The following is a 144,179-nucleotide window of genomic DNA, read 5'->3' as shown; positions in this document are numbered from 1 at the left end:
TTAGCTAGGAAGAACATTTTTGTCAGCAGAGTTTGGCTAGTAGCAATTCTAAGTAATAATTAATATGTTGATTATTCAGTCCTTCAACAGATTATTTCACATTTTTAAAGACCAGATTAAATTATATCAGAGAAAGCATTTTTATGTATTCTTGCATACTTACTCTCTGTGAGGGCTTTTGTTTTTGCTAAACCATACCCACCTCTTGGATCCAGAACAAACACAAATGCTATAGATCAAAGAGCCCAAATATAATGCCCCTCTGTGCCACTAAGCAAATGAAAACAACATCTGACAACAGCTGTGGATTTTGAATGTTGCTCAGGTGAGCCCCAGTGGAGTTCAAACCTGAATATCAAACCTGAATAGACAACACAACCTAATTGCTGCTCTGTGTTTCTCACCAGCCTGAGTACAAGAAGGGATGGAGGGAACAAAGAGTTGATGCACAGCAGTGAACCTTTGAAGCTGATGATAAATTTTGCCATCTGGTTCTCTGGGTGACAAAAGAATACACTTATTCTGCTTCTGCCCCACTCACAGACAAATACAGGCTTTGTCTTAATGACTGATGATGGGCAGAAAGGTGAGGAGATGTGTAACCATCAGCTTTTCTTGGTTCCTTCTGAAAGGAGACTTTCTGTCTCCTTTCTTTGTCAATTGTCTCCTTGTAGTTATTCAGGCTACAACATTTCCAAGTTTGGTTTCATAGAATTATAGAATCGTTTGGGTTGGAAGGGACCTTAAAGATCACCTAGTTCCAACCCCTGTCATGGGCAGGGACACTTCCCACCAGACCAGGTTGCTCAAAGCCCCATCCAACCTGGCCTTGAGCACTTCCAAGGATGAGGCATCCACAGCTTCTCTGAGCAACCTATTCCAGTGCCTCACTGCCCTCTGAGTGAATAATTTCTTTCTTATATTTAGTCTAAACCTACCTTCTTTCACTTTACGCTTAGTTTGGTTTCATTAGCCAAGATGTGTTTCCATTCTCAGCTATTGGTGTGAGGCTCCCAAAATATACAGGACAATGAAGGATAGCACTGTCCCAATTTATGTGGAATAACATATCTGTCATCCATGAAGAACTTAGCCAGTGCTCCAAATTTGAAAGCTGTTCACATCAAGTTGAAATGAATATTTCCTTCTAGCAACAAATATTCAACTCTTCTTCCAAGTGAGAAGCACTATAAATACCATTGGTGAACATATTACATGAAAGTAGAACTAGCCTTTTAAAAAGATAATGAAAATTAAATATTTGAATGTAAAGCCAAAGTCACACTATCACAGCCACCATTTCCTTGTCCGATATCAGGCAGGCCTGAGCAGCTATCAGTCTTGATGGCAACCATCTGCATTGTCCAACTAAACAGTCACTGATTTTTCAATTAGCTGAAACCCAAAGCCAGCAACTGTCCAGTGCTGGCTGTTCTCTGAGGGGATCTCTTCTTGCTCAGACTTGGCACTGTTTCTCTGTTCCTCTACTACAAGAATTACAAGAGTGAAACAGACTGGAAAACATCAGATCACCAAGGTCATGTGATGAATGAGGCTATTAGAGCATTTAGATGAACAGTTACTGAGTTTTATCTGTTTTGCTTGGTAAAATAAAATTTTAAGTAGGCTCATCTATCTCACCACACCTGATTACTCTGGAGGTCAGACTTACAGAAAACATTTACAACAGCATGAAAACTGCGCATATGGGCATCAGATTACTTGTAAACACATTTTGCCTAGCCTATACAAGAGAAGACTACAAGAAAGGACCTAACTGCAGAAAGGGTAAGGTTCATTTGACCTAAGAATATATATCAAATGATTAAGCGTTTAGTTTAAGCCTGCTCTCCAGGCTCACACCGTAACCAAGGAAAAGAGCCAGACCCCACCAACAAGGCATCATTCCCTCACAACTTAAGACTCTAAAAGAGGTGAGAAGAATCACTCTCTGCAGATTTCTTTCTTTCTCCATGGCCTATAGAGTGACCACAGATGTTTAGATCATAGCTGAAATGATCCCATGCCCAGTGACTGAGTGATGGCACTTAGCATTCCATATTGATGCACATAAGGGATTCACACTGGAAAGCACAACGGTAATTATATCAAGTGAGCTTTGCAGTAACTGAATCTACCCTGAAAAGGACCCAGGCTTCATATTGTACACCTCTAGGAATTGCAGTCAGGAAAGCTAAACTCATAGGGGGCTGTATTAAAAAGCATAGTCAGCAAGTCGAGGGGAGTGTTTATTCCTGTCAATTCCAGAGGAAAAGCTCATCTCAAGTGGTGTCCCACCCTGGGCTCCCCCATACAAGCAACACTGACAAACTGGAGGAAGTCCAGAAGAGGGCTTTGAAGGTTATTAAGGAGCTCAAGCAAGGAGGGACATACAAGATGAGGTTGAGAGAACTGGGATTTTTCAAGTCTTGGGAAGGCTAAGAAAAGACCTTACTGCTGCTTACAACTACATCATGAAAGAATACAGAGGAGAAGGTGGGCCAGACTATTCTCAGTGGTGTGCAGTGGGAGAATGAGACACAAGGGACACAAATAACAGCAAGGGAAATTCAAAATAGTCATAAGGAAAAAATATTCCTAATGAGAGTGATCAAGAAATGGAACAAACTATCTAGAGAGGCCGAGGAGTGTCCATCCTTGGAGATATTCAAAATTTGAGAGAACCAGTCTCTGAGCAACCTGAGCTAAGTTGGCTCTGCTTTGAGTAGGAGTTTCCAAAAAAAAAGCCTCCTGGAAGTAGGAGTTCCAAAACAAAACAAAACAAAACAAAAAGGAAATTTTACGGTTTGTAAAGAACAGTATGGAATGTGATACTGAAATGATTGGGTGATATACAAATCCATGATACTGATTCAGGTTCAGTCATGTGGGTAGGACTGATCTCATTTAACCTTAGCTGTCCAAAAGGTCAATACGCAGTCTTATAACAGAGACTCTATATTTTCCTCTGTACTTAAAAGAGACAGACAGACAAACTACTGAATGGGAATTGTCTGAGCTATTTCAAAAACTCATCTTACAATGCAGTGAGACTCTCTTTGTATATTAGTCTTCCCATCAAGAGATCCTATATGACTGTTTTGGACTAGACACAACCTTTTAGGTAGTTATTGAGGAGGATAAAGCACATTCTTGTGCCCCCAAAAATAAAAATAAAAATAATAAATATATATATATGCATTTATTCAAAGAAATATAGAAATGAGTGATAAGAATTATTAGAAGGAAAACTTGTTTTAGGATAGAGGAGAATCAAAGTAACAAATGCAAAGGGACATGAATATTCCAGGTCCTTTCACATTCTACAGTGGACTTTCAGCAAAAGAACAGGATTCATATACTGAAGAGATGCATCATCTTCCCACAGCACATAACACAGTGGAATTCGCTGCCAACAGGCACCATCACACCAAAGACAAAATATAAATTAAATACTAACAACATTTTTTTTTTAAACTGAGATTATATGTTCTTAAAATAATCCCAAAGAAAACTACATTGGCAACATTGAAGTGAAGATAAAAACATCAACTAATCATATACATATTAATATAATTAACTATCCAAAGTTACTTTAAGAGACAGCAGCACAAAATAATCAGTTTAAGACAATGTGCTTTGGTTAATAAATAAAACTAGAAGATACCACAGACTAGGCTCAGAAACATACACTCAGCTTCTTTTCAACAGCCATATTGAAAAAGCAACAGACTAGGAGTTACATTCAATTAAGAACAAAAAGCAGAAGCTCAGCCATCACAGTGCAAGTGACTTACTGATACGAGCTAGGAAATTCCTTGCATATTATCCCATATACAGTCTGCTCTCCAAAATATCTGTTACTGACCATGCAGTTATTAATACTCAATGATAAATTAAATGGTCTAAAATTTAGAAGTCTGATCTAGTACAGAAATTCTCAAGCTTCTGTATCTACATCCATTTACAAAAACTAACTGTATATTTTAGATCTCTCATTTTTCATTAAAAATATACTTTAGTCAGGTTCTTCTTTCTTTCTTTCTTTCTTTCTTTCTTTCTTTCTTTCTTTCTTTCTTTCTTTCTTAATCTTTCTGATGTGTAGTTTGTATATTTTGTATATTTGTGTATACTTGCACAGACATTTCAAGTCAGATACACCATTATTACCATCTAATTCTTCCAGCATACAAAAATTTACAACAATTCTTGAGTCTAGTCAAATATCTCCATGTATATCTCCATGTATATCCAAATATCTCCACCCCTTGAGAAGGGGTGGTCAACTTGGGCCACCTCTAGTTTGCCAGATTTGTCTACCTGATGATCTGTTTCCTGTTCCCAACCTCTCCGTTGTCCCCCAAATGCAATTAAGGCCCAAAGCATCTCACACTTCACTGTCTACTGCCTTTTCTTAGCAGATGGGGGGAGTTCCTCTTCCATCATATGGTTCCTCTTCTGTCAAAAGCATGTTCAAGTGAAATACCATGAATTGAGTTAGTTACATGAAGAGCCTTTCAGTGACCTTTTTGATGCTACCACAGGACACACCTGAGCCCATCAGCCAAGCTGGTGGTGCCTCTGGGAAAAGTAGTTGAAAGAAGGGTAAAAAACATTGCAGCAGCAGTGAGAGGAGTGAGAAAACATGAGAGACAGCCCTGTAAACAGCATGGTCAGTGCAGCAGGAGGGCAGGAGGTGCTCCAAGTATGCAGCAGCAGTTCTCCTGTGGCCTGTGGAGGGGCCCCTGGTGGAGCAGGCTGTCCCCCTGCAGCCTACAGATCCCACATGGAGCAGATCTCCACATTGCAGCCCATGGAGGAGCCCCCGGTGGAGCAGGTGGAAGTGGCCTGGAGGAGGCTGCGGCCCATGGCGAGCCCCCACAGGAGCAGGGGTCTGGGGGTAGCTGCTGCCTGTGGGGGACCTGTGCTGGAGCAGTTTGCTCCTGGGGGATGGACCCTGTGCTATGGAGTCATGTGGGAGCAGTTCTTGAAGATCTGCTGCCTGTGGGCAGCCCCAGCAGGCTCAGTTCGAGAAGGATGGCATCCCGTGGGAGGGACCCCACGTGGAGCAGGGGCAGAGAGTGACTATGAAAGAGCGGCAGAGGCAAAGTGCTGTGACTGACCGCAACCCCCATTCCCTGTTCCCCTGCATACTGGTGGGTGTTGGGGTGCAGCCCTAGAAGATTTGAGAATGAAGGAGTAAGACGAGCCTGGGAAGACGGAGTGTGGGGGTAAGATGTTTTCAGTTTTGTCTTTGTTTCTCAGTATCCTATTTAATTTTTGATTTGCATCAAATTACTTTCTCCAAGTCAAGTCTATTTTGCCCATGATGGTAACGGGTGAGCAATCACCACATCTTTATCTTGACCCATGAATTTTTCTGTTTTCTTTTCTCCTCTGCTTCTGTCAAGTAAGGGGAGTGAGAGAGCAGCTAAGTGGGCATCTGACAGGCAACCAATGAAATGCACCACAGTACCATTTAGGGTCAGATTGAGTTTCATTACATGTACAGAATAATCTAACTTTCCTAGTCCTTTTTGCCTATTCACTTTTGCTATCATTTTATCCGAGAATTATATCACCTCTCTCTATCACACTGAGAACAAAGGGTAAATGTCCTTTAAAGACTATCATTCCAAAAAAATGCTTTCCTGAATGCAGCCTCCCACCCCATATGAGATCCCTTTTCTTAATCTCTGGCCTTCTATTAAAGTGCAGTAGCTGGATTACATCCAGTTTGCAACATAAACCATGCTGTCCTGTAAACAAGTGTTGTCATCAATGTTATTTTCCCCTAAGTAACTGTGTTCTGCCTGTAGATTTTTTTTCAGTAATTATTTTACTTCTTCTAACCTAACAAATATCTTAAGTAATATTGATCCAAGACGAGTTCTTGCAGGAATTCAGTAAAAGCAGCTCAAGTTAACAGTTTTCTATCAATAATTCTGCATTGTTATTCATTCCCTAGATTAAGATAGCTGTGTTGCTTTTTTATTATTATTATTATTTATTTTTTTATTATTATTTTTTTTTATTTTGACATCAGTTGCTACCTGAACCGAGGTCACTAACACAGAGATTCAATCCTGAGGAAGCGGAGATCAGTGATCAGTGAGTGGCAGCTGCCCACCAGTTAAAATGAACCCTTCTGCAACACTGAGAGAAGAGGGGTAGAAATTTCACTGTGTACATTAGAAATCCAGCGAAGGTGCAGTTCACACAAATAACAGCCTGAGTGTTCTTCACAGACCAGAGAGGAAGCTGGCAACTCTGGATGAGTGGGATGGCTACGGAATGAGCATCCCTCATATGTGAACCAAACAAGGTGCAATGCAGACTCTTGCATCACTGTTTCTACTAGATTTCTGTCTATTTTCTCCCAGTATCTCCTGGGCACTTGGTATGAAGTCCAGTGTTGCTCAGTACTTTTTGACAATGCCTAGGAACCGTTCACTGTAAGGAATTTTTTCAAGGATAGAACAAGCAAAACAATAGAAAATTTTAATGATGATAATTTGCTGAATAAAGCAAGCTTAACAGGGATGGAAGTAAAATTTATTCATCACTCTTTACTATAAAACTAATGACAAGCCCTTCATTGAATATGACACCATTCCCGTTAAACTTTTCTGTCTAGATAACATTGCTAATCGTGGCAGACTTTTCACTCAGCACAGCCCTAAAGGCCCTTGGTAGCTTATTATTTGCAGCTCTGTCACTATTTCTGCCTATACTATGTCAACAATTGAAGAAGCAACAATGAATAAAGAAATAAACTACGGCTGGAATAATGTCACAGAATCACAGAATCACAGAATTGTAGGGGTTGAAAGGGACCTCCAGAGATCATTGGGTCCAACCCCCTTGCCAAATTTTGGTTTCTTAGAGCAGGCTGCCCTGGTAGGTGTCCAGACGGGCCTCAAATATCTCCAGAGAAGGAGACTCCACAACCTCCCTGGGCAGCCTGTTCCAGTGCTCCATCACCCTCACTATGAAGAAGTTCTTTCACATGTTGGTGCGGAACTTCCTGTTCTCTATCTTGTGACCATTATTCCTCATCCGGTCCCCGCAAACCACTGAAAAGAGTTTGGCCAAATCCCTCTGTCTCCCACACCTCAGGTATTTATACACATTGATGAGATCCCCTCTCAGTCTTCTTTTCTCTGGGCTGAACAGGCTCAGCTGTCTCAGCCTTTCCTCACAGGGAAGATGCTCCAGGCCCTGTATCATCTTTGTGGCCCTCCATTAGACTCCTTCCAGGAGATCCCTGTCTTTTTTTGTACCAGGGAGCCCAGAACTGGACACAGTACTCCAGGTGAGGCCTGACCAGGGCAGAGTAGAAGGGGAGGATCACCTCCCTTGACCTGCTGGCCACACTCCATTTAATGCATGCCAGGATCCCATTGGTTAGGGGGCACACTGCTGGCTCATGGTCAACCTGTCGTCCGTCCACCAGGACCCCAGGTCCTTCTCCTCAGAGCTCCTCTCCAGCAGGTCATCCCCCAGCCTGTGCTGATACATATTCCTTCCCAGGTGCAGGACTCTACAATTGCTCTCATTAAACCTCATTTGGTTTCTTCCTGCCCATCTCTCCAGCCAGTCCAGGTCTCGCTGAATGGCAGCACAGCCTTCTGGTGTGTCAGCCACTCCTCCCAGCTTTGTGTCATTGGTGTGCTTGCTGAGGGCGGACACTATTCCCTCATCTAGGTTGTCGATGAAGATGTTGAACAGGACTGGACCCAGCACCAGCCCCTGGGGAACACCGCTAGTCAAAGGTGTCCAGCCAGACTCTGCGTCACCGATCACCACCCTCTGAGCTCAGCCAGTCAGCCAGTTCTCAACCCACCTTATTTAGTCTGACACAATATCTACCTAATAAAATATCTACCTAAAAAAGTTTAAATTGCATTTATTAAAAATAATTTGTTAAAAATTTGTTAAAAGTTTGCTACACATCAGAGAAGATAATAGAGTTCCTTATAAAGAACCCAAATATTTTCTAACAGTTGCTGAAATTCACACAGCAGGTAAACTGCTCTGTGTTCTCCTTGGATACTTTATAACATATTGATGCATATTTTTTCTAAGTCTAACATGCGTGTCATAGGAATTTTGCAAAGCCAAATTGGCAGGCTGGAATATAATATCCAGCATATAATTTGCAAGCCCATGCACAACTCTTTCCCTTTCCCAGCCTACAGGTATGTCAAAATTTTGTATTTTGCAAGCTGTTTTTGTTAGTAAAGCATCCATTGTTTGTGGAATCTCACAGATTATTCCCACACGAGAGTCACTTTGATTCAGTTTTGAATGCCCTATACCGATGCAGGGCTCAGATGTCCCTGCCCCACTACAGACAAAACTGTACGGGAATATTCTCTGCACTCATCACATTCATCAACATTTAAGATTTTCAAGTAGCATTGTTTGCCTGATTTTTTTTAAATGCTGATTCACATTAGAATTATTAAAAATAAGCTTAAAAGGGTTGAAAAAATTCCACAAAACTTCATGTATTTGACTTTCCAGTAGTTGATTAAATGGTGTCCAGCAACAAAATCTGATACTTTAAATTTTGAAAATTTAGGTAAGTTTTTACTGAAATCTGAAGAAAAGATATAAAAAATAACTTTGTGTAGTGATAATTGACAGATAGCTAGGACCATTAACCATTTGCAATGCAGAAAACAATGGATTGGATATATAGTAAAAAATGGAACAGAAAAACATTAATGCCATTATAGCTGCATGAGACCATACCCAAAACAGCAAGCTGTATTCTACCACCCCTGTTAAGAAAAGATCAATTCAAACTATAAAAGTCCATCTAGAAAGTAGGGTTAGTGAAGGTTAGTGGAGAAAACAGTGAATAGAAATATCTTACAAGAAAAAAAATATAAATTTTCTATAGCTGAATGAATGAAAAAATAATAATATGGCTTATTTATGTGGATAAGATTGTTGTCTAGAAGTCCTTTAAGAGAGAAAAGGACAGGCAGTGAAAAATATTATTTAATATAAGTAAAAATAAATATTATATTAAAATATTATTTAATATACCACACAACACTGACATTGAAACAAGAAAAGTAAATTACTACATTCTGAAGAAAATCAGAAAAATTAGAAACCTGTTGGAGGTGTCGTGGTTTAACCCGGCCGGCAGCTAAACACCACGCAGCCGTTCGCTCACCCTCCCCCTCCCTCTCTGGGACGGGGGAGAGAAATGGAAAGTGAAGCCCGTGAGTTGAGATAAAGACAGTTTAATAAGGCAGGAAAATAATAATAACAAAAGTAATAACAATAATAATAATAATAATAATAACAATAATACAATGGTGATAATAGGAAAATAATAATAATATGTACAAACAAGTGATGCACAATGCAATTGCTCACCACCCGCTGACCGATGCCCAGCCTAACCCTGAGCAGTCCGGCCCCCTCCCCCCGGCTAGCCACCCCTATATATTGTTTAGCATGACGTCAGATGGTATGGAATACCCCTTTGGCTAGTTTGGGTCACCTGTCCTGGGTCTGTCCCCTCCCAGCTCTTACTGCACCCCCAGCCTGCCTGTTGGCAGGACAGAGCAAAAGGCTGAGATGTCCTTGGCTTGGTATAAGCACTGCTCTGCAACAATTAAAACATCGGGGTGTTATCAGCACTCTTCTCATCCTAAGCCAAAACACAGCATTCCACCAGCTACTAGGAAGAAAATTAATTCTGTTCTAACTGAAACCAAGACAGAAGGAAAGAAAATCCAACTCAGTTCCTATTAGGAAGTCTGGGAACAAAACCTACTTTTTTAAATTGCAGATTCAGCAGTTCAGTATGCATGCTATCTTTGATATTAAACACTTGTGCAAAATGGCCCAAGGATGTACAATCTGTTTCTGTAGTCCTATGAAATTGTATTCAGGAAGCTGTAGTGCTTCTAAAACTAAATATCTTTCAACTATTTCTTATTGTTTTTGCATCAAAAGACATCATTTTAATGGGAAGAATATGGTACATAAACAGGACTACTGTGATACCAAAGTCAATCTTGAGCAAAAAGGGAGTACTGTGCGGCCATTGTTCACTCAGTGTTACTTAGAAAACTCATAGGTATCTAAATTCAGTCTTTGGCTTAAGACTCTGCACATAAAAATGTATTTGCCTGTAGGGGAAAAGTTTCATGGACTTTGCATCACTGCAGAAGAGATTATAATTAGGTACAATTGCAGTTTCAGAGAGTAACTACTCAAAAATCACTCAGTGAGATATTGATACTATTACCCCTTGCATATGATTGCACTGCAACTATCATTCTGCAGTTTCATGCTAGTGCAATGTGAGCATCAGTTTTCACTGAACCAAGTACTATAAAATTCTTTATGAGAGTTATATTCTTAATGTGGAAAAGTGAGAAACTGTCACCAGGGAATTCATACAGTTCTTCTGGAAAAGGCCAGTATTTCAAATATGTGCAGGTAGATCCATTAGGTGCAATTAAAAGGTCTAGCCAGTCTGACTAGGATCCCTGGGCACTCATACAAACACGTTCAACACAAGGTATCTGGAATGCTTTGTGGGTAGTGCTGAGCCTGACTGCTCTGTCTGTGAATGCGAGTGTTGTGGGTTTCCTACCTGAGACGGGGACGCAATTGAGCAGGCAGCTTGGGACTGATGAGTGCAAAGGAGAACAGATACAGAAAAATAATCAAATTATGTTTTAATGAGCAGAAAAAAAAAAACAACAGACATCTTCTTCCATGGCTGTTTGAGAAATGATCAAAAGCTTGTGATAGAGCTGGTGCAAGATAACATCTGTGGGTAGAGAGAATACCCTTGCTAGACCATGAGATAGACCATGAGCTGGATAGAATGGAGACACTTCATCAAATCTGAAACAGAAGAAAGCTTCAAGTTCTGAATTGGCTGAAGACCTTGACAGGACAAACAGACTCATGTCCACTAATAGTAAGACTTCAAAAACAAAGCGCATGCACATAGTCATATTTCTGGCAAACAAACAAAGGGACCAGACTTTCAACAGCAGTATCTAGTGGAGGCTGAGCCGCTGGGGAATATGGTTTTAAATCATTTATTTAAACAAGGCAAGATTCTGATCTTGTCAGACTGGTTAAAATCCAAAGTAATTCCTAAACCTTCTAGACTGGGGTTCAAAAAACTAAGTATCATTAAAAAAAAAAAAAAAAAAAAGAGAGATATCTCCTTTTTCAAAATTGACATAACAGTTCTGTTTGATCTGGGCGGGCATATGCTTCAAATATTGTTTCATTTTATTAAATAGAAAGCTTTGGTTTGTATTTTTTTTTCAAAAGATCTTCTGTATTACTTCTTCACTACTGCTGCCACACTACTCCAAGATATTTGGAGTTTTTCATTTTCTGTTTTCACTCTTGCCAGTAGATTTATAACAAAAAAATGCTGTATATGAAGATCAAAGCTCTCATCCTTAATCTAGCATAATTTTCAGATGTGAAAAACAAAACAAAACAAAAACATAAATATAAAGTTTTTTTAAAAAGTGGGGTGCGTGGGGAAGATGGAGACCAATTTTGCAGTCTGAAGTAGGATGCAGGCTGGCAGCAGCTTTAGCATTAGGGAATAGCTCTTAAATAAGGCACACATTCTTCCAGAAGCTCTAAAGACATCCCAAGCAATTCTCCAGGCCCTTCTCCACCACCCCTGAGCCACACCAGCTGACTCTTTCCAGCCCTGCCCTAAAAGCCCTATGCTTGTAAATTTTACATCTGGTATCAACTGCATTGACCTCACTGAAACACTCCATGTGTGCTCCCATGGGTGCCACAGAAGGTGAACACACAGGGTGCGATCCAAAGCCCATCTGCTGCAAACTCTTTGCCTGTGTAAGACAGATGAGACGCCATCCATGGGAGATGGGAACAACTCATGGGTAGCCAACCATTTGCCCCAAGGCAATGCAAGGTGCTCCTGACACTGCCCTGGCAGCACCATCAGCATCGGGCCCTGCTGCTCCAGCACATCTCCCTCCTCCTCCCAGTGCATCTGCCCCATCTCGGTGGTGTGGTCCGGACTGCGGGCACCAAGTCTGCTCTGCAGGCAGGAGTCCCACTGCCATCTCTGACTAGTTACTTGAAAATGAGACAGCCGTCTCCGCAAACTCGTCCTCAATTTCTAAATGAATGATTGATTGTTTTTAAACTAGCACAGTGTATATTTTGGGAAGGAATTTATGATTTACAAAAAAATTTCCTGCTGAAATAAGGCCAAATGGAGGCTGGTGTGGGCCAAGTTGCTCAATGTTCATGAACAAGAACATGTTTTTCTTTTTCTTCCTTTCTTGTTTTATGCATGTTTCTGGACTCATTTCATCAGCTGTCAGTATTTAAATACCATTTCAGAAAAGGGTTTATTATTGTAATTTCCTCAATTATTCTGTTTGTTTCTGCTATGGTCTCTTGAAACAAAATCAGTCAGCTAAAGTACTAATAAAATATTTTCCCCGGCTGCTCCTTGCTAAGGGCCCAATCTTCAAGGTGCTGTATTTCCTGTGCTGGTTTGCACCTCAGAGACCGTGACCTTAAACGAGGGCTTTTTTTCAGTGTGCTGCATTGCTGTTTTCCAAGGGATCTCACTGCGGTTCACGGTCAGCTCATGTCCTCAAGTCAAACCCAATGGCATGACAGTGCATGATAACTGGGACTGGATTCCTATAAGAAATAAAACTGAAAGCAAGAACCCTTTTTCATCACATCTATGCAGATGGAAAACAGAACACATTTGATAAGTGGTGAAAGCAATCTAGCTTAAATACATCACTGGCTAATTGATTAGCCAGGCAAATGCAGGCGCTCATCTAACAGCATGTCTTTCAAATTGTTGAATTATGTATACGTAAAATATTTGGAAATTTCTGTTTTTAAAACTATATTCCATACAGGAGAGAAAAGCAAATATTTTCTGTAGAAGGGCTAAGCAGAGCAGAGCCTAGCCTTTGGCAAATGGCATATTCTGGGCATGCAGGGGCTGCTCTGACACCATGGAGATAGTTGGAAAGCTCTTGCTGGATCTCGCTGGGCTTTGGATGAGGAACCTGGCAATGACTGATGGCAGAGCGTGACAACACCCAGCAACATCAGGCAGCCTCGGTGCTCTCTCACTGCTCCCCCAAACCAAGAGTGGATCACAACACGTGACAAAGACACTGAGCAAGGCAGCCAAAAAATCATCAGCCTCAGATGTTTAGACCATGACTTTCGCTTCTGGCTCAAGCAATTCTTATGTTGAATTCAGTTGCCTTTCCTCCAAGACACCTAACAGCAGATAACCTCAATTTATCAGTTCCCATTTCCAATACCATTTATCTTGCATAAGAGCTGTGATTTATTTGGCGCACAATGGAAATGCAACTATTTAAAAATAAAAACTAAGCAAAATCTATTTACAGCTCTGTAATTTCCCAATGAATCATGAATAACGAGGCCAACGCTTCCAGTGTTAGACATTCACAGTCATGAATCAAGCCTTGAAAATTAACGTTTGGCTTTAAGAACTTAAATTTTTAAAAATAATAAAAGCTGGATTTTTTAAAAATTAATTTCTCTCTCTCTCTCTCTCTTTTTTTTTTTTTTTAATTTTTTTTTTAAATTTGTACCTCTGTAGTCATTAGAATGGGAAATTTACATCTTCAAAACGGAGTTGAGTCTCCCATGCTCACATGATATGAGGGGATGGAGCTATAAAGGAACAACCAGCAATTCTGAGTCTAGCAATAAATTCCAAAGAGTTGTGATTTTGCTGCTTGGGCAGGTTAAACAGGTATCACACATAGATACTCATATTAGAAACAGGTTGCACTGAAACAGATCAGTGTCTTGGTATTCCAACATATGCATTTCACATACATAACTTTGCTGTCATCTAGAGATGGGATAATGAAGTGTCTGTTGAAATCATCAGAGGTCTTGAACTGTCTCAGGACTTTGCATCACTCATACTTTCTGCTTGTGTTTAAAATTTAAAAATTTAAAAATATAAAATAATAATAATAATAATAAAAAGATGTTGCACTTTACTGCAAAAATAAAGGGAAAACTCCAGAACATTTGTAAATCAACACCTGTCTATTCTATTTGTGCAGTGTAGCCCTCCTTCATTTCCTTTGTACATGGTAAGTTCGCTGAGGCAGGCAAAGCTGTCTGTGCCATTATTTTTGCACAATGTCCAGTGCAGAGACCTGATGGGGCTGTGTTTGGTCTGCTACTTTTAATTTGCTCTCACCTCAGTACTTCAAGGCTGTAGTGGGCAATAAAAGCAAAAGTGCCAAAATACTGCAAGTGTGTGCATTCTCACTTCATTTCTAGCCTACCTGGAAGTGAAGGTACCAGGGAATTTTGTGAACTCTTATGAGACTTCCAACAGCCCTAAACCATCCAGATTAGATAAGCAGCAGATAAACATCCGAACACTGGGAGGTTTATCTACAAGAAATCAAACCTTTTGAAGTTCATCTTTTACTGCTCTAACCACTATTATCTGTTGCTTTGAGATCCTGCATCCACCCCTATCAAAGTTATGTAAGCTCCCTGTGATGCTCTTAAACAGTACCTCTATCATTTGTAAAACTGCAGTCATTCCCCCCCACCCCCTACCCCCCATTAAATGCATTTGTGGCTTCAGCAGTTGATGCATACAGTATTTTATTGGCTTTTTCTCAGAAATACACATTTATTTTATCATCTGATACTTAAAATAACTACTACAAATAAATAAAGAAAAAATGTGTGTACCACAAAAAAAAAAAAATACCATACAAAAGCTTGAGCTATGCCAAGATTGCTTAATTCTGATTAGCAATGACCATTAAGCAATCATTTATGGATTTACTGTGAGTGTTCATAGATACTAATGGGTTTTAGAATTCCTTGGGAATCCTCAAAGGTCAAAGGAAGAAAATGAACTATGAAGTGATAAAAAATGTATTAGGTGACTAATGGACAGGTTGTATACAGAACGGTTCCAGCAGAAAACGTTGAATTTTACCGCTCAGATTTAAGCAAAAGTAAATCTTGGGAGCAGTAGCCCTTTCTCACTGAAGTTACTAATGAAGAGAAAATAAAAGTGCTTCATGGGGAGGCATTGCACAGCGTTTTACCCTGTCACTAAGAATGCATAGGCTATGGCAAGGTCACTGATATGAAGTTAAAACTTATTAGATTTTTTGTTAGAGAAATAGTTTCTTGCTCTTTGCTTGGCTTCCTTGTTTTTAACCTTACATGTGCATTTTCTTGATTATATTTGCACCACCACACTCTGTGCAACTCAAGACTGACGGTCCTGGCCAGCCTTAATGAATTTGCCTTTATAGCACTTAGAATGACAGCATGGCCCCCACTTCTATGAGAAGGAGACGGACAAGCTCAGAGGACTCAGCATGCCTCACTGCAGGCCTGGACCCAGCACAGGCCTGAGGGTCCGCCCCAGCCCCGCAGGCCCTCCAGCCAGACTAACGCTGCTGAGGGCACACGAGTCCAAGCTCCCAGCCAGCACAGGCTCATTTTGCGCAGTCAGATACGTTCAGAAATTTCTGAAAGGGTGCCTTGGTCTCAGCAGAGCTCGGGCCAGATCAGATAGTGTGTGCTGGGGCTGCTGGGAGCCGGTGCCAGCTCCAGCGCGGCTTTGTCTTCCCACAGCTGGCAGCATGCCAGCAGCCAGCACACAGCCTGCGTAAACACCACGGCCTCTGCTCCGGCTAATTTGACAGAAATGCAGACCTGGTCCACAGCAGATTTATATGGGTGGGTGATTCAGCCGTGCACAGATATGTTATTAATGACTGTGGAGCCGTGCACAGAGTGAACATCCAGCCTGCGAGTGGCCTGCAGAGTTTACTCAGCCCTCCTCCTGGCTGGAGTCACCTCGACCATGAAGTATTCTTCCCGGTACCATCACTCAAATGGTGATGACAAATCCAAAGGGTTTTTTTGAAGGCAATTTTTGCATGGTGAACAGCAATTTCGCTGTGCAACGAAATGGAATTGGATTCTTGTTAGCAATATTTTCAGTCAGGGCAGAAAAAAGCAATCAGCAGTTAATACAACCTGCAATGTGATATGTGCCTGTTACACACATAAATTATAAGGACTGGTACCATACTACATAATTTTAAAGTTATGCTATTAAAATGAAGTAATTCCCATTCCAGTTTTCTCAAGAACTGATTCTATCAGGCGGATACATACAGGCCTAATTTCTAGTTTTTCAGCAAAGCTACTAACTAACTAAGACCATCCATGTAGAAGGACAATTACTATTTTTGAGTTCATAAAAGTTCATTTTCTGAAAAAAAAAAAAAAAAAAAAAAAAAAAAAAAACACCAGGGTTTATTTGGTCTGATTAATTTATAAAATCAAGTTACATAGAAAGAGAAAGAGAGAGGGAAGGGAAGGGAAGGGAAGGGAAGGGAAGGGAAGGGAAGGGAAGGGAAGGGAAGGGAAGGGAAGGGAAGGGAAGGGAAGGGAAGGGAAGGGAAGGGAAGGGAAGGGAAGGGAAGGGAAGGGAAGGGAAGGGAAGGGAAGGGAAGGGAAGGGAAGGGAAGGGAAGGGAAGGGAAGGGAAGGGAGGGGAAGGGAGGGGAAGGGAAGGGAAGGGAAGGGAAGGGAAGGGAAGGGAAGGGAAGGGAAGGGAAGGGAAGGGAAGGGAAGGGAAGGGAAGGGAAGGGAAGGGAAGGGAAGGGAAGGGAAGGGAAGGGAAGGGAAGGGAAGGGAAGGGAAGGGAAGGGAAGGGAAGGGAAGGGAAGGGAAGGGAAGGGAAGGGAAGGGAAGGGAAGGGAAGGGAAGGGAAGGGAAGGGAAGGGAAGGGAAGGGAAGGGAAGGGAAGGGAAGGGAAGGGAAGTTGTTAACATCAGCTTTTCCAGAACAGCTATTTTGGTTTCAGAAGCTGAACGCACAGGAGCAGTGGGAGCATGCAGTGCTGCCAGCTTCCCCTTTCCCTCTTCTCATCCTCTCCAGCCCAGTAGTTAATAGCATGCACGTGGGTTGTGAGAGATCCAACTTCCCGTCCTCCTGCTGCTTGATTCAGTGCAGGGGGTTGTTCCAAGGTCTCCCTCTCTCCATGTGGGTGTCCTACCTGCTGGATTAGGAGCTTTACAGAGAAGGAGCTCTTCTCCTACGCCTTTTTCCACTCTAAATTGCTTACACAATGCCTGGATGAGAAAGAAAAAGCTATGGCATATAGTGACTGAAGAAGGTGCCAAGACAGTCAACATACTGAATGGCTACAAAAAAAGAATTATTATTTATGCAAAGGAGAATATCTTCATCCAGAGGGATTAAGACAACCAGCCCATAAAATCTTGTAGTGCACTATCAAGGCCTAGTCCTAGAAAACAGAGGAGAGACTATTAGCAAAGCGCTGTAAATACTGAGCCATATATGGGAAGAATATTACCTCTCACCAGCTTTATGAAAGCAATCTTTTGATTTTATTAAGCATAACTGAAACTACTTGAAAATATTTATTTAGTGAACAAAATAAACCATTTCAATACTATGGAAAACCTGAGTTTATATTGAATGATTTTTTATTTTTAAATTTCAATTTATATAAAGAAGGGAGAGAAGGAAATAAAAGCTGAAAAAATGAATGGATGCAACAGCACAAAGGAGATGAGGATTTACCATGGACAATACTGTAGGTTTAAGTACTTGTTTGCAGGAGAAAGATCATGCTGGTGGAGCTAGTTTGCTAGACTTCAGTGTGTGCAGGGTAGGTAAAACGTTTGACCATTTCTATTAGTTAAGAAAACAGGCAAGGTGTTTATGTTCTTTCGTCTCAATCAATAGCATTGAATAAAGTAGCACTGAAAATGTCCCAAGTGTACTACTGGATGTTCACATTTGGAAGGAAAATAGAGTGCAACTGATCAATGGTCATCTCCATCAAGATGTATTTAACTGGGATTCTTCCTTTCCAAATCGTTTTGTCTGAAGCTAGTAAAAGTTGAAAGGAGGATGGATATCTGCAAGGATAATCTTTAAGGTGTGTGTACTGTTTTCACAGCTATTAGATCAAAGCCCTTTACTGAACTATTTTATTATCAGACTTATAAATCAGCCTCAGTTCATTTTGCAAACATTAGTACCGCCATCAATTACATGCATTTAGGACTAATGGTTTTACAGGAATGTTAATAGTACAACATTATTTCCTGAAAACCAGCACTGAAGGCTATTAAAAGGCTATTAATTGCTATATGTAGCAGAATTATTTGTTTCTGGTCTTAAACAATCAGTGAGTTGGCATGTAAGTACATTTCTAACCAGTTAAATTTCATGGATATCAAATTTAGTCAAAACAAAACCATTTATAAACTATCCTTGTCCAGGTTTCCTTCATGGGCACAGTCTGAGTAGACCATAGATATTTTTGCTGCTACCTTTTAAAGCCCCTGAGGTCTTGCTCCAGGCACTCCCACCATCCCTGCAGGGTGGCTGTCAGGGCAGACACTGTCCCCAGGCAGAAGACTTTTTATTAGGCAGAAGCAAGTGTCTGCTCTCAGCCTGCTTGCTCATGTTCCAGAGGGAACAGTGCAGTACTGACACCTGAACAAAACATGAATAACATGAACAGATGCTTGAGGGGTAAAGGGTTTGAAGAAGAGGAGCTCTTTTGTGTGGGGGGTGTAAATCCCATTACAGCCACCCTTTGGGCTCTGGCTCATCCCACACCCCAGAAATGATGAAGCATCTTCTACATTTATTCAGGCCCCTTCTGTTTCTCTATCCAGCCCCCTGCTAATGCAATAGACTTCACCTCCAGTGGTACCACAGTACAAATTATTAAACATGATGTTCCTTGTTTTGTGGTGAAATTGACTGCTTGCCCCCACCTGGACCTACCCTTAGTCCATATGAAGTGCTGTAGTTCTGTTTCTGATATACTAAATAATAAAACAACTGAGGCTCAAGGCTGTTATATGAGTTCATCTTATCTTCTTTCCCTTTCTAACTGTGGCATGAAACTGAGATCTCTGTTCATTAGTTTAAGAGGCTGGTTACACATAAGAGGAGAAGAGAAGACAGATCCTGAAGCATGTGGAGCTACACCAATTTCCACCAGCTGAGGAGAGAGTCCCAAGAGAGCAGTCAGACAATTTTTAATGAACTCCTATGCAGAGCACAAAGTGAACTTCAAATCTCAGACTGAGCACTATTCAACTTTCATTAAACCAGACATTTATGATTACCTCAAAGGTTTGCAAAGTAGGAATAGAAAATTTCCAAGAAAAATTGTAATTACCTTTTATAACCCATCTCTAGGATATTGCCTCCAGCTTTGTTGAGGAATGGATATAAACTGTTTCATTCATGGCTCTTAGTAAACCATGCTGCATTAAAAGTATTTCAGTAAGTTGTAGCTACCATTTTATGGCTGAACCTTTATGTCAATCCTTCATTCCAGAGTGGTTCGACATTGCAGTGACCTTCACATCCCCCTTCAAATTGAATCTGTTACCCTCATTGAATATAAGGCTATAAAGAAGCACCTGATCATAAAATCCATTTGGAATGCTTTCTTAAACCTCCACCAATTATCCATTAAAAATTCTGCTTTTTACAGGCTTACTCCCCTAATGAAAACCGAACAATAGTATATTTTTAAGAAGTTTTTCTGGTTGTCTGGAGAAAAGCCTTGACAACTCAAAATAATCATTGATTGATGTGACTAAATAAAATCATCTGAGTACTTCTATGGATAATAAGAGACATTAACTATTGCTTTATAAGCAAGGATCTGATCTAAAAGAAAAGATGTGGATGGTCTGACAATCACCTCCCTAAATCATCCAGCACACAGCTTTGAATAACAAATACAATTGATCTGATATAGGTAATCTAGGAAAAAAAAAAAAAAAAAAGCATGCTGTTCAGAGGAGACTGAGATTGATCAGGATTAAATCTTCAGCAGGAAGCCTTTTAATTTGCAAGGAGCTCTCACACCGAGGAACAGCAGTGGCCGGAGCTGGGGCAGAGCCTGCAGTGAGTCACTGGGCTGAGGAAGGCCAGTGGCAGCCGGAGCAGGGAGGTTGTGGCAGGCTTGAACCAGGCCAGGTCAGGAAGCTGGGCCATGAGGACAAAACAGCAGATGGTGTGTGTATGTGTGCGTGTGCTAATGCAGTCCTGCAGCCTTCCTTTAAAGTAGACAAAATAGGGATTTTTTTTTCTTTGCCATTTTCACGTTTATCTCTCCTTTTAATAAAGCTATAGCTAATCCCTCTGCTTTTAGAAAGCAGCTCTTTGACTTCACTGATGCTGCAGTTATCACCTCATCACCTTTTCCTCTCAAAGAGCAGTGACAGCTCTGTTCGCAGGCACTATCTGGAGCTTTTTTCCAATCCTGTCACAAACTGCTTTAAGTGCAGCTTCTGCCCCTGCTTGTGCCGGCACTATCTGTCAGAGCAGCCTCAGACCTTACCTCATGCTTCATCGTCCTCAGTTTATCTGGATCTTTAATACAGCTGACCCTGATCTTTTTCTCATAATGTTGGCCTCTTCTACATGCCTCTTTGGTATAACTTCTATGCTCCCTGCTCTGACTGTGCATCATCTGCCCTCGCTCATATCTCATCTGCAAAGCTTCTTCTCAGAGTTTTCTGTAAAGTAGCTTCAGACAGGCAACAAAAGTGCTCATAACTAAGTAAATATATGAGGAGTGACAGGACAAATCACACAACCTTTGGCTGCAATGCTTTCTCCGGTCCTCTCACACAATCAGCTATTTCCCCTTACTTAATGCTTGGGTTTATCCACTAAAAATTTAATCTGTGTCATGGAAACTCATGCCACGTTTTGTAAGATATATCCCAGTGTGAAAATTACATCACTGTGTGGTATGTACAGGCCTTTGCACCTCACTCTTTGCTATTGTAAACTAAAAAGGGCAACAGTGACATAAAGCACTCTATTACTGCATCACATTCACATTTCTTTGCATACAAAGTACCTACAGATCAGAGAACCTGAGAATTAGTTATGGCTCTTGGTTTCAGAAAAGAGAAGGCAGCTTGAGGAATTTAATCTTAAAGAGAGTAACACCACACCAGGGACATGACAAATTCTGCTTGAATCCCAGTTGAATACCTAGGACCAAAGTCAAAATTCGCACAACATTCCTGCAGAAACTACATATCCCACCAGGAATTGACATTTTGTGACTGATTCCACTTGCCCGTGGCTAAAGGCTTGCTGAGGGGTGTCTGCATGGCCCTGCCAAGGAGCAGCAAGGCCTCTTTTTCATGCAAAGGTGCATGAGGACCTGCAGGCCAGGCCAGGCTACATCTGTAGCCTCCCTTCCAGGCTGCCCCTGCTCATCGTATCATCTCACCCGGCCAAAGAAAGCATTCCCTCTGCCAGGGTGTAGGAGACCAGAGCTCAGCTCCTCCCTTTAAGCACTAACTGGAACCAGCAGAAGGAGCAGCTGCACTTTGCAAGATGAGAAGGACCACGGGCTGAGGTCCGAATGACTTTGCCAGCACTGACTTTCAGAGAAGAGTTGAAGGCTCCTTGCAGGAGATACTGCAGGGCAGAACAAGTGATCTGGGGCATATCCTTGCCTTTAGCAAGTTTCACTTATATGGACAGGATCTCCCCAAAGCAATGCTTCATAGATACCTGTGCTTGTTGCCTGCTTTATAGGAGAACCTAGGGCTTTGGGTTGGGGATGTTATTATGATTTGAGGATGCTGCTATAGTCCTGTGGCTATGGGGTCTTTAGTGGAGATTAGAGCACAAATAATTAAATTCAAAAGGATTACAGAATTCATGCAGAGCCAAATACCTTCCTTAGCCAGGGGCATACAAACTGTGCTTAGGGTTTGCTTGTCCAAGTCACTAGTACAGCTAACAAAAATGAATATATTTTTGGGCTAGGAGCTTTAAAAGGAAACTCAACAGCTGAGAGACAAAAGTTATTAATTCTGAGACTAGTTTTTGGCAGGAATGGGAAGACTACTGAGATTGCCTGAAAACTCTCTGGAAGTCCGGTGCTGTCCTAGCAACCGTGAGAATGACATTAAAGAGAACAGATACAGGCCCTGTCCAGACCACAAACCCCACAAGTACCAATCCCCAGGTCCACTGGGCTCTTTTAAAACAGCTGACATTATTTTCCAGCTTTTTAAATTATCCCAGCTTTTCTTAACTGACATAAATCTAGACAACAGAAACATATCCAGCTTTTCAATTCCCTGCTGAATGCCGAGATGGGACTCAAACTGGCAAGAAGTTTGAAGTGAAGCTGCCCCAGACTTTTTGTGAAGCCAGCATACCAGCAGACCTCCAATCCCTGAAGCAGTTTTTATTACAGAACAAAATAATGAACAAAATAATAAAGCTTCTTGGTGTCCTGCAGGATGGGGCATGTCTCCAGCCCCGAGCTGCACTGGCTCATGTCCTCCAGGCTGATGCTCACAGCTCCATTTGTTCAGGAGGCTCTAGGTCTTTGCTTTGCTCTTTAGCTCTTGCTTCTTTTATCTCTTTTTGCTTCACCAAGTTTCTGCTTCTTGTCCAAGAAGCTTGCATGTCCGTAAAATAGCTTGGGAAGGGGAAAGAGGGTGCACACCCTCACTGGCTGTGCCTCTTACAGATCCTCTGGCAACCAGATGATTTTATACCTCCACAGGGAGATGGCAAAACATGGTCACTGTTACTCCTGGTACCTGCAGTTCCCTGTTACTGTCACTGTTGTTCCTGCTTCCCTGTGCCTCTGTCAGAGCAGAAACAGAGAGCAGCCTCTCTGGGGAAGGTACTGTGGCCAGCAGGTAGGGATAAGTTACCGGTGGCTGCTGCCTGTTCTGCCCATGTCCCCCTTCCAGGCTGTGGTCCATGTCACATTCAGTAGCAAACGGAGACAGACAATTCAGGCATCTTAGCAATCAGCCTCAAATCCCAGCTCCAACATATACTTCAGACAATAGAAAAAAAAAACAAAACAAAACAAAACAAAACAAAACAAAACAAAACAAAAAAAAAAAAAACAGAGAAAGGTACAAATTAATTCTTATGCCTCAAAAAAAAATATCTTGGTGACATCCATCTCTTCTGGAGTCACAGAATTAGGAAAAGTGATTCTTGAGGCATTTCCTTTCTTCCGTCCCCAAAAACAGCAACAGTGTCTTTCATATGCAATAGTAGAGTTTCAGGCATTCTCACCCTGAAGTCTGGAGAGAACATCAAATCCATCTTCTGTTTTTATTTGTGTTTGTGAGTCACAGTCAGATGAAGCTGGCAGAGGCAAAGGAGGAAAAATATAACAGGACTGGCTTAATCTCAGCAGGGAGACAGCTAGTGAAATATAAAAGGCTGCAGGGTCCAGGCTTTATGCTAATGAATATTTAGTACATTGATAGAAAGTGGAACAGCATGGAGAGGAAACACAGATGTGCCCCGGAGTACCAGACGGTGGAGATAGAAAAGTCTGGGCTACATCCAGTTGAGCAGACAGGGTTTCTGCACTGCAGAACCCCATGTCGCAGGTGATGCGGTCCATGTGGTCCATCTGCTGGGACAAGAGAGGAGGATTTCACGGGTGGGTGAGGTGTGATCAGGCAGTGCCTGAGCATGGAGCAGGGAAATGCAGATGGGAAATGAAATGCCTGGTTTGGGCACCCTGGCAGCATATGGCTATGAGACGTGTCACAGCTTGGCAGAGCACATACATGGTGCAAAACTCCAGGCACCTACCAGGCACTGGTGGCAGAAGTGCCAGTGACAGCTCCCAAAGAGTATGTTGAGGGAAGTAAATTCTGGCCTTTGGGTCTGAAGCAGCCACTGCGATCTGATTACAAGGCTGCAGAAAGATAGCATCTCCCACTGCAGCTCCAGTTCCTCTCAGCATGGTCGTTGTGAAAGATGCACCAGAGAAAACGACCCCTCCTGTCAGCCTCAGTGAGGATGGAGGCCTACATCCAATACCCTGAATTACAGCTCTGTGCTATTCTGTCAGACAATAACGACCAAGGAAGATTAAATACTGTATGTGTTCCTCTGGCCCCCAGGTGTCTGTGTGCTGTATTGAGTAACTCACTCCTGTGAGTTTTTTAATACGGATAGTGTAAAAGCCAGAACTGAATTCAATCCACTGTAACCAGAGTGTACAAACACTCCAAGAATTTGGTCTGGTGATGTTAATGAATAGCTGACGAGTATGTCTCTTGGAAGATATTTCGGGCTTACCTGAAGGAGAATTAGTTAGTTCCACAGCTCATGAACATCAGTCATTTGGCTCCTCATGGATCCCTTAGCAAAATAATTTTCGTGACCCTTGATTTCTACTTCTGTGTGAACTTACTATCGCAACAGAAACCTTAATTAATTCCAGGCATTATTCAGAAAAATCCCCTGAAATGGGGATTCACATTTTTGCCTCTTTTCAGTATTTCAAAGATGTTTGAAACAAAAGACAAAGCAAAGATATATTGTTTTTAAACACAAAGGGTTCCAGAAAAACATACAGCGAATATTCACGATGCTATTTGGACTCAGGTTTGTACACAAGACCTTCACAGTGCTGCTTGGAGCTGTCTGAGGCCACGAGCCATCCTAATACTCAAAGATGAATGTGATTGTGTAGCTACCCAGGGAAACTCAGTATTGACTGAAGGATCCAATGTCTTTCAGTGAAAGAAAATCTGTATGTATCATCAGAGCAAAGAGGTCTCAGATTCATTTCATCCTTAACTCTTATTGATTGACTGTAACATCAAAATTAGCTGGTTTTACATGTAAATCAATGTGCTTATTCCTAGACTGTAGATGTGGGGACCATGCACCAGCTTGAGGGGTTACATGAGAAACTTCTACCTTGGGGAGGATTGGTTCTAGATCTAATGATGGCAGTGGGAAAGTCTAGTTTATGGACTGCAGTTTCTTCTGCAGAACAGGCTATAATCTATGATTGCTTACGTACGCTATGGGCTAAATGTTGTACAAATTTGTACACACTATTTATGCCAGGATGGAGAGAAGAGGCTTTATATCAGAACCCGTTTCAACATTTTCCTTTGGAATGTTGATATGCTACAGATAAGAATATTAATTAAAATGTTTGTAGTTTATGTACTGCTAGCATACTGCCATTACTGTCACATCAAAGCTATAATTCTGCTAAATTGAACTGCAGTGATGAATTAATTATCTTCTGCTATATGAAGAGCTAAGAATCACATCTGTGCAGGATGTTTATGATACAAAGAAAGATTTGAGGAGTTTGGGACCAATTATCACGTCCTAACAATGACATTTAAGAGAGAGGCAACCTGTCACCTTCCAGAAGCTCCTTCTTGCACCTGTGCAGGGCACTGAACAGGCACCACAAGCAAACGAAGCAGCAGAGGCAGACACAGAGGAGTGAGAGCTGGTGGGGCTTCGACTTATCATCCCCAAAGCTTCAGCCAATGCAACTGACAGGGTAGGAGCTGGTAATAAACTGACACAGAAAACTAGGTGGTGGCAAGCTTGTTCCTCCCCCTAGGAGCAACAGGGAGCAGGAACTGAATTGTGACTTTCATTGGCAATTTGATATTTGCTGTGTTCCTGAGGCAGTGAGACCATGCCCTGCCCCTCACCTTAGTGTGGATTGCAAAGTCATTGCTAAAGGAGATAACCAGCTGTAGGTCTTTTGGAGAGCCTGAATTTAATCCCCCCAGTGAGAGCATTCAGTTATGTATTTAGAAAGGAAAAAGGCTTCTACACGGTATAAATCCTTGCTTGATAATCCCAAAGCTAATGGGGAAGGCATTCGGTAGTAAACTACAGTCCTTGGACAAAGACATCTGTAACCAGACCGGAGCTCTATGATTAAACTCAAATTCACAGATTGGTTACATGCAGCTAATTTTATTCACTGAGAATACGTGACCCCCCTAAGCGGATGTTTAAATTAAATAAGAATATTGATGACAAATGTTCAAAATGTAAGACAGATGCCTGCAACTTTTGGCATGAAATTTGGAACTGCCAAGAGGTTTGGGAATACTACTCTGGGGTCATTAGGAATTTGGATATCCAAAATGTTCCCCAGCTGCTGATCTCTTCAGAGGCTTCTATACTTGGTCCTGGAAAAATATAAAGTCAGTGCAGTAAGTGATGCCATATACATAGCTGGGCTGGTAGAAATTGAAGAAACTTCTGCCCTTTTCTTGGAAAAATGAACCAAAGAGATGGCTGCTAATCTGTGTCTGGGGTTAAAATATCAGTGCAATTAAAAAAAATCCCTGGTTCTTTAACAAATAAATATTTTAACTGCCTGGACCTGTTTTTTTTTTTTTTCTTTTTTTTTTTTTTTTTTCTTTTTTTTTTTTCTCTCACTGTTTCTGAGCCCAGGCATCATGACCGCTGGGAGCTCAGTTGCATGTTGCATTGTTGTTTCCCACGGGTGCCTCTTCTGCCACAGTGTTGCTGCTCTACTACTGTCTCCTGACCCTCACTGCTCAGCTGGCGTCTGCACAAGGCTCCTTCTTAGGTAAGTAGAGCGGATGAAAGTAGAAAGAAAACAGAATGAAAGTTTAGGTTTTAGACCACAACAGGCATGAGGTAGAAATCCCCAGTGTATGTGTGGGGGTCTAATCTGACGCCCAGGAAGTTAAGGGAAAGAATCTCATGTGATTTTAATTAGCTTCACACTAGATTCATTACTGCAATGCTATAAATAAAGCAGAGACACTTTGCATGGATCAGACATCAGACCAAAGTTGGGAATAGACTGTACGTTTCCCGACTCTACTCCTAACCACCAGACAATACAATTTTTCCAGTGCTGAGTCCCATAGCTCCTTCACCTAGGGATTTGATGGGAGCTCCAGATTTTGCTTAACCATGCCAAGCTACTGTAGGTGTGGCCTTCAAGCACAATACACCGTGTACTACTGCTTGCCTAACTGACCTGGGAAAATCTTGCTTCAATTTATAAAGTTATGTGATCCAGCTATACAAGAGCTAGAATTTCTAGAAAAAGATTGAGGTGTTTAGTGTCTCATTTTCCTGCCAACAGCCAGAACAATTTATCCACTCATAACTGTTTCTTAGTTAGACTGATAACTGGGAAGAAAAAAGGTGTGTGTTACTAATACAGTGTTTCCCCTAAGTTTGTATGAATACAGGCCAGAATTACAGGAAGAAAAAAAAAAGAAAAAAAAAAAAAGAAAAAAAAATATTTTCAGAAAAAGGCAAAAGGCCTCTTCTCTAAACTACTAGGAAGTTTAGTTTTCCACAATGGCCACTGGCAGCTTTCTCAGCAATTCATTTTAATAGTACACACTTTCTGGCAATAAAAAGGAGATAGCAACTAATATAATTAAGTCTGCAAAACAAGCTCTAAACTGAAATGTGTCTCCCAACAGAACAAGCATAGGATTGTTCATTACAGTGCTCTCCAGGAATAACAAAAACAATTCCCAAAAATGCATTATTAATGGACATTCCCAGAATTAATGATAAAACAAACCAGATGTTCTCTTACATTTGTCTCATAAATGCAAAGTCAATATGCCAAACCAAAAACCCATCTTTGGAAAGCTATAGACTATTTATGAAGGCGCTTTAGCAGTATTTCCCTTTACTATAAGAGATAGAATTACTTATCTGTAGTCTAAGACAACCTAGCTATGGTTTTACATCTATTAATGAAAAAAGGCTCCTGTCCAAGAGGAAATGCAGGTGAAATTTATGGTTTTACTTAGCCTGTGTTTATGATAGAGTAAATTTTGAATTATATTTCAAGTAACATGCATACATTTTTGTTAAAAAAAAAATACATTTTTCCCACATGAAGAACACTCCAGACACAATCACAGCTCCCTAGCATTACTAATCTGCTTAAAATATGGCTTAAGCCTAAAGAGGTCTTCACCAAATATGTTTTAACTACATTATATTGTATTTATTCTTTACTGAAAATGATTACTCACATGGAATGGATTTTATTGCCTTGAGTAAAGGTTGCAAAGGTCCACTGCAGTTGATAGAAAGCAAATAGTACTGATAAAGAAAAGTACAAAGCAAATTATACATATGCTAATACCTTAATGTAATAATATCAAACATGGTGGGCCATCTGGTGTAAATCATCATAGCTCTGATGAAGTCAATGGATCTGGAGCAATTTGCATCAGATAAGGACTGATGTACTTTTTAATTTTTTATTTTCTTTTTAAGAAAAAAATTATTAAGAAAAAATGCTTTTGAAAATTTACAACTGTGTGGTAGGAGAAAAAGACTGAAGAGCAATCAAGTACATTAGGTTCCTATTTTATGTATATATTTTTATTTATTTAATATAAATACTCTAATGGCTGTCCTTTTTAATTATTGAAAATTGAGCATTTTTAGTTTTCATTACTAACATTTTCAGCTGCCAAATAACATACAGAAGGACGTAACAGCATTTATGTTGAAGGTTATTGTAATGCCAGACTTCACTGCAGCACAGCATAGAGAAGCAGAGTCAAAGCCATTAAGGAAAAGGTAGAAGTAATTCTTAACTTTGTGCACTTCATTAACACATGGATCTTTTTTTTTTTTTTTTCTTTCACTATCACTCCAACTTCTGTAATGATCACCAGATATTGTGAAGATCCTTTCCAAAGAGTCAGAGATTTCCTAAATCCTTTAGGCCTCTTGCAAAGCAGCAATAGTGTGAGGGGTTGTCTGCCCTACTGCTCCTTCTGGTCAGGCCACTGTGCCCCCTGCACAGACACCCAGATACCCAGACCAAGTAACCCTGAAAACTCTCCTTAGCATTACTGTTTCCCCACTTATCTGCATCACAAGCTCAACCCGTACCCACTTTTTCCAAGCCTTTTACCAGTCCCAACAGGTGGGTCATCTTCAACCTTCCTCTCCCAAATGCCAAGAATGTTGTAGATCCTCCTAACAAATACATGCATGATCTTTATTCACAGGTGGAAACAAGGATGGGAAGAGAGTCTTCCAGGAGCATGTTGGTCCCTATGTCTCCAACAGGAGATCAGACACTGAAGTGATAAAAAACATGTTAAAAGCTACTACAGAGATCAGGATGATTACAAGTATGTCCTGCACTTGGTTTGTATGTTTAGGATCAGTCAAGAAAAACAGAAAGCAGAAGTGGATGCATGTTTTAGCAGAAATAGGTATACATATTACTTGAAAATATTAAATATTAAATAAAAGCAATGTAACTAAAATACATGAATAATAAAATCCTGTTTCTCCATTTCACAGTTTCAACAAAGGTTGGAAGGACTTATCATAGTCACTTCATCCAAACTCCTGCTCAAAGCAGATATTATGCAGGGGGGAATGTCCTTCACAGCTAGGGAAGATGGATATTTTAAGCAGATTAAGAAAATAATAAGATAAAACTAGGAGGGTACATCTTACTGAAAAAAATCCAGATTCCATAGGTAAAGTATGCAAAAGTAAGCAAAACATTAAAAATTCACATTCAGTTCTTCTCATAGAAAACATCAATCATTTTTGACCAGCCTAACTGGTCAAATTAGCAGAAATCAGATTTCCAATTCAAATGGAGTAATATAGCTGGAAAACAAAATATTAACTGATGCTTAACCAAGTGTTGGAAACTAAGTCTTCAAATTGACAGTCAATCATAATAAATTGACACAAATGTTAAATATTCAAGAGCTATCCACAGGAGACAAAAAGAAATTAAGCAATGAATACATATAAGGAGTGACTACGTATGAGGAAACTGAGACACAAGAGAGAAACATTTACCAGTCATTGGAGCTAACACAAATTTCCTAAAATCCATTTAGCAAGCTTTCTCAAAGTCTGGGTAGCACAAGCAAAAAAAGAATAATTGTCTTAAAATGACTTTTAATCTGATGTTGTTGGAATTGTCTCTCTTTCTGCACATGCCAAGTAACGATTTTGAAAGGCACTTATTCTTACGTACATGATACTGTAATTTGGAGGAGGAGGGGTTCAAAAACAGGTTTGGTGCATTTCCTAGGAGCACAAAGAGCATACAGCACTTTGTAACTGACTCATCATTAATGAGGTCATACTTGTAACTGATACGTAAAATAATTACAGGTAAGTGAAAACGAAGCTTTCCTTTTACACCATTGCATTTTTAAAAGGCAGCTTTGGGAATAACTCAGCTTCACTATCTTTTAAATGGGTGTCAGTATCAACCCTACCACGAAGGTATTTATAAGGCCACATGCATGTTTACAAAACCACTACAAGCACATGAAGTCTCAGAGATTTCATTAACTCATCATAAATTATCAGTTATTTAATGTTTCTTACTATTTTGTCTATTTATATCTATAAGTGCACAACTGTGTGAGTGGAAAAGAATTTAAAAAGCAAGGCTGCCCATTCTGCTGATTCTGGGCATAGCTGACCCCATGGCAAGATGGTGAAGCTGGTGATGTCTTGTTTTCTTTGTTGTTGTGTTTTGGGTTTTGCTAAAAGCAAGAATTTGCCTGTTACACATTCATCTGTCCTTCCCTGTGTTCAGTGCTTGTGGGATAGTGGGATAGTCTGTAATCTTTCAGTGTTACCAATACATTGGGGTTCTTACTATAGGGGATCTTCTGTAGATACAGGTTAAGCTAAGCACAAATCAATACCCACAGCCGGGGCACAGATCGTTGGGCTATTCTGTGTAGTCTTCCAGGATGAAATGTATAGCAGAATAAATTTGTCTTAAAATATGTTAATTTTTTTTTTTTTTTTTTTTAATACCATAATAGCCTAATTCTTGCTCTCTTACTTGCATCCCATGAAAAGTCTCTCTCTGATCCTTTCTCTCACATGCCAACACTATTTCAGCGTTTTTACGTGGATCCCCCAGGCTTAGAGATAATTAAGAACAAATTAGTTGGCAGAAGCCCAACATCTGTAATTAGATCTATTAAAGCTCAAAAAGTCTCAATTATTCTTTATTGAAAAACAGGCAGTCAAAACATGTTTAAGCAAAGAAATTTATCATTCTCCTCAAAATCTGTCATGAAGTATTTACCCTAAGGTACACTCAACAAGAGGTGAGTTGAAATCTTTGCTAAACCTGAAACAAGAAGCAAGCTCCCTTCTGGAGAATGAGAGGAGCAGCAGATAAACTTTAAGCAAGCAGAAAATATCATCGCTGCCGTAGCAGCAGCCACCAGATCCTGCCTTGGTCTACACCCTGTGTAACCCCTGGTTCCAGCGGGAGCTCGCAGGGCCTAATTTAACCCACATGATGGATTAGCTTCTGTGCACTGCTGCTCGGCTCTTCCCTCGCCTCAGATAGCTTCCCAGCGCCTATTAATTTTAAGATAAAGTAACATGTGTAATACTTGCTCTTCATGTGTCATTTCTATCTGTAATTTTCAGGCAGGAGGAACTGCTGAAGTGAATAATTTGTGCTGCAACACCTCCCAAAGGCTTTGTGGTGCTGGGTCCTCTGTAAACCTTGTCCTGGAGGCAGGAGCTGCCTTCCAGTTGTGGGCACTGTTTGTCAGGCAGGTCAGGATCCTTGCCAATGCTCTGGAAGTCACTGGTTTGGCCCCAGCCAGAAACCTGGGGTCTAAATTTGGTGGCTGTAGGATCTGGATGAGTGCAGAAGGGCAGAAGTGCAAAGAACAAGACCAATAGGTACAGCCAGGTTCACCCTTTCTCAATGGGGTGCTGCAACCCATTCTGCAGGGTGCATACCTGACACGCTGCACTGCTCACCCTCCTCACAGAGTCAGGGTGGCTGAAGCTGGCAGGGACATCTGTAGACCACCTGGTGCCACCTGTGCCCAAGCAGGGACACCCAGAGCAGGGTGCCCAGCACCACGTCCAGGTGGCTTCTGAAGGGCTCCAAGGAGGAGACCCCACAGCCTGTGGGCAGCCTGTGCCAGGGCTCTGTCACCCACACAGCACAGAAGGCTCCTGGTGCTCAGGGGGAGCCTCCTGGGGGGCAGTTTGTGCACAGTGCCACCAATGAACACAGCCTGGCTCCATCCTCTTTGCACCCTCCTTTCAGGTATTTACAGACAGTGATGAGATACACCTGAGCCTTCTATTCTCCAGGCTGAATAGGCCCAGTTCACTCAGCCTCTCCTCACAGGAGGGGTGCTCCAGTCCCTTGATCATCTTGGTGGCCCTGTATAGGACACTCTACAGTATGTTCAGATCTCTCTTGTATTGAGGGCCCAGCACTGGACACAGAACTCTAGGTATGGCCTCAGAAGTGAAGAGTAGAGGGTAAGGATCACTTCCCTTGTCCTGCTGGCAATGCTCCTCCTAATGCAGCTCAAGACACTGTCAGCCTCCTTTTCCTCTGTTTCTTACCTGTATTTCCACATTCACTTTGGCAATGAAAGGTTGGTGATAGTACCTCTTAACAAAACCTGTCCAGGCCTCGCTGATGCCCTTTTGCTTTCCAGGAGATTTGAACGTACGTTTTTAGTGCTGGCCTCCCCTACCAGGATGGAGTTGTCGGGGAGAGGCTCTGTTCCCCACATCCAGCGGCCACCAGGCTCATGTCACCGCAGGACAGGACACCTCAGGCCCCATGCACCCAGCACACCCAGACACAGCAGCTGGAGGGTAGTTGCTTGTCCAGGCTGGTGACATCCCTTCACAGACATCCACCCAAAGCAAGGAGAGCACAGGAACCAGGTCAGGTCCATCTGCCTTCCTGCTTTCCCCACACTGGGTTTTGATGAAAAGCCCTCTTCTGGGCTATTTTCTTTTCCCTCATGGTTAAGTGAGGGTAAGAATTGTCATTGGCAACATTGGCTATCATATTTCAGGTTACTGTGTGACAACCAGAGAAATTACAGATATCAGTTTGCATCTCGTTGGCTTTGTAGAAAAGTCTTTATGACCAGAATTAAATGTATCCTTTTTTTGGCTGTGGCCTGCTAGCTTATTTTTAATGAGCATGAAGGCTGAAAATATTTCAGTTCTAAGTTTCACTGTCACTGTTCACTTCAGCATGAAAAACAGAGGGGCAGTGTTTTACTCCTGGCATTTTCTTGCTCTTCCCTCCACAGGCACAGGCAGTCACCTCCGACCACAGCAGAGCAGAGGAGTGTGAGCTGGAAGTGTTTTTTCCAGGATAAGCTCTTACCCTGAATGTTTTTCTAAGAGAAATTTGAAGAAATATTTCATCACATTCTTTTCTTCCGTACCTCTTTCCCAAAACATCACCTATTTCAGGGGATTGTTTTTTAGGAAGTATTACACTTCTGAAACACAGAGTTATTATATATTAAACCTGACCATTAACATCTGTTCACTATTGACTTAAAAGGGAGCACAAGGTACAATTTATTTGTTAAAAGGAGGGGGGGAGAGAGAGAGAGAGAGAGAGAAGTAGTCATCAGTAGATTCTTTTTTGTGCTTATGCCTTTTAAATAGAGACTACAAGCATAAAAATTTCTGTTCCTTACACAGACTTCCCTATTTTATCCTTGCTGCACATACTGAAATATAGGTCTCCAGCATTACATTTGCATTGTCAGTCATAGACTCTTTCCCTCTAAAATGTCAGAGAGAATGCCTCATTCTCAAGTGTATGAAGACATTACATAGCCCTGTACGCCTCAAGTTTGCTAAAAGTAATCTTTACTCTTATCCAAATGTTTCAGAGCTCTGTCAGCAAACAGAGAATAAACCTTCACAGCCAGCAGCACCCAGCTCCAAGGTATTAACAGATGGTACACCTGCACCTGGAGTGGCAAAGCATTAGGATCAAAGTATTTACCAGGTTTTCCCTGGATTTCCCTCAAGCCATGCTTTCACCTCCAACGTCTATGTGGCTGGGAAAGCGGAACAGGTAGCACAGCTTGGTTGATGCTGAAACTCCACTGAAGGAGGAAATGTTCCTTTTCCACATCTGCCCCCAGACCTGTGAAACACAGGGCCTAAGTTCTGCTTATGATGCAGAACTACAGAACAGAAAGTAATTACATATAAGATATTAATCTAGATGAGGAATTCTGCAGTACCCATAATTAAGGAGAGTGACATCATGTTAAATACTAGCTAACTAATCTCTGGCAGGGAAGACTGCTCCTGGAACCTGGGGAACCCAGTGGAGATCCATCTCCTACTTGCTTTCAAAATACTAATAGAAAGGCTTTAACTTTTCCAGATTCCTGTAACAAAATATTACACTCCAAAATCACGTTCTTGCAGGGCAACCTACAATAACAAACAAACAAACAAACAAACCAAACCAAACAAACAAACAACAACAACAAAAAAAAAAAAAAACACAACAAACACGTTTGTCAGTGCTTTGGAATGGGAATTAGCACTACAGCAACCAGAAAAAAAAATAATAAAAAATAAATAAACAGGAAAAATATTTAAATAAATTTCCAAGAAAAAAAATATCTTTGAAGTATCAAAGACTGGCCTACATGTTCTCTTCTAGAGGTGCTTTGGAAGACTTCATCAAAGCTACTTCATGGTAGGCTTGCTTTGGCTGTGCAATTCAAATTTATGCAAATGAGATTTAATTCTCGTTCAGCTAAGCTGAGCCATAGTTTAATTTGACTGATGATGTACAGGGGGTGGTCTGCACAGTGACCCATTAGCCCGCACACAGACCCTGCAACTCCATCTGTGGTGGAGTAAAATAGCAAAGGACTTTGGTCATAAGACTGGAAGAGGATTCCTAAGTCACTCTTTTGATGATAACCATGCACCCCTGGCTGACAGAAAATGCTATGGTGCACAACACGCTAAGCTATAAACATCAAGTTTGTTGGATGCTTTTGCTGTCTGTATATACCATACAAATTGTGTTTTACAGGATCACAGCGTGGCTGAGGTTGGCAGGGCCCTCTGGAGCCACCCGGTGCCACCTGTGCCCAAGCACGGACACCACACCCAGAGCAGGGTGCCCAGCACCACGTCCAGGCAGCTTCTGAAGGGCTCCAAGGAGGAGACCCCACAGCCTGTGGGCAGCCTGTGCCAGGGCTCTGTCACCCACACAGCACAGAAGGGCTCCTGGTGCTTAGGGGGAGCCTCCTGGGGGCCAGTTTGTGCCCAGGGCCTCCTGTCCTGGCACTGGGCACTGCCCAGCAGAGTCTAGACCCTCACTGCAAACAGCACAGGCTGCACCCTGGCTGTGCATGAGAGGTGATACCTAGTCTATAATAGCCCCCAAAATGTAGTGTCACCTGAGCATGTGAGGGCAGTGTGCACACAGGCAGTTGGTGCTAAGTAGCCAAATCTTCACTGCTCACCACACACTTGTCAGCTTCCTCACAGATGTATCCAGGGTCAGAATAAGTGATGGCAGCATTTAGGACAGTGTCACATCAGGATTCAGCATCACATCTGAGCCTGGGTGGCTGCCTGCTCCAGCTAAGCCAACAAGTGAAATACGATAAGAGATTTAAAGTATCATTTCCACATGGGAGTGTCAGAAAATGTGAGGCTAGCCAAGGCACAGTGGAGGGGAGGTGCATCACTCCCACTGCATCCTCCCCAGCTTCGGGCAGTGTCTCTGGCAGGGCCCACCGCAGCAACACTTGCTGCATCTACACGGGGAAATCAAACTGGGTCAGGAACCAGGCTCAAGTGTTGGCTTGTGCCATCCATGCTGGTTAGTTATCAGTCTCCTTACACCTCATCAATACCTGGGCACACTGTAGTAGATATCACATGCCAAGGACTTTTCCCAGTAGGCAGCAATTTGGAGGATGAAAAGAGCTCAGGTGCACAGACACAACCTGGGCCATGGTGCCCACCCATAGGGCCAGAGAGAGGGGCTACTTGGTTTCTGGGGCCAGGCGAGGACGTGAGTGCTGCGTGGGAGCAGGAGCACAACATGCAGGGTGCTGCTGCATGTGAACAAGGGAGTGCTACAGCTCCTTCCACTCCTGCCTCTGGCCCCTGAGCTTTGTGTGGCCCAGCCTGGAGAAGAGAAAAGGTCTGTCTCAACATTTGTAAGGAAACAAATAAAATATCTTCAGTATTTCAGTGCACTTCAATTTGGCATTTTTTAGTTCAGAATTGCTGGCACAAGATATGCTTTCACAGGGAAAAAGTTATTTAAAAAAAATAGTAATAACCCTATCCCAATTATTCATCTTACATTTATGAAAGTTACTCTGTGAATAAATTGTGTTTTAAGCATGATTGAATGTCAGACTTCAGGGAGAAAAAAAAAATAAAAAATCTAAATGAATCAAATACCTTGAAGAAGGCAGTGATAACTTTTACGACTCTTTGGAAATGAAAACAACTAAACCTTTTCTTCTCCTGTTATAGGCCAAAGTTCAAAAATTGGAGAAAGGTCGCTTTTAAACAGACACATTCCATCTGATCATTGTTTAGGTACCAAATGTGAAAGTCATCACAGATTTATGCAGTAGCCACCAATGAAATTCTATTCGATATAAATCAATGAAATTGGATCTATTCAGATTGATGGGGATAGGGGTCAGGGAAGCATGCCCATTCCTCAGCAGTCAAAGTGACAGATTGTGTAGGTTTTCCACAAATCTGACGTGGTTTCTTAATTAGAAACATAAAGGAAGCGGATATACAAATCCCACTGGTATCCGGTGGAAATGAGAGGAGAATGCCAAATGATAAACCAATATTTATAGGGGATTGTTTCCAAGAATTTATTACATTGTTTTTCATTTAATTACATTGAACTGGTCCTATAGAAATACTATAAAGAATATAAACGAGCTCCTCTTTTAACAAAATTGCAAATTCCATAATTTAAAATGAGCTAATTAGTCTAGCTAAATACATTTGAGATCTACTATGAAATCCCAAGGCTTAGTCTGCTTACAGAATAATCACCTTAGCTGACATCTCTCAATGGAAAAGTCTAACCTTTATGGGGCACTGGGAAAGGCGATCTCATATATTATTCCAACATTTACAAATCTCTAAGGCAGCTGGATCCATTTTTAGAATAAAATCATGCATATTGCATGATTTGTGTTTCTTTATTAGCATTGAATAAAATAATTGTGTGTTTGTGAAAGAAGGAAGCAAGCAGCATTAAAAATGTTTGCCACAAAAATCAAATCACCTGGATTGTTATTATTAGTTTTTATTTATTTATTTATTTATTTTCTGTTAGTTTTTCTAAAAGAAAACCTTTAGGAAAATACTGTCTTTTTTTTTTTTTTTTTTTTTTTTTTTTTTTTTTTTTTTTTTTTAACTCCCCTAGTGGCATTCAGAGTCGAGTAGGGGCAAATATGTCCCATTTCCTCTCAGTCATATTCTTAAACCAGATTCTGGTTTGATTTTAATTTAAAAAAAGCCACCTCGGGAAATTGCTGGAGTCAACACTTACTTTGAAATCAGAAATAGCAGTCAGGAACTACTATTCCAGACCAATAAAAGTGTAACAGCACATATGAAAACAGACAAACACTGTGAGGCAGCAGAAGATAGTGTATATTTCTTGCAGAAAGAAGTCATGTCAGGCGTTCTTCCAAGTACTAGTATTGTTAAAAAACAATTTGTATTATAATAACAGCTTAGATTTTTATTTATAGATCCATTTCATTTAAAAATATATGCTACATCCTGTAGAAGAATTTAAACTTGACTTCACAAAAATACTGAGAATATTATGTCTGAATAAAATTTATGTGTGTAAGAAGCTTAAAAGTATTTGCAAACCTTGGATTTCAATCAAATATAAAACAAAAGCTAATGGATACAGTTTGGCAAGAGAGTATAAATGAATAGAAACTATCAATAGTCAGTGTCATTTCATATTTGTGTGGTTTTCCATAGGCAGCACATAAAGTGAAGGACCATGTATGGCTACAAGGACTGGGGATGTGGACAGAGATCTTGCCCACAGTGTGGGACAGTGAGGGAAGGAGCTTGACAACCTCTGCCTGAAAATCTAAAGAGCAGGCAATGAAAGGTGGAATCAACCCCTGTACATGGAATGATACGAAGGTAAAGTTTTGAAAAGTTTTCAGGACTGCTACAAAGTAACTTCATTTTGAAATGAGAAAGAGGGAGCCAGAGAAGGACTAGAATCACAGAGCCATAGAATATCCTGAGTCAGAAGAGACACTTAAGGATCATCTCCTGGCTCCACACAGGACCACCCAAAAATCAGACCACATGTCTGAGAGCGCTGTCCAAGCACTTGAACTCTGGCAGGCTGGGTGCTGTGACCACCGCCCTGTGGAGCCTGTCCCAGTGCCCGATCACCCTCTGGGTGCAGAACCTTTCCCTAACCCCCAGCCTGACCCTCCCCTGTCCCAGCTCCATGCCGTTCCCTCGGGTCCTGTCGCTGTCCCCAGAGAGCAGAGCTCAGCGCCTGCCCCTCCGCTCCCCTCATGAGGGAGGTGCAGGCCGCCATGAGGCCTCCCCTCAGGCTGCTCTGCTCTGGGCTGAACAAACCAAAGGACCTCAGCTGCTCCTCTTGCATCTTGCCTCTAGACCCTTCACCATCTTTGTAGCACTCCTTTGGACACTCCCTAATAGTTTTATGTATTTTTTTCCTGTGGTGCCCAAAACTGCACACAGTGCTCAAGGTGAGGCCACACCAGCACAGAGCAGAGCAGGATGGTAACTTCCCTCAGTCAGCTAGCAATGCCATGCTTGATGCACCCCAGGGTACAGCTGGCCCTTCTGTCTGTTTACTTATACTCAACTTGCTGTCGACCAAACCCCCAGATCCCTTTCCGCTGTGCTGCCCTCCAGCCTCGCATCCCCCCATCTGTACATAAAAGCCAGGGTTGCCCCATCCTGGGTGCAGAATCCAGCATTTGCTCTTGTTAAACATCATGTGGTTAGTGATTGCCCAGCTCTCTAATTTGTCAATATCTCTCTGCAAGGCATATCCACCCCTGAGGGAGTCAACACCTACTCCCAGTTTAGTGTCATCTGCAAACTTACTCAGTGTACCTTCAAGCCCCATGTCCAATTCATTTATGAAAACATTGAAGAGAGCTGGACAAAAAAATGGAGTCCTGCAGAACCCCACTAGTGACTGACCATCAGCCTGATGTAACCCCATTTACTATAACCCCTTGAACCTGACCTATAAATCAATCATATTATAGGCTAGCTGTATGCAGGACATTTTGTCCAGAAGGATACTGTGAGAAACAGTATCAAAAGTTTTGCTGAAATCCAAAAAGATCACATCATCTGGCTTCCTTTAGGCAACTAGGTAGGTGACCTTTTCAAAAAAGAAATTAAGTTTATTAAACAGGACTTTCCCCTTGTGAACCCAAATTACAAAGAAAAGTGTTATGGTCAAAGCAATGGGGCAGAAAAAATACCTATGTAGCAGTATGCTGGATGGAAGTAAAGGACAAGACAGCATTTATCAAAAACAAAAAGAGCATGTAGGAAAAATCAAGATATGAGCAGATGAAAGCTAAAGGGAGAGCTTTAACTGCACAATTGGATAGGAAATGCCATGTCTTAGAGATGGTAGGCAGACTTCAACACTTTTCTCTCCTCACTCCCTCATCTAAGTGTGGAAACTTTGAAAGAGATGTGGGAAGATGATTTGTGTTTTATATGGAGTGACAAATAGACAGTGCTGCTATTTGCAGTGATGATGATGGAGAGAAGTGTTCGAAGCTTCGAGACTGATCATGACATTTCCAAGTACAAAGGAGGTATCTCAGATATAAATGGACTTATAAATGATGAGCAGAGATAGGTTACAACCAGAAGACATTTTGTCTTTCGGCAGAGAGCTGTTGCCATGTTATTTAGTAAAATGTGCCAGGCTGTTTTTTTTGCTTTGTGCACTACCACTCATGTTTGTACAGCTGTACGTGCCTTCTCCCTCCTCCAGTGTTCTTGGGTGTTCTTGTCTAAACTGGCACCTGTAACAGTCCCTGGTTCATCCTTGACCCCAGGCTGCTAGGATGCCCTTTCCATGAGCACTCTTCCATGGAGAAATTACAATAATTGCAGCCCAAACTATGCCAGAAGTTATGCAGTATGGCTGACTGCACAACAGTGCCATGTCTTGTTTAGAAGAAGTAAAGATGGATTTAGTTCACCAGGATAGTTTTGTTTTACTAGACCCAACCTAAGAGCATCTCTATTGGTAGGGGGAATTGAGGTAGAAGAAAAAATAAGGAAGTTTGTAAAAGAAACCTCCAGAACAAAGCACGAGCTTAACTAACTCATCATCGAGAAACAACTCTACCGAAAGCCTCCACCACTGCATTTTTGCTGCCAGCCAGAAAAACTGTGATGGGCAATTTTCTGTATTATGCAGCAAGCCTGGCTTTCTATCCACAGCAGGCCGTGGGACTGATTGGATCAATTTTAGCTGTTATATAGCACTTCATACACACTAATCAATCATCCCAGCACTAAGGAGATGCAAACAAGCAGGCTGCCCCTGTTTAACAGGGAAAATTAGGGCCAGATTGTTTTATGAAGGTCTACACTCATTGTGAAAGTCACACCTTAAAGCTCTCCTGATTATTAGTATTTATTATCTGCAGTGCAGTACAGCCTGTGTACCCCTAGCCTCAGCTGTATTAGGTGCTATATATAAAAGCAGAACAAAATGATGTTCCCATGCTCCAATGAGCTTATTCTGATCTGGCTGCTTAGCAATATTGAAATGTTTTGTTGAATAATAAGATTGAATAAACAGACAAGGTATGTGGCATGTACTCAAATATTTTTTAATGAAAATTTCTGACCCAAATGACCCTTGAAAGGTAGAAGCTGTCATTCTGAGAAATGCGTATGGACAGGCGTCATCCTTTATGATGCAGAATCTAACACATTCTCAAAGCGCTGGCACCAAAAGTAAGAGAGACTTGGGGACAAGTTTTGGCATAAATATTGAGGAAAACTGCCTAAACACTGGAAGAAACTGAAAAGTTTACACCTTTTTGAGAATTTAAACTAACCTACAGTGCTTTAGGGTATTTTCCTTTAGAACAAATATTCTGTCTTATATGGCACTGTACAATACACATAACAGAGGATACCATTTTTTGAGAAAGTAAATAAGCCTCATGATACAAATTCTACTCACTGTGCTCATGCAAACATTCTTCATATTGAATCCAATAGGGCAACTTATGAAAAGTAGAGAAGAGAATTTGGTCCATTATGTAGCTATCAGATTTAAATTACACCAATAACTGAGATGCATGGGGTATCAGTGACAGGAACACTGGACCTAGAGTGTATGATTACTCAATTACTCCAATGTCTGTTGGATGCTTAAAGGCTAAAACAATTTTGGGTTCCTTCCAGTCAGTGCATATCACTGTCAGCTCTTCAGATAGTTTACCTTTCCCAAGAAGCTTTTGCTTACCTTATCACCTTCCCAGATCTGCTGCCTGCATTCTCCAATTACTGCATTTAACTGCAAGCCACGTTACATATACTTTACACTTCATCTTTATCTGTTCCATTTCGGTGATGTGATATTAGCCAAACATCTTAAACTTACAGCAGTGGGCTTTAAGTCACTGACATCTTATATTTATTTCCCCAAAAGCTTTCAGTTTTAGGAGGAGCTCAAATGGAGCTCTGAGAAAGCGGAGCAGGGAGCCGTATCCACAGCTGTGAAGACAGTTTGGCAAATGAAAGTATTCTTAAGGCACAAGGGGTAAAAATCTATACTTCTCTTTGTAATTCTGAGCAAATTCATGAAGGAGATCATTAAACTGAGAGTTGAAAAGGGAGCTGAAATGGATGATAATCTAAATGAATAAGCAAATAAATAAATAAATAAAAGGAACATGTGAAACAAGGGGTCTAATTAACTGAAACAATTAAAACAAGTCTATAAAAGAGAATATATTCATTGGAAAGATTTCTTAATAGTATTGTTATTCCTATTTTTAAAAAGTCTTAAAGGAAATCAGCTTTGCACAGAGTGAGCCAGAAATAGATATTTCTTCCATTACACATTTTGATCTGATTTAGGTTCATCCCACAGTACCACTGTTTGAATTGTAACGCATCATTCAGGGAAATAACAACTAACCTGTAGATTGTCCATGAAAGGAATGTGATTAATACTTAATAACCAAAATCAAACTTGTTCATAGTTCTGGTTTGTCACACGGGTCTTGAACATGCTTCTGTGTGCTTATAAAATGACCATAACCAAGTGGCTTCTACTTCCATGTGCATTTTGAGCATCAGCCATTGCTTCTTGGTTTGTTGTTTTTCTGAACACTTTTCTGCTCCAAATCTAAAGGAGCAGCTATTAAAAAACAAAACAAAACAAAAAAAAACTTTATTAAACGCAAGTGAGACAAACTTAACACAGACAATATATTCAAAATCTTGTTTATCAATAAAGGGAAAGAAGAAGAAAGTCAGCAATGAATACAAAATAAATTATTAAACTGCTTTACTAATATTATTATATTATCTCAAATACTGTTGTAACATGAGATAATAATGGACACATTGAAAATACCACCTAGAAGAGGGGCTGTTCACATAATGCTAGAGTACTTCTAATCCTTATGCCTTCAGGGTAAGAGTTCAGGCCCACAAAGCTATTCTTTGAGGACTAGAAACTTAAATACCTTTTCAGAGCTAGGCTACAGTCAGAACTGTGTCTCTGCAAGAGACTTTGTAGGCACTACATGCACTGGTTTATGTCCCTCTCTGAGTGAGTGACATGAGCTCAGAGAACATTCTTCTTCAGGGAAGTACCTAAGCATTTACCTGACCATAAACAAATGCTTAAATGAGTCTGACTGAAATAGCGTGCTTTCTGGAGAGGGTACCATCAGAACTACTGGTTGCTTAGCAGCTTTGTAAATCATATTATTCCTGGAGGTCACCCTATTTAAAATTAAAGGCATGAAATTTTAAAATATCAGGTCCAAGTCACACACACACACCCCACCCATGTGTACATAAAACTCAGTTTTATGAATTCATGGAGTGCCTTGCCCAAAAAGGCCATATAAATGCACTCCATTATTCACAATTTAAGAAAAAACAAAAACAAAACAAAACAAAACAAACAAACAAACAAAAACAACAAAAAAACCAGCTCTCTGGATAGTTATATTAATCATTGATTGGAACTTTTCAGACTTTAGAGCTGGTAATCCAAAACCTGCCTCAAATTAGAAAAAAAATTGATGTGGTAGTAGTTAATATTAAGTGGAATTCTCCTGATTGAACTATTTATCTGGTAGTGTTTCAGATAATTAAACTGAGCTCTGAGTAATACGAAAGGGTATAGTTATGGTCAGTTTTTTATCTTCTAGCACTGCAGGGCTGTTGGGACTTGAAAATTATATGCAGGCAGGTTTGGAAGGGGTCCAAGGTAGACCACACCGGACTCAGTAACATCTGGTGCATAGGGCTTCGATTTTTTAAAAGTGTGTCCTGACAGCTGTAAAATAGCAATGACATACATCTCTGACTAAAGGCTAAATGTAAAGCTGGCAGCAAGTTAAGTGTATGACATTTGGAAAGGCACTGCTCTGGTCTCAAAGCTGGGTACAACCACCCCGGGACATACACAAAGACATTCCAGTTATGCTGTAAAGAATTTGTTTTACATTGGGCGAATGGGAAATACTTGTAAAACCTTCATCTTTGACTAGCATTTCTCCTGTCTCTCTTTCATGTTTAACAAGTGGAGAAAAAAGGAAAAAAAAAAAAAAAGAAAAAGAAAAAATGAAAACAGTTCTAATACTTTGGGCCAGCACCAGGAAGTTTCTGACAGACAATATCTAGGTGACCTCAGAAACTGGTACAGTGGTATGAAGTGCTGATATGCATCAATCTAATCACTGAATTTGAACAGTTATATATTTTTAGTTTTCAAATAAGATTTTTATAATGTGTATGCAACTTTTCCCATAAATGGGGTCTGTACTTTTCTCCACATCGGTGTTTAAACATGCTGTTCCTTTCTCTGGTGAATCTATAAAATTGCCTTCCCATCTCTCCTCTAGTGCACAGAGCAAAGTGAGGGGAAAAGAGATGCTGCGACAGGCTGAGGGCAGTCTCCTGCCGTCCCCTCACACCTCACCACTGCTGGCACACTGCCCATCATCAGGGACGGCTGTCACGGGGGGAAGGAAGATAGCAGAAGTCAAAGTTTATCCCCATATGTTTCTGGCCAACTCCAGTGCCAAAATGTGTAATTACTCATTTTATCCACTTACCAAATGTTTGCTACACTTGCTTGCTGCATGTGGCCTTAAATAGAAATGCCTCCAGGACAGGTATCACGATATACATCCCTGAGCACCCTGAGTGGTGTAGTGCCCCTACTTCGCTGTGAGACTTCTTTCTGTAGTTAGAAAGAGGTGGAGGGAAGAAAAGAGATGACTCTGAAAAAGCAAAAATGAACTGATAAACTAGTCAAAACTGGAAATATAGAAAAAATTGAAAAAAGAATTTTCTATTGAGAAAAATGATTTTGGCAAAACAAACAAACAATTAAAACCTTTCTTAAATAAATTAAAGTCAATCACATCATTAAAACCATAGGCTGCCTTAAAAAGAAGTTATTCATTTGGGTCTTTTCAGGTTTGTGCATGGCCAGTTTTACCATGCCTCAAGAGCAGTTGGCTGTTCTTGGGGGCCACTGCAAGACACACACAGTGGGATGGGATAGCCTACATCTCAGCCTTCTGAGCCAGCTTCCACCTAGCAAATACATGTGCTGGAATCTCAGAGCACTAAACAAAGTTGGCTGTTTGTTTGTTTGTTTAATAGGGCCAGTTGAGATGTCTATTAAACAAATTCAAGTTGATTTGCCTTATCTGCACCTGATGACTCTGGAATCATGAGAAAAATGTCAGAGGTTCCTAGCAGGGGAGTTGTCACCCCACTGAATTTCAGTGTTTAGCCACTTCATTGCCAGGATAAAAGGAGTGAGCAAAGCACAGAGGCTGGGCTCACGAGGAGGCACAGCAGGGCAGCTCATGCAGGGTGAGGACTCAGCTTTAGCACTTGGAAAGAAAGGGTAAGGTGAGGAGGAGTTTCCTCGTAGTTAGAATCACCATGAAATGGATGTGTTTTCTATTTAATGGAGCTCACAGCTGACCTAAATGCATGCTCTAAATGTCTGAGAGAGTAACTACTTACTAAAAAAAAAAGAAAAAGAAAAAAAGCCAACCTGTGATACGTAAAACATTCTCTGTTACTCATCACCTGAAAGGGCCATGGGCTCCTAATAAGAGCAACCCCCCCAGCTACACACTGGCTTGGGTGCACAGTGAAGTTCCAGCTATGCTAATTAAGTCCAGTTAATATCTCAGTTAAGGATGGGCTGCATATGTGCAATGAGCTGAGTCATTTCTCCTTCAGACTGTGCACAGAATCCTTTTTCTTCTGCATTACATGAAATATAACACTTTTTAGTTGTGGTCCTGAAGAAGTTGCTGTGTGCAGCCCCCGGCAGGCAAGGCAGGGAACCGGACATGCAAACCCCAGCACCACACCAGTATATGTAGCACCAGCCCCAGCTGCCTGGAAGCCACTTTATGAAGCTCTGAGACAACTTTGAGAAATACCCCAACAAAGCACCTGCAAGATATGCTCACTCCAGAAATATATATATTTATTTTTTTCATTTAACAGCATCTGAAACCATTAGGTCAGCAAATAATATTGTTCCTGAAAGTGGGAAAAAATAAGCCAAACCTTTTTCCTTCCAAAGTCTGAAACAAAATTCCTAGGCTGCAAACATTGCCAATTTTTAACGCGCAATTATGTTTTTGCTGGGTTTAAATCTAAACTTATTGCAAACTGCGACTCATTTTTTACACCATATCAACTCCATACTTAAAAGTCAGTCACTATTTCCAGTATGTTATATTGATTATACCAGCAGTGGTTTACATTAAGAGCTTAAGAAGGGTTAAGGAACTATTTACAATAGGAATGCTCACTGCAAAGGTTAGGCAGGGAGAAGCTAAAATGCAAGAGCTAGAAATGGTATCATTTGTCTTCTGAACACAAAATTACCTATGGAAATACTCCACTGCTGAGCAAACCTTTCACAGTGACCAGGGTAAAGGTTGAGCAAGAGTTTCACTATTAAGAAATGGGACTCAGTGACAGGCCTGACACTGCTGCATGCCTCCTGTCTGTGCAGGAGATGAAAAGGTGAAGAGATAACAAAGGACCGAAAAGGTGAAAGACACAGAGTTTTGTGCACACTTTCTCAGGATACTCTAAATTCAGTCTCCGATCAAAATCTGCTTTGAACCCAGAAAGCTACGGAAACTGTGCCTCAGAGCTGCCCACCTACGTGGCTTGGCCATGTCTGTGCCTTAAGCTGCTCCTCTCTAAGCCTCCTCCATAACAGGATCTGACCTAGGGGACAAAAATTCATCCCTCCTTCAAGGTTCGCCACATACATCTTTTATAAGGTCAGGCTTTACAATACTAACAGCTTATTACTTTCACTTCTTTTTCACTTCTACATGGAAAATACTATTATTACTAGAAAAGTATTCACAGCTTTTCTTCCCCATCTGAAAAATATTCTTCCTGATTTGAAACATAGGGAGCATGGAAAAGGTCCAGCTACAACCTGAAATACACACCAGCTCCCATATAATACCACAGCCGGGGACAGCTTTACACTGACCTGTAATTCCAGAAAGGACCGACCAATTTTCCTAAGGCCCAAATACCTCGAAGGTCAAGAAAAAGACAAACTTGCTTGCCTTAACCAAATTTGAAAGGAATAAAAATAATGACATAAAAGCACATCATCTCTAGGTGCATTCACTCAGTAGGGTAAAGATGCTCACTCATAACAATGAGCTGAGATGGGGGTAAGCCATCAGTTGCGTCCAGTGACAGGATGAGAGGCAGCAGGCACAAACTGAAGCACAGGAGGTTCCAGCTCAATATCAGGGGGCACTTCTTTACTGTGAGGGTGACAGAGCTCTGGAACAAGTTGCCCAGAGATGTTGTGGAGTCTCCTCCTCTGGAGATATTCAAACACACCTGGATGCCATCCTGCGCAACGTGCTCTAGGTGATCCTGCTCAGCAGGAGGTTGGACTAGGTGATCTTCAGAAGGCCCTTCCAACCTCAGCCATTCTGTGATGCCTCTAACCAGCTTGCATGAAGCAAGTATTTCCAAGTCTTGGTATCTCTTCTGGCTGCCTTCCTGGCACTGCAACTCATCCCAGTACTGCCCATGCCCTGTCTGGGCACAGCTCCCCTTCTCTCCCCCAGAGGATGATGCTGAATCCATCCCTCCTGGCTGGCACCTGCCCTAAGCAGAGACCACTCGTGCAGAGCACTAAGGGTCCCTCACCCCATGGAGGGCTCTGTTGTTGTGCTCAGGCATGATGACTTTAGTCCTGCTATAACTGCACTGCTGGGAAGAGGGAGAGCACAACAGACGTAAGATTTCATGTTGTTATGAGTTTGCTCCTTCCCAAAAGACAGGAGTAACTTTTGCTGCTCTCTGTAGGAAGGACTGCAACTTTCATACCTAAAAACTTTGCTCATATGTGACAACTAAAATCATACCCCAGCCACAGTTATCAGTCCAGCACCTATCTCCAGACACACAACCTGCTTAACCAAAATGTGTTTCAGGTCAATGTAAAATGAATGGAAATCCATCCAGTAGGGTACCCCATGTAATTACAGTGGATTAGATTTAATTTCCCATTTAGTTTACACCGTTGAGCGTTCAGAAATGCCACAATAACCTCTACCCATGAATAAAGCATGTTGCTGTTGGAACTCCTCCTTGAAGATCTTAAAGAAAAGCTGCCTGGCTCTGTTCCCAGCGCAGTGATCTGTGGTGGGTGAGCTCCTTGGCTGAGCTGGGTACTACATGAACAATTTAACCAGATTACTCGGATAATTATTTTCACAGTTTCACCTCTCCCAACATCCATATATACTACCGTAAATAAAATTATGGTCAAATAGAAGCTCTCAGTATGGGTTTAAAACAGCTTTTATTCCATGCAAACCTGATTACTGTATTTTCTTGACAGTTGCACAGAAAAATCAGGCAGCGGGTGACACATTGAAGACACAGCAATGTCTCTGAATGACTTTTGCAGAAAGATTCTCCTTAGCCTGAATCCTGCTCTTTGATTCATGCTAAAGCAATATTCCCCATTAAAAAACACGTAGGGTGGGAGGAGGAAGGTAATACGGCACCAGACATAACACATTATTGAAGTGTGTGGTTGCAGCCCTAACTGAATGACCTTGACAAGCAGATGACAAGGCTTAGCCCATTCTCAGCCTAAAAAGAATTAGGTTTTCTGCTACACTTAGGTCAACCCCCTCCCAGTGAATCCTCCGAGGTATCATGAGCAGGCACAGAGAGACATGCAGCGTATGGGCCACTACACCTTCCACATCCTCCACTGGGCATCTCTGGGCCACATTAACTCACTGGTTTCACTTCTAAAGGTGGCGCAAAGCTGGCATTCAAAAGCATCTTGGGTCTTAGAGCTTCACAAGCTCACAAGGGATTTGTCCCCAGGGCTGAAAACTAGTGTACAGCTCTGCTGGAGGAAAGGCTACCTCGCCGTGAACAAACACAGCAAGTTCTGATATACTATACCTCATCAAGTAGATGGTTTATCAGGGCTTAAACCTCACTATACCCCATAAACATGTCCTTTAAAAGAGCCACTCGTAAACTGGAAACAACACATCCTGCAAGGGGAAAGTGTGGCCTACAGTTAACTTATTTATTCCTATCTAGCATACTACAGACGTCCTGATTTTTACAGCATTACATGTTTTGAACCTTTTCAGTAAAGTGGAGGTTTCTCATTTCAGTCTAACTGCTGTTAATCTGTTCCAAATGTTAACATTGCAAATAAGGTCTGGTTACCATCTCTGCCCCAAGTCGATAATAGGAACAGAGCTGATCAGCATCTGGTTTAGTTCAGAGTACAACTTGCTGCCTAATACTGCAGAATTTGGGTTGGAAGATCGTTGCATTTCATGAACACCACAAAAAAAATTAAACTAACAACACTCACATACAGTCATGTGTCATTATTTATTGCTCTATAGGCTTGCTAAAGATGGAATATCGCATTACTAATTTTGGCAAATTCCAGCACACATAAACAGGCCAAAACCTCTTAACATAAATTATACCAGAGCTGCCTAATGATAATTAAAAAAATTCAGTTGCTTATTTTCCAGACTTAAGATGGAAAAAATAGTTTAAAAATAAGACAAAATTTTAAATCAGTTTCTTATTTTGTCATGTACTTTAAACATTTGAATTGCTGTGTGTCTAATTCATTGCAAGGTACTTGATAATACAGCACTTTGAATGTATAGAAAACTATGCTTGTAATTAAAAAATGGCCTAAAATGGATTTATACACTAATACAAATTAGTATTTTAAGGGAATATAATCATTGCCCTAAGTCATAAAACCAAGTTCATGTCTACATCAGAATAAAACCTCCTGCTAAATTATATCATTATATCTGACCCCCAATATACAGAGTGATCCATCTGAGGATTAGCTGTGACCCCTTTAGTGTTCTGAAATACTTCTCCCTTTTCCTTCAAGCACTTTTTATACTTTGTTCCAAAAAACCTTTACTGTATAATCTATCTTTTTGCAGTTGAACATTTAAAAGATTCTGCATACAACATATTTTAATGACTTTTTTTTTCTTAATCTAGATGGCAGATGATCCTTTATAAACTCAATTAAGACTACAGGATCAAAGGCTGTATATGTATAGAAAATAAACCATGAATAAGTAATGAAAGTTTTAGGTTAGTAAGACATTCTTATTTATACCCATCGACTATTATAAAATAGCCACCTCAAACACTGACTTTTTTTTTTTTTTTTAAACAAATGCACAAAATGGTTAAAACATCTGGAATCTGTATAAAATGTACATGAATTCTGCCAAATTTACCCTACGCTTCCCTGTCACCTTAAGCCCTGACTGCGGTGACCCACATGACATAAATTTCTTGTTACCTGTGAGAAGTGGCTGGACACAGAAATTACCTTTTTCCCCAGACAGATGTAGCTGGTTGGTCAGCCAACTAGTAATACAATATTTATGATGTTAAGCAGGATAAAACTGGTAAGTGCTGTATTAATTTCGTGGCAACACCTCCAAGCAGTGACTTTTTGTGCACAACAGGTCCCATTGATCCAATTCTGCATTAGCGAAACCTGAAGCAGAAGCAGCCCAAGCTACCGAATTGCTTTCAGTTGCAAAGCCAAGTCAATAACATAACTCAGTCAGTGGCAGGCTTCTGCATGCTAATGACAAGCGATGCCATTGCCCGCATAGATGTATTAGTAAGATTTCTCTCATCATAACAGATGGACTAATTCCTCTTCCACTCTGCAAGGGGAAAAATAATTCATCAAAGATAATTTCCAGCAAACTTACCTCTTTCCTGCATACAGATTTCATCAGAAAGATTTTACGGCAGGGGGGATCATACCCTCCCAGGCTGAATGCCTCAGGAGGTAAGACACCGTCCTGATACCACAAAACCCAGCATTTACAGGTGTCTTTTATAGAAAGAACAGAAAGATGGGTATAATAAGGAAATCTATTAACTTCACCTAGCTAAAATCATATAGAAAAAAACACAAAAAAGACAAAAAAAAAACAAAAAACAAAACAAAACAAAAACATACACACACACACAACGAAACCCATGAACCTTAAACAGGTATGAGAAACCAATTTGTTTTTAGAAGACCTGTCATTACTGAAATGGCATCTTCCTTACCAGCACCAGCTACGTGCCTTTGCCCTGTGAGCCAATCGACAACAGTAGAAGCAACATGCCAAGGTAACTGATTGTCAGGATATGAATATGCATCCATATGCCTGATATATTGCTTAGTTTATTCAAGCTATCACTTCAGCAGTTTGCTGATGTATTAAGCTCTCCATGAAAGAAATGCAAAGCGTCTACGTGATGTTTCTTCTCCTTTCAAGCTGCCAAGAGAAATATGATTTATGAGGCTGGCCCATCTCTCCAGCTCCTACTGGTTCATACAGAAGCAAGGACTTCTAGTCACCTTTCTCTTCCTCTACACTCCACAGAAGTCATTTTATATATATTGTTTACATAATACAGAATTTCATTTAAAGTTACCAGAAGCACTGCTCCCTGATATTTTTTCTTTTTGCATTCTTATGAAGGAAGGGAGGGAAGGAGGGGAGGACGGAGATCTCTGCCAAGCCAAAGTATTTCCTGGCGTCTCCCCTTGCCATAGCCATTACCTGAGCTGGAGCCTGCCCCTGCTAACATCTACATGCATAACAGCTTTCCTGGGTTACTGTCAGCGAATAAAAGCCAGGATCCAGGCTCTGCAGAGACAGCAAGGAGTTTCTTCCCCTGGTGTGTCTGCACTTGAGGACCCCAGGCTGAATTTGGTCCCTGTAGGTAGCTTTGCTTGTACTGGTATCTCTCACATTTTCACTTGGGGTCTTGCACTTAACAGCCACCACTCCTGAGGCAGCCTTCTGCCTTGAGTCTGCTCTGAAAGAAGTACAGTTTCTTGTCATTCTCCTCTCCTGGGACACTCAGAAGATGCCTATTCCTCCAGAGAGGGAGAAGATGATGGCTGGTATAGGAACCTTTTGCTGCCCAAGCTACACACAAGCCCTGTCCCTTCTTCCCAGCTACTGCAGGAACAGAAAGCTGCACACAGAGAAGGCAGGCAGGCTGCTCGGGATGAACAGCTCACCTCTGCCTTTACAGACACAGGCAAAGCTCCATAGAATTTTTGATCCCAGGCAGCCTCTGGCTTTCCTGGCTGTCCTGAGCTGCCTCAAAGCTCAGCAGACCCATTCACATCCTTGCACAAAGCGCATTAGCAAGCAAAGAGAAAAAGTAGAGATTTCTCATTTTTCCTTTCTCTGTCAAGTTCCAGATTTGTTAGGAGAAAAAGATGTAAATTGCTTGTTTTCAGTGCTGCCAAGCCACTGTACATTAAAGAAATCACGAAGTCCATGTCCTGGTTGTGAAATATCACCATTAGTGGTGTCATTAGAACCCATAAAAGCTCAATGAATTTCAAAATAATAAATGAAAAATAAAATGGTTGACTGAAGCTTTCTCAGGGTTAGGTTTATTTTAGAGAATTTTTGCAAGAGAGAAACCCAACCTATCAAAACTAATTGGCCACTCTTCTCCTATTGAGCTCTTCCATTTTTCCAGCCATCGGTGGGCCAGAGACTGACTCAGCAACACAATGGTTGGGTCACTTGCCGGGAATAAGAGAAAATCAAGTTCAAATTCTCTCTTAATCAGGTAGACGACTAAACTTAAATCTTGATCTCCTGCAGCCTGGGGAAATGAGTCAGTCATTAGGTTACCGGTAATCCAGTGTGGATTTCAACCTTGTGGGTACAGCTTTTTTAGCAATGAAAAGGTTTCTGTTTTTTTTTCTCATGTGGAACAAAAACACGTCAAACTTCAATTTTTTTGTAAAACAGAATTCTTGCCTTCTGGCCAGTCCTCAGTAATATCATTTCCCATTTAAATAGCCTTCAGTATTCAGAATTCGAAGTGGGACCTCCCTCCCTCTCTCCTTGCCCTGTGGTGAAACCGAAGAGCTAGCTCCCACCACTTTCTACAGCTCCCCAAGGACCTGATGGCAGGCAGGATCCTCCTGAAGCCTCCTGCCCTTCTGTTTGGTTTACTTGAAGCGATCAGAAGTAGGTGAAGATAACCAACATCTGGCAGCCTTCTGATATTTTCTGACCGCTGCCAAAGAACACATCCGCAGTCCTCACCCACCACCGAAAAGGAAACAGGACAAAACAACAGGAAAAAAAACATCAATCACCCCGGAGCGGGTAGATGTCATCTCTCAGTTCTCGTGCATGTCATGGATGACCACAGTGTAAGGACAGAAACCCTGCTCCAAAGAACCACAGCAGAAGATACAACTGGTGGGATACAACAGGAAAGAGGCTGCAGGAATGAAAGGAGCGTGAAGAAACGGCCAGGCAGCTCTACAGCACAGCACAGCCCCTTTTACATCTTCTGTATTTCAAGTAGATCTTTTACCTCCCTAACTTGTATCATTTCCAGTCTCTGCAGCTGTCCTTGAATTAATTTGGTTCAGGATGTTATTCTTACTGCATTAATTACCAATCACATCTGGTGCTTTCTTCCTACGTTTTGACACATCGATGGCCATACATGAAAACGTATTTTTCAATAGCTTACAAATACACAGACAGGGACATTTGGACACCTACCCATTCTGCTTCCATTTAAGAGTCTTGCAAATGAAAGATTTATTAAAAAAAAAAAAAAAAGTTGGTGCCTAAATTTAAGAATCAAATTCATGTCTAAGCACTTAAGCACTTGAGTATGTGGTCTGATTTGGAAAAAAAAAAAAATTGGAATCAAAAAAGTGCCAGCAAAGCCAAATGGAAGCTGATGACTTGAAGAATTCAATCCCTTACTTCATTGTCTAAGTAGCAATTCAGAAATAGGGCCTCAGAGCTCATTTTAAAAAATAATAAAATAGAATAAAATATTTGTATGTATACTGGCTAGGGCTGGAGAAAATAATTCAGATCACTGATCCCCTCTGAACTGGCAAATTGCTGAAATTTTTCTAAAAAAGCACTGTTCATATTATAAAGGCATCCAGAAGACTGAATACCACAACTGGGCACTGAAAGAACATGCAAAAGGTTGCTCCTGTCCTAGAGGCAGATGTTACAGCAGGGTGACAAGCCCTACCACCTTGGTGCAGGTGGCCTGCGTGCTCTCAGCCTGGAACCCAGTAGCTAAACAGCTGAAACCCAGATACCAGCCAACCTAAAGGAACTTTCTTCACAGAGGGCTTTCCCCTGCCCCCTCCCCACCAGACTTTACAAAGTGGGGCCTGAAGAAAAACAGCCATAAATCTCTTGCTAGACTTCATCCAATTCTCTCCCAAAGTGATGGCATTGTGCATTGATTTGCTCTCAGGTGACACCATCTACATCTCTGCTTCACTCAGTAGATGTTTTGTGTATAGGAAAGCCCTGATGTTCCTTGAAACTACTCTGATAATAGATGTAGCCTGTTCTTTCACATGGCTACTCAGGCTCAAAATTACTCAAATATCAGAGCTTCCCAAGAGGAGTGAAATATCCGTATTAGCAAAGGTTCCTTCCTCAGTCTGGGCGGTGCCTACACTTAACTAAATCAAAGTTTACTTAAAAGCTTATTAGTTTCTGGCTCCATACAGACATCACATTTCTGGGAAGTTTTGATCAAAAAGCCTGGCACGGCTACAATTACAATATTGTTACAATTCACTAACTGTTCTCTGTATGTTCAGAACAGAAATTGTGTTCATTTTATATACAATTCATCTCAATTTCAGTCAGCAAGACCCAGGTGTTTACTTTATTTTTCTGAATTTTCATCCTCTCTCTGAACCCTTCAAATATATTTCCAGCTTACAATAAAGCTTGCTTAAAAGTAATGCCCAAACTGCCCATAACTGTTCAAAGAAAAAGCCATAAAGGAATAAGAACAGGGATTAGAGAATTATAAGGACACGGCATCTACTGACTTCCAATAGGCCTATTAATATTATTTCATGTTTTTCATTCTTGATTCTAAGAAACAAAACAAACTGCAATGGCTGTCCAGGGAAGGAGATACTGTTCTACTGGGTAGCTTTCTTACGTGCTGCCCACATCGTGATCTATCCACATTTACTGATTTCCAAAGCCTAAACTGAAACAAACCGTCTCAGACGGCCAGTGACAGCTTTGAGTGTTGTATCTGTATTTAATGGAACAAAAAACACAAACCACCTTGTCAGACACACCACTGTGTCAAGCTCAATTACCTAAATAAACACGAGTAATGGCTAATTTTACTTGCTGCTCACTTTTTCGAAACTGCTTCAGTGTTGACTTTTGCAGTCTCTTCCCTGGAGGACTACATCTGCCTGGTTTAAAGTTTCACTTCCAAACACGATGTCCAAAACCTAAAAGCTTGCTACAGAGGGGAGAAAAAAAAAAAAAAAAAAAAAAAAAGGTATAAATTTGAGAAAAGATCCTTCATTCCTTGGGGAAAACTGGCCTTAATCCTAAGAGGAGTCTTACTTAAGCAAGTACTGTCTATGGGCAAGTAGTGTTTCTGTTGCCAATGCAAATAGGTCATGACCTGCTATGATGGAAGCCCATCAATAGCTTTCCCAAGGGAGCAGTCACTCTCAATGTGTCTTTCTCCACTGGCAGCCCTGAGGCGGATGACTCCATGCTAGCCAAATGGCATGACGAGCCCGAACATCAACAAGGTCATACTGAAAATGGTTAAAATACATCAAGCTGAGGAGAAATATTTTTTTTTTCTAATTTTTTTCTTAATACAGTCTTACACCTCTCATTGTTTATGCAATGCAAGAATGCATCATACTTCGTGATTTCCCATAGGGAAGACAACTACTGGACCTATGCTTACTCACACGATCTGAAAAGGTGCCTCTTCAGCCGTCCCTGTGACCCTGGATAAAGGGCTTCCTGTCTGGCAATGTTTTCACTTAGTTTCTCACTTCATGCACTTTCTCCCACAAAAAAGACAGCCCAGTGATCGCAAGAACTAAACTACAGACACCATGAGTAACAGATCATCCTATACGTGTGCACGTTGTTCAGCATGGTAAAATCCACACATTCTTTGTCAAGCACCCACAAGGAACTGAGCAGACTGCAGACGTTTAATAGGACAGGTCTGCTGTCTGATGCCCTTTCTGTCCATGGCAAAAGGCTGTGCTTGACCTCTAGGTGCACTAAGTCAAGAAAGAGCACAATCTTCACAGATTCAGGATCAAACCAGCAAACTGACCCACCTCTACCCTCAGGATTCTGCTAGTAGCACCAGTGAAAATAGCAGGGTTGCACATCGGCATGAATCCTGCAAGAGTCCTACTGTGCAGAAGTCAAGGGGGAGAAAAGGGAAGTACAAAGAATAGTCCCTAGCAGGGGCAGAGTCCTGCAGGCAGATTCACGCTGATTCAACCCTGCTGGGTGGAGATTCACCAGCTGCGTCTCCAGCCACCTACTCTGGGCTGTGCTGTCCAGTCTCATTCAGCCCTGTTCAGTGGGCTTGGTGCCTGCACACCAGGAATGCTCCCCTGTGGGATCCCAAGGGCTGATGAATGGCGTTCTCTTACAGACTTGCCATAGAAAGTCCTACTGTGACATATGGGCTGAACAGGCCTTGGAACTGTTTTCTGGTCTTTCCGCATCCTAGACAGGCATTTAGAGAATTGCCCTACTTTATACAGAAGGGAAGACTTTGTCATCACACAACAAAATAAATTTACCTACAAAGTATACTGATAAAGGTTTTTCATTTCACATTCAATATCAGAAAAACAACTCTTTACCAGTTATGTTTTTGAAGAGGCAGGTGGATCACTGTCTACTTATTTCCGAAAACTATTTTCTGGGTTAAATCCAACTTCCAGCTGGTGCTTATCAAGAAGATACAGATATCTAAGCATCAGAGAGATAAGATCAAGCATTAATTTCAGGTATTTTATTCTCCACAAACACTCAACTATCTGTAATTGAACAACTGCTAGTCCTACAATTCTATTCAAGCACTGAACAACATGAGTAATAACAAGTCTTGAAACACTGCTAAAGTAGTAGTAGTTTTCTACAGGAAAAAGTCCCAACATCAAAGAACTGTTCTAATGCTCTCCTCTCCAGTATCAAGAGTGAGTAAGGGTGGGAGAACTGTCCTGTCCTTGAGCTTCGGGGTAAGGGCACATTGCACAGCACTGTCTAACTGAAATCTGTATGTTTTAGATTTCAATGGAGCGTTGGTTTTACAGCTGAATACATGGAAGCTCTTGAGTTACAAGAAGAATTATTATTGCAAACCTGCCTACAGCTACAGTTGGTGTTCTTGGAAGATGAGTGTGCAAGTAACAAGAAGCTAACAAATTCATGCCAGTAAGTCAAGTTTAATTTGCTTTCCTTTTCCCCTCCCTTCTAAAGCTGGCTGAAATACAAGTTCCACTGTAAATGCAGTGACTAGCAAACATGGATGCCATCACAAATACAACGCTGCCAAGAGGAAGCCCTCCGTTGACTAATAACAGAGTTTCCAATAGCAACTGCAAGATATTCTGGGCACCAAACTGAAGAGATTTAGGGATATATTCTAAACAAGATGTGCTTTCTGCGACTAGAGAATATGCATTGTATAACATGTGGACAAAAGGTTCTTAAAAAGTCATCAGTAACTTGTATTACAAAGGCAGAATCAGAGGATTTGCTGGCTCTTCGATGACCTTTACTTCAACAGATAACACTAAGCCCTCTGCATCAAGCCTGTTATTAAAGCACAGATGCACAAAATAAAGACACAAGTCATTGCTGCGCTTTCCGCATTGCAAAGGCCTCACATTTTTTCTGTCAACTGAGACAATATGAAAGCACAGCCTTTTATTTTGGAAAGAGGAGACTGCATGCTTGGTAATTTTTTATGCAGCATTTGTTGCTGTCAAAGTACAATACAGAACTTAATCAAGTTCATTTGTTAACTAAGTAACCCATTCTTTGAAAACACATTCTCTAACGCAAGACAGCGTCAGCAACGGATTATAAAATCATTTACTAGAAGTGGAAAATGAATTTTAAAAAGATTACGTTCTGTCAGAGCTTCTCCTCTGTACCCTTTGCTTGCTGAAGTTGCTGGGCATTTCACACAGTTACTTCCCCTGCAGACACAGGAATTCCTTTTTTTTTTTTTTCTCACTTTAGTACAGAAAAAAATGAATCCCCCATTGCTGCAATTCAATAGTTGTATCAAAGGCTGCCCGTGGATTTTCATAAGAGTAATTTACTTTATCTTTGAAGTAAATACAGATTTGTCAGAAATATTTGCTAGGTCAATTTGTAAGCTCAACTATGTGGGAATTATGCCAAAATACAAGCACAAATCAGAGTGCTAAGAAGCCGTTTCAAAAGGATGCTAAGTACTAGTGAAAACAAGGAGGTTCTAAGCAATGAGATGAGATTTGTCATCAAATCTCTGAAAACAGCACACTAACTTCACAGAGAAAGATTCAAATTCATCATATAACTAATTAAATATAGGTGAGCTGTTCATTATTGCAAATTCCACACCTGAACAGCAAGAATAGCTTTCTACAAATCAGTGTGGTCATTTCCATCACGCTGAAGATTTAAAATACGCATCTTCTACTGTACTACAAACTCAAAAGATCAACCTACTCAAGCTTCTTCGTGCTATCGTATCTAGAGTACTGCTTTCAGTAAAAAACATTTGGACATAATGTCATAATTTAGACATAACAAAACATAGATTTACATTTAGGAAGGGTATATGAGGCAAAACCCCACTGTACAGAATGAATTCTGATTGCTGAACTGTTCTTTAGTCCAAGTAATTTTAGTCTACAGTACATCTGCCCACCATTTTTAATTTTAGAATGAAACCAAGTTATTAGAGATGTAAGTAAAATAAAAACAAGACTGATGAGGATTTAAAACTCTAGATGGCACACTCATACAATAAAAGATTATAAATCTGAACAAAAATACATAGAGATTCACCTATGAGACTTCCTCGCTTTTCCACCTGAAATAGACATAATCTATCTGCAAACACTGTTTTCAAGTCAATTAGTGAATTTTATGACATAAAAGCATCTGCACCACTTCTCCAAGTTCAAACTGGGTAACTTAATACAAATACTATGCAATATTAGCAGTTTTATGTTTCATCAGTACCAAATTGAGTTAATTTGAGATTCTACATATGATTTACTAATGGCATAGCACCCATTCTGTCACACCATCATATTCACTGCTCACAGTAACATATTTCATGGGTAATGGGAACGAGATCGTACGTTTCCTAAAGACATGGATTCACGCAACAACCAGTTATAAATATTTTCAAGCTTTTAACCCACAGAAGCTTTTGTTGTTGCTTTGTTTTTGAGCAAGAATTCAGTTTTATTACCTCAAGTCCAAGGTCATCGATGCACTGACTTTAACCTACCCATCTACACAGAGCAGGCAGTATAAAATCTGAAACCCATTCAGCTTGGATGGTGACTACAATCATGAAAATGACACCACAATATTTTTATTAGAATTTGTCAAGGGTATGTTGCTGTCATGTAATATGACTGAAGCAGTGATAAATGAAACGACAGCTGTGCAACCGAATTGCCACAGCATACATATGAACATCAGCGGGAATGATCAGAACTGCAAAATCCATGGGTTAGGGTGGCTAGCTAGTTTTCTGAGTAAATTAGCAAGCTCCTAAAAAACAAACACAATACAGACTTAGGGTGCACTAGATCCTCCATGCTAATGTCTGTAAAAATACTTGCAACCTCCAGTAAGTACAAGACAGTAGAACAAAGTGGCTTATCCTTACAATGCAGTAACACTTGGTTACTGCAGAGAAGCCCACATACCATAGCTTACACCAGAGTGAGCGGGAAGCCATACTGTAGGTACAAAATCAGTACAGACCAGCATGCAGCCCTTTATTCAAATGGTTTTTAAATTCAGTAAGTGGAACACACGTACAACAAAGGACACATAGAAGAAGTAAAAAAAAAAAAAAAAAAAGTGCCTATGCATATACTGATTGGAGAAATTAGGTGGACATGGAACCATTTGCCTGCAAAGCCACAGAGATCAATGTCTTTGGCCTTAAGCCAGTTCAAGACAGTCTCTGAAGTATACAAAAAAGTTTTCTCCATTTCTACAATACAAGATACCAATTCATTAATAAAATTAAGTTATTCGTCTAATAAAGTGTATTCCTGCGTGATAACCTCTTCTTGATATATGGTAAATAGTCAAAAAATTTACATCTGTAGCATGCTTTACTTTACATATTTAACTCTTAAATATTCAAATATGATAAAAACTTCTAACAGATGTTATTAATCTACACATATAAATTTGTAACTTCCATTGGCAAGTCCAATAAATCACTATGTATCTTTTAGTCATTTAACAAGTTTATTTCTACAAATTATGGCTTAAAAGCAGGTACTGTACATACAAAAATCTTGATACTGATGTGCAACTCATTATACTTCTTTATGCTGTCTTCGTTGGTAATTTATTCACTTCAGTGGGTATTTATCACATTTCTCATAGCAGCAATAAATAGTCTTTTACTTCTCATAAAACATTATTTTAGATAGCCACATTAATCAATACAAAATTAATTTTTAACAGCATTTGAGTAACATAACCCATAGCTCATTAAAGTTTGATCAGGGAATCTGTGAATTTAATATTACGTGTCTTTGTGCCAACCTAAGACTGAGTGATTTGCAGGGTCTCCAACATGTCTTCCACTGCCTTCAAAGAGTATTTACTTTCTTTCTTACTGCGACCTGCAAACTGGAAAGAAAAAAAAAACACATTCATATATAATAAATTTCTGCACATGGATCCTGTACAAGAAATGGTTCTTAAAAGTTAAGTATGACAAAAACAGCTCTAAAATTATTAGCTATATTTACTATAAGCCCAAAAGCACAGCCTCTTTAATGTTTCATTAAAACAATGTTTTTCCTACAACACAAGCTATGTTATCCTTCCTCTAGTAAGTCATGAAAAATATGTACCAAAATCTTTAATTTCAATCATTTACAAATCACTAACAAATACTCCATTTGTAATAGTAACATTTATCTAATGACAGAGATCATCCTGTTGTTTTGTTTGCTCTGTAACATTTAACATAAATTTAATTTGACTTGAATTTTTGATGTGATTCAATATAGATTATATTCATGATTTAAACAGTAGCAAGACTTGGATTTGATAGCTAATCAAGGAGCTAATCTATTTTCTATTTTTGTTCCAGCAAGACAGAGAAAGCTCTACTTACCAAAATCTACTACAGAACAATGAAGTCATCGTATAATTGCATTTTATGGTTCAAAGTAACTGCAAGTAATGACCTTGTGTTTGATTGTAACCTACTGCTGTAACATCTATTTCAGAGAGTATTTGAAATAAAGCCTGTCTTGATAACAAAGAAAAATACAGCTTAAAAGATACTATTTTCCAATCCTATGGCTTTACATTCCCTAAGATACGTGCAACCAAATTTGGGAAAGGAAGGGGAAGAAGGGTAGGAGATGTTGATTACTCCATGCTGACTTCAAAAGGGGCTTTCTAACTGTACTGACAGCTCCCGTCGCTCATCAGCCCCATCTAACAAAAGGGATTTATTGACTAAGTTGATCTTCTGACAAATGAAACTCTCAATCATTTTTAATACACCTGCATTAAAAAGAAGTTTTGCATTTGGTGTTGGGAAGGTGGTAAAGAAATTACAGAAGCATAACTATAACTTGCAGTTAGTAAAATAGCCAATTCTCTACCTAATTCTTAACATCTGAACACTCAATAAATTTTCAATTTAATGTTTTTTTATTTCAAATACCACTGCTGTCTTGCATAGTTAGTCTTTGATTTATAATGCGTCCCTTCTCTCTTGTAATTAACTTAATTTAGCAAACTCTTCATGACCTGTTAAGAAAGATTAAGTCATCAGACCCAGGTAATATCACACCAGCAACAAGCTGCAGGCCCCGTTAACCTGCTTTTGACCCCTAGGCTACAATCTAACATTGGGATTCCCAATCAGTACTGGGTTCTTAAAGAAACAGCTTTGGTACAGTAAAGGAAAATCTATTTCAAATTAAATAACTAGGAGAAAGAAATGCAGCTATTGGGACAACAGTAGTTAGGGGACATATTGAAAACTCCGTATTTTCATACTTCTTATTTTCAGAAGATGAACTGACATTCCCTGTTTTACTTTAGCAACATGTACAAATCTGTTCTCCAGGCTGCAGTTTCCATAATGCCCTGCAACAGTCAACTTCAGGGGAAAATCAAAGCTATCGTAGCATTCTCTCAGGTGAGATAAGAAACCTTTGCTCGAAATCTGAACTTAATACAATGTCCTCTTTTTCTTCACACTAAACAAGAACAGTCCTAAGCTGACATTTGGGGAGGTCCAAACCCCTTCATACAAACAAGCAAATGCAAGAACAGAACTCAAAATCCTCGATAGAAGAACTGTTCCAATTCAAAGCATTTCAGAGACTTGATAAAAAAGCACAGAAGCCTGTGGTCAAACAGTACATTTGGCAGAACACACAGAAAGCAGGCAGAGGAAAGCTTGAAAATAAGAATTTCACTTATTTTCCTTGTCTTTAGGGACACTGAAAGCAAAACTGACACAAGACATTAGCTTAAAAAAGTTACTTGTTAGTTTCAGGAGCGGCTGCGTTCACGATATTGACGTGTGCTTCAAGCTACACAAGCAAAACCAAACTCTGCGTCATAACAAACAGAAGTATACTTGGAAATCTAATCACTTCAAATTTGCCCTGACGAACAATTATTTTGTCTATTCTGCCATTACACAGCAATTTGACTGATTGAGCCGGAATCCATTTCTTAAAATCATGATTTAATTTTCTGTCTCCCAAATGGTTTGTAACAAAATCACCTCTCCAACCATAAATAACATGTGGATTGCTAACACAGAAGAATTTAGCAATATACCCAAGAAGCATGTATCTGGAAAATTACTGTGAGTAGGATCACATTAAAGATTTTTGTGAGCATTAATCAAACTTCCCTGCCTCTGCTGAAACGCTTCTACCAGAGGACATGCTAAACCAATTACCTAATTGAAGAGCACTAGAGGTAGCCCTAGTTTGTGTCGAGGTTAAAGGAACCGTGTGACTTGTGTCCTCAGCCAGGACAGTGAAAGGTTTCTGCACAGGATTGGCACCGCCTGAATAATCCAGAGCTTCCCAGTGATAAACTAACACAAAACTAAGCCTGAACTTGTAACAACTCTTCAAATAATCAGTACTTCTGTAACATTTCAAATAAAAGTTTAATTTTGTTTGCTTTTTTTACACACTCAAAGTTAAGTGGCCTAGAGAATGATGATGACTTTATTATTATTTTATATTTTTTAAGAGCATGTGTTAGCAGCCAGGAATTCCAGCTCCAAGTAGCAGTTCTAGCTACAAAATTTTCCTGACTTCGTTCATAAAATTACATCCCTCCCAGATTAGGCATAGATGAGAGGTAGTAATCAGCACAAATGGGTACGTATTTAACATCAAAATAATAATATTAACCAGATAAAGCACAGATATTTGATGCTTTAAAAAAAAAAATCCAACCCAAAACCAAAAGCTTAATTGGACTGTTCTTTATGACCACATCTTTCTGTAAAGAAACTGCTCTGTAGTCTGACACTGGTGAAAGTAGTGAAAAGTGGTAGAAAGTAGTATTTTCTTTTTACACTCGAATACTCTCTTTTAAAATGACAATAAACTAAAATGTTCCTCTGATTTCAAACAGGAATGCACAGGAAAAGCAAAAATCATGAGCTGAATAAAATTACCTGTAAGAGAATAAAAGAACTGGCAAAAATATTTCAAATAAGCTGTATGAAAAATTAAAAAAATGCAACTATAGCCGGTGTTGAATTTGAAAAAACAGAGCAGGTTTCCAAAATTACTAAGCATTATGTTTGTACTTGAAGTTCAAAATCCAGACTGAAAATGGGGAAAGATCTCATTGCAAGACAATTGCTCGAAAATAACTTTCTGAATAGCTTCATATTTTAAAGTCACAAATGCCCATAATTTGACTTGGCACCCATGTCAGGATTCAAAATGGATCTTATTCTCTAGAACATGACTAAAGGAAAAATTGCATTTAACAGTGTAAGAAGGTCCAACTAATAAAACATTTGGCATTGTCAATGCCAAACTCAACAGGCTCTTAAGGCTCTTATTTCACTTTGCAAAGAACTTTGGATAATGCTTGGAAAGTGGGGAGGATTTATAGAGATAATACAGGTATCTAGCTTAAAACCTGGCTAGACAATCTTCCACTAATGGGAGAAGGCTGTGAGGGCTTCCACTGGCACAAGCCACTGAGGTTTCATCCTTAGGTCCAAAAGATGACAATTTCCAACCACTCAACACACTAAGGGAGCAACAAATCAGTACTGACTCATAGGGGAAACTGCCACCTACTACATCACCAAACACCATTTGCTGTAGCAGTTGGATGTTGTAAGCCTCTGACAAACACTAGAGTGGCCAAACCTTTCTGCAGTCATGTCAGAGTAGCAAGCTCAATAGGGTTGGGCTTAGGAAGTCCTGTCCAGCTGTAGTCACTACAGCTTCTTATGGGACTCCTCTGAAGATGAAAGGAGTGTTCACATCAGTTGCTTGCCAAATCCTAGGTTTAACAGATACACTTTCTGCATAGCTGAACTTTCCCTATGATTCCAGTCAGATATGGTGTTCATCACTTTATGTTCCAAACAGCTAAAAAGAGCTGCTAAAGTGTGCAATGCATCACAAAAGTATGAAGTCACAAAGAAGTTATGACATTTGTTTTAAATATATAGTTGTGTTAACATGATCTGTTCTGGTAAGCATCAACCAAAAATGCTTAACATGGTTTCCTAAATAATTTCACAGAAACAATGGCATTGCACTTTCCAGTAAAAAATACAGAACAACAACAACAGAAGTAGTCAGATTAGAGATAGTGATGCTAACAGAAAAAGCTATGTGGAGGAAAAAAAAGAAACGGCAAGTTTATTTGGCCGTGAGTCAAGTAACTACAAACTTCCATAATTAAACTTTCACTGTAATTAGAACCTGGAGATGCATATTTTTAGGTCTTAATCATGGTATGCCACCAACCCACAGCCAACACTGACTTTACATTCCCATTCTGATGCACCCTGAAGGAGGCCATTTCCCAGAAACACTAATGGGTCTCTACTGGTGCTTTGAACTGGAAACCTTAATCATTATCCCCACTTAAAACATGTGTTCAAGGCCCCTCAAATCTAAGCAGATCATTTTATTAAGACCTAACACATGGAATAATAGTTTTCACCCAAAATTCACACATCTTTTAAAAACTGTCTTGTTCTGTCAATAATGAGTCTATTGTGTATTCTGCTCTTCAAGGTTTGCTTTGTTTGTTTTCTCTCATAAATCCCAAAAGACTAGTGTTTTCCACTGACACTGTGCTTACTGGAATGTCAGACATACTGAAGCCAAAAGAAGTCCTGCTAATTTATGGGAAACGAGACATAGCATGCAAGAAGAAAGCAAGAAATCCATGCAGGTTATGTTGATTTACACACATCGCATCTAACCTGTTGAATGGCAGTTGATCAAAGTGCAGACAAAACTACAGAGTATGTCGAGAGTATCAGAAAACAATTATGTACTAACCTGGTACGCTCTGTTTATTTGATTAGCTGCCCAGCTGGCATATTTCATATTATCTTTTTTCATTTTTGCGCTTGCTTTTGGGTTGGATGCAATATGGCTTGCAGACTAGAAATGAAAGCATAAAAAAAAAAAGCAGTGTAACCACAAAATATATATACATGAAATAAACTGAGAGTACTTAGCACCTTTGCATACAGAGCCCCGGTAACAGCAGAAATAGAAAAACTGGTATACTGGTAAACTGCATCCAATTAAGAATTACATGAACTACTTAAGCTATAGTTTGTCCTAATTAAGGCTAAAGTAGACTTAAGCTCAGTTGTGTACTGAGTTAAGAACAGAACCTGGATATAATCAGCCAACCCAATTTGCTTTTCCTAAAGTAAGAGTTACAAATTAGTTTTTCCTATTTGATTTCTTACCAGAGGAGATTAAAAATGCATCATCTGTGTGTCCAGACTGCCATTTTTTCCTGGTGACATTAGAAAAGTTTTAGAAGCAGGTTTTATACAAAAACTATGCCCATCTTCACTTGGAAGAATTACTTAAGAACTTAACTCATCTTGGAGACATTTCCACTTACACAAATACATCCACTTTGTAAGGAATCATTGCTATTCTGAGTGCAAAAGTACTCGAGTGCAAAGAACTTACATTCATCAATGAAAACCTACAGAGATCTCAAGAAAAGAGCATGAAGCCAATGCCTACGTAAGTACTACATACAGAATTCAAACAGTTTTCCCCTATTGCTATTTATCTGCAACTACCTCCAGAAGTGAAAGGAGTGGAAGAAGAAGCCTCTACAAATTCATGAACGTTCTTTCTGAAGCCAAGACTCCATGACTTAAATTTGCAATCTAGTATACAGTCACGGCCCTAAGCTAAGGCATAATTCTCTACAGTTTCCTGACTTTGAGGAAGCATTACCAGTTTCCTCAGCAGATGCAGCCAAAAGTCTTTTGGAGAATTTACCACGGTTACAGACTGTCTTCAGGGATTACAGATGCTGGGCATGTCTGTTGAGAACTAAAGTAGTAGCCACAGTAAAAGCAGATCCTGAAGTCTAGAAACAACATTAAAAAGAAACTAGGAGCCAAAGGGTAGATACAGAAATAGCAATGGCAAGCTGAACTTGCAAGCATCTCCTAGTGAAATCTATCAGCCAGCTCCACAAACCTGAAGAAACTGACCAGTCAGTAGTGTACTTAAATTGTGCAAATCAGGGTTTGTTTGTACAACTTTCAGGCAGTGACAAAAACACTTTTCTCAAACTCTCATATTAGCTCAAAGTGGACAGTCAAATCATTATGGAAATAACAGGCTCTAACTCTACCTTATAGACTGAAAATAACAGGCAGGACATTAAGATCTGACAGAGGACAAGTCCAAGTGCATAACGTTCAACAAGGGATAGTGCCAGGTCCTGCACCTGGATCATAACAACCCCATGCAGAGGTGTAGGCTTTGGGAAGAGTGGATGGAAAGCTGCCCAGAAGAAAAGGACGTGGGGATGCAGGCTGAAAGCCAGCTGAACATGAAGTGGCCAAGAAAGCTGATGGCATCCTGGCCTACATTAGAAATAGTGCAGCCAGCCGGACAAGAGAAGTGATTGCCTCTCTGAATTCAGCACCGGTGAGACCTCACCTTGAATACTGTGTTCGGTTTGGGGCCCCTTGCTGTACATGGGATATTGAGATGTTTGAGCATGTACAGAGCAGAGCAACTGAAGCTAGCAAAGGGACTAAAAACAAGTCTTAAGAGAAGCAGCTGAGGGAATTGGGGTTGTTTACTCTGAAGAGGAGGCTGAGGGCAAACCATATTGCCCTCTACAACTACCTGAAGGTAAGTTGCAGCAAGGAGGGAGTCAGTCCCTTTCTGCAGGTGACAACTGATAGGAAGCAAGCCAACAGCCTCAAGTTGCACCAGGGTAGGTTTAGACTGGACATTAGTAACAATTTCTTCCCAGAAAGGGCAGTTGAGCATTAGACAGGCTGCCCAGGAAGTGGTGGAGTCCCTACCCCTGGAGGTATTTAAGAAACATATGGATGTGGCACCGACAGACATGGTTTGGTGATGGGATGCAGATGGTCAGCAGTTGGACTTCATGATCTTGAAGGTATTTTCCAACCTAGATGATTCTTTGATTCTAATTACTGTACTAATGGCCAATCACATTCTTGTCAATAGTTCTGTTCAGGCTAAAGATTCATTTTGAAATTGTAGAAAGTTCTATTTAGAAATTGGACTGAGAAAAACAAACAGATAAAAAAAAAAAAAAAGGTGTTCTGTTTGTTTGTTTTTAAACAGTTATCAGTCATAGTATGGTACTACCCTTCAGCAGTTCAACATCCTGCAGAGAAGAGTATAACTTCAAATACTTTTTCAAGAAGTTACCTTCATGTGTTAATTATCATAATTATTTGGAAAACATGGGCAAAACTTACAGCTTAAAAGCACTTCAACTAAGGAGACAATTGCAAAGATCAGCTTCTTGAAGTTGCAGAAAATACCCAATCTCAATGCGCTTTATAGATAACACATCTTGTGATGACATTACACAACTGAGCTCCTAAACATGGGGATTTACAGCCATCCAAACTGTCTGAAGATGCATTAGTGTAAGTCACTAATCAATATTATGCAACTGAAGTCTCTGGGAGCCCTAACGTCCCAAACAGCTTGAGGTGAAGGAAATTTTAACAAACAATAATGCTTAAAAATATTTTAAAATAAATTAATCTTTGATGAAGTTGACCTGAAAGATAGCTTGGTAGCTAAAGATAGTTAACCTTGGAAAATGTCTACATTGATAGTCAAACTATGTGAGAATATTGATGGGGAAAAGAAAAAATTTAAAAAAAAAGAAAAAAGAAAAAGTGTTTGAATTTACATATGGAAGTATATGAAGGAGAGACCTTGCTTCTATAGGAAAGCACATTCAAAAGCAGCTAAAATTACAGTTTATACTTCTTAATAAAACATTTTGAAAACTGATTTATTAAAGTATCATTACCCTATCAGGGATACTGGAAGCAAGATGCACATACTGGAATAGGGGTGACAACTTCAATGTCTTTTTACTACTTTTGATCACTGGCATAAAATTGTCCATACTCAATATTTAGTAACAGTGTTAACAATCTAAACCACTAAGTTAAACCAGAAGGAAGAAAACCTAGCAAATAGGAAAGGAAAACATACAAGCATAAAGACATTCAAAATGATAACATGGAAAATATATAACCAAGGTGCTTACCATATAAAGTCCAAACAAAGCTCTCATATTTCTGTTGTTAAGCTTCAGTGCTTGTGCAAAATACTTTCTTGATAGCTCAAGGTTTTCAAGCCCCCCTTGAGTGTATTTAACCTGTAAAAATGATAGGCTCTTGAAAGTTGCATGTCACTCTTGCCTCTAGCATTCGCTCTTGATTCATAGATATTATGAAATTTTTTGTCACATTTGTTTCACACAAATATTTCAGATAAGTTCTACCAAAGGCAAAACACTGGCCTGTGAGAAATGTTAACTCTTTTCAATAAACACAAAAATATTTAACTATAGAGAAAAAAGTCAGTGTTAATTTAATCAGTTGCTAAAAGAATAAAAAATGATTATTTTGCACCTATTCATACCTACAATATTGGGATAGCCTCTTACGAAATTATGACAAACTCTCAATCTAAACCTAAATTCTGACTGCTATAAATCCATACTAACTCTAAACTCCTTCAGTGTAGCATACCAGTACAGAAAAAACAAAAAACCAAAATGTCTTTCATTAGCTATTCAACTGCAAAATAGTGTACAAAATTTAAAGATCACTATTTTCTACTAGTTTTGCCTGTTATTAAAACAAGAAAGATAATTATTAGAAGACATGCTTCACAGATTTTCTATCACAAAGTTATTTAGACATTCAACTTTCAATGTTAATTCAATTTTATCCATTTTAACAAAACAAATTCAATTAATTCCACGCAGTTAAAGTGTAGTTTAGGGAAAAAAAATCATACATCTGAAAAATGAATACAAATGACTAAAAACGTCGAGCTCAAAATTCAGTGTCCTCTTTCTACTCAGTGCTCTTTCAATAAAATAATTCTTACTTGAAGGAATCCACGACCTGGCTCCACAATAATAGGTAATACATCATAACTTCCTAGATATGATGTATAGTCTTCCATTACTGTTGAAAAATTTCACTTCTCATTTGAAAAGTACATAAACATTTCAACAAGAATTGCTCATTTAAAAGGAATTTTTATCCTCAATAATTCCTATCCTTACTCTTATTTATACATTAGTCAAATTGAGCAACAAAATATATTTTTTTTTAACATTCAAGCTCTTTGAGAAATTAACATTCTCTGTGTACTCTCTTACATCTCCTAGGGAAAATTAAAGAAACTATTTTTATTCTGTTTTCACTACTTCAGTAACATAAAAGCAGAACACATTTAAGTATAATTGATTTTTCTGAAAATACTTACTTCAGCATATTGCTGACAATACAAGTGGTTGTGTGGATTAGTCATCATAAGCTCCTCTAAGCAGAAGGCTGCCTTTGCATAGCTGAGGAACATAAAAACAGTGGCATATAAAAACAAAAGAATACACAGCTCTCTCCCTCAGTTTCTCTACAGTGCAATACAAGAAGCCTTATTTTTTTTTCATAACTCCATGATTTACAATCAAAAGAAATGTTTTAATTTTCAATGATGTTTGAAACCACAAATCAGTATTTTTTACATCATAAACAGTGAAAAATATACAAAATGTATACACCTAACACCAACTACAACATAGTTCATTTTTTTTTTTCTACAAGAAAATTCATCTACACGTTGATTGATTTAGCATGGTATAGATTGGAGCATTTACACTGTTGGTTATCTATCTACCCACAGTCAACCACAGAAATGCGATCAAAAAACATACGGAAAGTTCTAAAAGTCAGACAGTCCAAATGCATGCAAGAAAATAGCATTATACCAGTCCAAACTGGCAACAACTTATCGTTGCAAAAGAAGACTTGTTCTTTATATGAAAGCTTTCAGGAAGAATTACAAGACAAGCTTATAACAACTTTGTTCCGGTTAATAAAAATCCTAGCTTCACAGTATTTTGACTAATAGGGTTTCCTGCAGAATTTGTGTCTTCTACAGATACGTGATAGCACACAGAGCTTATATGACAGGAGTCCAAAATACAGAGAGACAAAGTTCATAATGCCAGTGTTGGTAGATACTTAGTATCAGAGCAGAACCAATTTAGCAACAATGAGAATATTAAACCAAATAATCAGTCAAGTATTATTTCTTAAAATAAGCAAACTGTTTTTTTGCTATGATCGTAGCAATAGTCAGATATATATCTCAAATGAGATGCATCTCATTTGGAGATAAAAGGATAGTAGACCAACTCTCAAAAGTAGAAGCTGCAGTCCTCCTGTCAGAACAGAATGAAGAACTGAGGACTACATAAACCTTGTAAATCTAGGAGTATTTGTTAACAACAGTAACAGCATGGTGATTTCACAAGCAAGACAGAATTTGTGAGACTGATAAAACAAGTGATGAAGTATTTCCTTTATTTCTAAAATTAATATTTAGTTGCTTTTTCAACTGACTGATTTTTTCTCCAAATCAAAATAATTGTAATAATTAATGATACTCGTAAAATAAAACTACAGTGAGAACAGTCAACTTTTTCAATAAATTGAAGTTCATCTTTTTTTTTTTTATTTAAAAACCAAGGCAAATACAAGCAAAACCGATTTCCTTCTCAGGCTTTATTATATGATTTTGTAATAAAGATTACAGAAAAAAAAAAAGCTGACAAAAGCTATAAAGGAATATGTATTCCATTTATTCTATTACAGCCGTATTCCAGCTCCACCAACAGATTTGACAGCTTAAATATATTTCTAAATATATGTGTATACATAATATTAAATTTCCATTTTCTTGGAAAAGTTGGTGAATTTCTCAAAAGAAATGTAAATCTAGGACATCAAAATTCTAGATTAATCCCAAAGTCAGCATTTGAAAGAGTTTAATAATTATTTTTGAGAATGAGGTGGAAGGAGAGACAATGGGGGAACAAATTTTTCATTGCAGTAAGAAGGGCTATTTCTTGAGAGTTTGATTCTTTTACTACTCTCTAGAAAGGAAGGAAGGAAACAATGTGATATAATTTAGGCTGGGTTGAAGAACTAAAGTGGGGGGGAAATATGCCTTTGGGTGGGGGTTAGAATTAATGCTGTGATATTAGAAAACTTGCACTAAGGCTTTGAGCTAATCCTCTCACACTGGGATTTCCTCCTGTCACTGCAGCAATAAAAAAAGCTAACAAAAACATTAAATATCCAATAAGCAAGTTACTACAACACTCAGCATTCTTGATTGCACTGGGTTTTGTACCCAGGCGACCAAATTCCTCTAACTCTGGATCCATGTTTTATTTACTTATTTTTAAAAGGTTACTAGAAGTTCTTGCAGAGGTAAGCTAAGAGAAAGTAAGAATGCTATGCACAAATGATGTGATAAATTGTTTTTAGATGTAAAGAATTTTAAATCTGTAACTAGTAAAAAATATCACTTGTGTGAAAAATTATAGAAAATGCATACTGCTCATTGCCACACTTAAAACATTTATTTTAAAATAGTGGATTTAAAAAATAACTGAAACATACTGGTGATTAAGTAAATTGTTTCTGTTTAAAAATCAAATACCTTGTTAAAGCACTAGTAGTCAGATAAGGCTGATTCTGTGTTAATTATTTCCTGACAAAGCTGATATTAGAAATGAGACTGTATACTTTCTAACACTAGTCTTTCAAAACAATCACCAAGGTTTTTGATTTGCACAGAGCGTAGTTCAATTTAACAGTTTTTATGTGGACTCAGCAAACAACTTACTCATGCTCATTGATGTAAAGTTCTGCAAGTTCATGCCAAGCTTCCTGGTCTCCAACAAATCTGTACAGAAAAAGGCAAGAGAGGAAAAAAAGCAAAAAGAATGTGTGAAGGGATTCTGTAAATGACCAGCCTGGAAGCAAAGCGTAAATCAAATGCAAATTCCATTTTAATTAAAAAGATTTATCAGAATAGCAAAACACAATCTGTATTCTTGTGAGACACTCACTGTTCCAGATACTCATTCAGCTCTCGGATGGCCTCAAGATTTTTCCCCTGGGCTTTTCGAATGGCAATCTTACGCTTTCTTGCTGCCTATGGGTTGACATTAATAAAGGATTAAGGTCTCATAATTCCCTGGGTTTTTGTAAAGAAAGCAATTTGACTGTGCAAATTATTATCTCAATACCAGCAGAATTCCACTGCAGAGCAACTGCTAGGTTGGAGTTTATAAACATACCCTATGACATCCCACTGAGAGACTGAAAACCTCTTCTTACAATCACATTATGTACGCCTTTCTTTGGAAGTACAAACTGTATGCATTATTTCATTCAAATAAATGACTGTCCAGATTCCGATAATTACAAAACAGCAGGGGACGCTAATCTTCAGCCGTTCCAAAGACCCCCACCTTGCCATTCACAAGGTCTATGACTACAGAGGAGAGATGGGGACTGGATTTTAGAGAATCCCACAGATGCACCTTGGTTGCCACTTTATGGCTTTCAGCCACTTTTAACGATTCTCGTCAAAGTGCTGAATGCAATCTTTTAATTCCTGTTGAACATGCATCAAGTTCATATGCAACCTTCACACCACTTCTGAAAAAAAAAATTAGGCTTTTCAATGTTAAGGGAACATAAAGCGGCCATTTCAATGGCAAAAGCAAAGAGTACTCCGATATGTAGGTGGAAAATGTGTTTCAACATAAACAATATAAAAACAGAGTTAAGAATTATACTTTATTCATATTTCAAACTCCATATAAGTTGTTACAGAATACCAAAAGAAAGAATATAGAGTTTTAATAGCTGATTGTTCTAGATTTTAGTCCAAAATTCCAGTTTCTGAAGTTTTCTGGTTACAGTTCTCGAAAGGCAGAATGTCCCTCTAGAACACCTAACCTCTAGGAGTTTTAAATCGAGGTGCACTTCAGGTGTAATTCAAAACAACAGCCATCCGTCTCGCTAGCAGTCTGACAGCACTACACCTCCACCAGCCTGAAAGTCATCAGAGCTGGGGTCTGACAGAATGGAAGGAAAAACAAACTCCAGCACAAAGTGCCCCAAAGAACGAACGCCATCTGGGCCATTGCTCCATCAGATAATATTCATGAAAAAATTGTATGCTTTTCCTGTAACATACTGCCAGTGCTTATTCCTTGTACCTCTCAGCTCACTTTGTACCACATGAAGTGGTTACACAGCTGGGTACAGCCTTACAGAAGCCTTGACTGCCCGGGAACACACAACTCTGTCACAAAACCTCAAAAGATTTTAACCTCTGACATCAAGATAGCTCTGAAACTGGTTTCTTCACGATGTACCTTCCTACGGTAACAGTCACATTAACCCTGCAGGGGTTTCTGTAGTTTTACGGTATTTTAAACATGACTATTCTTTCATGTAATTTATCTTTTAATCATCGTTTGACAATGTTAATTTCTCTTGGAAGAGCACTGGAGCACATCATTTACGTAAACTAGTTCAGGCTGGTTAGTAACACAAGAAACCAGAAGTGCTTTTAATGCTGTCAGCTCATTCTTTCCTCCGAGCTCGTCCCCTTCACCTCCCTCACGAACACATATTCAGTGCAAATTCAGTGAAAATGACTCGAGCTAAAAATATATCACTCTTCTGCTTCAACACAACGCGGAGGTAGAGAGAAAATCTGTAGGACGGATCAGGAGACAAATGAGGACACAGGCAGCGTGGCGGGTTTACCCACAGTCACTCCGTTATCCAGCGCTGCTTTGTCAAACTGCAACCTGTGAAACTACATTCATCTTCCTGCTATTACTGGGAGACGGTTGGCTAAAATCCATAACCGGCTCGGGAAATTTTAACTGCTGACCACATCTATCACTCTAACAATAATATACACTGCTTATTCTCCTGAAAGCTTTTGAAATAATGATAACAGCACAATTATATATATATATATATGCATATATGTATATATTTAATCTTACAAGAATCATGTCACATGTTTATCAAATTGCAACTACTACTAAACGAAAAAAAAAGACGACAACAAAAAAAAAAAAAAAAAAAACAACTTCATTGCTCCCTATCAAGTTTTCTGAAGAGGTCTCCAAGCATTTCATAAAGCAGGTCGTTATCCCTGCCCTGGGGGAAACGCTGGGGCAGCGCTGAGCCTGCCCAAGGCTGGGATTACACAGCTCGGTGACCTGCTCGCTGAGCAGGAAACCTGAAAGCAGGGAAGAGCGGGGATAACCTCAGCCAAAGAAGCACAGCGTGCAATTACGACTTACGAAGACACAAGTCTCTTTTGCAGGTGATAGACTAGCTACTTTAAAATGCAGTTTGTAAATTGAAAATTCGGTTGTTATTTGCAAAATTTTAAGAAAAAAAATCATTAGACTGGAATGATCAAAAATAACCCGCGTGAGACTGAAATCATCTGTTTAATATCTAAAATCAATCAACACATCTGACAACTTAATCTGCAATGACAACCAGGCACAGACTACATGTAAGCCATCCGTCCTCTTTATTTCTAACATAACTCCTTCAATTGCATGCAAAGTCCTCCAGAAGCATCTGCAAACAGATTCTCTCCATGGGTGCTTTCCTTCTTGACCACAGCACTCCCAAATAACGTAAATCACTGCAGCCTCAAGATGTTAATTTACAAAAAGCTACAACTATTTCTAGTCACAAACTTAAACTGATGTTTACCTATAAAAAGCATGCCATGTAATGTAATCAAATACCGAGGATACCAGGATTAGTCATAATTACTGAGATCTGATGGTAGCACTTGAGAGTAAAATTAATTATATGCACATTTGATGGATTTATTTGCTTCTAAACTGCACACAGCATTTCCTCAAAATAACACTTTTTTATTTCACAGTTGAGAAAAGCAGTATTTAAAACTTCCCATTTCATTCCCCTTATCAAAAATAAAACAGCATCTGGGCTTGAAATCTGCACTCACTTCACCCACAAACACACCTTCAAAACTCCTGTGGTAAGTTAATTTATTTAAAGAGAACTCTTTGTAAACTAAGACACACTGACATTCAAAACAGTGCTGACACTCAAAGGAAAAATGTGGGAAATAGATGCACAATGTGTTTTGGAGTGACACAGAATTTTTGAAAGTATTTAAAATTGCTGGGAAGAAACCAATGGTGCTGTAGAGTTGTTTTTTTGGTTTGGCTTTTAAAAAGTAATTTACAGCATTTTTCAATCACATAAATAAAATTAATACAAAAATGTTCAGAGAACATTGCCAGGAGACATTCACATAGATGCTCAGAAGAGATTGAAAGTATTTGGATCTGTGACTCCTAGGAGTCATAAGACTTCTAAAAAATAAAGACCTAGAAACAAAATAGTATTGCTTTTACCTGTACTCACAAACTACTCCTTCATCTCACTTTCTCACTTTTCTTAAAAGACCATAAAAACTATCAGTTAATTTTTTAAAATAAAGACTGATTTCAATACAACTCCAGTACTCCCTGTTTTAAGAAAAAAAAAAAAAAAAAAAAAGTATGAAAAGGCCTAAAAACTAAAACCAGACCTGGGCAATTTTGTGTTGTAAACTTCTCTCTCTCTGTCTCTCTCTCTCTCTCTTTTTTTTTTTTTTTTTTTTTTTAAATTTATGCTGTCTCTGACCCTATCCAGGTCCCTGTGTGCATCACTTTCCTCCTCAGTGCGCTGGGCCTCACGTCCAGGATGCTTCCTGAGCATCTTGAGAGTAGGCTACATAATGACAAACATAGCATCATTTTCTTCTTTATTTCCATCAAATTAAATCAAGCGTTTTACTGCGCAGAACCACTACCAATGATAACAACCATTCCACCAGACAAAAACTAGTTACTTTTAAGAAAAAAGGCAGGCTCAAAGCAGTACTGCAGAAGATTATCATACATGCCACTCATTACCTGCCTTAATAACAGGTGGTTTGGAAAAAAAAAAGTCACTTCATGTTTTCTTAATGTTTCAGGACTTCATTTAGTGTAAGTCTCACATTTCAAAATATAAGCTCGTTTTTGAGCTTTTCTGAGCTCATTTTGACCTACTGCAAGACACTAAAAGACTGCAGAACGCAGAGTACAAACCTGTGCAATCATTAACTTCAAGTCCACTAAGAATTGTCACAAGAGACCTATTTTCAACTACCAGATTTGAGATTATTTTGAAATCTGTGTAGTGTACTAAAACAGTTGTAACAATTATGTTTAAAAAGATAGCAAAATAATGTTCAAACCTTACATCTCAGTTCTGCACATCACAACAATAAGACTCTTAGGAACTAGTCTGATACAAAAACGAACTCAGTCTCCTTCCACCTTAAATTGAAAAAGAAAAAAAAAAGAAAAAGAAATTTCTATGCTGCAACAAGATATGCAGTGTTTGACCGTGCAGAACCTATGACATGGAATTCCCCCTATCAGTTTTCCAGGGTTTAAAACAAAATATTGGAATGGTTATTGGCTGATTCTGTAAATCCAGCATTCTTAATGGAAAGATATATGCCATCTTAAAGAAACACTTATACCGTAATCAGTATCATCTGGACTAAGGTACTTTAGTATGTCACATTTATTAAACAGTGAACCTTTCCAAGCTATTTCTTTTAAAGACTAATAATCCCCAATCTGGCACAAGAACTAATCCTCCATTTGTCATGATTCTTTTTAATTAGCATTAAGTAGACTCAAAGTGAAGTTAGGATTTGAACATTTATCAACTTCTGCACTCGATTAGTACAATATACCAACAGAGAGTCTACGATCTGTCTAATTTCATGGTTGCAAATAAGGTACTAGGAGGAGAATTGTCAAGAACTGACACGTCGAAGAAAGGAACAATTTCCTATTTGTTTCACTGCTGCAATGTTAATATTGTAACTTAAAATAAATTCATAGTTTGTTTTTTGTTAAGGATACAACAACTTAGAAAAGGGTCATCTGGCCTAAGATTTTGACACATTAAAATAATTTCCTTCAAATTGGAGTATGCAAATTAAAAGCGTCAACAGCTACAACAAAGATAAAGGGAAGGAATTATGTGGACGTCAAAAAATACCACATCATTTGAATACAACCACCACAACAAATATACTGTTACCAGATTTTTTATTTATTATTTATTTATTTATTTTTAAGTTAACCAAGGAAGACAATTAAATCAGGCCAAATCTTGCAAATGAATCTATGCAGGCACAGAGCTACTGACTTGAAACTGCTGCTTTATGGGTAACGTCAAGCATAAGTAGCAATGGTCAACACAATTTTTTACAGGGTTCCAGAGAGGAATCCAACAAACCCATAATGTCTACCACCAGCACACAGAAAATTGGTAGAAGCTATAAAGGCTAAAAACTCATGCCTGGAATTGGAAAACACGAAAAATATTATGTATCAAGGAAAACTCAGCAGTTTAGACAAACGAAAGTAAAGCTTCCCAGATCTACTGGAGTCTCTCTTTGAGAGAGTTACTAATAGTGTGCATGAATAAAGATCCATTTAAAAGTCAACTTTGACTTCAACAAGAATTTCAAAAGGATCTCTCACTGGAAGCTCTGGAGGAAACTGAAGTGCCATGGAGTAAGAAGGGAAGGTCTTTGTGTGGATAAATTTATTCTAAAAATAGAATATATAAAACAAAAAAAAGAATTGCCTACTAGTCAGTTCTCTTCACTGAGAATCCCAGAGTCACCTGTACTAAGAGTTATTGCTCAACATTGTCATAAGTGATCTAACAGGGGAATTAACAGAGATGTGCTCAAGTTAATTGATGATAATGAGTTATTCAAGTATAGAAGTCAACTGCAAAGAATAACATTCACAGCAGAGAATGCCAGTGTGAAAAAACGGCCCTTGAAACTCAATCCATATAAAGGGATATATACAGGGTGAAACAATACTAATTTAATGTACACAGCAAAGTTCCCTGAATTTGTCTAGTCAGAAAAGAGATGCTGGAATTGCAATGAACAGCTCTATAAAATGTCAGTTCAATGTTGAGAAAAGGTCTTAAATAAACCTGCCCAAACCCCCATCAACAGCAATGCTAGAATTATCAGAAAAGACTACAGAGCAGCACACATCAGTGGTATCATTTTGTCATTGCACTATTCCATAATGATCTTGTTTTTTGAATACTCACTGCAGATCTGTGCTCTCCTTCCTCATCTAAATACAGAAGAAAATCAGAAAGGATGCTGGGAACAGCAGCAGGGTTTCAGGGTACAAAATGGAAACAAGAACTGCTAGACAGGTTAGGTTAGGACTTTCTCTTCCCTCAGCTTAGAGGGAAGAAAACGCAAAAGATCCATAAAATCATAAAGAATTAATAAAGAGAACAACTAAACAACTGTGTTTACCATAACAGAAAAATTAGGGGTATTAAATGAAATTGTTAGGTTGAAGGTTCAAAAATAAATAAATAATTGAAGATGTGCCCAATCCACAAGTAAATGATGAGGCTTCATCACTGAGTGATACTGTAGACACTATATTTATTACAAATTTATACAAGTTCAACAAAGCATCTCAAAAAAAAAAAATCAATGCAATGAAGAGCTATAAAATATACAGTTACCACTTCTGGCACAGGAAAACCATAGCAAGAAGATTAATAGAAACTGGCAGGGCAGACTAGAGCACACTGCATGACTGCCCTGTTCTTATACACTTCTTCCAGTATCTGCTATTGGTCACTGTCAGAACATGACAAGCTAAATGCACATTTGGCACAATTTCAGTATAGCCCTTCTTCTGTTGTCAAATACTTAATTTCAAGGGACAAAATCCCCCACCAACATTTAAAAAAAATGCTACACCCACAAAAGCAAAACACAGGAAAAATGTTAGAAGATACTTTGCTGCTATCTCACTTCATTGATATGATTCATCAAGAAGCAAAATAAGTCTCACAAAGGTGGATGATGCATGTCAGAAGCGTCAGTAGATGAACACATTTTTTTAGGATCCATATAGTGCATCCCCAGCTTAATCACCAGATCTCCTCAGGGACTATCCGAAGAAGCAGCTGCAGCTCTTCATGTCTCTCACTAACTCCATCCTGTGTCAGGCACAGTGCCAAACTTTCTTTGTCAATTCCCCTTAAACCTACCACCATACAAACCTAAGTGTAGGACTAGTGGAATCTTTCCTGGCAGGGCTAGCAACATATTTAATGAAACGTTCACATCACTTCACAAAATTCCCTCTATTAGTAGGTATTTCATTTAGTAAGCAATTCTGCTTTTTTGAAACTTAAAAAGCTTCCAGTAGATCAATGTACAAATCTGCAAGAGCTTCAGAGAGGTCTCTGTTCAAAATGAATGTATGGCTACTGACGGAGTTGAAAAGAATTACCACTATTCAGATGATAAATAGATAGTGCTCAAACAGTGCTTGTTATTCACATCTTGCTTGATAAAGATAAGGAACTGGAGAACAAATAACTTACCTATATTACAGAATCACAGAACAGCTTGGGTTGGAAAGGACCTTAAAGTCCATCCAGTTCCAGCTCCCTGCCATGGGCAGGGACAGCACCCACCAGACCTGGTTGCCCAAAGCCCCATCCAGCCTGGTCTTGAGCACCTCCAGGGATGGGGCATCCACAGCTTCTCTGGGCAGCCTGTGCCACTGCCTCACCATCTTCTTTCTTCCTAACATCTAATCTAACTCTCCCTTCTTTTAGTTTAGCCATTCCCCCCTTCCCTATCAAGTCAAGGTAGCAGTAATATGCAATGATAAAAAAAAAAAAGCTAGGAAGAACAAGCTCAGATTTAATGATACATAATTCTTGCCTATTTACATGATACACATTCCTAAGATTTCACTTTTTTTTTTTTCTAGTGTGTGGATTCCCATCTCTAGATGGCTTGACTGGAAAAATAATCTCAAAATAGTATAGAAAAGTGTTAATTCATATAACTCTATGCACATAACTTGTTCCTGTTCATTCTGAAAAACAGAGCTGTTCTGGGTGAAACCAGGGTCTTTCTGGGTTCTTAAAGTACTTCACTATCATGTTATGAAAATTCCGTTTTTAGTTCTTCGTTCAGTGAGACGCAATTACTAGACCCATGAAGTTAATGAGATTATTCACATGCCCTAAGCTAAGCAAGCATATACAGTGTCTTCTTGTATTAAAAGCTTAGCTGAAAAAGCATCAAGAGAAACAGCAGAAGAATGACATCAATACAGACTTCAGATTTTCTGTGGATTAGAAAACAGAACTGTGTCTTATCTCACTTTCCCCTTTTGCTGACTAAGTGCTCTGCAATCTTCTTGATGGGTGAGTTGAAGAATCGGGACAAACTGCAGCTGTACGAGGATGACAGTGGAGTGGTTTAGACACCGACCCAACGCTTGGACATATGAACTCCATTTCGTTTCTTATTATCAGCCTTCTTTGTGCTCCTGGACAGGCCACTACAAGAAAGGCCCAATTCACAAAAATATTTAGCTATTTAGTTACAAATAGATGGGTCTTCATTTAAATTGCTCCCCAAAAGGAGAAATCTTTGCTAGGGTAAAGTAATGCAAAAAGGCATTCAACTTAATCTGATGCAGACATATACACATAGTTTAAAAATTACTCATTTAATATCCATTACAGAATTGAAATTAATGGCAAAATCGGAGAGCTGTCTACTTTGAAACTGAGCCCTAAAAAATTTTGCAGAGCTGTGCTTTCATCTGCTCTCCACATGTAAAATGACAGCACTGTTTCATCTCACATGGATGCTGTGGGACAAATGAGAGGAAAAAAACACTCAAGACACTACTTCTTCTGTAAGAGCCTCGTCCCAAGAAATTACAACTTAAGCATCAATTAGAAAATATGGATGTATCAATTGCAAGCAAATTTCCTATCAAATTTTACAAAAGCAATTTATCCAGAACATAAATGCTAATGTAGTATCCATAACACTAATAAAAATATTGAGAACATTGTGAAAATGAAGTTACAAATTAAAAACACCTAGAGATTGAATCTGGCTTTAAATTTCCTATTATTAAATCGTGTCAAATTTTAGCCTTTATGATCTTAACCAATACAGCTCAACTTCACTACTCACTTCAGAAGACTACTGGTCATTTCAAGGGTGTGCAGATTTTGTCATTTCTTAAACAGCATGCTCACCATTCAGCATTATCTTCAGGAGGTATGAAGTATACCTGTGTTCCCTTTAGTGAAATAACAGAAATTCCATCCTGCAGAACTGCAAGCTTTGTTACTTGCAACGTTCAAATGGTATATGGCTTCATGATTAGAGCTAAAACAGTTACTGACAGAACTAATACACACCAGTTACTATAGGGAATAAAGATAACTTGCACCAGTAGGTCTCAAAGCTGTTTATTGACAGTAGAAAATATGGTACCTCGAGGCAAAATGTGATTTTTATTAAAAAAAAAAAAAGGGGGGGGGGGGGAGGGGGGTGGTCCAAGACACAAATGCCAATACAAATCCCTCTGTTCTTATCTTCTACACACCCTTCAAACCATCTGTTCCCCTACATCCCTACATCCGACATGACCTCTCTTCTTAACTAACCACCTAGCTTGTCCCTCTCTCTTTAGCCCTCACAATTTTGCTTTCCTCACTTTTTATTCAGTTCCTTCTGAATGTTTTTCCTTTACTCACTGCTTGGGTCCAACTCAGGAAAGAAAGGAGCCTCCCCACTTCTCCCTACTTTCTGCCCCTTTCCCACAGTGCTACAGCCACGAGGAACAACTGCTAGAAGTCCTGCTTAGTTTCCATAGCCTGGGATAGATCACGCTCAATACAAATGGGATTTTTAGAATATGTATTTAATAAAAATTCCATCAGTCTCTACTGAGTACATGAAATGAAGACTTTCAAATGCCTGTAACTAAGCCAATTTGGGTGTTTTTCTCATAGTACAGTACAAGTCGCATTCTACCAAGCGCTCTTTTCCTGTTGGTATCCAACGTTTTACTCCAAAGCAGGATGAGGTCTTCTCAATGAAATAAATGAACAGCAAAAACAAACATACAGAAGACCTTCCTTTCTGCTAAAAAAATAATGCACCCCTTATTTTGTTCTGAGAAACAGCCTAAGTATGTTTGTCTACAAACAACTCAGTCACTGTTTGGCATCAGTATAAAGATTTTCAATTGGATACTAAATTAAATTTTAATTAATAAAAATGGACCTACAATGGAAAATGTTAAGCAGCCTTAAAAACAGCTACAGCTTAAATATGCTTGCATTTCAACGCAAATGGACAGGAAAGGAAAAGGTTGCCATTCCTATTTTATTAAAATGCATGCAACTTGTGGTTTTCACAAAGTCACGTTTCATTCACGAATGTTAACCTCTTTAAAAGGGACAGACTGTTACTCAATGCCTACAAGTTTTGATGAATGAAATGTGATCTCTGAAATGACAGCATTAACATTGCTCCATTGTCAAATGAGTCATCTTTTTCAGCAAGTAAGGCTGGAATGAGGTAAAGCACAGAGAGCTGACCGTCTTTTAAAAAACAAAGACTACTTCCAATTCTATCCTGAGAAATGAAATAGAATAACTACTCTTAATCTCACAGTTTCATATAACAAAACTTCATCTGAAAGCGTAAGCATCTATTATATAATTGGAGTTCAAGGTTCACTTAACGTAACAGAAAAGCCTGCTAAATGTTTAAAATAAAAGAATTTCTGAAAAAGCTTCTACCATTCTTCTCTGTAGTTGAAATTGTCAGTTGATGCAAAGTATGATTTTTACATGATTCGTGTGAACAAATGTCTATGTTTCACTCACAGCACTTGCCAGAATGTTTAATATATATAAGCAACTCCATGTGTCAGCACACCAGAAGAAATTTCTATACAGTAAGGTGACTGCCAAGACAAACTGAGCAACAGCTTCTTTTTTAAAATCTTGAAATACTTATTTTCCTACAGCAGCCAGATGTGTGCATGGAAATAATTAACAGGTAAAAGACACAGAGAAATCTACACATGTCAATTTATCAAAATTTTCTACTTAATTTTCACTTTTGACATGCAAGCCTGAGCCAACATATCCTATAGTTATATAGCAAGGAACTTTTGCAATGAATTTAACACTCTTTGCTTCTGGTCTAAGATTTTCAGAAATCTAAGAAATGATGCAACTGTTCGAATATTTTCCCCTCATGCTTCCAAATATTTATGTTTTATGGGTCTTTATGATTTTCTTATGGAGGAAATCCAAATCAGGCATTTTACTTCTTTAAATAAATTATTTTGTTTTATAAAAATATCCTACAAGCCACTTACTCAGATTACATTAGCCATGTCGAGTCTGCTGAAAAGTGCCAAAAATGCACCCTTCTGTGGTCTACAGATGTCATTGTAAGATGGTGCTCCATTTTCCATTGGCTTCAGCAGAAGATGTGCACCTAGGTGACCTATTCTTGTGGCTTCGCTGTAGATGGTTTTCATCTTATTTTAACAAAACTTTGAAGACTTTGTGTCTCTGAAAGCCTTTGGTCATACACTTCTAAAACATGTCAAAATTTTCAGCAGTCAACTACACTGCTTGTGCTCAAACTTCTACTCAAAATCACTACAGACTTTCACAGAACAACTGCAGATCACCTATATTTGTCTTCCAAAGCAAAGTTCAAGAAAAACTGCTTTAGGGAAAGAAAAAGTAAGAGTGAAGAGCTGCAATAGTTCATTTCATCTGCACACCAAAAATGGCTAAATCACTGACAAAAAAAAAATAATAAAATCTACTACTGTTGTCTGAGTGTTCAACTTGGTATTAACATTTCAAGATGTGTTTTCTTAAAAATTATTTAGTTATTTACTTTAAATAGTTTACTTCATCTAAGTGCTGACACTTTATATCCGGTTCTGGCATACCTTAGCTACCCCAGTTACACATTTCTATTCCTCAGTAACAGATCACAGAATCACAGAACTGTAGGGGTTGGAAGGGGCCTTGAAAGATCATTGGGTCCAACCCCCTGCCAAAGCAGGTTCCTTAGAGCAGGCTGCCCAGGTATGCATCCACACAGGCCTTGAATATCTCCAGAGAAGGAGACTCCACAACCTCCCTGGGCAGCCTGTTCCAGTGCTCCGTCACCCTCACCGCGAAGGAAGTTCCTTCGCATGTCAGTGCGGAACTTCCTGTGCTTTAACTTGCAGCCATTGCCCCTTGTCCTATCCCCACAAACCACTGAGAAGAGGTTGGCTACATCCTTCTGTCCCCCACCCCTCAGATATTTACATACACTGAGGAGATCCCCTCTCAGTCTTCTCTTCTCCAGGCTGAACAGACCCAGGTTTCTCAGCCTTTCCTCATAAGGAAGATGCTCCAGGCCCCGTATCATCTTTGTGGCCCTCCGCTGGACTCCTTCCAGGAGATCCCTGTCTTTCTTGTACCGGGGAGCCCAGAACTGGACACAGTACTCCAGGTGAGGCCTGACCAGGGCAGAGTAGAGGGGCAGGATCACCTCCCTTGACCTGCTGGCCACGCTCCTTTTAATGCATGCCAGGATCCCATTGGCCCTCTTGGCCACAAGGGCACAGTGGCAGCTCATGGCCAACCTGTCGTCCACCAGGACCCCCAGGTCCTTCTCCTCAGAGCTCCTCTCCAGCAGGTCCAACCCCCTTGCCAAATTTTGGTTTCTTAGAGCAGGCTGCCCCGGTAGGTGTCCAGACGGGCCTCAAATATCTCCAGAGAAGGAGACTCCACAACCTCCCTGGGCAGCCTGTTCCAGTGCTCCATCACCCTCACTATGAAGAAGTTCTTTCACATGTTGGTGCGGAACTTCCTGTTCTCTATCTTGTGACCATTATTCCTCATCCGGTCCCCGCAAACCACTGAAAAGAGTTTGGCCAAATCCCTCTGTCTCCCACACCTCAGGTATTTATACACATTGATGAGATCCCCTCTCAGTCTTCTTTTCTCTGGGCTGAACGGGCTCAGCTGTCTCAGCCTTTCCTCACAGGGAAGATGCTCCAGGCCCTGTATCATCTTTGTGGCCCTCCATTAGACTCCTTCCAGGAGATCCCTGTCTTTTTTTGTACCAGGGAGCCCAGAACTGGACACAGTACTCCAGGTGAGGCCTGACCAGGGCAGAGTAGAAGGGGAGGATCACCTCCCTTGACCTGCTGGCCACACTCCATTTAATGCATGCCAGGATCCCATTGGTTAGGGGGCACACTGCTGGCTCATGGTCAACCTGTCATCCGTCCACCAGGACCCCAGGACCTTCTCCTCAGAGCTCCTCTCCAGCAGGTCATCCCCCAGCCCGTGCTGATACATGTGGTTGTTCATTCCCAGGTGCAGGACTCTACACTTGCTCTCATTAAATCTCATTTGGTTTCTTCCTGCCCATCTCTCCAGCCGGTCCAGGTCTCGCTGAATGGCAGCACAGCCTTCTGGTGTGCATTCCAGTCATGCGAGCTGTCCGACCATGTCTCAATGATCACAACGAGATTGTGGCTCCGCAACCGAAAACAGATCTCAAGCTCATCTTGTTTATTTCCCATGCTCCGTGCATTGGTGTACAGGCACTTTAGGGAAGCAGCAGGTGCAGTTTACCCCTGGGGGGATGCAAGAAGAAGATACTGGACGGGGGATCAGGAATGATTCTTTGAAAATACTTAAGTATGTGCTCCACTCTCAGTGAACTGGGGCCGATACCAGCCAGCAACCTGTTAGAGGCAGCTTATGCCTTAACATCGCTCAGTTCTGTGATGAACAGCACACCAACAATGCTATTAGTTGTCACTCTTCAATCAAGAGAGTCAACTTCCGACTTTCTAAACCAGAGAATTCCCTTTGAATTTTTTACAGGAAAAAGAAATGTGCCAAACTCTCCCCATACTCAGAAGCTGCCCCTTTTTTTAAAAGCCAAATAAAAGTGTTGCCACTGTCCAGGAAGAGCGTAGGCTGCTACAAACACCTCAGGCCCAAAAGACGGGCCTTTGGATAACACTTGAGGGCTGGACCCAAGGTGGAGCTGCTGTGGGGGCTGCCCCACCGCTGGAAATCAAAGAGAACCATGCTTTCTACCTGGGAGATTAAATGCCTCTCATAGCTTTCCTGCACATTTCTCACACGTACCAGCCTTGCCATGGCTGGCCATCACAGCTCACTTTAGGCCAACTTCTTCCTAGTCAGCTTGGCTACCTCCTGCTTACAAACCTGACTGCCAGAAACAAACTGGGACTGATTAAAAACTACTTTTGCACAGTCATGCTCCCGACTCTTGTAGGAGGCACATCCAGAAACGCCCCACGCACTGAAACTCAGCTGTGCACAGCTAGAGGTATTCACAGAGGTGCTCTCCTGGTTTCTGCTCGAGGAAAGGAAGAGGGACTAGAAAAAGAAAAAAAAAAAAAAAAAAACAACAGAAAAAGCAGCAATGAACTAAAGATTCACAACCAGGAAAAAATAACATTCTGCTATGAAATCAATGGAACTAACTGCACAATTTTAAGATGACTTGATCTCGCCTCAAATCATGTAAGTAGACCTACTCTTCAGTGATATTTTCCCAAACTATGCAAAACGTTTCCTTTAAAGAACTCTCCCTAGTCTTTCCTCAACTTTACTCTTTAGCTGAAAAAAGCTCATCTTAATCCCCTTTGCTGAGAGCTCTTGCAATTGCTGCTACAACTGCTTGATTCCCCTCCCCAGAATCACAACCCGTGGCTTTGGGCTTTTCAATGTTTATTATTCATTTAGTTCTTCCTTCATGCTTCCACAGTGGGCAGGAACAGACACGTCACCCTGCGCAGACATGGGGGCAGCTTAGGGGCTCCTCTCCCAGCCACAGACACAGGCAGCAATGGGACCAAACTGGGGCACGCTCCTGGCCCCCCCAGCAGGGAGCTCTCAGAGCCCTGCAGGGCAGGCAGCACAGCCCCAGCTGGACCCCAGCACGCTTGCACAGCCAACTGGCATGGCCCCGCAGCCCTGCCCAAACACCTGGGCACCTTTTCTACCACCCAGCCTGGGCCTGGGCTCCACATCACCTGCTGCCATCCCCCGGTGCAGTGCCCATGTCACAGCAGGCAGGGGGTGCCCCATGTCACAAAGGGGTGGGGACAGCCCCAGAACGCTGGCCCCAACAGGCACACAGGCCTGCGATGGCTGCCCGTGCTGACGGGGAGGCTGCTCGGCTGCCTGCTCCTGCTTCAGCCTCAGCTCTGGACACAAACTCCACCAGAGGAATTCAGCTCCTCTCTCTTCAGGCCCTCACCTCAAATGGCTCGCAGGTCCCTACAGCACACTGACCGAACTAAACCATGGCACGCTCCTGGCCGCTCCTTTCCAGCACTGTGCTGGGCATTTCTCCACACCCTACAGGACAGGTAAGATCGCCCCAACCCATGCCCCACCACAGTCCACAGCAAGCAGGAAGGTGACAGAATCAGGCCAGGATGGGAGCGACGGCTCCATCAGGAGGACAGGACACGGCCAGACTCAGTGAGTCGCTAGAGACCCTTGTGCACAGAGGCAGGTGCTGCCTGTGGTCACAGGGGGATGCTGCTCCGTTTGTTCCTTCTTTTCTTAAAGCCAGAAACACACAGCGATGGGACCAGACCACGGCACACTCCTGGCCTCTCTCCCCTTGAGACCTCAGCTGGAAAATGTGTCAACGCTCTACAGGACAGATAAGCTACCCCCAGCCTATTCCCCACCATGATCACAAGGCCTGTGGAGTTGGTAAAACATGGATAATTCTTGGCCCACAGGGAGAAATTGGATGGATGATACTGATGTGAGGCTGGAAGAGCCTTAGGATGGGAGACAGGGGCTGCTCCTGGCCACAGGGGAAGGCTGCTGCCCTTTGGCTTTCTCTCTTACAGCTGGAAACACACACAGCAATGGGACCAGACCACGGCACAACCTGGCCTCACTGCCCTCAACCACTCAGCTGGAAGGAAGAGTTGCCAACGCACTCCAGGACAGGTAAGATCACCCCAACCCACACCCATCAGGCTCTAACAGCAAGCAGGAAGGTGACAGAATTGGGCCAGGACAGGAGTGACGGCTCCATCAGGATGACGGGAGACAGAAGGACGTGGTGAGATGCTTGAGACCCTCGGGCACAGAGGCAGGGGCAGCCCGTGTTCACAGGGGGATGCCGCTCTGTTTGTTCCTTCTCTTATTAAAGCCAGACACAGATGGCGATGGGACCAGACCACGGCAGACTCCTGGCCTCTCCCTTTGAGATGTCAGCTGGAAATGCGTCAACGTTCTCCAGGACAGGTAAGATTGCCCCAACCCACACCCACCACAGCCTCATAGTAAGCAGGACAGTGACACGCTCGGGCCAGGACGGCAGTGACCGCTCCATCAGGACGACGGGACACGGCCAGCCTCGGTGAGACACTAGAGACTCTTGGGCATAGAGGCAGGGGCTGCCCGTGGTCACAGGGGATGCTGCTCCCTTTGGTGCTTCTCTTTCAGCCAGAAACACAGCTCGAGAACTCAGCTGGAAGGGAGAGCTGCCAATGCTCTACAGGACAGATAAGCGACCCCCAACCCACACCCCACCACAGTCTCACAGCATGCCAGACGATGACGTGGTTGGGCTATGAAGGACATCTCCTGGCTGTCACAGAGATGTGAGATGGACAGCACTGTTGTGAGGCTGGGAGAGCCTCGCACAGGGAGGAAGGGACAGCTTCCAGTGCTGGTGGGGGGTGGCTGCTCTGTTTGTCACCTCCTCTGTTACAGCTGGACACGCTGACAGTGAGGGAATGAAGCCATGGCACACCCCTGGGCTCTCTCTTCCAGCACTCCGACGGAGAACTCACCCCGCTCTCCAGGACAGATAAGATTGCCCCAGCCCTTTCCCCACCACGGTCTCACTGCCTGCAGGAAGGTGACGGGCCTGGCCCAACACGGCTGACTCCTGGCCATGAGGGAGACCCGGGATGGACAGCCTTGCTGTCAGGCTCACAGAGCCTCTCCCAGGGACACAGGGGCTGACCCTGGCAACAGGCTGGGGCTGCTCTTTTTGATCATCTTCCTTTCTCACAGAGCCCTGAGCACACCAATTGTCCTCTCCCTCCGCGGCCACTGACCTGAAGGCTGGGGCAGTGTTCTACAACCACAGCCACCAAAGAAGCAGGAAGCACACAAGGATCCCATCCCTACCCGGCCATGGTCCTACAAGCACACCAATGGGCCCCGCAGCTGCGGACGAAGAGAGCTCAGCAAACCTCTGCGTCACCCCACCCTACCCCACATCTCTCAAACCTTGCTCAAATAAAGCTTCTGATTCACAACCTCATCAGCTGCTTTTTTCTGTCCTTCTTGGGGAAACCTCGGGGGACTCTGCCTTTTGCACAAGGAGCAAGTGCACCAGCCTCCGCTTCTTCAGGTGCTGGCACGAAGAGAATTTCAAAGGAGATTAAGTGTCCTAATCTGAGACCAGAGTCTGCAGGAGTGGGTCTGGAAACCAGTTTGCTCCCTCTTTCAGCAATTTGTTCCTTCTTTGACCACAAAACACTCTGACAGGGCTCTACAGTGCTTAGACTTAATTTCTTTTTGTCCCACTGTCTAGTGGGACTGCTGCTGTCAGAGGAGCAGCAGCACCGCTCATTACTCTGGCGAAAGGAGCTTGCTTACAAGGCACGCTCCCTTCCTTGCAGCTCAGTCCTTGTGTTGCTGCAAGCTCCTGCGGTGGCAGTCTGTATAGAGCACCAGCTTGCCTGGCTCATACTTGGTACCTGCGCTCTCAGGCACAAAGCACCGTCCTTGTGGGGCCATTGGGGCACTTCAGACATCCTGATGGAAAGTGTGACCCCCAGGCATTGAAGAGAACAAACGACATAAACTTGAAAATAAAACTGCTGTGGTTTCATAGATCACATCTCCCTCCTGCTGCCCAGACAGAGCCCTCCGTTGCAAAAGAGGGGAAGAAGTGGGGTAAATCTTTTCGGGTTTCAATTAATCTTTGAGGGCAACCCTCGTCAACAAGGGCACAAGCAATGAGGTCTGGTTGCAGCCTGGGAACATTTAATGGAAAATCATAGAATCATAGAATCATAGAATATCCTGAGTTGGAAGGGACCCTTAAGGATCATCAAGTCCAACTCTTGACACCGCACAGGTCTACCCAAAAGTTCAGACCATGTGCCTAAGTTCACAGTCCAATCTCTTCTTAAATTCAGACAGGCTCGGTGCAGTGACCACTTCCCTGGGGAGCCTGTTCCAGTGTGCAACCACCCTCTCTGTGAAGAACCCCCTCCTGACGTCCAGCCTGTTGCAACTCCATCTGTTGTGATGGAGTTGCTTGAGGAAATTCCCCTTCCTGATATGGATTCTGGAGAAGTAAAAATAACTCAGGCTTCATTATTTCTTTCCTAAGACAAAGCATGGAGGAAAAAAGCACTTGTTTTGAACTTAATCATTTATATGATGAAGGTCAAAACATTTACCCATTACTATCCCTGACAATCTTCTCAGTTCAGTAACTCACTTCCAAATTTTACTCCTCATAGATAACATTTCAGTGAGGTTGCAATCAGAAATAGCCAAAGTTAGCCTTTTCAATTTTTCCTCAATAAATAGCTTTATATTCTTTCAAGGAAGGCAGACGTTGCAAAGATGGTTATAGTTTTCAACAGTGTAAGCCCCTACCTAAATCACTTTTAAAATTAAGAATTTAGCAGCTTTAAGGTACTTTTGTCGACTTTGAAAACTTTACCCTGATCCGGAACTCCAGCGATTTACAGGAACCCGAGGAGATGAGTGACCCTTTCACACAACCCAGAACAGCCTGTCAGACATCATTTTAGCTAGCTGCATTTAGGAAATCTGCCATCTCCTCTAAGAGCAGAGGTAGTGACCAGCACCTTGCCAAAATACATATTCCCTAAAACCTGCACCAGTCATCTGGATTTATCAAACATTTGCAGAACTCTCTAAAGGGAAAGCAAAAATACAAGCATTTATAAACCTGCCATAAGCTAGCCTGGAAATTATAGGCATATAACATCAGATAAAACATTTGTTCCAAAATCCTCCCTCAAAAGTCATCTGAAAGGAGAACTCAGATATGTCAGGGAAGTATTTTATATATCAACACTAGAGTATTGGGTGCAAGACCACAACACTCCTTGTTCTCACAGTGTTTTAAGTGCCTTATATTCGAGTTCCATGAAGTAGCAACTTAAATGATTATACAATCTTTTCCAAAGCTTATTCCCTCCCTTCACTTACAAGCATGGAGAATGATTGTTTCAGCTTTCTGCCCTGCATCAGTGCTCCATGTGAGAGCACATTCTAGCCTAGATTCCCACAAATTGCCATGTCTTAATGATTTCTTCAAAGGAGCAATGCCCATCTGGACGACCACATCAAATAAACCAAGCGCAGACAGGCTGAGGTGCAAAAAGCACCAGTGAAGGTTTAGATGAGACTGACAAAGCATCGACAGTAGATAAATTATTATATTTACATAGAAGTCTATCAAACATAGGTCCAGTTCCTCAAAACCATGTAACACCGACAAACATGTACCTCAAATGGACAATGAATAGTAATAGTTGTTAACTGACATTGCACCATGTGACATAAAAATTATGAAACTCTGTATTTTCTTCATATTTCTAATTTTATCTTTGCTGGGAAAAAACAACAACAACAAAAAAAAAAACAAACAAAAAAATAAGTCGTTTAAATACACAGCTACAAGTTAGACTTTCATTATGGCATGTAATAACTCAAGGTGGCTTACACAACCAATACTGAAAAAATCCTTAAAAAAAATATAGTCTGTCTCAGATTTTGCTTTATATACCTGGCCAGCTTTATGGCATTTTGTTTCAAAAGCTAATGAGGCATTCCAAATAATAAATCAAAGTAATTCTAGTATTCAAGCACTACCTGAGTGCATTCATACTTAATCTTCAAGTAAGATTAAGCTTTAGGAAGACAGAGGACACATGGTAGACTATATTGGTTCTTTAAATACTAAATATTCAGGGAAAATGGAAAAGCTAAAAGGCCTAATATAAGACCTATTAAGCTTTCTGGAAAGGTTAACAGTTATAATCCTATGTCTTCAAAATTCAGTGTTAAAGAAAAGATTAAATCATACCTTCTGTTCTTGAAGAGAATCTCATTTGTTCTAACAAACATAACATACCAGGTGATTACACTAGGAAACTAAGGGAAACAAATACAGTAATACAGGCAAACTAATCTCCAGAGCAAGACCATCAAAATGTTATCAAACAAACCACTGCAATTCAGAAAAATCTTTTGAACTTACTGTATTAGTTGAATCTTCTTGTAAAATTCGATCATATAACTGTATGGCATCATCATACCTGTTCAAAGAAATCATTCACATTTATTTCTGTTAAGACAGAACAGAACTCTTTGACTTTCTGACTATCCTATCTTTATGCAAACTATAATCATGCAGAATTTCTCTTAAGTGAATGCTGAATATGAACTGCATTATTTTATGTCACCGAGTTAAAAACAAAATAAATGGCAATTCATTCATGGAATACTGTTTCACCAACAGCTTATAGGCTCTACACCAAAGCTGTCTTACTTTCTTGTCTGTTCTCTTCTTCTGTACCCAATAGGTCCAATCACCACATTGCAACTATTACTTGTCATTTCGTAAGAAGTAGAAACCCCAAAACTTCAAAGGCCATCCAAAATAATGACTTTTCATCTCATTATTATAATTTAAAACTTCATACAAGTCTTTTCTGTTATGATTTTAAAAATCTAAGCTTTAATTTGCTTGTTTAGCTAGCTCCATACAGAACGGTATTCTCTTGATCAACGCCTACAAGGACACTTCTCACTTTCTCTTCTTTCTGCTGAGGAAGGCAGGATCTTAACAACACCTGGAGTCACTGAGAATTAAGTGCACTCCTCCTATAGAGTGCAAGGTCACTGCTGTTTAGGCCTCCCTAGGCTTCCCTTCCAGTCCCAGGCACAGCTCAGAATACCTAAAAATGGGTACCTGTACAAGACAACCTAGAGCTAAAGCCCCTCTTTCTCCTCTGAGTTCTAGAGAAAACCCATGGAGATGAAACCTTGACTTCTGTTAATACTTTGCCTTGATAGTCCAGTCTCAATGATCTAAACTGACAGCAACATTCTGTCAAGAATTTTTACAGGCATTTTTGGAAAACTGCAGCTCAATCCCACTTCACAGCTGAAACAACAGTCGATGTTTTGTAGTTACCATCTCTTACAAAGACGTACTCCCACACAGTAACGTCTTCAACATAGTCACATAAGCCTGAACAGAATTATGATTTTTGCACTTTTGGAGAGGTTTTGGGAATGGGGAGAAATGTGCTGCCAATCTCTCACTGTATTCATAGATACAGATTGTTTCAAACATAAGTTTGTAAAGACCTCCAAGATCATCTGGTCCAGCCATCCCCCCTTGTAGGCAGAAAGAAAACTAAGTTTTAATGGACATTCTTCAGGAAGTTATGTAGAGTATGAAATGTGGAACATTTAGTTGCACTATGACTGTTCCTATGGCAGTGGAGCCCAGTTATCCTCTCTTTTTGTTCCAAGCAATGGACCTTCACTACTGGTTCATATCAAATTGCATTTTCAAAGTTCATTTTGCAAGGAACATCTGCTAAATAAATAAACTATAATAAAGCATTTAGGAGTTTACTTTTAAATTCTAATTCTCTCTTACCAAGATGGGCCAAAAGCTCAAAATCTCATTAATTCCGTATGCAGAATGTGGCATGGAATAGATTTGCTGGAGTTCAAAGGCACAGGAAGCTAAAACTCCTGCGCATACTTTTAGCAGCACTCTGCAAAACCCAAAACAAGTGCCTGAGAACAACATGTTGGTATTAAGGAAATAATCAAAGGCGAAAGGCAGACAAAAGTGGTCAACCTCAAGCCTTGAGGTCATTCATCTCGGAAAACTAACTTCTCAGCTGTTCATTATTTTAGTAATTCCTATTAAATTTTGCATGTTATAACCATTCTATAGGATATTTCAAAAAGGTCACTCTAACTTTAGGTTTCTGCCATTCTATTCCAGGTTTGGTGGAGGTTTTTTGAATTGCTTCTAATTCTAATTAAGTCTATAGATTTAATTCTTATTAAATTCCACTGGATTTATTCACACTCAAAACAAATAAACAACAAAACCCCTATTTTGCAGAAATTGTGAGTACAACAAAGCAAAAATAAATAAATAAAGAGCTGTCACTCATTTTCACGTGCTGCTCCAAACCTGTAAAATGAAATGTATACCTCACAGGCCTTGCCAAAAAAAATGCCTAGTGTTTAAGTGTATAATAGCTTAAACTGTCAAGTAATAGATCTTTTTATCTATGAAATCTGATGAAAGATTGCAAAAATGTAACATAGTATAGTACAGGCAAAAATGCAATAAAAATGTCTAAACATAATATGATCATGCACACCATTATTTTCTTTAAAGAAAATGGTCAGTATTGCTTTGCCATGTGCTTACGATGCCTGAATTCCTTTTTAAGAAATAGCATGCACCTTTCCATACAGAAATTATATTTTTTTAATCTAGGTTTTACCTTTCCATAGCTTCAAATCTCATTCCAGTTAATCGCTTAACTCTGTGGCTCCCAGGAAACTGCCTCCTTAGTTCCTGAAGACAAAACTGTACAAAGAAAAACAAAAATACTATTGTGAACATATCTATACTGAAGCAGGAAAGGAAAAAAGTCCTTGACTGCCTGCAATGATTAAAAGCAAATACCAATTTTTGAAATACGTTAAAAAAATTATTGATAAAGAGAAGTTCAGTAACCGAAACTTTGTCTGTAAGAAGGCTAATTCTAAAAAATATTTTCCATATAGTTTGTTAAATCATCAAGACTCCATGGAAATAGTTATTTGCCCAGAAAATTAAACTCATCTACTAAAACTGTTCTGATACTATTAAACACTGCAGTCTACTTAGTTGCTTCATAATACCACAAGAAATTAAAAAAGAAAAAGAAAAAAGATAAATGGTAAGAGCTCATGTGATAATTCTTTAATAAAAGAATACCTCATAATGGAACAAACTATGCTAATACTATACTCTGTGTTTATTTTTTAAATAAAACTTTGAAATCCAAAGAAAATGTTTGTCACTGGGTTGGACTGAGCCCACTGGCAGAGGAGGCATAACTTCTAACTCCTGAAATCAATGAGACACCTGGGCTAGATAAAATTAATCACAAGCAGACTCTTCTTGATTAGGGGAGAAAAAAAAAAAAAAAAAAAAAAAAAAAAAAAAAGGATAAAAGGATGTTTGGTAGAGGGACTGAGTCACAACTTCCCCAGAGCAAACTGACTATAACCATATTAGAAATGTGGCTAGATAGCAGTGCAAAGTTTGTAGGTGACTCATTACTCTTTGGTAAAAGACAGAATAGACCCCAAGCTCTTCAAAAGTCCAGTGGTTTGAATAACATAAAAAGCTTACACACAAACCTTCTTTTCAAAGCATTTAATTTATGCAACTGAGCTTATCAACCTGTTCCTGAGACCTAAGGTTCTGGCTAAGGCCTATCCACATGATCTGTTCCATCATCACATCCACTGGTTAAAGGAAAAAATACAGACAGTCAAGCAAATTGGTAAAAATTAGCAGATTGTGCCCCACAATCAGCAGATAAACTAGCATCTAGAAGAAAGACATCAACAGCGTAAGAAATGCTGATAAAGTAGCAGTGGAGCACAGGAGTACTGTGAAACTAGAACTGTTCATATTAGAACTGACAACTGTATTTATTTCAGCTGTATTTATTTCAACTAAATACAGCAGCCACAAGGCCAAAATAAACTCGTGTAGATTAAAAAAGACATCAAAAGCAATAATATGACATGAAAAGCTGTGAGACAATCTCAAAGAACTTGCTGCAATACTTTTGAAAGCAAAACAAAAAAGCCCTCTATCTGAATAAATTTCAAAAGTAAAGAAATATAAACCTGAACTTCAGCATGTAAAACATGGCTAGTGCAGGTGTCTGCCAGCAGTAAGTAATTTTCCCTAAAGCACATGCTTGAAAAAGAAGCAGGTAATTGCAGTAGCTGCATGCATTATACATTGTCATCACACGCATGACAAAGAAGAAAACAATAATAAAAAGAAAACAAAACAAAACAAAAGCCAGATAAGTGATTTTGTGCAATCCATCTCAGCCTCCTCATTTGGAGCAGATGAGACCCATTCCCCTAAGCAAAATGCATCACAGCTGTCCAAAGCTTTTCTAAAAAACAGAAGTTCCAAAGCTGCTTGTCTACGGTGGGGCTACAGCTGTAGCAGAAAGCCACATATGAGGTTGACTTGATTGAATTAACTACTTATTATAAATCAATCAAAGAAAAAAAGTATCTCAGTTTCCCTCTAAGCTTTTAACCTCCTTTCTGAGCTGCATATAAAATGCTGCACTCCGTGATCTTGAGCAATATACCTTAGAGGGCATAGAAACTGAAATTCAAAATCCCTTCCAGGGTGAGTAAAAACAAACAGTGTTTCAAAACCGATCTTTCAACACTGTCTGCCTCAACAATTTCATGAAAGTCTTCCTAAAAAGACCCTGGAAATAAAGACCAAAACTGTTTTAGATATAAATCAGAACACAGAAATACATTTATTTAAACAGTAAGTCTGTTTGTTTTTGTTTAAACAGACAGTTATATACTACAAATGTTTTCTTTTGGGACACTAAAGAAAGGGAAGTTCAGTGGGTTCACAACAAGTTCAATGAGTTGTGCTGTGTTTTCCAGTGTACTCCATTTTACCATACACATATGAAAGATGAGATAAACTTGTCTAGTTCTGCCTACTTTCAAATTGCCCTTCTCCCAGTTACATCCTCTAGTCTGACCCCTTGTATATCACAGGCCATTAAATTTCACCCAAATGACACCACATGAAGCTCAAAGACTTTATGTGGTGTCTTGCTGTCTTAGGGAGAATAAGGCACTGGAAGAGTAATTCCCATGAAGGACCTGAACTTTTGAAAGGATCTTTCTTTTTACTTTGAATGAGCTCAAGGTTGTTGGCTTTCAAGGCACAAGACAAGCCCATGATTTTTTCTCAGTCATTTGTGAAGGACGTATGAAAATGTTATTAAAATTTGACTGCAAAGCAGTTTTTTTTCCTTTTTCAGTTCCTGCCTTTAGAGGAGCCGCTAAAGTCATGGTATTAGTTTTTTTTTAGGGGTGGTGGCATCAAATTTCATTAGTTAAGATTTCTAAACAAGCTCATTTTATCTGAATTGCTACTTGTATAATTCAAATAAATTTGCATACAAAATTACTAAAACCAAATACCCATTACCAATATTTATATTAAAACCACTGAATAATTTGAATTAGAAAGGGCCTTTGGAGGTCACCTGTGCTAAATCCCCAGTCATAACAGAGCCAGAAGGTGGTTCAGGCCACATCACAATGTTTCTGAGTACCTCCGAAGAAGGAAAAAATACTGCTTCTCTGTGCCATGTGTCCTGAAGTGTTCACCATCCTCATTGTTACAAGCTTTTTCCTGATGCTGGAAATTGGAATTTCCTCTGTTGCTGCATATGTCTATCACAGCTGTCTGCTGATACACCTCTACAAGTCTGTCTCTACTTTCTTTGTAACTTCCCACTACATATTATATATGCAGAGATTTGAAGATCACAATAAGATCTCCTCTTCACTTTCTAAGGACTTGAACACATATCTCTCAGCCTTTCTGTATACATTATGAAGTCCAGCTCCTTATTCATCTTGGTGGCCATCTGCTGGGATTGCTCCAATAAGGCAGTGACTTTGTCAGCAAGAATAGCCAGCACAACATGTAATATGATGTATGTGGCAGGGCATTTTACCTCAAAACATTCAAGAAACAATATAATTGGAGAGGTTTTTAATAAACAAACACACTCTGTGCAATATGGCAACTTCAGTATTATTCTTGACATTTAGCCCATACCAGAGTAGCTGTAAATATTTTCAGGGCTATTGGAAGAGACACGATCTGTCTAAACAAAAGTCACACATGAGAGAAGGTGGGTGGAGATAGTTTCTTCCCAGCAGTCTTTTTCTCAATATTCTATAAGTCTAAGCTATGAACTTCAGAATATCCTATAACTGTCCAAAGAGCTATCTGGAAGAAATACCCAGGAAGAAAACCGAAGGTTTGAGAGAAAAGTCAACATGAAAACTTACCATTGCCAAATCATCTCGACTGCAGTCCAGGGCAGCAATCATCACCTGTTCATATATTATCCAAACTGGACATAAAAGAGACATCAAATTTAGATAATTGTTGTTGTGTTTTGTTGTTTGTTTTTGTTTTTTAAGATTATGGGAAACACCTACAGTGTAAACAAGGTTAATGAATTCTGTCTGTTTATCTTTCCCCTACTACTCCTGTGGATCACTACTGAAACAGGGACATTTAAAGAAACTGCTGGAATTAATTAAAAACGCATTAAAGCAGTTTTATTGCTTTCAGTAACATAAAGTACCTTTTGACATCTTGAAAGGCAAAAAGCTCTAATCCTCTGCTATTCCTAACATTATAGCTGCAATCTTTTAAACAGATCCCCATTAGGACATGCTCTCTGATCAGACCTGGAGAACAGCCATTTGGGCTAGAATGAAAACAAATTTTCCTTAACTGTTTCACTGCCAGAAGTCCTATAAATACCGTCTTCTTCCTGGAACTGAACAATGTCTCTAAATCAATGACAGATTATAATAGTTCTGTTTTAGGCCTACCGAGTTCTTGAATGTACAGAACTTAACAATACAGCTACACAAGTGACAGAAAGTCATGCTATGGCAGAAGGAAACATGTAATGCTGCAAGTACTGACTGCATTAAGTTGTCTGTAACCCTTCTTCCCCATTGGAACCATCTGTAGGGCATATATTCTCTTTTTACCATATAACATACATGATCTTTTCATGACTGTAAAAATACGTTTTTTACATACAAAATACAGATAACATAACACACAATTTAAATGCTGTATGTAAGTTAAAAAAAAAAAATCAATTTTATAGCTTATGCACAGCTCTCCTCATTAGAACAAACCTCTACTTTGATGCTCTATCCCTAATACATGTCAATGTCAGATATTTCACAAAAGAACATTTGCAGCAAGAGCCTGAAATAACCATTTCAGGGGTAGGTATGAGTTTTTCTAACTTGTATTAAAACTTTCTTACTTAAGCTTAGTAAAAAATAACACAAAGCCAAGGGTCTTACTCTTCTACTTTGAAATCTAATTCTGTAAATTTGGTCTACTGAGTGTCCAAATGAATCCCTAGTTTTCATGAAAATTATGAAGTGGATAATTATACCCTCACCCTTTAGGCTCAAAATTCAGTTAGCTATTTTTATTTTTAAAACTTCAGTAATGATAAAATCCTCATTTTTTTTTTTCCAATTATATTGGATGCCTTCTGCCTGGGGACCCAAGTTACATGGATATCCAAATAAATGTATCCCACTGCATTCACTATTTTGCCTTCTGTACGCATTCTGGAATTAAACATTGTAATATCCAGTTGTTTTTTTTTTTTTTTGAAAATACATTAAGCAACAAGACATCCATTGTATACAACTCATTTACCTTTCATAGCTATCCAATAAAGAATTCTATGTGAGCTATAGGCCTCATTGCTGCTGCTGTTTTGTTTTTTAAACTGCACAAAGTTGCCATTCTGACAGTACTTTTAAAAAAAGGGAACCCAATTACGTACATAAATTTTAAATACTTTTATCCATTTGCTAAGGAACTTAGAAAATGAAGCTACTTAATCTAACAAATTCTGAATGTCAGGTTTATGAAGCAATAAGATACATACATCATGAAAAGGTCGTATTTGACACTGACAAGAAAGGAATGACAAGTACTGACTTTGCTTGTGTTACTTAGGACAGTGTTTCAGAAGGACACTGTTAAGATCTGAGAGGAATGCCACGATCCTAGAGGAATACCAAGATCTTCAATAATGGCTCAATAAACTACAATTCCCATAGATTATTAACAACATTGTAATGAGAAAGTAAAATCAAACTGTTTTTTTTTTTCTATAGCAGAGGGACATGATAACAATTCTTTTGCAGGTCACTGTATCACTGTATTAAGCCCATCCTGCAGCCTACCAGCAAGTGCATTCATCAGTTACAGTGTAAGACAAGCACAGAACATTGTCTTCAGGTACTGAATCTCCAAACACTTCATGCTTCACGGCTATGAAGTCTTTTACATGATACATGTAACACATGAATACATGATTGATTCTTTGGGTAGATTATCCGCACGTTTATACCTGAAAAAGTATAACATTGGTGACTAAGTTTCTGAGAAGTGAGCGAGCTTCACAACAGAATTACTGCCCAGAAGTTCTGCAAGGCAGAACCAGAGCAAAGTACTGACATCAAGGTCTACTTGTAGAACCACAAAGTCTACCTGTAGACCACAAAGCCAGCACCAAAAAATGCCTCACCTGATAAATTAATGAAGCAAAATGTTTTCCTGAAGTAACTATGTGAATTCTGGAACACTGGATGCAGTTAGCTATTCAAAATTAAAGTTAACTTACTAAAGCTCAACAAAGTTATTAGTATATTATAGCTTATATTAGTAAATACATTGCATTATTGTGGCTGCAAAAATCCACTAGGTTCTACACAACAGCAATTAAGAAAAATTCAAGAACTAAAATAAAAATGTATTAAAATGAAGTCTATATAAAGTTATCTGAACTATAAAGAAGGTAAAATACAGAAAAAAGAATGAGCATTAAAATAAAAACCTGCCTGTGTGACACTTTGTTATACTTTGTTTTCTATTATGCTTACAGTACAGAGTGCTATTATACAGTTGTGACATGTTTCCAAACAATTCTTTTGCAGTACGAAACATCACATGCCAAGTTTCTGTCTCCTCCTGTCTATGAAGTTAGTATAAGGCAGTTAAAATAATGTAAAAATAATAATTGCATGGATAGTGGAGATGTAGTATCACTTCATCTGTAGTATCACAAATGTAATGATATAATAAAAATGGCCTTAATATTAATTTCTGCAGCATGTATGATTTGATTAAGGAACAGCTTTCTCTATTATAAAATTATCCTTTTAGATGTTTGCTGTGCTGTTGAAGAACAGAAAATCAGTCAAATGACAGCTACATAAAAGACTAACAACTTCATATAATCATCTAACTCATAGTATAGCAAACTAAGTGTTCTAGCAGGTAATTTTTCCATCTGTTTTCACTGCACCCCATATTTGGGAAACAAAATCTGGGAATTTTGGCAGCCTGATATAATAAAAAGTTAATATATATTCTAGCAACACCAGCAGATACACAAAGGCAACATACAGGTATAACACAGAGTCTGAAAAGAGAAAAACAAAAGCAGACAAATGCATAAAATCTAAAAGCAATGAATGCCGTAAAAAATGTTTCCTTACTGTCATCTCCAAGCTTAGAGGCATATTCATTAATTAACTCTTCTCCAACATCCACTATCTGTTCACTGTTTCGGTAGTTTTCTTCCCTCCATTTCCTCATTTTATCACGCATATCTGAGGGTAAAGAGGAAAAGAAATCAGACTAAAATATTGCGATTTCCAGTTAGTAATGGGATTTGAAATTTATTTCTTTAAATTATGCATACGAAGAATGATTTAGAAAGCAACAGATCTGAAAAGGTGACTTCCATCAATAGAAGAAAACTACTAGAGAAGAGGTAGACCTCTAGAATTGTACCTCGAACCTTGCTTATGCTGTAATATAAATAATCAATTCAACTTCTGAGTTTGCAGGCTATTTAGTTAATATGCAGTTTAAAAAAAAATAATAACAAACAACAAAACAGCACACACTCAAAACTGACACATGGTTACCCAATAAGTAATACAATTTCATGAACGTTACCCAGTGTTAGGAAACACAAGCTTCAGGAGTTTTCTTCCAAGTAGTATTACACTTACATTTACACACCATAACCAAAATTGCATTTCTGCTCCATATGAATACTCTTTCACTTGAAGAAAGAAAGTATTAGAAAAACAATGAGAACTCACTCACTGCTCATTTTTATCAGTGTAGGAAAAATGTTATAAAATTCTGTTCCAAAGAATCTGCACACTCATACCAATGGGAGCTGCAAGACAGACAGACGTGGAAACGAAGTGTTTCTATGTCAGGGAAGTGCTCAGAGGTGAAAACTCTCATTGCTCATCTAGATAAGATAAAGGCAGTTTCCTTTAGCTTTAGGATTTTTGTTTGCTTCCAGTTCCAAGAGTACATTAACTAGGAACTGTATCTCTGAGTCTGCGGGCATACTCAAGGTCATGCACCCAGCATCACCCAGCCTAGGTTTTATGCATCCTTTGGATTAGAAAATTGCTAAGAATGACTTTGTGCACATACTTACACTTCTATACTATACTATACATGCACGTGTCCCATACAAAAGAACACATTTTGGTTGTACTCAAGGAAAACAGTTTTACTATTAAGTAGTGGTTTTACTCCTAGGAAGGTGCCATGAAAACCACTGCCAGTATTTTATTTAACTTTACAACAGCTGGAAAAACAAACACAATGACAGATCTAAACACTGTCAGCTTTTCTTGCACTTCAAAACACACAGTTAATGTAACTGACAGCTAAAAATTCAGCACTGACTTTTCTTCCCTCCACCTGAAGTCATCTCGGATCACTCATAACACTGTTATTGTGCTACATTTTGCGTTTTGAAACTTGACCAAAACCACCACAGGGTTACGTTTCATACGCATGAGCAAAGTTAAACGGCTCTAGACACATGATGGTCCCTGGAAATTCAAAGTTAGACAGCAAGAATGTGAGAGAACATGAACGGTCACAAAACTTTACAAGCCACACGCATATAAGCAAATCATTCATCTGAATGTACTGGGAAATTATCAATGCCTCCTTTGCAGTCCAATTCCAAATGGAACAGTTTCTAAATTATGTACTAATAGAACGTACATCTACCATTCATCAACCAGTTACTGAAATTTACCGCAGTGGAAAAAGACAGAGCACAGCGTGTCAGACGACGACTGAAAATAAACAAAGTAAAACTCAATGTTCTCAGTCATGTGAATCCATCAAAAGGCTTATTAGTTTCAGAAGCACTGAATTCTAAACAAAAGGTAGAAGAAAATGCTAAAAACTGTAATAAAACTTACCAGGGCTTTTTACAGTGTTGTCAATTTTTTTACTATGAAAGCTATCAAAAGAGTCAGCCTCTAATAACTGAAGTCTTAGAGGCGAGTGTACAAAGGTTATGTAACACAAGGTTGGACAATAGCACCCTGGGATTAAGAAATGTCTAGTTTTAATTACAATTACTCCTCAGTTGTGTATGCAGGTTGGTCTTGAGCAACTAATGAACCTGGTTTAGGTTCTCTGCCTATACGTCCCAAAACATTTTAAGTTCGAAGGAACACGCACACATGCCATGAAATCTGATGTTCCCTAAAAACGTGCATGCAGTCCACAGGAGGCCAAAGGAAATAACCCATATTTTATTTTTCTTTCTGTTAAGGTGTCAGTTAATTTGGCCAGAGCAAGCAGATACTAAGTACTCCTTCTATAAGGATTCTTACTTTGATTCTTTAGTTGGACCATAGGTTTCAAGTCCTCAGTATCTACCTCACATTCATTCTTCTTCCCTAACCCCCTAATCCCTGTTTCATCTTTGAGCAACATGTAATTAAAAACCACCCTGTTTAGAAAGGACTAAGACATGAAGGACACTTTTCAGATAAATATCAACCATAAACCTGGTTGCAAAATCAACCGTTCTGTTCAGGTTCTTTCTTAGGGACTAGGTCACAATGCTACTGGATCATCCCATGAATTAAAAGCCTCTTTGTACTGGGGATCCATTGAAAAACACAGGGAGTAGAGAGAAAAGCCTTCTTCTCTGAGAAGAGTCTTTGTGCTGCCTGTTGCAAGAATTTATTCGCTTGTTAAGAGATGCAAGATCAAGTAAGAAAGAGAAAAAAAAAACACCACAATTTTTCAAACATGTGCTTCTGAAACAGATGTAGACCCCTGTACCAACACGGGTCTTCAAGGTCAAGATGCTCAAATGGCTTGAGCATCCTACACCCCCGATTTGCAGTCTTGTGATACTTGGAAGGAGACTTGGAGTCTCCTTCTCTGGAGATATCCAAAACCCGCCTGGAGGCCATCCTGCACAATGTGCTCTAGGTGATCCGTCTCGGCAGGGGAGTTGGACTAGATGATCTTCAGAGGTCCCTGACTACCTCGGCCATTCTGTGACCTTTACATTAAAGCCACGTTGCCTCTGCAATACTCTCAGCCAAAACAAGGCAAGGCTAATTACAGAGAACATGTGTACAGCCACTGCACATTACTGGTCCGCAAAACATCCTACTTCTCTTCCCAATCACTGACACTTCAGAAATGAGGGGAAAAAATATAAACATCTGATTTTATATTTGAAACAGTTTATATTCAGGCAAAGGAAAAACGGAAAAAGTTATTTTCACGAGCTGTTTTCAGAGCAACTTTTGGGAAAGCCTAACAATAAAGCTAGTAATACTCCACACAACTTTCCTTCCCATGCAGCGGCCTCCCCACGAGTCTCTATTTCGGTTGAGCTTCACAACTGTTATTACCTTCTCACAAGACACATAAAAGCATTGGCAAGCCATCTTTTTCCAAAGTGCTAACTAGCCTAAGGACATCAAGGTAATGCAAGTGAGCATCAAAGAGAAAGTTAGCTACAAACAAACCACCATGCACAGTGGAAAGGAAGCCCTCTTTTTCATCCTTAAGCATTTCTTTTCTATACCAGACAAAATATTTTCTGAGATTAATGCAATTTGACCTGAAAACTAAACATTTCAAATTCCGTTCTGTTTTGCTTTGTAGCCTTTTAGAAAAAGGTGCTGGCTACCGACATCTGCTAAAATATATCCCATGCAGTGTTCCTCCTCTTTCCCCATTCTACAAAACCAAACCAACCAACAATCTATGCTGAGCATCGTTGTTAACTTTTTCCCCCAACTGCTTAATTATTTTTTCATAAACAATAAACAAACATCAACAACAACAACAAAAGACCACACTGCTTCTCCCTAACAACACGTTATCTTCTCTACCATAGAATATTTGCGACTCATTGGACTATTTAGCTAAAGGTTATTCCTTTATGGACAAAACTGATTAACTTGTTCCTGCTGGGAGACTCTTGGGCTCCAGTGCTATATGGACTTGCATTTGAACATGTGCTGCTTATGAGATGAGCCACTCACAATTTAAGGTAAACCATAGTTAACTACTGCTATAAAAAATCATTGTGATCAAATGGATATCAAAATCTGTAAAGCAGGCTTTTCAAAACCTTGATGTTCGTCTTCAAGATCTAGCAAAATATGAGATAATTTTCAGGCATTCAAGCCAATAGTGGTTTTCTTAGATTGGAAGATACTTGCTTTTTTATCCTAAACCTTGACCTAAACTAATTTATCACTTTTGAGGCTTTGACTAAAAGAAAAAGGGTCGACCATAGGTACAACAGCAAATTGATCAAGTATTGACATACTTTATCCCAACGTGTTTGGGGCAGTGGAAGAAACAGAGAAGCCTTTTCTTTCAAACTGAACCCCGGGCTTTCCACATGCACATACAAGGGCAGAGCAAATGAAAAACAAAACAAAACAAAACAAAACAGTTTCTGGCCAACAGTGGCCACATCCACCAGGAACCTTGCAAGAACAACCTGAGCTGATGCTGCAGTGGTTCAGAGCTGCAGCTCCTTGTGGAGGGGCTTTGGACAAAGCACCGCCAAAAGCCCGTGTGTAGCTTGACTACCAGTAAGAAAACTAATTTTTCCTGAACTGCTCTTACCAAACTGATAATGACCATGAAGCATAGCTTAAAATGTGGTAGGGACATAAAGTTCAGCTGGTGTTTATATAATTTCTGAATAACATGAGTGGTGAGGAACATATCTTGGGACGAGATGGTGGCAGCAGCCAGCAGGGCCTGGATCCAGCGACCTGTGCCTCTGCTGGCACCACCAACAGCCCGGCCGGTATCCTGCTGGGCTCTGCAGCGCCCTGGGCCAGCAGAGCTTAAACACAGACCTGAGCGAGTAATTAAACTTGGTTAGAGCGAAAAAAAAAAAAAAAAAAAAAAAAAAAACAACAAAAAAAGCGAGCTGACACGAACTGCTGACCCGGTTCAGTTGCTGTTTATTTTCTCACAGGAGCACAAGGGGGGAGCAGCAGCGATGCCCCCAGGGGAGCGGGGGGTCCTTCAAGCACAGGGGGGACCCGCGACCCCCTCAGGCGTCCCCGGCCACCGGGGCCAGCACGTCCCGCGGCGACAACCCGGCCCCTCGCGGCTCCCCCCCGGGTTCTGCCGGGATCCTCCTCCGGCCGCAAGGCCCCCTGCCAGAGCCGCCCCGGCCTCCCGAGCCGCCCGCCCCGGTCCGCGGCGGTACCTTCCCAGGTCACGTCGTACATCTCCGAGACCTTCGCCATCTTGGCGGCCGCCCCGTGACGCGGCGCCGTGACGGCCCCGGCCCTCATTGGCGGCGATGGCGGCGGCGGGGCGAGGCCGGGCGGGGCGAAGGGGCGGCCGCCGGCGGGACCCCGCCTGAGGGACGGCGCTGAGGGGTTGCTGCCTGCCCGAGCCTAGCACCAAGGGTCGGGAGGAGGTTGTAGGGCGATCCCCCGAAGAGCCATTCTCGGCTGAGAGTTAATAAAAAGCTGGCGCTTGGCCTCTTGTGGTTTTGGTGTTGTTTTTTTTTCTTCCCCTCCGCCATTTGGCCGCGTGTACCCCCAGGGCCGTGTGTCCCCCTGTGTCTAGCAGAGCTGCTGTATTTCACAGAAACACAGCGAACAGCTCTGCTCGCCCTGACCACTGTTAACACGGCTTCCATGCAGGCCCGCCAGGCGAATGCAGTGAGCAGCTCACCGAGGCCTCCTCATCAAGGCACCAAAATCCATGGGTCAGCCCTAGATGTTACCAATCCTAATGTCCCACAAGCTCAAATACAAAGCCATACTGAGCTAGATTGAAGGCCCACTCCGCCCGGTGTCTTGTTTCCTGCAATGTCCAAGGCTGATGCTATGGAAAAATACAGGACAGGGCAAATGTAAAGCAGTGCTTCCCTGGTCTCAGCAAATGTTAGCCTGGGACATCCTGAATCAGATGCCATTACTTTCTGTAAATAAATTTGCCTTATTTTTTAATCTGTAGATGCTTTCAACAACCAGTTCAGGTGTCACAAAGCTTTACAATTTAAACACACGCCTCAGGAGGAGGCACCCGCTTTTGTTTGCTTTAAGCTTATTAGCTACTAGTTTGTTTCATGCTCCCTGGGCTGGTTTTGGAGAAGACAATGAATGGTGGATTTCTGTTCATTCCTCAAACCACTTGCTGTTTTAAAAACCACCAAGATGACAAATCTCAGGTGCTGAGTCAGAGAAGCCCTGAGATAGGTTGCAGGCAGAGCTCTGCTGGTGACCCACAGGCTGTGTTATACTGCATTAGGCCACCTCTCTCTCCTCTTTATCCTTCGGCTCTGTAACTTGTGCAGGCCACTGACTATGTGGATGGAGGGTTTTGCAGTAAAGTAAGCTCTTGATTTCAGCACAGCATAAGAAATAATTGGAACTCCACTTCCAGAGCAATATAAAGTAAAAGGGTGTTCAAAAATGTTTTAACCTTAGATATGTCAAAAGGATTTATTTGTTTGTTTGTTTGTTTGTTTGTTTCAGAAAGTATCACTAGAAACTTACTTGTTTCTTGTTCACTTTCAGCTCTGACAAGAGCTCTTCTAGGAAAGGCATCAGACTCCATGATCAAATCAATCCTCTAGCTCCATCAGTAAATGTGCCCTACTATCTGAAAAATAATTAAAAAAAAAAAAGAAAAAAAAAATGTTAAAAGTGTTTCTGTATTTATTATGTTGCTTACTTTGAGCTACGATAAACTACTAATTCTTAATACCAGCTACAGCGTAATTATGTGTAATGCCTTTGACAGCTGAAAGATCTAAACTGGAATTCAAATGATGTCTAGAAAGACTGCATATACCTGATTATTTTTCTTCCCTCAGAGGTGTTTCTTAATTTTCTTATAAATCACTGAATTGGAAGGACCACCGTTTAGTCCTTGTACAGCAGTGCTGTCCTTCCAACTAGTTCTACAATGCCTGTGTCTGTGAAGATGTCAGAAAACATATATGTATTTATTCCCATAATATTCCTGTAGGGTAGATAAATCTTGCTCCTGTTTTACAGATAGAGGAATTGAATACAGAAAGGTTTAGTGCCAGGTCCATAAAGGATTTAGCACACACCTGCTCTGCACATTACAGCGTAATGCAGACATAACTGAGGTAAACTGAGAAATTAGCTTGTAGAGGGCAGTGCTTCAGGATTGCTGAGCTAGCTGTAATGCATAACGTGGGAGACAGACAAAACCTTTAAGCATACAAATCAAAAATTTTGGTCCTTTTAAAAGCCTTGTCAGCTGCCACCTGATGCTGAATGTACTGAAATTTGAGAAATGTGTGTTTGAAGTGTTTGGGAGGGGTTCTGACTCACTTCCCTGGACATTGAGCTTTGTGCTTCTGCACCTGCCCAAAGCTTTCTGTCTCAGCAGGACGTAGGAAATTGTGCCTCACAAGCGCTTGGTCCAGTTACTGTTCTCAGCGATAATTCAGACCTCTCTGTTAGCTAGATTTAGACAGCTCTCCACTTATTTTGGATTGCCTCCTAGGACATGCAGCCGTCCACCTGCATTATACATGTAAGAGGAGACTGGATCCTGTTGTTATGCACTGTAAGTGTTGCCTACTGCCTTTTTCGGATGTAGTCTTGAGCAACTTGCCTAAAAACACATACATTGTGTTCTGCTGAGTATAAAACTGACCCTTCCACTGCATTCCTCTCTTCTTACTGTGGAAGAGAGGAAGAGAGAACCTTTCACACTCACTAAGAGCAGGGAATTATGGTTATGATATCCATTTATGCCAGATAGTGTTGTAGTTGGAAACAGAAATGTTTTTGGTATTAAGATTTTTCTTCTTGGAAATGAAAACAGTGGTTTTGAAAACTTTTGTAATGCCAACAAGCTCCATCACTTAATTCAAAGTTGAAAGCATTTTGCTAATAAAGCTTAAAATGCTCTAAAAAGGCAATAGTCATGTGAAATCTGTTTTCTGGATCTGACGTGTTCTGATCTTGTGCCACTTCTGCAGGAAACAACAGGAAAAGCAGTGATCCAAATTTCACATAATAATGTTAAAGGTGTTTTGAAGTGACTGATTAAAAACTGCGCAAAGCTCACAATAAGCTTGTTGTATAAATCACAGCTAATGTTAAATATTACCAATTTAAAAATCAAAAATGCATCCTTTTTTTTCTAAACTTCTTATAAAAAAAAAAAAAAGTCTCTTTTATTTTGAAATCTATCAGTCAGATCAATCATGAGTCAGTCAGAATTACAGTTTGGAGAGTTGACACATACCAAGGAAGAAGAACATAGTAATTGAATTTAGAGTTTACCAATGTAGAAAAGCATGGAAGTCTCCGTCTTCTGTATGAGATACAAGGCATATAGAGATACTTGGGCTCAGTACCTAAAGGATCTAGAACCTATTTTAGTTAGTAATATCAAGGTTAATTCTGTATTGTAACAATGGTGGCATCCTTCAAGTAGATGACAGGTAAGAGAAGACAACTCTGGGACATCTGTGGCACATGGAAAAATGTACGTGTATAGGATCCATGGAAGCTGGGGATTGATAAAGTACATATATTACTTTGTCTTTGATGCCAACCAAATGATTCATTTGTTTGAACAGTAGTTCAAGAGTGTGGACAGGCTTCTCAAAGAGAGAACTTACAGATATTAAATTGTGTAGGGATGGTAAAGATGAGTGCCAGAAAATATTGGATGAATAATATAGGAAATTCAAGCCATTTGGATCGTATGAATTAAGGACTCTGTATTTAATACAGCTGCCTTTGAACCTGATCCTACCTGACACTTATTTATTAAATTTGGAACTTTAGACAGTACCATACATCTTGTTTAAAATTTCCCAGCATGAAAGAAAAATAGGTAAGAAAATAAATTAACAAACTTTCTGCAAGTGGATTACTATACAAGGCAATATAGAGAAAAGGACATTTTAGCATGCTTTTTAGTTTTATCGCAGCATCACCGTGAATGAGAAATTCAAATAAAAATGTTGTAGGTCATCTTGAAAATTTTATTTATTTTTCTTTGTTTTGACTAGAATGAACTATTATTACATATTTGGAATATATATATAAGAACTGTAACATTGTGAATTTCTAGTTCAGCCTTATTCTTTCTGACTACCAAAGTAAAGTGCAAGAAGAGACCATAACCACAGGAGGTTTTTATGCTTAAGAGATCAATCTTCCTAGCTATTGACACTCACAAATAGAGAACACTCCCAGAATTACATCATTCAGCACGCCATGAAAAAAGACAAAAAGGAGACAGTTTGGGAAAGCTGAGGAAAACAAGAAATATAAATCAACTTGATGAATTGACAACACTAGCAAACCTTAAGCAAGTCAAAGAGTATTTCCTCCACAACATGGTTCTCTAAGCTATATCCTGAGAGCCTCCTGAGACTGGTTTTAACTTTGGCAGTGAACATTGCAGATCCAAGTTTCTGAGTTCATATGATAAGGTAACATGAGCTTAATTTTTAGAATTTACTAGCTCAGTATACACAAGCTTGAAATTGCCGTCCCAAAGACAACTCTCTGCATGCTTAATTAAGAATTTTTGTATAGTCTTAACTAGATCCTGTGGGCATTAATTAAGTATAAGAATCCATTAATAGTAATAAGTTGCGGAAGCTTAAATTGGGTGGGAAGTGTTGGGAGCTGTTAACTCCTATGGCTAGAATTAAAAAATCGGCAGTAACGAGTGGCCGCCGGCGGGAGCTCTCGGGAGGGCAGGGCTGGTGCCTGGGCCCCATGAGGCTGCTGCCCTAGTTTTGGTCCTAACGAACACGAAGAATGGGGCCAGCCCGATGGGGAGAGCTGTCCCAGTTCTCCCCACCAAAGGTGCTGGGTGCGGGAGGGAGGGATGTGCTGCGGTGACTGGAGAACCTAATGCCATCAGGGAGGTGGGGGATGTGGGAAGCAGGCTGGATGTCCTGTATAAACCTGATGCCTTGTCTGCTTTGTGAGAGTGCCTCTCCCAGGGCAGGGAACACTGCAGTGCTCCAGGGCTGCTGGCTGTGGTAGAAGCAGGTGGGAAAGAGCCAAAGGGGGGCTCAGGGTCAGGGTCTGCAGCTGAGCGGGGCCCAGGGACCTCCATCCACGGTGGTGGGGCCTGCAGGCAGCTGTATGCCTGTAGGCCTGCGGCTGAGAAGGGTCGGATGTTCCCTCCTGCCTTCGTCTCTCCAGCTCCCAGCCCAGTTACTCATCTCCTCATAGCTGCAATAGTGTGTCACAGACGTTTGGGGTCTTTCTTGTCTGACTTGAAATAAATTGTACTGAAGTTAAGGGAATTGCAGCACTCTCCCTGGGCTCTTGGAATGAGTCTGCTCTCTGAATGTTTTTTTTAGCACCCTCCTGACATCCTGACCATTGAAAACATCTTCTCATTTCTGAACCTTGTCTGTCTCACAAGGAATTCTCCCATGCTTTCCCCCAATCCTTTTTTATTAATTTTGTTCCTTTTTTTTTTTTTTTTTTTTTTTTTTTTTCTCCAGTTCTCTCCTTGTATCCAGCTATGTCTCATTATTTCCACTATATTTATAAGATACTTTTGTAAGGGCAATCTTTATCCTTGGAGGGGAAACAATCTGTCTGTAGGGCAGCATGTTTTATTCATGGATACAATGGTTTCTGTTTCTACCCTTAAAAAAAAAAAAAAAAAAAAAAAAAAGTAAACCAGAGTGGAAACAAGGGCTGATTATCATATCTGGCAAGACAAAATGATGGGGAGAGCCTGTCAGCAATAACTAATCCTTTCTCACTTCAGCAGAAGCAGAAATGAAATCCATGCCATGCCATGAGAGAGGCATCTCCTCACTCCAAGAGAAATTATAATTTTCTGTCTGTTTCAGAACACATTGGAAAGGCATGCTACACTGAGATGAGAAAATTAAAATAATAATAAAAAACACTGCTGTAACTTACTTAAACTCATAAGTGGAACGAAGAACACATCTCTTATTCGTGCAGAAACCACCTAATTGTCCAATTTGAAGGTCCTTTTTCCCTGTTTCTAACCATATCATTGTAAAGGCTGTTCAGTATTGAGGCATGTTTGTCTTACGTGCTGCTGCTCAGTGCCAGGTCCTACTGTGATTAGGTAGGGTTTGTGGGGTGTAAAACATCAGTGTTAATTTTTCTAGATGTTTCAGATCTTATCCTCCCTTGACTTCTTAGAAGCTTAGTGGCAACACACATCTTGTTATTCATCATTCAACCCCTTATTTTCCTAACAATGTGTACCAGGCTGTTTGGGCAACCTTTATGAGTTTCCACGCCACCAGTTAGTTGGTGCTTTACTGGTCCAACCCATTGTTGTCACACTCGAAGCTGGTGGTTAGAAAAGTACTGTCCGTACCTGAAGGATGGGGAGTGCTGGAGGAGGTACAGTGACCACGACCATTGCAGTCAAAGCAGCTGTAACACACAACAGTATTTTCAGCAGCCTCCTCAGCTGCGTATTTATCCTACCAGGCTGCAGAGCCATGAACACACCAGCCATATGAAACAGCTCAATGGGAAAGCATAGAAAATTCATTAGAGGTCCAGGAATTCCTTGACTGCATACTTCACAAAGAGCTGAGTTAGATACTTGCCAGTCCTCTGAGTGCTAATCTTCTGATTGCTTAACCCAGTTCTTCTTCAGCATGGGGCTTCTTCTGAGGGACAGATGCTACGCAAATTGTTGAAGATCAATAGTAGAACGTGAGCACTGCAATGGCAGAGCTTTGGCACTTACATGTGTGGATCTCTGAACTTGCCCACTTGGCCTGGGAGGTTCTGTGCAAATCCTTTCAGCAGTGCAACTTCAGCTGCAGCCCTAGCAGCCCTGCAGTCTCAGTTTCTGCCTTCTTTGATTTTGTGGAAAAAATGTTGGGAAATTTTCTCATGGGCTGATAATGAAAACAAAGCTAAGGAGGATTCTGTCTTTCCTGGGGTGTTGCTAGCTTTGATTTGGGTTAGAAATGTTCGTGGATGATTTGCACAACATTTTTCCCACTACCCTAACATCTCCCCTGCCTTGCCACATCCCTGGCAGTATGGCTGCCAAATGAGAGAAATAACAGTTTAAAAGTACAATCCAGGCAGAAAATGCCTCATAATAATCTAAACTGTGATTCTAATTACCATAACATTGTTACACACTGGAGCTGTTACATAAGATTTAAAAAAGAATATACAATACATCATTACAATCTGCATGAGTGAGTGTTAATGGACTGCAGCTTCAGAAAAAAAAATAATCAAAACAAGGCAATGTTTTTGCCTGCAAGTCATATGAGTCCTTTTATGGAAACTGTTCACATTAAGAGTCAGCAGTAGTAGTATTCATCTCACTTGACTTTATATACATACAGATGTCTATATACAAGCTATTTGTCTCAGTGTCCATTTGTAGGTAGTAGGGCAAATTTTGGGAGTGCTTCTCAACCTAAAGTAGGCGTCCAAGGCCTAAGCTAAATCACGGCCTAAAAGCAATTCTTTCTTTCCATTAACTATAAGGGGAATTAAGAGGACTAGCTCAGATGCAAATGTCTTCACTCTAAATGCTTATGTTTAGTTAGATGGATGCTCCCTAGAGGAATATCTCTTTTCTTTGCCTGAGCCTTGCTACAGCCACTTAAAATGAGAAAGAGAAAACAATGCTTTTAGCATCTCTCTCACACAGGAGTGAGTCATTAAAGTTCCCAAACAAAGTTCATGTGAGTCATCTCCCTTCTCCCTCTCCCTTCTCCCTTGGTGATGTTCAGGAAGTGCCAATGGTCTTTCACTGTGGTTAAGAGGTGAAATTTGCAAGTTTTTGTACATCTACTAATTGGTTGGTGAAGGCAATAATCATAGAATCAGAGAATGGTTTGGGTTGGAAGGGACCTTAAAGACCACCTAGTTCCAACCCCCCTACCATGGGCAGAGACAACTACCACTAGGCCAGGTTTTCCAAAGCCCCATCCAACCTGGCCTTGAGCACCTCCAGGGATGGGGCATCCACAGCTTCTCTGGGAAAAATAATAATTTTCCTTTGTTCAAGTAGGTATATTGTAGTCACCAGGCTTGCAATGAAGTTCTTGCTTGAAGGAAGTTCTTCACTGGTGTAAAGTGCCTCCATGCTTTGCCAGCCAGGAACCTGTGAAATGTTTGTGTTCCTAACTAGATGATCCACTTGAAAGAGAGCAATGGAGCCCTGGCTAGATATAACAGGTGTAAGACACAGCCATGTCCAACATACAGGAAAATTGCTATCACTAAGATCACCGAGTTAAAATTGGTAAAGATAATTCAGTGTGGAAAAAGACTGCTTGGGCAAATTGTGGAGTCTGTCACTGAAGGGCATTAAGAACAGACCATTAGGGGATGGATTTCATGTTTGTATGATTTCCTATATTTTTTGTATGAAAAAGAAAAAACTTACCATCTGATATGACTACAGTTGCTTTGCCTTCCAGTGTAGACCTCTTAATCACCTTTTCATGGATATCTGTGAGCATATAAAAACATAAAAAGTAAACTGTAGCTTTGTAATGTTGAAGATATGATATAAGAGGGAAGAAGGAGAAATATAAGCACTTAATTAAAAGAAAAACAAAATGCAAACACAGTTAATGGACTATTTTAATTTTTCACTGAAAGTGCCTGGGGTTTTATGGGGTTAAGTTCCCTGCTGATCAGCATGAATATGCCACTGCTGCTGCAGATGGGCCAGAGGATGAGCATTGGTGATCATTCTGTGCGAGCTGAAGAATCTCAGTGAGATGACAAATGTGAGGCCAAAGCTGTCCTCTCTTCTTTCACTCTAGTTCACTGGACAAAGGATGGGAAGGGAAAGTAGAAAGCAAAGGGGAAAGACAGTACTTCCAGGGGGAACAAACTCATGCTATACTTGAGATAAGGCTACAAGGCTGATGTGAGATGTTGCTTGCCTGCATCCAATCTTATCGTCTCATCTCTGAGAATGCAGCAGCTGTGCTGGGGCAACTGTTTGCTGGTTCTCATCCAGTTACTATAGTCAGGTGAAAAATATCCCAACAAGAGCTTTAAAAAAGAAACATCATTTGGTCCGACTTGGGACCAGGGATCTGGTCTCTCTGTTATGTCAAACATATTGAAGAAGCACTGTGGACAAGGATAGGAAAAAATGTCTAAGGATTTCCTTAACTGTGGAATGATGAATCCCTTCTGTTGTGAAACTGCAGCCTGATGGTGTGACCATTCTTCTCTTGAACTTTAATTTTATACACACTTCAGTTTTGGAATTATTCTGGGTTTCAGTTGTGCTGAGTCTCATTTGCACATTATTTTAGCATTTAAAAGAAAACACTTGTTTGCTTTTGGCACAGCTGACTGTGTGCTTGTTTAACTTTCTTTATCACATGTATTTGCCAGTTTAATAAAATTCAGTGTTTGTTGAACTATTTATTGCTATAAATGCAATTTCAATGAAACAGAAAGCCTCAAGACATTACTGAAATATTACAAACCACCAAGCAATATGTAGAAGCCTCAGAAATCAAGTTTCGTGATCTCAAAATTGCAGGCAGAAAACTCCAATTAAGTCAATACTTAATTCAGCAGAAAAATCATTGTTGTATATACTCTGAGACTTAGAACTTATCAGGGATAGCATCTGCCCTGTGGATCAGCATCTTCTTCAGTGCAGTATTGCAATGGTAGGAGCACTTCCAGTCTGCAGAATAACACTGAAGTTAACAGGTGACTTCTTGGAAGGGTAACTATGTGTGGCATGAATGTGAACACATACATTGAATGCCATATGGGCTAGATTTATATGGCGTATAGACGCAGAGGAGAAAAAAGTGTATGTGTTACATTTTGCGTAATAAAACAGGTGTTGTTTCTTTTTGTAAAACACTTTTTGTCCTTCGCATGCATTTCTGTGAAGGCAGAAAAAGTAAGCAGAAAAAGAAGTAAAGAATTTCAATAACAAAGGTGCTATAAAAATGCTATTGACCATAAAGTGATCCTGAAAAATTTGTAATCATTATACACTAAAGTTCCAGTGTGGCTTTCCTAATTTCCCTAGCCTATTGAACTAGGACCTGCATTCCTCTGGGGAGTCCTTTCCAGATTTTCAGATCAGCTAATGAGTTCATCAGTATCCAGGTATTATTCAAAAAAAAAAAAAAAAAAGCCTCCAGTTTCCCATATGTTGCCAAAGGTAACGCAGAAGATCATCATCATATGTATAGTGTTTGTAATATTGGCATCCAAATGACTCTGGAGACTGTGCCTTTTTGCCTCCAGCCTTCCCAGTAAATAATCCACCACCATTCTGCAACCATTAAAGGCCGTAATGCTGTGCAGTGGGTGGATGCACTTTGTGTGTATTTAGCTTCTTAAGTCCCGGCAGGAAAAAACAGATGGAAAGCCTCAAAATAACAGGAGGCACCTGCAACCTAATGCAAATATTATTAGTGGGAAAGAATAAAGATCTCAGCTTGTCCAAGGGCCTGTGTGTCTTATCTCCTCTAAATACACATGTTTTGTATCTTGCCAATGCCTCCCAGGCTGGTGCTTATAAGCTTTCTCTGTGGTCCTCAAGACTCTTAGAGAAACTGCTATGTTCACCTATTCACTGGTTGCTTCAATGAAAGGTCAAATATCAAGTATTATGAAGACTGGGGGGAGATCTCATCAATGCACATAAATATTTGAAGGGAGGGTGTCAAGAGGATGGAATCAGACTATTTTCACGTGTGCCCAGTGACAGGACAAGAGGCAACGGGCACAAATTGAAGAACAGGAGGTTCCAGCTCAATATGAGGGGACACTTCTTTACTGTGAAGGTGACGGAGCACTGGAACAGGTTGCCCAGAGAGGTTGTAGAGTCTCCTTCTCAGGAGATATTCAAAACCCATCTGGATGCCATCCTTCACAATGTGCTCTAGGTGACCCTGCTCAGCACGGGGGTTGGACTAGATGATATTTGGAGGTACCTTCCAACCTTGGCCATTCTGCAATTCTGTGATTCCATGATATATGACCATAGTGCAGACTCTAAACTCCCTTCTTTGCAAGCGAGATCTCAGGATTTATTTCTCAAAGCTCCTAAAACAGCATTACAAACTCGTACTACTACAAGCAATATGAAAATGTTTTTTCCAAGAAGAGATACTAGTCTTGAGTGCCTTCAGGTCATTATCTTATGCTGTTGTGGGCCATGAAGTTCATGTGTTTTGATACTAGAGTAATGGGTAGACATTGTAGGTTGACTGTGGGATAGGAGATTGTCTGGGGCAACATATTTCCCAAATCCCTCACTTTTTCTCACTGTGCTCAAGATCTTTGGACTTGAACATTTTAGAAAATTCCCCAGAGCTGTTCAGTTTCTCTCTGACCATCTGCCTGCCTCACAAACATTTGGTCCACATTCTGAGATTTTCTTCTGATGGATCTGTGGTTGTTTGCTTCATACCACATGACTATTTTTTTTCTTTGATTTACAGCACTTCTGTGAACATTTTCTTTAAGATGATACAGTCATTTTACATATATTGTAGCAGGAAATTCACTATGGCATTTACCCCCAAGTGAAGAATGAATTGTAGACTTTTTCTGGTCCCATGAGGATCCTTTTGCCTGCTGGCCTACTCTTCCCAGGCTTGAATCTGACACCATATTTACCTTTCTGGTCTACCCTTCTGTTCTATTACTTTTTAACAAGAGCTCCCCTGTGAGGCAGACCTGCCTTTTCTTAGTGTGGGTCTCAAGTCCTGTTCTTTTTGTTTGTTTGTTTGTTTGTTTGTTTGTTTTATTCTCCCAGCTTTCTGATTATCATCCTGCCTTTTGTTCTTTCTGATGTTCTTCTAAATATTGTCACCATTTCCCCTTAAGCTGTGGCCACTGACTATCTCCACCATGTTTATTCTCTTTTTATTGAGCCAGGATCTCCCTTCCTTTTTTTTCCTCCTTTCCATTCTCCCATGAGGCAAATATACTAATAATTTTCTTTTTCTTCTGTGTTGTCCCTCTGGCTATATGGTGGTTTACTGTTCCCGTCCAGATATCAGGTCTTCTCATCAATATGTACCTGAGAGTCTTGTTTTTCCTCTCCTCTTTCCCAGTATGTTCCTCTCTATACTTCATGGTAGACTCCAGACGTATTTTTGGATTTTCTCTTCACTGAGGTCAATCAGATGACCCAATATAGCACATATCGTTGAATGCTCAATGATAACATTCAACTCACAACTTGCTGTGTGCAAATATCTTCATTATCTCTGCCATTTTTCAGATCTCCTTTACTTCTTTAGCAGCTGCTGTCTTCTCTTCCCTGTCTTACTTTTCCCAGGAAAACAACAATAACACTACCAACAGCAGAACACTTCCAGCCTTTCCTTCTCTGCATCTCCAAAATCTTTTCCCCTCTCCTTGTTTTTATAAGCAAAAGGATTGAGAGCAACTTTTTGCTCAATCAGATAATGACAGGACAAGAAGGAACGGTTTTAAACTAAAAGAAGGGAGATTTAGATTAGAGTTTAGGACCAAGTTCTTCACTGAGAGGGTGGTGAGGCACCGGCACAGGTTGCCCAGAGAAGTTGTGAATGCCCCGTCCCTGGAGGTGCTGAAGGCCAGGCTGGATGGGGCTTTGGGCAACCTGGGCTGGTGGGAGGTGTCCCTGCCCATGGTAGGGGTGTTGGAACTAGATTATCTGTAAGGTGCCTTCCTACCTATTATTCAATAAAAAGCATGGACAGTGATAATCATACCACTGAGGATGGAAATGGACAACTGAGCATCTGAATTTCCTGCCTATTCCCCAGTGAGGCCCTGTCATTACAACAAAATGACTTCCATCTATTAAGGTCCACTCAAGCATCCAACAGAGAGTTTCTCTGCATTAATCCTAAGGACAGCTGATGAATTACCTGTGCACCTATGGAGAAGACTGTATGTGCTTCCCACATGTGGCCTGCTTAGCCTCTGCACTGCTTACCTGGTGTGCAGACAGAAGCCAGGGGGTACCTGCCCTGTTTTATCCCTCTCCCTAGGCTGTAACAGCCATGACTTTATAACAGCCCAGTTGCAAATAATAACAAATTGTATGAGGTGCTGATATAATGTGCTGTAGTATATACTTCTTTGCAAGCTGTACTAATACTTTTTTAAGCTGTACTGTACTAATACTTTTTTTTTTTTTTCATTTTCCATTTAGAGACTGATAAGCTTGAAGAAGCATTTCCTACATTCCCTAACAAGCTGCTTTTTATTCTGAAATACATCTGCAAGTGCTTCTTGGGTCCTCTGTCACATCTTGCTTCCTGATAAAGGCCACTAGCATAAAGTTCAAGTGAATATTGTGCCGCTCCAAAACCATATAAACTTACAACCAATTTTCTTGGAAATTTAAGGGCATAGCCTGCTATTTTTGTTTAGTGTCCTAACTGATAAATGACTTAGTTACATTAATACCATTGGGAAAATTTCAAGTACACAATCAAAACAAAGTTCCCTGAGTTTTAATGAGATTGTGCTATAAATATAAATTAAAAATGATTTTTTTTCTTTAAGTCCAGTGATGAATTCTATTGTCTATTTTTTTTTTTTTTAATTAAATAGTTCCTCTTCATTTATTTTTATTACTCATTTGCTGTTTCATGGAACTGCATGTTTTGCAAAAGGCAGCAGTGAATATAAAAATGCATGATGTGTCCTTGAAGGTGGATAAATAGAACTCTGCCGTAGGATCTGTAAAAACTACCATCTTTGAAAGACACAAGTATGAATTGCATATGGTCATTTTTTAAATTTCTGCTTCACTCATCTCCAGGTCTTAAAATCTCCAGATGATTGTCAGTGGCTATGCAACCAGACTTAGCAGGGAACCCACACACTTCTATAACCACATAAAATAATCAACTGCCTTTTTTTTCTAACTACAACTTTTCTCAAAGGACCAAACTGTAAGGGGAGTTTTAATCTCAAGCTGCACACCAGACCTGCCTCAGACACAGCTTTGACGTCAACACCCCTTCCTTGCAACACAACTTCCAGCTCCTGAAAGTAAGCTGCAGATGGAAACTTTGACCAGAGAGGAACACAGCGTGTTCTGAAATTGCTTACTGTGGAAACCCAAGGAAACTGTGCACATGTCTTTAGCCTAGTTCCACGGGCAGGAAATAATAATAAAAAAAAAAAAAAGTGAATATATACATTTTAACAGTAACTCCCAACCATAAGAAGCCATACTGTCCTGCCATTTACACTCCTAATGTCTTCTGAAGAACTGGCATCATAAAGACAGAAATAAGAGCTGATGGCCATATCGCCCCTAACTATAATAACAAACTTCAGGATGTCGTGAGAGAAAAATCTCTCAGATGCTTCCACAATGGAGTCACCTCTAGTAAATGAATCTTGGGGCCTGAACTCAAACCCAGATGCCAGGGTTGTGAGAACTTTCTGGCTGAAGACCCTTTGTAGTGAGAATTAAGAGGGTTATTAAAATTTCATGTACTTCTGTGGTGGTACAAAAAAGCCTCATGCTTCTGGGCAGTGGTATTCAGACAACCATATTCTGTACTCGGAAAGTCTTGGAAAAAGAAGTGCATGCATGCTGCGTGAGATCTCAGGGGCCCTGATGTGCTCACCGAATAAGAATATACAAGTACATTCATGGGTGCAATCTTGGGTACTGAAACAAACTGGCATTGGATGGTCTGCATCTCTACTGTAAATTCTCTTATCCTCCAAAACATGATTGCCACATCTGAACTACAATGGTCTAGAGACCATTGGAAGAGGCCTATGCCTCTTCCTGAGTTGCACCAACTTGGAACGTCGCTAGCTGGCCTTGCACAAAGTCATCCCAGGGACTAGTATAGCAATTTAAAAGTAAAAGTAGAGCACATTGGCTTTCTGCTCTTGGGACCACTGTGTGCACTTACTGATTTGCTAACTCAGATGTAGCTACTGAATACTGTTTAGAAGCATGGAAGGAGCCCCCCAGCACATGTAAATTGGGAGAAATCACTGAGAGCACAGGAGTGGTGATCAGTTATATCAGTTAGTGGTTTTTAGATGATAATATGGATTGTCTCTGTATCATTTAAAATGTTTTTTATTATTATTATTTTTGAGCTTTCATAAGTTTTAATAATTTTACTGCCTGCACAAACCCATTATAAATATAAGGGATTTTTGTTCACTTTCAGTGAATAGAGTTTTGCTCTGTGACCATCCTACATATTATTTCGGGGGTATGTTCATATTCAATGGGTAGAAAAGTAGGAAAACAAGGCCTTCAATGTATGGGGGAATTAATTGACCATTCTTGTACTCTCAGTTCTCCTAGAAGCATCAAGGAGAGCTTTGATTGCAAAAGACAAGCAGAATCTGGACCAGTACATGTGTAAAAAATTATTTAGTCATCAGCACTTTGCTTTGCAAATAGATGGCTGCTAAAAATAATAGTTGTTACTGTCTTTCCCTCAATTGCACAGTAGTTCTACAATGAGTACCAGAGATACATTAGTACAGCAATTGAAAGTTTCAACCACAACATTCTTCTCAAAGGTATCACTGGTAAAAACCCCAGGGTCATTAACTGAAAAAGAACAAGAACTTATTCCACTACATGAACCACAAACTATTTCTGTAATAAAAATGTGCAAAAGTTGTCAAAAAAGTAGCTACTGTGAACCTCACCATACATAAAGTGTTGTAACTGGATCACTTCTCTGCTGAGTGGTTCAGGCTGTTGCTCTAAAGCTATTTTACCTCTGAAAATCAGAATGAAAGAAAAAGTTTCTACTGATGAATGGAGTTTATCATTAGTTTCAGTATCATCTTTCATTTTACTCAGTGTACTATTTATTTTGGTTTGTATTTACTGACAGATTAGGTAAAATATTTTGCAATCTCATGACAAACGGGTAAGTATGATCTCATGAAATAGTTGATATTCACTGGTGTACTAAGGAGATCCACAAATAATGTTTGGGATTTGTTTTGTCCAGAATTTACAATACTTGATCTACTCGTAGTATAAAAGTGAATTTCTATTTCTATAAATTGCAGGAATTTGCAATATACTGCAATATAATTTTTCCAGTAAATCAGAAGAAAGAGGCAATATGTCTCTAATTAATACTGCCCTAAGTGTTAGTATAGTCATCTGGAGCTGTACAGTGTGCTCTTTTTACCTCTAAGAGAATTTATATTCCACATTTTTTCTTACAAAAACATGGTGTATAGCAGCACAAACAGTTTCTTAAGTCATCCTATGGGACACATTTTCTTCTGATGTGATCCTGACATGTCAAAAACAGTTCATGCACTAAATAATAGTAGAATGGTATATTTAGGCATTTGCAGAGAGCTCACATCAAGTGGACAACTTTTAGATAGTATGTGTTTTACCATATCACTATTTCCTGATAGTAAGCAAGAAAATTAATGCTTTTATAACTTTAAAGATGAAGGAATCCCTAAAGACCATAGCTTAGGCTGCTCGAGGTGGCGTAAGAACTGTTTGTAACTCTTGGTTTGTAATGTCTGTGGATTTACTGCTTATATTTTTACATACAATTCATGATATGAACTTTTAGCAAATGTAACTGAAACTTAACAGTTAGTAATAAATATTTAATAATCTAGGCCATAGAAGTATGCATTTATATTCCACTAACGTCTTTTAACTCTTCTCATTTTCCATCTTTATCCAATAACATGAATGCCTTTTTTTTCTATAGGAGATCTGTCCCAAATCCTTTATAGAACCAAAACACCACTGATGTCCCATGGATGCCAAAAGGAGTTGTATCTGAATTTCTGTAATAATTATAGAACTTAGGAGTTGTGCTGTACTTAAATCTGAACGTTACTTTAATTTTACATTCTTCTCTTTGGACTATCAAAACTTCTTGGTCTTTTGCCTTCCTGTGCTGAGACATCACCTTTGAATTTTCCAAAGGTATAAAAATTGTGCTGAAGTAATTTTAAGCAGAGAAAAAGAGCTCTTTTGTCTTTTTATGAAGTTCTAACTTAACATAGCCATAGCTATGAGAAGACTTGCTGAAGTTTGAAGAAGGCTGAAGTTTGAAAACTGAGATGCCACTGCTAAATTTACTAGACAGCTGCAATGGCTTCATCTGACTGAAAAATCACTTCTGAAAATATTCACTGAACATCTGTCAAGAAGCACCTCTTCACTCATAATCTCACATACGAAATAGGAAGGGCATATATTATTTCTCTGCTGAGTTTGATAAAGTTGAAACTGAAAAAGCAATTATATAAAGAAGATTGCAAAAGACTCATCACAGTGCCCAAAACTGTTCCCTAAAGAACAGTTTTCCTAAGGAACTGTTATCCTAAGGGAGAGGGTGGAAAATCTTACAAGAGCTAAATGCAGTTAGTCTGATGCTGGAGCACACAGGGAGCATTTTGAGGGGTGGGTCCACGTAGGCAAGCAGCAGTGGGGTGACAACATCACCTTGGCCTCCTTCTGCATGTGCATTCCAGGAGAACAATGTGCTCAGAACAAAGAGGAACCAAAACTTACAACAAAATCGACACTGCAGGATGATTGTGTGGCGACAGGGGTAATGCCTTTTTTCAGTTCCAGTTGTTCCATGTGCACAATGAATGCACTTTTGCAATATTTCACTTATACGGACTAGGTTTACTCAATATTTTTTCATTTTGTGACACTTCTGTGTGATAGAAGTTTTGCTTTCTTTTTGCATTTATTCTTTTTATTTATTTATTTATTTATGTATTTATTTATTTATTTATTATTCTTTTATTTCTTTTTGCATTTATTCTATTACAGGCCACTAATTCACTACAGAAATTAAATATTGCAAATACTCTGTGCATTTAGGAGTTCTTGTTTCCAAAATTAATTACTCAGTGATGCAACCAGTAAGTCCCAGTCCCAAAAAAAACTGCCACAGGTACAATCTTTGTCTTAAGCTTTAAATTATTAAGTTTGAAAATCTTGACTAACTGTACCAATCTGTAGTATAATGATGGGGTTTGTAAAAACACATGGCTCATGAAAAGCTAAGGTTACACTCACATTTTGTTTTCACTGGGAATTATTATGAATTTGTGACTGCACTATACGTGATGTTTGTGTGCTCGGCTGAACACTGCAAGCTATCGAAGGAAAAGAGGCCAACTGTAGCCAGTGACAGCTTTCATGATCTTCTAAAAGTAGGCAATGCTCATTTGTGGGAAAGCCTTAAAGGTAATCCTCCATGCCTCCACAGCTGGTGTTCTGAAAGAAATGAGTGCATCTTGTGGGTACTATGAATTATAAAGATAAACTTGGACAACCACAAAAAAGCATTAAAAATTAAATGCAGCCTGACTCCTGTTCCATTTTCCTTTCAGAGGTGCACAGCTGACTGTCTGTGTTGGTGTTACCTAACCACAAGCAGCCCTCTCATCTTCTGCGAGCTGTGTTTCTGTCCAACGATAGTGACAACCCAACCACTCTGTCTAAAGATGTCAGGGGAGGAGAAAAACCAGACTGCTACAAGTGACACAGCGAATACTCCTTTCCTGTTACAAATTCCACATTAAATCTAAGTAATTACTTGGCTGCAGTGATACTTAGTCTACAGGACAATACGTTTACAGACATTTAGGAACAGCAGTTTACAATAACGCTTGCATATGGGTTTGATATCTCGTGTTGTTAAAACAAATCAGCAAGTCTAGACTGTAATTTGCTGAAGCAATTTATGGTTATTTCATGCCTTTTTTTTTCTCTAAGCAGAGGTGAATACATTTGACTGTCCTAAGAGGAAGGATGGTAGTGCACATTCTTTTCATGTTAACTGGACGGCTGATCTGAAACAGAAGCATTAATGTGCTCATTTTCATACTATGGAAAAGCTGCCCTAGACTATTAGTGCTTTATTCCACTACGATGCTTGAATATTTTGCCAACTGCTGCTTAATCATGAAAGAAAGCAATGCAAGTTGGTCAACACAGCTGCAGCCATTTCTTCACAAATGAATAAATTAGGAATGTCAATACAGCAAGTCAGTAGCAGAGCAGGGGGAAAGGACCCATCTGGGAACCCTCAGCTGCTGTACAGTGTTACTGAAATCACGGGAGCTTAGCAGTTAGCAGGAGCTGAAGAATCTTCTTGGCTCTTCACTTGCAGGCTCCTGCTTAGTAGCAAGGTGAAACAAATGTATTTAGGGGAATGTTGCTTTTCAACAGACTTGCTGTTGCTTTCCTTCTAGGTGAACATTGGCAGGTAATTGTGTCACCCTATTTTCCTATCAGTCCCACAAGGCAGCAAAACACCAGAAGATACCGTGCTAAATCTACTTAGACATGATCACATTTCTGAAGAATGTAACAAGATATACAGTTAAACAAAGAAAGAACGGACTCTCCAAAGCTACGAAATACTTTCCCAGTGAGAGTTTGGTTTCCTCTTGCTGTTCAGCTGGGAAAATGCCCCCCAGGCCTCATGGCTGGTGTCCAGCACCCCAGTCCCGAGCCCCTGAATGGGTGAAACCGCTGCAGAGCACAGCCCCAGGGCAGCAGCACACCTTCACAGAGACTTGTCCTGCTTTGAAGCTGCCTGTCCTCCACAGAGGAGCCACTTTGAATATGGTGGGCTGTAGCTTCAAGGTACTCTGCAGTGGAGGAGTACACTTGGCACTGGCAGAACAGAAACTGGATTTATACAACCTAGTCATTAGCAGTCTACTAATCAAAAGAAAATTCAGGCTGTATCTTTTTAATAAAGTTAAAAACACACAATGCAGCAACTTGGCCAACAGAGACCCTTACATTTGCATGAACAGCAGTGTTTTCCAAAGCTAATCAGTCATTATAATGAAGATCCTCATGGATTTCATGGAGCCTTGTACTCTTCCACTTTTCTTTTTTCTTTCTTTCTTTCTTTATTTTTATTTCTCACAGAGATATATATGAATTGCATCCTCAGTAACACCTTAGTGTCTAGATCAAGTTTTTTTTTTTTTTTTTTTTTTTTTTTTTTTTTTTTTTTGTTTTTGTTTTTAAATGTACTGTGATTGCCATTGCCATACTACTGACAGAAAGACTTTGGAAAAACAAATGCATTTATTTTTCCTAGCAGTGGTCAGATTTTAAATTTACAAGGAAGTGTGTTATTTTTTTAAGAAGGTAGAAAGGACATCACCCTTTATTGGTCCACTGATTGTAATCGCGTGCTGCAATACTTCATTTTCTTTGAAAGTTGAGATCTTTACAGAAGACACAACTATATATGCATTGCATATTGACCCTAATACCCAAGCTCCTAGGTGTCCTTCTTACCTTTACCACTGGCCCTCATTTTTATACTTCAGACAAGTACCAATTTATAACAAAACATGAAGAAGACATTACAGAGCACTAGGTGAGGGTCTTACAGCACTGTGCAAGGTATAACTAATTGAGCTTTTGAGCCTCCCAGGGCTGAGGAGAAAGGAGCTGGGCTGAACTTCAGCTCTAAATAGACTGCAGTTTGTAACAAGCCACCTCATTTCAAATTATTGCTCTTCTGATATTATTACACTTTGGGCTGTGTTTGGTTTTACTTACTTTGCACTGCACATATGGACTGCAGTTTTTTCTGTAATTTAATCCACAGAATCACAGAATTTCTAGGTTGGAAGAGACCTCAAGATCATCGAGTCCAACCTCTGACCTAACGCTAGCAGTCCCCACTAAACTATATCCCTAAGCTCTACATCTAAACGTCTTTTGAAGACTTCCAGGGATGGTGACTCCACCACTTCCCTGGGCAGACTGTTCCAATGCCTCACAACCCTTTCAGTAAAGAAGTTCTTCCTAACATCTAACCTAAACACATCCTATAAACATCAGTTCTGAGAAGGGATCTTCCTTTGTGTAAAGAGAGATGTGTGTATTTATCAAGAATCAGACTTGAGCTTCTACAGACTGGAACTTGGAATTATCTAAACAGGTCAAAAAAGCTTGTCTGATGATCTAAGAAGGTTGTAGAAAGAAAGTCATGAAACTGTGTGATTGTATTGGGGTGATATACAAGCAATAGCTGAGTACCTATCCCTAATTGCTCTGAGAGATGTGCCAGGTTATTAAATCAATAATCATAAGTGAAAAATGTCCTCAGGCTCATACTGCTGTTTGTAGAAAGCCTCTGTCCATGTGAGATGTTTTTGAAATTTCGATGCAACATTCCAGGATGTGTGTCACGGTCTCTTCTGAGAAGAGTGAAGTCACTTGGCCTTTGGCCTTGTGACTTCCAGCACACCCCAGGAAAGGCGTATCTCATCAGCAGCCACAGCCCATAACTTCGTCGCCTGTAATTACTGCTCCGGTTGTGCCAGGCTGAATTAACCCTTATGTAGTACACGTGCTGCTGTGCTCCCTGGGTTGCCTGTGCTTGGCAACCTTTAATGTCCTTAAAAAGGCTGACTGCAATACCTTCATCTGTTACTGTACGTGATCCCAGCATGAGTGAATCGAGCCTGTCCAGTTCCACCGAATATGATTTATTCTTTTACTTTTCAACAGCCTTCATATAACACAAAGATTTTAAGTGGAATAGAAACCAACAAAAAATCCAGAAATATGAAGCCCCAACAGTCAAATCAGGCACAGAAGTCTCATGCTTCTTTTCTCCTATGACTTCTGTGAACGGTTTGCTCCTGAGCACTGGATGACACTGGAATGTGACACAACCACTGTCACATTCCTTTCACAGACAGGGTCGATCTGGGCTTAACAGAGAGATGCATGTAACCCTTTTGTCCCTGTGCTAGGCAGGGAGGTAGAATGATTTGTTTGGTGCCATCAACCTAGTGTCCTCCATGCGAGCAGTCATGTTTGCCTGTACATGACACTCACTGTATCTGGCAAGCAGCATTGTATTAAAACAACTGCTTCTAACTAGACTCTTGCCTCCTAGCATACTGTTAAAGAGTTAAATGTTTAAGATAAATAAATAAGATTTATTTATATGCTCAGGCAAATGCTCTACTTGGTGTTTTTTCCAGACTTCTAAACGTTTCTGACAGCATCTTTCATGATCTCGAGTCCAAACATTGTTACACACCACCTATCACCAAGAAATGGAGAAAAGATCCACGTGTCATCCTTTGTCTTGTTCCCTGCCAGCCCACACAGAAGATCAGACAGAATTTCTTTTCTAGGCATTAGAGTAACTAGCTCATGCAAAACCAGATCTACTGATTAATGAAAAGTCCCCATGGAACACAGGGCTTCTCTTATTCCACTTTGGCTAATTAGTGTGCAAAATTAATTTTCTCCTGATTATCACCAACATGAAAACATGATTGGCCTGTCCTTTTTATCAGAGTCCTTACCTTTCATCTGGAAATTCAGACATTGTTCCAGATGAAATAAAATTTCAGTAATGACAGGAAATGAGTGTCAGAAAAACAGCATAAAATGTACCACATACAATATATGCAGTAATCAATCAACCCTAAGACATTATGGCAACTGAACTATTTATCACTGTTAAAAACATATGTAAAATTTTTCTCAGGGGAAAAAAAAAAAAAAAAAAAAAAAAGAAAGATTTGCAAATTTTTCACAGTAGGCCTAGCTGAGAAAATTCATTACTGAAGGTGTTTTAAAACACTTTTCTCAATGTGTGCTCATTTCATCTGTTGCTACTGCTCATTCTTTTCCTGAATTTTTAGGAATTAAGGGCTTTTCTGGCTCATGGCTTGAAATGGCCCTCCTTCTGTTCTCAGAAAACCTGTCAGAAGTCTGTCAGCTGCAGCACAGCTATCTTAGGCATTTGTTTTCTTAAGATATTTTTTTCAAAGTAAATACAACCAACAATCATAAAATAATAGTCCCCACTTGCAACTATAACAGAACAGAGTTTTATATTGAATATTGGAACACAGCATTTGATGGGAAAGGACCACACCATCCAGGGCAATGTAGCTACACAGGTTTGTATTGGGCCATAAACTAGCTATCCAATCCAAAAATCATATTAAAGAATGTTGGAAACCATTCTGAATGTGTTACTGCTTTCTTCAGGAGAAATGAGTATCTAGCAGAAAGCTGGAACTCAGCAGACAAGACATCTTGCATACTTCTTTATGAATATGCTTTTTTAGCTTCTCTTGGACTTGTCTTGAATTCCATGGTAAGGATGTGCTTGGTTCCTCTGTTAACAATAGCTCCCAAGAGCTATTAACAATAGTTAACAATAGCTCCCCAATCCTTGCTCCCAAGAGTTTAAATGGGAAGCCATCCTTCAAATCCTCTGTTCACTATGGCCACAGTGAACAGCTCAGAACCAGGAGCAGCTTTTGTACCTTTGGTTTGGGGCCTGGCTCTCCATACAGTGAAGAACTCACACAGACAGATTTAACAAATCTCAGTTCCTGGCCTCAGTCTCTGCCTCCCAGAACACTCAGCCAAACAAAAGTACACTAAAAGTACTTTAAAATGGCATTGCACAGAACCATACAAAATTTACTTTGTGTAGTGTGCACATGGTGAGAGTCAACAGGGGTAAGTGAAGAAATGTGACATAGGCTGTGCCACATATTACAGGCTTTCTAGATAAAAAAGTATAAGCTCTGGCATGTGAAGGGGAAGAGATTTTTGTCTATCGTTTTCTGATGTTGTGAAACAAGATGCTCCTTGAATTCTCTGGCAGGATCTTTAATTCTGACTGTACTAAGTGAGCCACTGAGCTTCTTGGAGCACCATTTTTATGGTATTTGCCAAACTTACTTTGATCTGAAGGAGCATGGACCAGTTGACTGGCTTCTTCTTGCCTCTGAAAGAGCAATGAGCAGGGGAGGGACAGCGGACTGAGAGCACGTTACCCACAGCACGTAGAAGCAGAAGACTAACACCAAAGAGAGCTGTGTGAGAGGCTACTCTCTGGAGGACTGCCAATGCCAGCATGTTCACTACCAGATTTTGGTTCACATTTCCACAACCTGAACACACCAAACAATTTTCGATGTATATAATGCAGGATTTTCAGGTCCCATCTGTATAGATACAACATAACTGTAGTTCTTCCATATAAACTTTTGCTGCTAAGTAAGATTGGCTCATCAGCTCTGTTTTGGTCAAAGTAGTCCATACACAGATTGACTGAAGATATATTCTGTCCCTAAAGAACTATGCTGAGGAATAACACAGTAACATAGCAAACACACCTCAAAGGAGTCCCTTAAGTCTTCTTCTGAACCTGATCTTCTAGATCTGACTTGGTTGTTTGCTTCCACTTCTGCTAGGAGGTTGTTCTGGAACTCCACACCTTGGATGGTAAATGTCTTCCTCCAGATGTATAAAAAACAAGCCAGGCTACCTCACTACAACCATTTTGACTAAAGTGGTAAGCTTCTGGGAAGGCAGAAAGAAGCTCATTTTAGTAGATGACTGAAGAAATAATTCTACCCTGGATGCAATTTCTGCAACGGGAATTGAAAGCATAAACATAATCTGATACAGGAATTGAGAGGAAAGGAATATATAACAAAGCCAAAATTATGAAGAAAGAAGAGAAAGACATTTGTGGGGGAGGATAGTACTAGAGCTAAGTACTTCAGCTGAGCTGGTAAATGGAAAAATGTCAATGAAGATGCCTGTGATCTGGTTTACTCTTCCACCAATCCATCAGATATTCCTGTAACACTGTGTGCCATTATCCCTTTAATTTGATGTTGCCACTTTTATGTCATGTGAAATATCTTTTGAATGCCAGGGAAACTGAGATTCTGGCACACACTGCTGACAGCTGTTTTGAAACTAAGTATATGATGGATGCTACATCTGGTGGTGTTGGTGTACAGACAGTGGAAAAGTACAGCTTCTTGTTTGGGATGGCTGGAAAGGATTTGTAGTATCTACGTCCCTGTAAGGGACTTAGCCCCTCTCCTAAGAGACTATATAATGACCTACCCCTAGAGATAGCTTTGGAAAATCAGAGCCAAAGATTGATATGAGTATCTCTGACAAGCTAGTTCACTGTTTGTAACCAGGAAAAATGACGCAGCACATGAAAGAAGAGGGAAGTTTAAAATGCATCAATGAGTTAAATGAGTGAATCAATCAATGATCTAAAAATATTTTTCATTAATTTTCATGACACAGATGTGACTGTGCCAAGCCAGGCATCATGTGTACTTAAGCATAATAAATTCACCACTGACTCAGTGGCAGAAAGGGCAGCTGGTCCCCTGGAAGCTACAATGAGTAATCAAGGAATTGTTGGTTTGGGGCTGATACTGAAGACAGTGTAGAGTAATAGAGTGAAACCATAAATATTATGCTTTAGAGAATTTGAAATCTAACAACCAGGTGAGCAGTGTTACCTCTGCTAGTTCCAGACGTGAACATTGTTCACAACTGGTTTTTGAGTGTGTATGTCTGTAAATGATCTATGTGTCTGTACTGATCCACTATTCTCCTAGTCCTGTTTTTCCAAGAGAAAAGTTATCAGTAGGCATAAAGACTTAACTAGCAACAGGAGAGAGTCTGCAAAAGGACGTTTCCTTTTTCCCTTTTTTTTTTTAAGAAAAAAAACAAAAAACAAAAAACAGACAGAGGTGTCAGACTGTGGTGTGTGAGTGTTGGACATAGTAAAGGTAATCTCGGTTCCTGAACAGATTCAGGACAATCATTCAATATCTGAGCACATCATTACAGGTGGGTGCTCAGGACTCAGGAGGTAGGGCCCTCAGTACGTGAGTCTGAGTTGCTTGACAAATCATGAGGTCACCTGTTTAACCAGACACAAATCTTTCTTTCAAATTAAGGTTAAATGGCAGATTTTTCTCAAGCTTTTTAATCTGCTTGACTTAATTTTAATAAGCACAGGACTGTGAGAGCAACTGAGAGAGCAGATTATACTTTAGAAGAGAACTAAAGATCTCCACAATTTCTCTGGGCAGCCTGTGCCAGTGCTCAATTACATGCAGAACAAAGAAATGCTTCCTGATGCTCAGAGAGAGCTTTCTGTGTTTCAATTTGTGCCCATTGCCTCTTGTCCTGGCATTGGGCACCACTGATAAAAGCCCAGCTCCATCTTCTAATTAAAACTAAACAGGACTAGAACGGTCATTCTCTGGCATTGTTTGTGTACAGGAAGATAAATAACAGCAAGTAAAAATGAACAGTGTCACATACAAAGAAAGCCTTAAATGTTTTTGAAAAATTTACTCTGAGTCTCTAAGACACTAAAGCCTCTGCTGCAGGTGGTTTCCACCAGTGGGGCCCTCAAGGACTCCTGCAACCAAATATAACAGCCAACTTAGTTCAAGAAAAAAAAAAAAAAAAAGTCTTTTTCTTTACAATCTCCCTTTCATCATTTAAATTTTCATATAATTTAGATAAATTTATGCAATGCACTGCTAAGATGTATGAAAAACAGCTGTAAAAAAATTATTAAAAAAAAAAAAAAAAGAAAGAAAGAAAGAATCCATTGATGGTGAACACTTTAGGACAAAAGATTCACTTACTTTCCTTTGGAGATGCAGAAGGTTCATCACATCCATGATGAATAAGCAATGGTTTTTAAAACTTATGATTGCCACAAGTGAGTGTATATATTTATGAGTGCATAACATATAAACAATTAAAAATGTAAGCAGCGACACTTAAAATGTCAAATAAATTATAATTCAGGCTTTCATTATATTATTATATCATGCTGAAGCTAACCGTTTTCAATTACTCCCTGAATAATGTGAAATAATGATTTAGTGTTCAGAATAAAAAATTGAAATATCGAAATTCAACCACAGAGGTTCTGGAAACCATCTAACATCTGGGTGTTGAGTAAATTTCAGACCACCCAACCATCACTTGGTCATTGGTTCTTCAAGTAAAACCTCTCTAGCTTTTAGAAGACTGAAGCACTACTTAGTCTTTGTATTCTGGATGGAAGAAAACAGAAAATTAACATTTCATAGAGGTAAAAGTGTAATTTTGAACTTTCTGTGATATTTATGACAAGATGCCATGAAAACACAGGGCTCTAATAATAAACCATATCTCAGCTATGATAAACAAGGTTTCTCTACTTAAAACACACAGTGAGTGAAGCTGAATAAGAAGCTTTGACATTTTCTCAATTTTCTTTTCCTACCAGCAGCTTTCACTTAATGTAGAATCATTCTGTGGCTGATATTCAAATCCTTTAAATATGTAATTTTAAAATACATAAAAATAAACTCAAGTGCTTTAATATGGATTGATTAGATGCAGTGTCAAAATTCAATTAAAACCATCTGATGGTGGAGTTTGCCTGGGGAAAGTGACTACATTAACAGCAACACTAGTATTTTGTTTCAGATGGAGAAAGTTTTTCTGTTGAAGCTGCACGTTTTTCTGTCCTGGATTGATTTGGATGGAACTTTAGCCAGAAAATATGAACACTTACATTTCATACTTCTACATGTTTTAGGGCCTTCGACAAAGAGTTGTAGTGCTGTCAGGCTGTCTTAGGCTCCACTAATTTTTTTGAAACACAATGAGAGTGGAAGTTTATTTTGATGACTACCTTACTCTTAGTTGGCTGATTTTGGCAAAGATTCATGAATTTCCATGAAACAATGCCAGTGGCATCAAATGAAAATAGAGCGTTGAAACTGGAAGTAAACAAGTATGATTCCATGCTTGACCTGGAATCTGATCAGGTGCAGCTACAGAATAAAGCACTCAGTAGTAATCAACATTTTGAGCACAAGGGTTAAGACAAGTCTGGATTTTTCTGTACAAACCATTACCACAGCATCTAAGTGCATCACAAGTAGGTCTCCAGTTGGCTTTATCAAATCATCGAATCGTTTAGTTTGCAAAAGACCTTCAAGATCATCAAGTCTGATCATTGAGCACCGATGCTCTGATCTACATTCCAGAAGCCTCACTATCCCGAGCACCCACACACGGGTGTTGGAGAGAAGCAGTGCTTCTCCATGCCTTGCCAGCTCCTCTGCTGCACAGGGGAGTTGTGGAACTGGGCAGAGGTTGGGAATGCTCTATCCAGCCCCAAACAATGCTTTAAAGTGAGGTCAAGCTGCTGCTAAGTGGTACAACATGGTCCTGAAGAGGGATTAGTGTGGACATGAGAGCTCCTCAGTTCCCCTCTGACCACACCCTTGCTTCAGACATGCATCCAGGATTAACAGCTGGCGCTCGGCACACTGGAAGCACCATGGGACATCTAGAAGGATGAAAATACACGTGTAGCCTTAGAAAAAAAAATCAAGAAATTGCCAATAACCAAACCAGTGACCTTCCCAGCCAATCCTGTCACCTCTGTATGTATTGTAAAACACCCAGGATAATTTTATTTCAGGATAAACATTCTGGATTGATAAAAACCTGAAATATTTGGAAAGTACTACTCTCAGAAGTAAGTGTTACAGGCCTACAGTTCCAATATGCTTGAATACCACATTGCGTAGCAGAATACGACCAGCTTTATTTTTAAATATACAAGTGTATAACGTGAATTTCTATTCCACTCTTAAAGCAAAAACAACTATATTTTTATATGGCACTTCTTTATAAAGAATTACTGAGTTCCTAAAATTTGAAAAATTCTTGTAACTATAAGGATGTACTGGTTTTATGTGATACAGATGTGTGAATTAAGAGTTTTTGATGGGACAAGACACAAAATCATTAATAAGGGATCATTGTTATCCCAGAAGAAAATTCTCAGTAGATCGAGATTAAAAAAATTACTAGCCAACCCTCTTACCTTCCACTCTCCTTCTTTAAGACATATTTCATCTTAACTAAGGAGATCTGAATTCATTGAGATTGATATTATTAAAATTTAACAATTCTCAAGTCATCCATAAAGTCTGTTATAAATTTGAGATCTGACTTTACAGTGACATACAGAAATTAAACAAAAACTTATCTTAAAAATCAGAAGAAAAAAAATATCAATCAGGAAACATGTACCATTCAGCTCCCATTTCAGAACAGTATAAGCAATGTCCATGAGTGCTCTGAATATTTAACTTGTTTTTACTTAACTTAATCTGTAGTATCACAAAATGTGCCTTAGAATCTTTGGCTTTGATTTTGCAAAGGCATCTGCCTGAGTAGATCCTTATGGAGTTCCCTTCCTGAATGAGAGCTTTTGAGAGCTATTGTAAATCTATCCCAGTCATCCCTAAAGAGAAATTGGACTTTTCCACTGTCTGCACTCAAACCTCAGCACCTCCATATGTAGCACGCATCACAGTCTTCACTTCAAAACAGCTGTCAAGAATGTGCGCCAGACTTTCAACTGTCATGCCATACAAACAGGATCCCACACAACATACAGATGACAAAATACAGTTAAATAACAGTAGATGATATGAGAAGAAAAATGCAATGGATTTATAAAATGGTAGTGGTCACGCTCACTGATTTTACAAAATTCAGAATTTCTTTGTTGGAGTGAGTTTAATACCAGACAGATCTAAATATCATGATTCTAAGATGTACCAACATTTGTTGAGAGAAGAATAACTCTATGTGATGTACTTCAAGAAAGGTGTCCCAGAATTTCTCTGGACTGTTAAATTGTCTAAAATACCCATTCCATTTAATCGATTTACAGCATATAAAGCTCTTCTGTTCAGAAGCGATGAGGCACAGCATATAACTCACAGCTTTCACATTGTGGTGTAAAAAAACACTTCTGAAACTGTCTCTCTATATAATTTGGAATGACTTCACCAATTACCAACACTCTTCCTAAATATAAGTAGAGTTTTAGTTAGTAGCATATTTGACGAGGCAGATTAAGCTGACAACTTTCATTAATCAAACATTCTAAAAATCTTCCAAACCAAAAGGTTTGTCTTAAGAAACTAGACACCGATGTTGGCAGGTTCCAAGATACTTTTTCAGCTTTATACAACAGTACATCTGTGCCATTATAAATGACTCAGAAAGTAATATACTGAAATATATACTGATGGCCTGACACTGAAAAATGCCAAAAAATAAAGAAAATTTAGATGGTCCCAACCAAGTGGTTTTATTTGTATTGTGCCAGATGCTGTAACACCAGAAGCAAACAGTTTGAAATGAAACTCAGATAAATACTAGGAATTACGTTTTTCATTGGATTTTCAAATAAACATCATCAAAAAAGGCAATTTAAGAAGTATATTGTGAGAATTATTTAATTAAAAATTGATATGACAAAGTGTTTCATTTTGTGTAATAGCATTGTATTTTATTAGTTATATAGTATCAAATAAATCGAGGAAGAGCTCTCTCAGAGGACTCTCTAGACATTACTTTTATATAAGATCAAGTCAGTCCAGATGATCTAATAGTCCCTCGTGACAATAACATTTATAAATCTATGAAAAAGTTTAATAAAACGTAAGACCAAAGATGAGCTTGTATTGCTAAGTCCTTTGAGCTTTTGCTTTTTTATTTTTTTTTTCCTTTTGTGTTTATCTCAAAGCAATACAGCTTTTTATTTCAGATTTTTTAGTATATTTAAGCACACTGGTCGTTCACTTTCCTCTAGTTATTCTTGAATTTGGTAACCTGCTAGTCACAATTTCCATTTTTTTATCTAAATATTTAAGCTTCTTATTCATTATTTGCAAATTTGAATAGAATGTTTAAAACAAATTATTTGGTCCCAAAAATCTATCAAAATCAGTTTTGAAATTAATACTGTATTTTTTTTTCCTACCTCCTCATTGGACAATTGCAATTTATCTTAAAAACTTGTCCTTTGTTCTTATATGAGAATCCCAGTCAGGTGTAACTCTTCATTGCTACAATGCAGGTTACCTCCAAGGTTACCTGCCAGGTTACATCTAAGTAATGACATAATTTGATTATTACAGCATTTTAGGTATGTCCTACAAACAAATAAATGTAAATGTAGAGACCACAACTCATCCTTTCATTTGTTCCTTGTTCATATAGCCTGCCCTTTATCCTACCAAATGGCACTCATCTATAGTTGTTCGGAGTGAGATCTCCCCATGTGCTAACTACTACTTTTTACTTTTTGCGAGTGTCACTCGAGAAATATTGCAGTATGTCAATTTTTCTGGCACATCAGTCATGCTGTTCAAAGAATTCTGGACATGCTTTCCTATTTGACAATTTTTTTATTGTAGGCCATCCAAAACTAACACTGAATTACACACAATGGTTGAGATTTGAAGAGGTCAGCTGGTCCAACCCCTGGCTTAAGCAGGGCCACCCCATAAAGCAGAATGCAGGATGGATTATGTTTTTTTTTCTTGTTTTGAAAAATTGTAATGATTATGAAAATCTATTTAAAAAATGGGCATTTGTTTCATTTTTATAATTAATTCAGAAAATATGATAATAAAAAACAGATAATACTAATGAATATTAGTTTAAGAATGTACATAATGAAATAGACTGAACTAGTTCTCACCTGATTTGTATGCACTTAACAGCAACAAGGATCACTCAAAAAACCCTGTACTTACTTGACATTTTTCATACCAGTTTCACAGACCAAAAGAATTATGTCTGAGCTGCCAAATGTGGGTTGCTCAGCCAGCCTGAGCACTCTCGGTCTATCACCAGCTTACCTGCTGCTGCTGTTCTAATACCCACACCCTTGCTATATGCTTGTACTTCCCAAAGAATCACAGTCACTGCAGCATACCCCTTTTCAGGGTGCAAGCCATTGTTAAAATACACCTGGAAAAGACTGTAGCATACAATGCACCTGAGTTTCTGCCTGTGCTTATGATTTCCATGAGGTATTGGAATCGCTAACTTTTTATGGGTATCCGTATCTCAGCTGACAGCATCCACTGTAGCCTGACACTATCCCAATTGGTTTCCAACAGAATTCATGCCAGTGGGCACAGTCTGGATCTGATTTGGAGGATGGAGATGGAAATAGGGATTGTTAAAAACACTCCATTATCATATGGTCTGGTAGTTGGCTACAGTGCTGTTCTACAAACATGATTTGGTACAGATGTTTCATTTAAACTCTAGGTTTATAAAGGTACACATTTTTTTGGTTTACTCTGATTATAACCACAGTCTACTCCTCCCCAGTAATCAACTGCTAGAATTTGTCAAATGTTGTCATTTAATATGTGGGTCACTTCCAGTGCCGTGTTTGTTGCATGGAACACTCCACTTCCATAGAAACAGATGTTTTAACTTAGCAGCAGAAAGAGCTAAACAAGTGCATGTGAAGGCACCGTGCAAATAATGTGTTTCATTTCTGTTATTTATAGCTGTCCACAGCTATCATAATTTTTTTATTTGAAAATTATTAAATCAATTACAAGAAGTTTATTTGCAGACACTGCCAAGAATGATGCATGCTAGGCAACTGCTTCTGGGGAAAAGTGTCTTCTTCTTGGCCACTTGCACTGACTCTCAGAGTATATGTAGAAAAAATTACCCTTTTTAGATCTCCCAATCCTTCTTGCAGATACGCCAGGTGGCAAGGGCTGTGGAGCTAGTCCTTAATTCCCCAGCATATTTGAATAGGCAAAGGCCAGCTGAGATGATAGAAAGAAGATGCTAGTGAGAGTGCTCTGGCTGGGAGAATGTTTTTGTTCTTTCTTTTAGTTTGGTTTGACTGATTAGTAATAGTCTTATCTACATTGCAAGCAGGAAATGGGATTTTTTTTAATTCTTTTTTTTTTTTTTTTAAACAAAGAACTGTTTATGTACACCACAATGAAGTGCCAAATTAGCCATCTATGAAATTCTTTGCTAGTTTAAATCCTACCTGGTGAATTTTTGGTTACTGAAGAAGCCACTGGCTTTTATAACAAGAATGATGTTTGAAAATGAGCCATACTACCGATTTATCAAAGCACACAGACAGAACCACTTTCAACAGTTCTGTAACAATGCACACACATGGGCTGACCACATAAAGACGGTGCTTTTTGGAATTAAGGTCTGGGTTGATAGCTGAAGCTGCCTACCATCTTTTTCCAAACAAATCTCAGAATTTCTACTCTGAACTGTGGGCAAGGCTGAAAGCACAGCCCAGGCTATTCCAAAAGTTCAGCGTGTTCCCCTTCACAGCCCACCCAAACACCCCGGACATGTACTCCACCCACCTACACTGGGCTTTCTGTGCAGAAGACAGAGCCAGGCCAGATGAGAGAAATATCTGTATTTGGAAAGCCTCTGCAAATGTGGGACACAAAAGCAGTAAACAAATCAAATGGGATGCCAGACCAAATGTGTTTCACATTTGTGAAAATAACAAAGTTCAGTCAGGAAGAAAGGTTTATGTGTCTTCTCCTCATATAATCCTTCCCAAGGTACTTTCCTTCAATCCCCCCAATATTAAACCCAGCACAGACAGCAGCAATATCTGTGAAATGAGCATGAACACACAGCATCACCAAATGCATTGCAAAGCCACCACCAACTCCACGTGGCTTGGCACTGAATGGAGCTCAGGAGGATGAGCAGGTGTTTCTTTCCCTGGTTTTCCTCCACGCCCTGCTCTGAGCAGCAGCAGCAGATCCTGCTGGTCTGCCTTGATGGCAACACACGTGAACAGGGGGAGATGGCGGCGACGAGCTTTCATGCTTGCCACCTGCAGAAGCCCTGAGTTCAGCAGCCAGGCTGGCAATTCCTTCCCACAAAGCTCTTGCATCTCTCCCCATGCCAATGAATTCCTGCATCAGAAAATCTCCTCATCATTCCTCTAGCTATGACAGAGAGCTAGGGAAGCCTGCCCCCATTTGTGGCAGTGCCTGAAAGCTTCTTCAAAGGTCTTTTTGAGGAATTTGTGGAGCTACGGGAACCAGCAGAGCTCTTCTGAAGAGATCACACAGAGTCAGACAGCTCCGTGGTTTGGCGTCTTGCAGCTTCAATAAAATAATTTGAAGCAAGGTGCAACTGAAAGAGCATGCAGGCAGTATGGTGTAGAACTGCTATTCAACAGTTCAGGTTAAAAATTAAATATAAAAAGAAGAAATTACTGAAACTTTTGTACAAGGTTTCTACTAATTAATTTTTCTATGAAAATCTTGATTTAAAAAAAAAATAATAATCCTCTGGGGCTATTTACTAAAGATATACCATCACACATCAGTAATGAAAGATGAGAATTTTGAAAGTTCGAAAATCTGGAAAGCTCTTACAACTCTCTTCAGTGTGTTTAAAATGAATATTTAATGTCCCTACAGTGAGCGAAGTCCCACTGAACTATGCAACAAATAAAATTAATTTTAGTTGATATTTTAAAATCTTATTTTTTACTCAAAAATAAGTCAGGATCAATACAAAGGTATCTTGAACTAATGTATTGCATATTTGTGGTGTAAATGCCTGAAGTAACTAGGAAAATAAAACTAACATTCACATTTTTAAGGAAAAGGTACAGCATTGAAGAGGCTTTCAGGGTAGGGCATAACTGCTTTATCTGAGCGTTCCCTAGGCTCCCAACCTTAGATGCTATCGCGCTGGGGAAACTTGGTGTGCTAGCTCTAAGGAACAGCACGGAGCATAGAGTGGAGTGGAGACACCACGGCTAGGCTCTGTAATCAGATGGGACCTCGATTGTTCTTGTGCACAAAGCTGCACTTTTTGCCACCCTAAGCCAAAGACCTGTCATGTTTTGACAAATGCTGTACCCTAGTGTACTTTTTGCTCATTATAATATCATTATAATATCAAAACACACCTCCATCCCAAAAGCTACCCGCCTCCAAGGTGCGACCACCCCTCACTGAACATGCGCTCTGAATTCCTCGGAGCCTATTACTTTAAACGGAAACGGGAAAACTTTACACCAATCATAACTAAGATATGCTTGACTAGAGCCACTCAAGCTCCACCTAAAAGATAGAAAATAATATAAATTGGCCCAAGAGAAAGGGGATGTTAGGGAAGATACCACCGTCAGGGGAGATACCATCCCGAGGACAACATCCTTAGGACCTCCTGACTCCTGGGATCAGTCGACGGGCTGAGCCTCTCTTCCCCCCCCATTGGGACGCCTTTGGGTGAGATCTGAATACTTGTTTATAAATCTCTATAGAGTCTCTGATCCTTTTAACGCGTTTATTTCTAGGCTGCGCACCTGTAACATCTGTAAACACCTGTAACACCTGTAACATCTATAACATCTGTAACACCTGTAACATCTATAACATCTGTAACACCTGTAACATCTGTAACACCTATAAACACCTGTAACATCTATAACATCTATAACACCTATAACACCTGTGTATTTTATGCATACTAGCTTGCTTTTGCAGACAGTCACTATCGCCGGCAATCCAAAAGAACCTGATTATCTGTTGCTGTAATAAACCATACTTGATTGCATTGTGATAACTCTCATTGAGTGCAACGAGGGTGAGGGTGGTTATCCGTGATAGTTCAGTGTTCTGAATCTAACCAGACCCCCAGGCGGTTAATGCATTTTTGGTGAATGTCCGAACGGACCCCCAGATGGTTAATGCGTTTTTGGTGAATGTCTGAACGGACCCCCAGGCCGTTAACGCGTTTTTGGTGAATGTCTGACTGGACCCCCAGACGGTTAATGTGTTTTTGGTGAATGTCCGACTGGTTCAGTATCCTGAATCTGACCGGGCCCGTAACGGTTAATCAGCTACACCCCTTAACGCGACAATATTAAGGCATATGGGCATATTATTTATTCAATAAACTCAGTCCTCTCACTGACTACGAGTTTTCTACAGAAAGTAGAAAGTGCTATACATCTGTTTTGAACTAATTTTTGTCATAAGATTAAAAAGTCGATTTATGGTACAATTTATGTGAACGAGACTATTCATTTATTAATTTAAGTTTGGAATTTAATTGTTCACCTGAGTCAACTATCATTATTTTTAGTCTTTGCTGAATGGACTTAACTTCTATAGAGTGGGCAAAAGGGCCTTGTAAATTCACTGTGATTTTCATTCATTTAGAGAAGTATGGGTAAAGGAGGCATGTGTATTATACTAGCACTGGTAATAACCAGATTAAAAGAATACTGTTAGATTATATATTTTTTTTTACTTTCTTAACTAAAAAAAAAATAAAAATAAAATCATTATTTGCCTATATATATGGTCATATATATATATATTTAATGCACGCTCTCTTCCTGACCAAATGAACCAGAGCAATGTATTGCAATAAAGCCCAACTGATTTAGTAGAACTCAAAATCCTGAATCCTTTTTATGCATTGGATATGCACAGCTTTGCCTGTGCACTGTACTCATATATATCTTTTTGCTCTTGATATGGTTACTTGTCATAGAGCCCAAACATGGAACAGGTATTTGAGGACCAAACTTTAAATATCAGTTAGAAAAAATGTCTTACTTTGCAACATTAGGTGTGGCCTTTCCTTGTTTTTCCTTCTGTTATACCTATTTTCTATCAACTGGTTTACTAATCCTCAGTACAAATCTAAAACATAAGCAGAAAGTCACAACAAACTTCCAGATTGCTTTCTGTACAAGCATGTTTTTACTGACTCCTAGCACCAACATTTTATCATTTTAATTACATTTATGTCTTTGTTCCTTGATGCGTACACATGCCTATTCCCTCAGCAAAACCCTCTTCACACACCTGCACTCCTCCCACTTTCAGCATATGCTTGCACGTAACATGTGGATGAGGAAACTCATCTCCTCTGGTGAGCACCAGAGTGTGCCCTAGGACGGAAGGCAGCCAACCATGCACAGGAAGTGTCACCAGCAAGATGTCCCAGGCAAAAACCCAACTGCTGCAGTCTTTGACCCACGTCTGCCATTACTGTGCCACTTACCCAGCACTGCATCCAAAGCATCATGCTAGAAGTGCTGACAGAAATGTTCAAAACTGAAGTGCATGAATCAGATGGATTCCTTCCATTACTTTAACATGTGTTCATTAAACTGCAGAACTCAACACTCCAGGCAACTCTATCATTCCCTCCTAGTGCTCTTCACATAAAAATGTGAGATGGCCCTGGGTGCTCTGCTCTGGGTGTCCCTGCTGGAGCAGGGCTTGGACCAGGTGGCATCCGGGGACCCTGCCAGGCTCAGCCATTCTGTGACTCTGAAGTCACATACAGGCCCTTGGAAACATTTAATTACATTTATTGGGAGAATGCTACAATCAATGTATAGATATGTTTCTATACTACAAACTGAATTTTGTTAAAATCAATAGAAGATCCAAAACAAACAAACAAAACCAACCAACCAACCACCAACAACAAAAACACAAAATGATGCAGGACAATGAAAAGTGAAGATGAAGCCCCAAATGAAAATTCTTCCAGAAATGTTGTGTTCAGGGGAAAATGCATTCACTCTAGTGCTGTGTGCTGAATCCTGTGAGGCCGACATATGCCAGCCCCCAGGCACAATTCTAATAAAACCCAAACCCTTGTTGGATCTGCAGGACTGTCAAATTCAGTAGTATTGCAGTTGCTTTGATAGGAAGACCCATCAGTTATTTCACAAGAGGTAGAGATAAATTAACAATTTCTAAACTACATAAAAAGACAGAGGAAAA

At 39.8% G+C, this 144,179-nt stretch overlaps 1 protein-coding gene across 1 annotated transcript; it reads right to left on the bottom strand.

The window, feature by feature from the left end:
• Positions 1 to 59,947: 59,947 nt before the first annotated feature.
• On the bottom strand, positions 59,948 to 106,994 carry EMC2 (ER membrane protein complex subunit 2). The gene is made up of 11 exons (XM_032182820.1): positions 106,913 to 106,994; positions 101,868 to 101,981; positions 98,601 to 98,665; positions 94,964 to 95,049; positions 92,680 to 92,737; positions 72,419 to 72,504; positions 72,193 to 72,252; positions 69,763 to 69,844; positions 68,528 to 68,638; positions 65,269 to 65,373; positions 59,948 to 60,358 (listed from the first exon to the last, which is right to left on the bottom strand). The coding sequence occupies exons 1-11, from the start codon at positions 106,950 to 106,952 to the stop codon at positions 60,272 to 60,274; spliced, it is 894 nt and encodes a 297-aa protein (XP_032038711.1). The 5' UTR covers positions 106,953 to 106,994; the 3' UTR covers positions 59,948 to 60,271.
• Between the last annotated feature and the right edge of the window lie 37,185 nt (positions 106,995 to 144,179).

Source organism: Aythya fuligula, chromosome 2 (assembly GCF_009819795.1).
Source record: "Aythya fuligula isolate bAytFul2 chromosome 2, bAytFul2.pri, whole genome shotgun sequence".
In the NCBI taxonomy this organism is placed as follows: Eukaryota; Metazoa; Chordata; class Aves; order Anseriformes; family Anatidae; genus Aythya; species Aythya fuligula.
The sequence above is the reverse complement of the archived record's forward strand: the minus strand, read 5'-3'. Positions and strand labels throughout refer to the sequence as shown.

Excerpts from the sequence above, each read along its gene's own strand:
- EMC2 (XM_032182820.1), bottom strand. The coding sequence starts at position 106,952 with ATGGCGAAGGTCTCGGAGATGTACGACGTGACCTGGGAAG. Across the intron at positions 72,253-72,418 it reads CTGAATGAGTATCTGGAACA|ATTTGTTGGAGACCAGGAAG; the intron begins GTGAGTGTCTCA and ends TTTTCTGTACAG. Across the intron at positions 65,374-68,527 it reads CTTTGTTTGGACTTTATATG|TCTGCAAGCCATATTGCATC; the intron begins GTAAGCACCTTG and ends TTTCATTTCTAG.